The 143,119-nt window shown below is 44.9% G+C and overlaps 2 protein-coding genes and 2 long non-coding RNA genes across 6 annotated transcripts in view; 3 read left to right on the forward strand and 1 right to left on the reverse strand.

Annotated features, from left to right (window-relative positions):
- Positions 1–12,792: 12,792 nt before the first annotated feature.
- On the reverse strand, positions 12,793–13,753 carry LOC146204101 (uncharacterized). Its single transcript, XR_014702674.1, has 2 exons — positions 13,406–13,753; positions 12,793–12,917 (listed from the first exon to the last, which is right to left on the reverse strand). It is a non-coding gene; the product is annotated as an uncharacterized LOC146204101 (long non-coding RNA).
- Positions 13,754–21,521: 7,768 nt separating this feature from the next.
- Positions 21,522–25,741, forward strand: LOC146204102 (uncharacterized). Its single transcript, XR_014703951.1, has 3 exons — positions 21,522–21,608; positions 23,774–23,902; positions 24,009–25,741. It is a non-coding gene; the product is annotated as an uncharacterized LOC146204102 (long non-coding RNA).
- Positions 25,742–35,161: 9,420 nt separating this feature from the next.
- Positions 35,162–121,607, forward strand: LOC146204103 ((Lyso)-N-acylphosphatidylethanolamine lipase-like). Of its 3 annotated transcripts, none has more exons than XM_084589096.1 (8): positions 35,162–35,386; positions 52,875–53,023; positions 53,810–54,109; positions 58,616–58,873; positions 64,253–64,367; positions 72,797–72,913; positions 84,405–84,474; positions 87,991–92,672. In XM_084589096.1, exons 1-8 carry the CDS (start codon positions 35,346–35,348, stop codon positions 88,165–88,167), a joined length of 1,227 nt encoding a protein of 408 aa, XP_084445222.1. In that variant the 5' UTR covers positions 35,162–35,345; the 3' UTR covers positions 88,168–92,672. The 3 variants fall into 3 exon arrangements, with proteins under 3 accessions (XP_084445222.1, XP_084445223.1, XP_084445224.1); XM_084589097.1 differs by having other exon boundaries at positions 52,947–53,023; XM_084589098.1 differs by lacking the exons at positions 72,797–72,913; positions 84,405–84,474; positions 87,991–92,672 and adding exons at positions 99,232–99,316; positions 121,554–121,607.
- Positions 121,608–141,744: 20,137 nt separating this feature from the next.
- The window catches only part of LOC146204104 ((Lyso)-N-acylphosphatidylethanolamine lipase-like), a 73,808-nt gene continuing 72,433 nt past the window's right edge, over positions 141,745–143,119 (forward strand). Inside the window, exon 1 of the mRNA XM_084589099.1 lies at positions 141,745–141,989. The gene's annotated coding sequence lies outside the window, so the exon portion shown is untranslated. The remainder of the gene's footprint in view (positions 141,990–143,119) is intronic.

Genomic DNA, 143,119 nt, shown 5'->3' on the forward strand with positions numbered 1-143,119 from the left:
TTTTGAAGCAACTCAGCTGGAATACCATCAATTCCGCTAGCTTTGTTCTTAGCAAGGCTGGCTAAGGCCCATTCAACTTCACTCTTCAGGATGCCCGGCTCGAGATCAGTAATCACAACCGTCCGATGTTGGGTTTGCACATCTGGGTCCTTCTTGTACAGTTCTGTGTATTCCTGCCACCTCTTCTTTATCTCTGAGGCTTCAGTGAGGTCCTTGCCTCGTTTGTCCTTTATCACGCCCAGCTTAGCACAGAAGCTTCCTTTGATATCTTTGATTGTCTTATACAGAGCTCTTGTGTTCCTTAATTGGCTGTTGTCCTCAACTGCTTGACAGTGGACACTGTATGTTCAAGAAGGCATTCTGATCTCTCCTTGCTATTTTCTGAAAATCCGCATTGAGAACCTTGTATCTTTCTCTTTCCCCATACCTTTTGCCATCCTCCTTTCCTCAGCTATTTGCAAAGCCTCTTCAGATAACCAGTTTGCTTTTTTGCATTTATTTTGCTTTGGAACTACCTTAGTAGCAACTTCTTGTATTATATCACGAACATCAGTCCACATCTCTTCGGGCTCTTTGTCTTCTAGATCTAATTCTTGAAATCGATTCCTCACTTCCACAGCATATTCTAATGGAATCTAATCCAGATCATACCTGAAAGGCCTTCTAGTTTTCTGCGTTTTCCTCAATCGAAGCTTAATTTTGGCAACAAGAAGCTGATGTTCGGTGCCACAATCGGCCCCAGGCCTTGTTTTTACTGCTTGTATAGCGCTTCTCCATCTCTGCCGGCAAATAATATAATCGATCTGATTCCTGTACAGACCGTCCGGCGAAATCCATGTGTACAGGCGCCTCTTGTGCTGTTGAAAATGAGTATTCGCTATGGTCAGGTTGTTTTCTTGACAGAACTCTACTAGCCTCTGCCCAGCTTCATTTGGCTCACCAAGACCGAACTTGCCTGTAATTCCGGATATTTCTTCACTCCCGACCTTAGCATTCCAGTCTCCTATGAGGAAAACGACGTCTGATGATGGGGTGCGGTCTAAAAGGCATTGTAGGTCCGCATAAAATCTCTCAACGTCAGCTTCTTCAGCAGCAGTGGTCGGTGCATAGACTTGGATAACTGTTATGTTGAAAGGGTGACCTTGGATCCGAAGTGAAATCATTCGGTCGTTTTTGGGGTTGTACCCTAGCACTGCTTTGCCCATTCTTCTGTTTACTATGAGAGCGACCCCATTCCTTCTCTTGGATTCGTGCCCACAATAAAAGACATAATGGTCGCCGGAGTTAAATTCTCCCATTCCGGTCCACTTGAGCTCGCTGATACCCAAGATATCAATGTTCAATATGTCCATTTCTCGCTTGACGATATCCAGTCTACCTTGCGTCATAGATCTTACATTCCATGTTGCTATGTGATATATCTCCTTGCAACATCGGACTTTCCGGTCGCTTCCCGACACATCCACAACTGAGCGTCCTTTTGGCTTTAGCCCAGCCGCTTCATTCGTCCTGGAGCTACTAGGAATCGCCCTTTGTTCATCCCCAGTAACATGTGGGACGCCTTCCAACCTGGGGGGCTCATCTTCCGGCGCCATATCGATAATGGCATTGTGACTGGCCATAGGGTTTTCTTGGCAGGAAATACTGGAGTGGGTTGCCATTACCTTCTCCAGTGAATCACATTTTGTCAGAACTCTCTGCCGTGACCTGTCTATCTTGGGTGGCCCTACACAGCAGAGCTCACGACTTCATCGAGTTTCGCAAGCCCCTCCGCCACGACAAGGCAGTGATCCATGAAGGGGGTATAGTAATGAGTATTCTGTAATCATGAAGTCCGATAGTGTTTTAGAAGGGCGTTTTTGCGAACTATTCATGGCCTCATTCTTCTTTAGGGGTAAAACATGCTTTCGAATTGCGTAAAAATAAGTTTACAAACTAAATTTGGGGCCGAATTATATTTAAAAATTTAAATAAAATAGTAAAATATAAATAAAACAATAAAAAATAAAATCACACTTATATGAAAAATAATTAGGACCTGGCAAAATTTGACGCCACTCCCCCCCCCCCTCAAAAACTAGTTCCAGAGGCCCTGCATCAGGTAAATCGGCGTCTAACGCCTCCTTCATTCCCCCCAACAGCGCGATAGGAGGACGGTCTCTCCGCTTGTTGGCCTACATGCCTTCCAGGGCTGAAAGCACGACGTGTCGTACTTAACCAGTAGAAGAGTAGTGAGCGTCCTGGGTACGACTCCACGACTCCCTTGTGAGAAGGAAACCCACTAACCTCACTGCCAGCACCCGCGATACAGTAGAGATGCACGGCAGCAACGAATACCACTAACATTTTTGGCATTTGCGTAAGTGAATACATCTCTCGTTAACGTAAGGGGGGCTAACACCGACCTACCAGGTACCGCGTAGGACTGGTAAGGGCTTACCAGGTCCTCTAAGTAGGCCCGCAGCCTTCTAACGAGGAGAGTGGCAATCAGTTTATAATCAGTGTTCAGGAGGGTAAGTGGTCACCAAGACGCTGGGCTTGGTGATGTCAAGCCATCCTTTAGGAGCAAGACGATGCGCCCAGCGCTAAACGAGGGTGGTTTCGTGCCATTTGAAAGACAGCCGTTCACATGCTTAAGAAGTAAACCTCCGATGCCGGGTGGTGTAAAAACCTGCCACTATCACATCTGGACCAGGCGCAGTTGACTGATTCATGGCCCCTAAAGCTTCGCACACCTCCTCAATAGTAGCTGGAGATGCAAGTGCCACGCGTGCCTCTTCAGGAAGCTGAGGGAGGGTCCCGTAGAAGGAGCTGACAGCTTCTTCCTAGCCTTTGTGTTGGTCGACGCCATGGGAAGAGAACAGGGCAGCAAAATGGCCGCCAAAAGTTGCGCAGGATATCGGCTTCATCCGAAGAGGAAGTACCATTTTCCAAGATTACTTCATCCACTTGCGGTGGCCGAACTTTAGACTGACCTGGCGAGCGTGCGTAACCAATGTCAGCTGTGTCAACAAGGGGAATGCGTGAACCTGCTGCCATACGTGATGAACGGGAGCTGTTCTCAAGGCTGCGATGATGCCGAGTGCAGTGTGTCAAGATACTCTCTCATCGCGAAAGTTAACTCGCCGCCATCGCGTACAATCCGCACACATCTGAGGACGTCGTTAAGCGCCGTAGTAACACGGACGCGCTGCGCTTTCCCCGAGAGCATGAGAACGTCTCGCCATCGTGAATTCAGGGTATCCCAGCCCGTGGGAGTCAAGTCAGTCACATCCGCTAACAATGCACGCAGTTCCGCGCGAATCGTAGTAATGCACTCATCATCATGCAGTATAGATGCGTCCATTCGCCACATTAGAGGCCTGTTGAAGCTTCCGGGCGCCTCATGTAGAGTGACCATTACTGGGAGATGGTCGCTGATATTCCCGACCACAGCAGGAAAGGGCAGCACCTCACACTCAAGCAAACTGGCCGCCAGAGTACAGGGGACATAAACTCAGTCTAGCCGGCTAGTACTCAGACCCCTGGCGAGCGTTGCCACAAAATTGTCCCCGTGTAGTGCGACCCATGTGTTCTGAAGGAGCAGGGAGCGGACAAGCTTCCCCAGTTCTTTGGCATGACAATTTGAAGCGCCCTGTCCAGGCCCCCTGATGTGGCGCCATGAGTCCAACACACAGTTAAAGTCTCCAGCAGAACGTTCGCAACATCATCCAAAAAATGTGGTGCAATGGATTTGAAGAACTCGTTCGTCAAACTACGTGTGACCGGCGCGTAAACGTTGGCGAAACGAGTTCTTCGGCCGTCCAAAAAAAAAAAAAGCGTCCACCGCAATCAAGCGACCGTCGAGACCGAATGTGCAGGGAGCACTCTATCTGAATGCAGGGTTAAGAAAAACGACCCCCACGCCGCAAAACCAAGAGTCCATCAAATAAAAACGGCACCTACATTAAAATAAGACTGAAAGGAAATGACATCTGCAGGTGAACGGAAATTGCATTCCTGCAAAAACAAAGCATCAACTTGATACAAACGTGCAAGGTGTAGCACTTGCCGCTGCTTATCGGGATTACGGAACCCTTGCACGTTATAAGAAAGCGAAACCTAGCCATCATAACAAACAAGTAAATGAAACCAAAACAACAAAGAACAAACAGAGCAGAACAAACAAAATGGCGACGGACTCACGATATAGTTCTGCAAACAAAGTTTGCGAGTGCACCGTGCGTCGGCGCCATGGAATGGCATGGCGATGTCCCACAGGTCCCAGCTGAGGTTCGGGCTGTTGGCTCGACGGCGACGACACACGGACTATAGGCGGCGAAAACGTCCCGTCAGAGTGAGTGGCTGCGGAGGAAAGCACACATTCACACTCGAACCAACACACTGCACCGCACGCACCGTCCATCGTTCACCACCGGCGCCGGCGAAGCCGTAGCGCTGATAAGATAGCAGTGGCTGGTGTGGAGCGCCAAGGTAGCGACGCTTTGGCCACCGCAAAGCGGGGAAGGATGAGGTTGGCCGTCACGGCCTGTCACCTTGAAGAGAAGCGCCATAGCGCTAACGTCTCGGAAAGCGAGACATCCATCGGGGCGTCGTTCTCAGCGGTCTTCTGCTTCTTTTTTGGAGCCAAGGGTGTTGTCGCGCTTGCTCCACCATTAGATGCCTATTGCTGGCTCTGCTTCGACAGCACCATCCAGAAGCAACGTTTTCCACACACTTGTTCGTTGGTCTTGGGAGCACTTGCACCAAACACGCGCAACGACCCGGGCAGAAGACTAGGCGTTCTGAGAAGCTCGGATTCATGACTGTAGTCTTCGGACTGGGCATGCACGGTAGCTCCAGGTGAGGGGGAAGCTGCCTACTCCGAATAGGCCTCGGGCAGAGCGCGATCCTTCGTAGTGGGTGCGTTCAGAGCCGCACTCTCGTATGTCGGTGTGGCGGGAATGTGCGACGTGTCCGAGTCAGTCACTGACGAGAAAGACACACGCGACGACTCGTCGTCGGACGTAACTTCCGTGTCCGTGACGTCGGATTCCGGAGACAGTCGGCGGTGTACGCATTGCCAGGTTCGCCCTTAGAGTGATGTTTTACTGAAAACTACTGAGGGCTCATTGAGGACTGTCACGACGGCGTTTCCCCCTTGGTGCGACATGGTCCATTTGAAGTTTAAGACTATCGCTTAAGACGAGGACACAGAAAAAAAGGGAACACACAGTACGAGCGCTCGTCCTGTGTGTTCCCTTTTTTCTGTGTCCTTGTCTTAAGCGCCAGCCTTAAACTTCAAGTAGATTCCATCCAACTAGCCCAGATTTCTGCTTTGACTGCGACATGGTATCAGGCGTAGCAGCGGCCGCATACGAGCGCGGCATCACGCAGTCCTTGGTCACGTGGTTGCCGCCGCACCGTTTACACGCTGCTTGGCACGCTTTCGTCTCGTGACCGTACGTGGAGCATATATGCCACAATGTGCCGCTGTGCAGGAAGCACCAAAATGGCCCTTTGCGCCGCACTTGGAGCACACTCGCTTCATCCCGCGATACTCCAGCATCGCACTGTGCCCAGTGACAGTGATGAAGTTGGGTGGTGCCCGCAGCATGTTTAGATTACCAGCCTCACTCCGTTACGGGCATGACGCTTTCCCTTGCAAACAGGCTCGGTAACAGCGCGGACCTTGCCGTACGGACTTAGAGCAGCGGCGAGAGAGTTACCGCTCTCTTACGGGGTAGACGGAACACAGTCATGTAAACCATGCACTGGAGCAGCCATTTTCGCCAGTGGTACTTGCTTTCCAGCGACGAGGATTGTGCCCCCCGCTACCATCTTAGTTGCTTGAGCCATCGACGAGACGGCAGCTAGGAACTTAGTTCCGCCGAGGTGCTGCAGGTACTGTCGGCCCCCGACACCGACGACCGCCTCGAGTGCGTCAATTAGGTCGTCCGCCGGAGCAGGCTCTGGTAGGGTGAACTGAAAGCATTGCGCTTTCGTAGGTCGCTGGACTGGAGGCGGCAGATCCATGGCTGCCCTAGCCCCGGACACCACGGATGGAAGCGTGGTGCCTGGGCCCTGTAGCTGGCAGCGGGACCTCCGAGGACGAGTTGGATCCGGGGGCTGCCGGAGTAGGCGTCACAGCAGGTATAATTCGACGACGGCGATAGCAACAAACGCGCTCGTCGATCATCGAAATAAGAATGCCTGTCGCACACGTCAACGCTCAATTTAAAGGCGGCTCATAACCGTCTAGATAACGTCGCAAACTGTCATTAGCACAACGTGGAACATTGTAGAGACATACGCGACTGGCCGGAATCTTCGAGACAGATCTCGGCGTATCTTGCGCGACAAAGAAACCGATAAAGGTACGTCTCGCGACATCGAGCATTAACAAACAAAGAATACAGAATTGATATGAGTGCTAGAATCACAGTGATAAGGCCGCATGCCGGCTGCTGCTAAAAAACGACAAATACAGTTTCGATGGTTTGTGTGGTTTAGCGCCTCAAAGCAACTCAGGCTATGAGAAATGCCGTAGTGGAGGACTCCGGAAATTTCGGACCCCCTGGGGTTCTTTAACGTGCACTGACATCGCACAGAACACGGACGCCACTTCGTTTCGCCCCCATCGAAACGTAGCCGCCGAGGCCAGGATTCGATTCCGCTTCCTTGGGCACAGTGGCCGAGCGCCGTAACCACTGCGCCACCCCGGCGGGGTAAATACAGTTTTGAAGGTTTCGCGGCACTATCATCACCATCAACATTTATTAACAGTCAGTCCATGTGATATTTTGGGCTATTTGTAGAGATTGATGGCACCAAGTATTGAATAGCGATAATTCTCGGTGTGGTGCATGATATGCTGAATGTTATTCAAATAGTTTCGAAATGATAGGATAAGAAATGAACGAAATCCTTTATTGATGATTGGGTGCACCTCCAGTAAGTATAGCGGGCTGAAACAAAGAATCGCGCCTAAAAAACCGATATTGCTGTTTACTGGGATTTGGTAATCATCACGAAGGGAGAATGTCGACACAATTATTTCCACACTTTCGTTGAGGATAGGGCTTCTTTTCAACTTGAATTGAGTAGTCATGTACATGTAAAACACGCAGTATGCAAGTGACACGCTCAAACACGCCTAATGACCTGTTAATAGTATACTCCTGTAAGCATAGGCGCCGACCTCGGGGATCGAGGCTGGATAGCTCGAGGCCCCGCGCCCTCCTCCCGCCAAATATTTCACGCCCCTCACCCCTTATTTTGCTCATAGATAACATACTTTGAAGAAACATAAATGCATTACTGAATAACCATATTATATGTATTTTCATTGATACCTTTGAACGGTTGCACCAGCACACGATGCACGATCAGTGAGAATCGTGATGCAGCGGTCAACGTAAGGTGCCATGCTTTGCAAGATCTAGCTCTGAAGAAAGGTACGGCACGGCTCACTGAACGAGAGGGAGAGCCGGTTTTCCAAAGTTCAAAAGAACCACCACTTACTTTTAATAAACTACGGCTCACTCGTTCTTTAATAAGAGTGGTTGAAAATACAGCCAAAGGCGAGGAGGGTATAGTGCTCTAGCGAGAGTGGTTGCGATTCTTACGAGGAAGGGCGGGAGAGCAGTAGTTTTGTCGCACCGCTACGAGAAGCGCGGAAGTCGGCCACCCAGCTGCAACGGAACGGTTCGGGAGGTCGAACGAGCGCGATTCAGTAGACAGAGCCGGCTTTATCTCTAGCCCAATAAAACCACTGCTCGCTCCTGAGCGACTCAGATTTAAGTGAACCGTTGAGCCGTTCAAACGAGCCTGCTTACTTGAGTGAGTTGAGCCGTTCTGAGCAGCTCACTAAAGTGAGCCGCTTTGCCCATCTCTATTCATGTCCCCGTGTGCTTTTTATACTTTTCTGTCCGCCGCTTCTTTTATTTTTACACAATGGCCTTCTTTCCCATTTACAATGTGAAGTTGCGTCTACTCAAGTACCATGTGATATATAGTGGACAAATTTCAGTTATTAAGATGGCCACGTGAGCACCAGCATGTAATTGATGTTATATCACTGTTGCGCTTCGTAAAAGCAAAAAGAAGAATGACATGATCTACACGTGAAATCGCAGTCACCTCATGCCTGTTTATCATGAGAACTCAGTAAAACTTACTGACAGGGTTCAGTAAAAACGTGAGCAACAAATTAAAAAAGGATATGGTCACTCACAAACATCACTAAGCGCAAATTGCATCGTCACGAAAAATCAAAGCCAAGAAACGAGCAAATAAAAAACTTCGCAGTTGCGCTCTTCATAGCTTTTTTTCAGTAAACTGCCTCAACGATCGGACCGAAGCATTACCGCGCTCTTGCCATTAACCTGCCGCCATGCCCGGCATTTTAGTCAGTCCGCTATGTCGGGCTTCGCCGACTTAGCTGGCGGCTTACCCCGGACCGACCACTGACCGTGGTTCACTATCCGATGAAGTCGGCTGCCGGTCATTTTCCGAACGTCGGCCACACGTCGGTAGTCGGCCAAGGATGGATGGATGGATGGATGGATGGATGGATGGATGGATGGATGGATGGATGGATGGATGGATGGATGGATGGATGGATGGATGGATGGATGGATGGATGGATGGAGGGACGGACGGACGGACGGATGGATGGATGGATGGATGGATGGATGGATGGATGGATGGATGGATGGATGGATGGACGGACGGACGGACGGGCAGGTGGATGGATGGCTGGAAGTTAATGAGCGCATCGCCTTTGGAACAATTACAAGCTCTCCATCGAGACAGGCCGTGGCTCAACCTTTCCTCTTAGGCCTCTTAATTTAGACATCTCTTCAGGGTGACAGACTGACAGGTTTAAGGACTTTAATTTTAGACCCTATAAATTTTAAATCTCATTATTAAATCCTGCATTAGCACCCTTGCGTTCCCGCCCTGCAATAGCCATCAACCTTCAAAACGCCTCTTGCTAACCCTACCGTCGATGCATTCGCGTTTTATTCGTTGCCTCCGTGCTTACCTCAAACACCAAGGCCTTGACTAGAGTGACTATGCCCGCATCGACATCTGGATGAATATTACCAAACTCCAGTGTAAGATGTTCAATTGTTTCTGAGCATCTACGGCACATAGCGCAAGTTTCGACTTTTTGAATATTATTCCTTTGGTAGCTTCGTACTCTATGAGGTCCTGATCTAGCTTCAAAAAGAAGGCCGCTTCCTTTTGAGTTGCCATAGGACGTCTCCTTCTTAATCTGAGTTTTCTATTTTCTATACAGGTCTAGGGTCGGCCGCGGCTTCTTTTCCATTGAGGTATTCTAGTTTTTAGCACCTGTGTTATTTACTTATCGTTTAATGTTCTTTATTTTTTCGTCGTGTCTTCTTACATAAATACTGGTTAGTTTCCTGGTCTTTTTCCACCAGATCAACGCACTTTCAGTACAAGTATTTAGTTGCCCACCTATTGTCCATTTTCCTGAGGCGTTCTTCGTACAATATTGTTACGTGGAAGATTTACAGTCCCAAAGCTGTCCGCACAACTAACGTTGATGAGGGCACCGATTTCACAACACTCAGCGTAGTCGCCTTCTCCGAGTCTGTTGCACTTCTTCATCCTCTAAGTAACACTACCCCTCCGCGGGAAAAGCACAGTCCCGGTGCGGTCTATGTTAGCGAAATAGAACGTTGATGATAGGGCTTTAGACGGCATACATGCACTATTTCGGAGGTTGGAGCTGTGGACGGGGACTTCGAAACCACAGATTCAACTTCGTAGGTGACGTCGGTCACCGGGCGCAAAACATGGTAAGGGCCAGTGTAACGGGTGTTACGTTTCTCCACCGACAAGTGGGACAGCTGACGCGGCCACCGCATAGCAACAGGCAGAACCGCGAGCGGATCGGCCATTTCGTCACCGTTCATCGGCCGCGCAACGCTTCCTCCCGCGGGCAAGTCTCGGCGTGATCCTGCCACGCGCCAAATGTGTGTGCGTGCGTGTGTGTGCAAACGCCGGCCAAGACCGGAGCTCGGGGGAGAGTGCGCCGCCCTCGCCCGTCTGCAGGAGGAGGAGGAGATGCGCTCGGACCCCCTGCGATTGAGTCATCCCATCTTGCCCAGACTTGTTGGGCTCTCCATTTCCTGTGAGGGTTTTCCCTTTCCCTGTGAACTCGAAAACCTATAAAAAGCAGCGGCCAACTCCGCTGAGATAGAGACTACTTTGACGCGCCGTGGAGACGACGCTAGACACCAGCTGTGTGAACGAGTCTGTATTCTTCATGATGTTTTAGTAGAGGTTGTTTCGTTGGAAGACGCCTCGTCTTTGCTGGCACCGTTGATGCCGTCCGCCGTCCACGGAGCCGCCAGGCCAACGCTACCGAGGGGCCGCGCGCCGCATGTAACAACGGGCGTCAGCGGTGGGCTGAGCACGCGAGCCACGAACGTAATAACTGCTGGCAGCGGTACGATACGCAGGCGTACGCGACCCAAACCTAACACGGGGCAAAAGTTTTTCACACAAGCCCACTCGACGGCACGGGAACCACAGCAAAACGAGAGATCCAGAAGTGTAGTGGACATCACGGGGACGGCTGTCATACCGGATCTTTTGAGAGTCTTGGGATGCAGAGAGCCTGGCATGAGCTATCCGGCGGGCATCATGAGCGCGGGTGACGGCATCACTGGTGTAAGTACTGGTGGCGTCTGCCACGGGTAGAGAGGTGTCGAAGGGTAGTAACGGGTGTCGGCCAAATAATAAATAAAATGGGGAGTATCCAGCGGTAGAATGGACAGATGAATTGTTGGTGAATGTGACAAAGGGGAGATGAACGTCACAATCTCGATGGTCGTCAGACACATACATGGTCAGCATGTCTGTGAGGGTATGGTTTAGACGTTCCGTGAGGCCGTTGGTCTGGGGGTGATATGCGGTGGTGAATTTGTGGCAGACAAAGCACGAACGGAGAATTTCGTCAACCACTCGCGACAGGAAACAGCAGCCACGGTCAGTTAGTAGTTCGCGAGGAGCACCATGCTGAAGAATTACGTTTTCTAGAAGGAAGTCAGCGACGTCTGTGGCGCAGCTGGTCGGGATGGCTCGGGTAATAGCGTACCGAGTAGCGTAATCGGTGGCGACGGCGATCCATTTGTTCCCCGAGGTGGAAACTGGAAAGGGGCCAAGGAGATCAACGCCTACACGGGAAAACGGGTCAGTTGGTATGGGTATCGGCTGCATATGACCTGAAGGCGAAATTGTGGGCTTCTTCCGACGCTGACACAGTCCACATGCGGCAATGTACTGCTGGACAGAGCGGTAGAGCCCCGGCCAGTAGAAACGTCGGCGCAGGCTGTCGTATGTGCGGGAGACACCCAAGTGGCCAGCCGTGGGAGCATCATGGAACTGTTCAAGGATGGTGGAAAGCAGGTGTTGGGGAACGACGAGCAAAAGGTCTGTGCCATCTGGTCACATATTACGTCGGTATAGGGTGTTCTCGTGGAATACAAATAAGGCGAGAGGTGGGTCAGGGCGGTCGGAGGTAAGACGGAGGATAATGGAATGCAGAGAAGGATCTAAGTGCTGTTCCTTGGCAATGTTGGCAAAGGCGGAGACAGACAAGACATATGCATCATCGTCAGAGTCTGTAGGACTAGGGGAGTCGACGGGATGACGTGACAAACAGTCTGCATCTTGGTGAAGCCGGCCGGACTTGTAGACGACGGAAAAGGTGTATTCTTGTAATCGTATCGCCCAGCGCCCCAAACGGCCAGTAGGATCTTTGAGAGAGGAAAGCCAGCACAAGGCATGATGGTCTGTTATCACAGTAAAATGGCGGCCAAACAAATAAGGGCGGAATTTCGTAATAGCCCAGACAAGCGCCAGGCACTCTCGCTCTGTAATAGAATAATTTTGTTCGGGTGTTGAGAGGAGGCGGCTGGCATACGCAATCACCCTTGTACGGCCGTGTTGTCGCTGAGCGAGTATAACTCCTATTCCATGGCCACTTTCGTCGGTACGGAGTTCGGTACGGAGTCGGTACGGAAGATTTACAGTCCCAAAGCTGTCCGCCCTTACAAAAATGCATGTAGGGTTTCTATAGAAATTCGAAAGCGTTGTGTCAATACACGCTGTTGAAAGTCTGTTGATAATCGGCAACATCTTGGATGATGCAGTGTTGACCTCTTGTTGAGCGCTTATGAAATAGTGGCCCATGTGTTTCTTAAGAGCGCTTTTGGAATTCGCGCAACTGAAATTCTGTTGATTTCAGGCTCAAATGCTTCAGAAACTCTGCAAGTGACGCTTTTTGATTTTCTGCTACCTTTCCACTCCTGAACAACAGAAAATAGTACACGACCATCGGTTTGCCAGGAGCAGACACGGGGTGATTTTCATTAATGCAAAAGTAGTACAGTACATCTCCTAGCTGCGATAAGTCACCACATTCTATGTTCTGCCCGACCAATCAACAATCCTGTCTGATCAGTGCTGGTTAATGATAAGCATAGTGAGGCATAAAAGAACAAAACAGATCTTGATCTTTTAAGCCCCATTATACTTACTCACTCATTAACCTACACTAAACTGACTAAATTGTTGATTGATCGAGCAGAACACAGAATGTGTTGACTGACCGCAGCAAGGATATGTGCTGTTCTACTTTTGCATTAATGTAAACCACCTCGTGCCTGCTCCCGGCTAACCGTTGATCACGCAGCATTTTCTGTTAATCCGCAGCGGAAAGGGAACACAGAATAAAAAATGCGCGTTAATGAGAAAGAAAAAATATGCATCTTTGGTGAACCCATAACATGAGCTGGGCTGTTTATTTGCTTTATTTCAATTCATATGCAAGGTATGACGCCAGGCTATTCTTTGCGTAAAACGCTGATACGTCCGGGAACTCCTCGCATGTGATGCTGAAATAAACAATATAAATCATAATTAAGTTGCGGTATATACTAACTTAAAAATAGAGGAAAGGCATTTGTGCGCTGCTCCACGTCATAGCTCAAGAAATTTCTTGTCTAAAATGAGTTGTCACTGTCTTTCACTGCTTAGACGGCATCGACCGCCGCTTCCACAGCTCGGCAGCACTGCCACATCGTTCATTTCTCCCTGATAAACAATATATGCTGCCGTCAAAGATCCTATTGTGAATATAAATAGCAAAGTGCAAGTCACAAGCATTACTACCCAGAAAACTTGAAGCAGAATTACCAACTATAGGCACCAAAATGAGTGGAAACAAAAACAAACACTGCAAAAATGGTGGAGCTGCACAGATTCAATAATCCACAATGTGTGACAGAGGCATATTATGATCTCGATAATGTGTCCGTCTCAGCGCGAGTAGCGTATCGAAAGAGTACAGCACTGTGCCGAACAATCCGTCAAAAACGGTCACCTTGTAAAAGAAAGAAAATGTCGCCATCCCAACTGGCGTTCCATCGGCCCCAGCGTCCGCGTTAGAGACAAGCCTGGTTCTCTCTCTCTCCCTCCTTTTTTTCCGACGAGGCTGGCTTGCCTGCTAGAAATATTTACATGCTCGCTTCCCCTTGTAGCACACACTGTACAAGACTGGCACAAACACGAATAGGAAAAAGTAAAACTCTCACCAAAGTGCAGACGCTCCCTCCGCCCGTGCCGGCTTTTCGCCCAGAATCCAAAACGCCTGCGACTGTTGAACTTCTTAAACACGTCCTCCTTGCGCAGAAGCTGCCACCCAAGAGCGGATTCCTCCGAAGACTTAAATGCGTACGTTCGCGCTCAAATTTGAACAAAACGATCTTCGTGATAATCACCAGCGAAAAACCTACATACGGTGCTTCGCTCACAGTGCAAGATGCGACCACGGTGGCGGGAAAACGCCAACTGAACTGGCACATCGCCGCACTCAGCGTACCCGCGTCCGCGTGCAAAGAAAACAGGGCGCGGAAGAACAGCTTCGGTGAAAAGGGGGAGCCGCCGCCCCCGCTGCGCGAGCTATGCTGCAGCCAAGGTCATCTCCGTGAAGACAAACCACGGAGAAGGCAGAGAGCAGAGACCCAGAGGGAGCAACCCCTCCCCCCCTCCCCCTTTTTCCCCCCAGCCGACAGGAAGTAACTCTCGACCCTCCGGACATGCTGGCGCCGTTCGCGGCACGGGGGAAAGATGGGTGTGGACAGTAGCAAGGCAGTGGCCGAATGCTTCTTTGAAAAGACGAGTCGCGGATAGAAGACGCGTGCAATCCTGTTTTTTTTTTCTTTTTATTTCATACGCGAATGTTTTTGCTATGCGTGTTAACTCTATAGTATGCGTGGGATCAATCCGTCATTATTAGAACCCCTCAATGTTTAAAGTGACTTCATTTTAGCATGGTGTCCACTTTAAGAAAGGAAGGAAAAGAAAAAAATAACAGTAAAATTCTCCAAAGACATACAGGATTCCAATACAGACTGCACCTCATTTTGCGGCAAAAGCTACGGGCAAAAATACCTAGGCTTGGGCAGAATGTCAGACCCTGAAGCATATATATAGTGAACTTTGCAACTGGTTTAAAAAAGCTTTGTCCTGCCCTACATGGTAGGTTCAATCTAGGATCCTGTTTGTTAGTATGATGACTCACTGAACTTGTTTTATGATAAATATAAAATATGTCCTACCACTAAAGTTACCTTCTGCGACATACAGAAGCTGATTCATTACGGATTCTGACTGACATTCAACGATGTATTTGCATTATTAGTGGAGGCTTTGCCATCATGAAGTTTTTAGGGCATATTTTCACTGTGTTGCGAAGCTTGAGCTAAGTGTGCACCGTTAATATGTACTTTTATATAACATGAACGAGCACGCAACTGCATGCTGCTCTTATATTTCCCTTTGCAGAATGTGGCCAATAGTTGATTACAAGTGAGACCAAAAATTCATAACGAAATTGTCACATCATGTTCTTATCATTTGTGCCTAAAACTACTTAAAAACATGGGTCAGCTTGAACAGTACACGCTAATTGTTCGTGAACGTTGAAAACTGACAACAAAAAGCACATAGAAAAAATAGCACAAAAAGTCTATTGGGTAGAACACAATGAAAATTCTGTGGGCCCTGTAAAGATTGCACTCAGCTGGGGTTGAATGTCTATCGAAATTCAATAAATTCAAAAGGCGGTCAATAGTCCAACAATAGAGTTTCAAAACTCATTTTTGTAAGGGCGCACAACTAACGTTGATGAGGGCACCGATTTCACAACACTCAGCGTCGTCGTCTTCTCCGAGTCTGTTGCACTTCTTCATCCTCATCACGAACAGCGAATACAGCTAAGTAACAATATTTTGTTCTGAGCTTATCGTGCCTCGAAACAAGCTTAGCACATATCTCCCTGTATTGCTTCGTTTGTAGTTTTGCCGTGGGCTTCAAGTGGTAACCTTCCCACAAATCAGAATTATTTCTAACCCCGACTGGACCTCTGCTTTTAAAGGGCAACTCAGGCGATTTTTCGATGCTCACAAATATCAACGAAATTTGCACCAGACGTTCTTCTCAACGTCAAGATTACGTGTTCCAAAAAGCAGAGTTGACGACGATTTAGTTTTCCCGTAAAGTAATTTACAGCGCTCCGGGACATACGATAGCCACCCTACCCACGACTGCGCTGCCAGGCAGGAAAATTTTTGCGGCCAACACTGTGCTTGATGACGTCACAGTCATGCAAGGATGCCGAGAAGACGACATAGGCAATGCAGCGGCCCTACTACAGGCGCGGCTTGTACGGTGCGGCGTCGCATGTGCGATATCTTATCAGGTACTACTGGCACGGGTCTGGGCGACGGCGGCGCTATAGAAACAGCCTGGCACAACGCAAACACTGCCAAAAGCTTGCTTGCAAACAACATAGATCGTGGAATCACCGTCTTGTAGTTTCAGCTCATATACCTTTGCAGCGATGGACGGCAGCTAGTGTTGTGTTGTTGTCTGCACGAGTTATTCTACGAAAAACAACACCACCTTTTTCCCGGGGAAAAGAGCTTTCGCGACAAATTGAATCCTGTGATCCGGTGCCCCATCTCCATCTGACAACGCATGCTTGCTCGGAACATTTCCCGCGGGACTGCTACCAACACAGGATGGTTCTTATACAGGAGTTTTGCCTCATGAGTACTAGGCGATGGTTGAAATTGGATGCTGTGTCGACGATCTTTCCGCACACGACAAAAGCTGAACCGCCTGCCGCAGTTGCCGGTAGGGCTAATTGTTTGCGAGCCACCGTCATAAAAAGAAAGCGTGCTAAAATCTGCTGATCCCGTAATCAATACTCGATTAGGTGAATGAATGTTAAAAAAAAAAAAAAAAAAAAAAAACTCTTGCTAAGGACCGCTGATCTGAAATGAGATTTTGGGGATAACTGTGATAAGCAAATTTCTGCTGCAGCATTTCGTACTCTAGCTCCACTGCTAAGGCATCGCCGAAATTGCATCTTTCTTTTACTCTGAGACAGTTGAGTTGACAGTAAGGCTGTTCCACGAACAGACCGTTAACTATAGCGCTGGCCAATTTCGAAGCACCGTCCGCTGCTTCGGTAGCCAACGGCCAGAGCGTCGTTCTCGACCGCTCTTGTGGGCAACACCGCTGCGGTAAGGTCGTTGCATTTAGTGCGGCAAGCATTGCGAATTGGTCGTTTGCTTTCTTGACGCGCCTGAGGTTGGTCATTTTTCGACATACCGCTTAACGTATATTACGCCGAGCCAGGGCCGGATCATCCAGAGTTCAAAGGGTTCAAATATACCGGGCTCTCCATTTTCAGGGGCCCTTGAGAGCAGGAAATGAATGGCCAATTTTGAAGTTTGGTCCGAAAAATAGTCAAGACATCCTCTTCATGATATCCCGTGTTTAAAGTTACAGCTTATGGATTACGATGCCGAATGCTTCAAAAGCTGTTCGTCTCATCGTACGCTTAATCTCAGCAACTCATATTTCGCCAGTTAAAGTAAAAAAAAAAATCGTCTTTTAAATTGACCAACTGACTTCTGGCTTTACTGTTGTTGAGGGAAGTTGTGTGTTTGATTCATTTGAGCGTAAGCCCTGAAAGCTGTGAAAAAGCAATAAATTATTAGATATTATGACTGCTACAGTTGACATACGTATTAGCAATTTGCCGCTGCTGAGAGTGGAAATGCGATAATCTCAAGAGGGCTAATGTTGAAGATCTCATCACGAAACACTACCAGCAAAAGGCTCACAAACACTTATAGAAACTTCAAAACCTTCCTTCACTTGCTCAAGAGCGCAATGAAAAAAAAAAAAAAAAAAAAAAAAGCAGACATGTTATACGAATACACGCGCCATTTAAACGTTGAATTACTGTGAAATATTGAAACTTATAGGTGCTTGTTTTGTGCAGGCAGGTACTGCTTCTTCAAAAAAAAAAAAAATAATAAGAAGGCGCTTAAAGGGCCACTGTCCAGGGAAGGACCTTTTAAGTAAAGGAGCCCAGTGTTTCGATCAGGTACCGGTGATTGTCTTTGCAAAATGCTACAGCGATACGCGCGCCGCAAAGCAGCAAAAATACAAATCAAAGCTCTCTCATCTCGCACTCTCTACTACCACGCCCCACCTCCCGGCAAACGCGGAGGAGGAAGCGAAATTTGTCTTGCTGAGGCTAGACGACCAGGCAGGAGAGTGAAAAACCTATGCGAGGGAATGGGAGGAGAAACACGACTGAATCGGGTGACTGCGGTGGCTACGTAACAGCGTTGATAATTACTCTTTTCAAAAATATTTTACGGCCTTGCGTTCTGAGGGCGGAGTCTCACAGTCACCGGGAGAGAAAATATTTTCGACCGGAGGGTGGACAGTGGGCCTTTAAGCTTCGTCTTGCAGATGCGATAGCATGGCTTAAGTGGTCACCCTATTTTAAAGGAAAGTACATGCACACGAACGAGGAATCGCATGGGGAGTAGGCAGGAGCCATTAACGCTACCTGCAGCATAATACACTTAAAGTGGGGTTAAGCATCCATCTCATTTTTTCTGACCGCCGTTTACGGCGGCAGCGGCTTCTCGGTGGCACGAGCTACATACGTTACCTTGCAAAATTTAAATTTATTTTGTAAATTGAAAGCAGCAAAGGTGTGTGATACATGCAAAAGTTCTTCCTTCTGAAGGTGGAAGTTATGTGCATAAAGGAAATATACTGTCTTTGTAAATATGGACAATCTGCATAAATATAAAGATTTATATATTACTTATCATTTGAGCGTGTTAAAACTTTCATTTTGTGCCATTCAGTAACGATGGCATTTTCTAGAGGCGCTATCTTTTCGAAAAGATTTACCTTCAGGCATTATGACAGCTCTTGGAGTAATAAACATTTGCTCTATTTCGAGCGAGCATGTCAAACAATGTCGCAATTTTAATGCGAGAGCATTATTTCGCTATGTTCACAGATTTCTGTCCGCAAACCGTGTCCGCACAATCGTGTCCGCAGCAGTTGCGGGTAATTGAGAAGTGGTAGATGTTAGTGGTGTCAATCGATAGAGGGTGACGTAATGTTGTGTCCGAAAAATCGTTAGGCCTATAAGTTAATTAGGTAATTAATTAGAGGCAGAAAATGTAAAAGTAAAGGCGAAAATGGTCTCATTAGCCAACGGCTTGGCGCCACATTTGAATGTATCAAATACTAAAATAGTTAATTAAATCAGTCAATTAAGGTGACGCCAAGGATGTGACGTCACGCAACCTGAATTCGATCAAAAAAAAAAAAAGGGCATAGGAAAGGATTGGCACGCAATTTGAAAGTACCAAACGCTGAAGTAGTTAAGACAGTCAATTAGGGTGACGTCAAGGTTGCGACGTCACGCAAACGGAAGTAGAACCGAAAAAGGGCATAGGAAGTGATTTGCGCACAATTTGAAAGTACTGAAGACCAAAATGAGTAAACACAAAGTGAATAAATGTGACGTCAAGAATTTGACGTCACGAAACCGGAAGTAGAGCCGAAAAAGGGCATAGGAAGAGATTGACATGCAATTTGAAAGTACCAAAGACTAAAATTTGTAAAAATACAGTTTTAGGTGAGCGTCATTTGACTTGCTGGATGAATGGACACAACTACTAGATAGCTTTTAGCGTATTTATGGTAAGAATTTGCGAACAGCTTATGAACAAGACCCATCTCTATTTCCTTTGTGCTCACAGGTAGTCAGTTGTCCTGCGCTTTCGATTTAACCAAAAAAATAACCGCCGGAGACAGTTATTTTTCATGAATGCAGATTCTAATTTTGAGGGAGGATGTTGTGCATCCTGTCATCTGCTAGAACATCCCGTTCTGTATGCCAGTCTGTCCGTGCGCACTGGAGGAAAGTATATACTCAGGAGATGTTCATAAGCAGTCCGCAGATTCTTCGAGTAAATATGGTCTCTGTTCTCTGCAGAAAAACGCGTCAAGTCTCCAACATGACAACCGGGGGCAGGGTGGCGGGAGTGGAAAGGAGGGGGGTGGAGAGGAGTTATAGGGCCCTCTTAATTTTTTTTTTTTTTTTGAACCGTGCCCTCGTCAGTGCTAATCCGGCGCTGCGCCGAGCAAACGATCCTGCGACGACGGGCCGTCGGGCGCGTACTCTCGAAGGTTGTATCCTTTCGACGGCACACTAGGCAATGCGCCTATGACTTGTTGCTCTTGAAGCTTGCTTTTGTGTGCGAAGTGTTTTGCACCCGGGCTAGACCGGTGCGCCTTCTGTGACCCTTTTGCAAACAAAAGCCGACACCGCCGCTGAACTTTGTAATGGATATTCGTGATCAGCAAATGCTGGTGCCTTTCTTCATAAACTTTGTTTTATGGCAGCATAGATTAGCATTGTAATTTTTCTATTACCATTGGTGCTAGCGGAGCAGTCATGCAGTTTTTCGAGCCATGCGCAATTACTTGAAACTTGCGCCTGACATAAAATGCCATATATCGTTGGTGTTATTGCCTAACAAGTATCATGATCACTTGTTATGCTTAGTGGATGTCGGCCTTACAAGTAAATATGCTGAATATGCACGACACATGCCTAGGAACAGTTATCCCGCTAGCGAATAACAGCGCTCCCGCCCCGCGCCGACGTTCGTACTCGTGCGCCTCGACCCCTACGTCAGTGGCGCCCTCAGCGAGGGGAGCGCCAGCGCCGCGCAACTTTACTCGACGGCGCCGCTCCATTGTTCGCGCGGCGCGTTAACAGGCACAGAGTATAAATGAGGCTATGGCTGTGCACGTAAATATAGGGAAAAAGCAAGGAAACGAAACAATATTGTATTCACACTGCGTAGGCGTGAACTCTTCGTCGGCTGCCACTTGTCTCGTTTCATCTTTATAGCGCACAGGGCCTTCCCTTTGGATCTCTACGAAATGCGAACATCGTCCAGCAATTTCGGAAGTGATGCGTGCACGAGTGCACGCAGGCTTGCGAAACTCCGACATGTATCGACGGGAAACACGACGCCGCACGTAACTGACGCAGGCGAAACGCGGAGTGAGAGCTAGTGTTTCTGCATATCATGGAGGAAGGAAGGAAGCCCACTGAGCACAGAATATCTTGTAGCCGTCTTGATATGTCTATATTGGTCACATATATCTTGAGCTATCAAAGACATCTACAAGACGTCGCTTGGTGCTAGTCTAGAAGACATCATCGGCAAGATGTCTGGAATCTGTCTAGTGAAGAATTTTTATGTCTTCAGCTACGCAAGACAGTTATTAGCCGGCTTACGCCAGATGTCTTCTAGAGTTCTGCTTCAGAAGTCTACCATACTTCCTAACAAGACGTTTCAGGGTCACATATGCGCCTATAGTGCAATATGTACACAATTTAACTGGACGACACTGTTCTGCATACTCTAAGTATAAATTGTCGAAGGTTTGTTCTAGCAATTTTTCAGCTTGCAAAATACTGTATCCAAAGTGCCTGCGCTTTTGAATTAAGCATGCAATTTGGGCTGTTTCCAGCATGCAGGACCAATATGGCACCAAGAAATGCTGTTTAGGCGATGGGTATCTGAACATAATGTACTACAAAAGCCGCTGACACCTTCATTTCTGCAGCCGATAGCCACACGCGTACTGTGTTCGACCTCGCTGGGCGCAGTCCAGTCCGCCGGAAGACTCCAAACTCCGAGTGTTCACAACGACAAAGTAAGCTAGCGATGTATCCGTGTGTGATAAAAGCCAGTAGTTCGCACAGAGGAAAGATTTGCTGCGCCGATGTTAATACGGAACGCCAGCTATGCACGATCCGCCATTCCCAAACTTCGCGCGCCGTGGCCTTTTCGCACCCCTCCTCTTTACAGCGAGATAGAAAATAGTGCGCCAAAATAATTACGCAAGACGCAGGTTGTATTTACCGTTTTGAAACAAATACGTCATAAGCAACAGTTACATTTTACTTGTATATCTTGTTTTATGAAATATATTTCAGATTTCTATTGTTTTTAAAGTTATTGTATCAATGCGCTGCTCGGCGGCTGGCCATTTCAAATTTTCGTCATGTCTAGTCGTGTCTGCACGTTCGTTAGGCCGTTGGTGTGTGACTGCGTTGAAAATGTATCCCGCACAGCGGCTGCTACTTCTGGCTGCAAGGCAAGCTTCGCTGGGTGAGTAAGAAATTGTTTCTTCTTAATGAGTCACTTAATGGAGCAGTAAAGTGACTGAGTGCTTTCTTTTTCCGATAAAAATGCTGCAAGGACCGTTGTTTGCATCCGCCGGCGCAGGCTGTATGGGCGAGCAAGATAGCGCGCGCGGACCGTTTAGTCAGTACGAAAGGCGGTGTTTTATGGCGCATCTACAGTTTTGTGCATGCAGGAAGGCTTTTCGCTTGTAATTCCACTCGCCGCGTTTCGTGAACTGCCATTGGCGGCGGAACCTCGCGATGTAATTCTTCAAAATGAGCTTGGCGATCCGACGTCTTTCGTTGATTGCCGCTGGTTCTAACACTTTCCCAGGAAACACAACTGAGCACGAAAGTCTGCATGCTTAGTGTGGCCTTCACTCTGCAGCAAGATACAGAAAATACGCACCGTCGAGTGGAAGCCGTGCATTGTTTGTCAGCCTGCAGAGCTCTATACGCGCTAAGTTATGCCGCGGTTGCGAAAAAGAAAGAGAACGATCTCAGTAAGCCGCCTTAGAGGGGAGGGTAAGGTGCATTCTGGCCACAGCGACTCTCCCAACTGCTAGCAAAATACTCTCGGCCTGTTCACAGGCACAAGTTTAAACACATAGCGAGATAGGAACGGCGTACAAACATTCTGCAGTGATTTAATTTTAATAGTTCATAAAATGTTTACAGTCAGCCATTACATTGCCGTGATTAAGTGATTTTACATTTTCATATAGTCAGGAAGCACAATTTAGTTCTTTTTAAGTTCCTGAACTGCATGCTGTGTGATGTGCTGGTGCTCTATTTGCTTTGGTCCTCAGGTTTATTGTGTTTTTTTATTTTTATTGGCGGAAATGTTTTAAGAAATTAAGCTTCAGTTGAATTGGTACAGAAAGAAATCTAAAGCAAATCTTTCGGACGGACCTCATATAACGAAAAGCCTATTATAATACACAAAAACATATCAATTTCATTTGTTTTCTTGCTTCAGGGCCAATAGACTCTTCCTATCCAGAACTGGGAAAAGAAAAGAGAGTACTGAATCATAACTTACTTTTAAGGCGTATAGAATGTAGCCATGTTATAAATGGGTTCAGTGTATGCCTTCTGGCTGTCCTCAACAACAAAGCTGTGACTCCACGCAAACCTTTTGATAGCATATGGACTCCTCCCGAAGTGAAGGTGTTTGGCATCAAAGGTGAAATACCTTCATTTAATTTCAGTTCAGTTCAGTCATTCAGTCGTGTCTGACTCTTCGTGACCCTATGGACCATGTCACGCCATGCTTTCCGGTCTCTCACTATCTTCCTAACATCACATAACTTCCTCTGCAGTGCCTCGAGGATGCCATCTAACCATCGTGTTCGCTGCCTACCCCTTCTCCGGCGACCCTCAACCTTTTCCAGCATCAAATCTTTCTCCAGCGACTCCTCTCTTCTCATCAGATGACCAAAGTAGCTGAGCTTTAACTTTAGAATTAATTAACTTAGAATTAACTTTAGAATTTAGAATTTAATGCTCTTTTTCACATTGTGCTGTTGTGTCTGTGTTTGGTGCTCTTGTTATTTTGTGTCTGCGCGAATTTTCATGTAAACAAAACACTTGCCCAACAGCTCAAGCAAGTGAGCTATGCATTCTTTTTTTTTTTGCTCTGGGTGCATGCTCACTGTTTAAAATATTGCTTTCATTTAATTGTTCTAGGAAAAACTGGTGATGCATAGGTAATGCATCCATTCATAGATACATGATACATAGATTTATTTCTTCTCTACGTATGTCGAATGAAACACTTGGCAAACTAAGAGGCAGAAACCTTACCCAGCATAGAAAGTGACTCTCAATAAAAAGAAAGGAATGTATAAATCAGGAAAATGGCGGTTCTCTTCAGGTGTGTCTGTTGGTGAAGACAAGGAAGTGTTTTAGCCTTTCAGGTCATCAAGGAGTTATTAATATACATATATTATACTCAGCACTATTTTGTGCTGCTAGTGCGTGTCGCGGTTAAACATATTTCTATTGTGTACTCAGTACTCTCAACCTTATGTGACATATTTTGAGGTTACATTCTTATCCTATAGTGGAATTTGTGCCAGTGTTTTGTAGTCAGTGATTTGCTTTATTAAACTTCACAAGAAATCTTTAAAGCATTGGAACACCTTGCAGGTTGCCACCACCTCCACGGCTGCCTAGCAACTATCCTTTTCCTGTCTGTGCTGCAAACACAACTTAGCAATGAGGGCCACAGGATTGACATCTCACTGGGCAGTTGCGGGCTACTGACTGAATACACAGGTATGGTTTGACTGTGCCAAAAACTTAGGGTTGCCAACAGTGGGACTTTTTCCTTCTGTTTGGGAGCTCATATATCTAAATCGTGCTTTGATTTTAATCCTGGCAGGTGTGACATGGAAAGCCTTCAACACCAATGAAACTTAGCTTTGCCGACGTCACAAAAGAGTGGTTGGTGTTTGCCTTGTGACAAAGACCAAGTCCACATCTAAAGGCGCTGCACAGCCACCATGAACAGTGCCACAATAGCAAGCAGCTGGGATCAAGGCACCTTCTGTGCTCATTTACGACTCAAGTTTGAAGCTTTGTAATTTTGCAAAGGTAGGCCTCCAACAATTGACAGAGAGGAGCCTCCCAATCAATTGAGCCACAAAGGAATTCCCCCTTTCATGGCAGTAGGTGACAAAAAGAGGCAGTGCAGCTGGTGTTCAGTACCGATAAAGAAAAAGCTGCCCAGCCTAGTTAGCTGTGGACAAGGGCTGGAGTGGTACCAGTGTTGAGAACGATCTGATTGGCAGAAAAGCCTCCTTTGAGGGATATTCGCCCCTTCATTCTTAATTTGTAACTGACTGCAGTGGATCTGATAGCCCCGGAAGTTTTCTTTCTTTTTTTTTTTTTTTTTTTTTCAATTTTCTCTGCCCTCTAGGGTTGTACAGAATAACAGATGCACAACCCATGCCAGCTCCCTCACTTTACGATGCTTTCATGCCAGAATGTTGGCAGTGGTATTCAGACCTTGTTTTTTTTTCGATGCCTTTTCTCCATGCATAATAACAGGCTATTTAGCGTAACACAGTCGCACACAAGACAGAGGACACCATCAGCACTTACAACTGTTCAGCGGAAAGCAGCCGATATACATAGCCTACTCAGGTGATGCGCACGGGTACAAGGCAACATGGAAACAGCACCATTTTGTCAAACTATGCGTGAGAAATTTTTCTTCAGTCTCATAAGAAAAACCAATTTGCTGCTGACACAGCTGTAACCTGCTTTTTTATATGAAGGGCTTCTAGTGTTTCATGAGCCGTTACCCACAGTTTTCACAATTGGTGCAAACCCTACGGTGCAAGAGAAGTCGCTCACCTTCATTGTTAATGTCTTTTGCATGTTCCCTAAGTTGGCCATTGACGCAGAATCCTGCTTGTGCAAAATAAGATTTTTCTACATGACAGTAGAATTTTATAGACGGTGGTGCACTTTACGAAATGCTGGCCATGTCTCTTCTGACAGCCGACCTGTTTGCTTTCGTAGCTTATGTGATGGCTTAGCTGAGCAAGCTTTCAGGGAGCAGAGGATACCATCTATACATTAAACAGGTTTGAGCTGTGTCAGTGACACTCCAGCTTTTCTTTGAGGCTGAACAGATATTTCTCATACCTGCTTTGATAAGATTGGTGCTGTTTTCCTGTTGCCTTGTACATGTGCACGTCAGTAGTGAAAGCTATGCATCGACTGCTTTCCCCTAAATAAACAGTTGTAGTAAGTACACGTGGTGTCTTCTTTCTTGTGTGTGTCTGTGTTATGCTAAATACCTTTTTTATTTCTGAAAAACCAACTATCTCAGCAGTTAACTTCCTTCTTTTTATACCAGCAGAATGTGAAGAGCAGCACGGTGTGCAACACTGAATTTTATTCTCTCTTTTTTTTTTGCTGTGCCTTCTGTACTCCTCGCAAGCTGTTTGCTGCACTACAAAAGGTAAGGGCAGTTGGTGCCATCATGGCTGGTTCATGCTGCCCTTATCTTTTGTAGTGCTGCAAACAGCTTTTGATATGGAATATAGTGGCTGGTATGTACAATGACAGGGATGCAAACCTTTTGCTCCTTCCTTTTTTTTTTTTCCTTATGGTGCCTTCTAGTGTTTCTTGTAGAGTGATGTATGACCCTTACCTGCTACCTTTTCCTTAGTACTTTTTAGTTATGATAGTAGAATGTAACTATGACAGGCATGTAGCCATTGCATTTTTTTTCAGTGCATTCTAGTCATGCTAACAGGAACAGCAGCAGTGAAGCAGTCTTGGCTTCTTTTTTTGCAGTGTAGATTTTTTAATGGATTTGATGTCGTGCCTATTGCTCAAGTGTTTGTGCAGTTTCTACAAGATGTATGTATGACCAGCATTCAGTTGGTGACATGCATGCACATATAGTATGAAATGCAACACGTGATGATGGTCCTTTGTGAAAGCGCCTTTTTCTGTATACTGAAGCTTTTTCATTCGAATTTGTTGCTTTGTTTTATTTTGTACAAACATTATGCAGATAGTTCGTTCAACCACTCAACCAGTTTTGTACACTTTTGCATACCTATCCCTGTTTATTTCTAGTCATTTCCTGTTGTTTGGAGTATGGATGTCATTTTTTGTAAACAGATCATTTTAAGCTTGGAGAGAACTGCAATATTATTTTGTCATTTTCATACCACTTGTAGTGTCTAGTTTCTGTGCTTGTAACTTCGTAGTGCATTGTTGAAAAAAAATCAAATATATGATTTACACATTTTGTTTCCTAGCACCTTTTGTAGTTATTGCCGAATCTCCCAAAGAGCACCCAACCATGGCTGTCCACCGTACAGTGTGGCATGTTTTGTAACAAAGAATGTGTACAGTTCTCACTTACTGTTTGCAGTTTTAATGTCTGTGAGAATGAATGACAATGTGCATCATTCTTTACATGTCATGTGTTCATGAGTTGGCTCTTTCTGGTGTTTTCTTCCTTGGTACAATATTAGGCTTCAAAGAACCACATTTTTTCATTTGCATACTGTTGCTTGTGGCTTTCCTTGCTTTTAACATGCATGAGATTGTTTAAGTTGCCTATTTGCAATGTATAATGTTGAGGAAATTAAAGAGTTCTGTAGTTTACTCATCTCATTTTCTAGCATTGGGTGCAGTTACTACCAAACTTTCTAAAGAGCACCTGATGGCCATTAACAGTGAAATGTGGCACGCTTTGTAATAAAAACATACAGTTCTCATTACTAGACAACAGTTGTAGTGCATGAGAATTAATGATTTACAATTGTACATCAGTTTAGCTTGCATCATAACTGAATGTGTGAAAGAGCACTATGGGTGTGTTACGGCAATGCAGCTTTAGTTGTAGTAGCATCTGATGAGACTATATTTTTTGTCTGGCAGTGGTGTTGAAAACCTCTGCAAATACATAAGCATTTCAGACAGTTTTGCGAGAAATAGCAGGGAATAAATAATTTAGAGCATTGCAGGAGATTCTAGAGCTCATTTTAGACATTCAGAATCTATTTTAATGATCTCTAGATGCTGACTTGCAAGACGTCTTGCAGCTTAAAAAAGTGGGTGCATTAGCTGAGCTAGAAGGCAGCTACAAGAAGTACCAAGACATATAAAAACATCTTTCATATCTTGTCAAAGCATCTTTTAAATGTCTATCAGCTGTCTTGGGTGCCACTTCAGATGTCTATAAGGTGACTTGTTTATGTTGGGCAAGATGCCTTATAGCTATCTGCTAGACTGACTTACGTTTAGTAAGTTATTTGTCTTCCAGATTTCTAGGAGATATCTTGCAAGACGTCTTGTAGCCTAAAAAAGTGGGTGCATTAGCTGAGCTACAAGATCACTACAAGAAATATCAAGACATCTGGCAATGTCTTGCATATCTTGTCGAGACATATTATATACGTTTAGTAGCCATCTCAGAGGTCTACTGAGACATCTATCGGGCATCTTGCTTGTCTTGGCAAGACAGTTTATAGCCGTCTCATAGATGGGTTGGTGTTTACTGGGAAGGAACCCTTCCTCCATGCTGCATATGCTCCCTATATGCTCCCTAAGGAGCACTAGTGAGAGCTAGAGTTACTGTACAAGTGAGAGCAAACATAGCGCGCGCCCTTGCGGAGGCGGCACCGACTAAAAGACTCTTTAAAAGAATGTTCTCACTAGCTCTGACCTTGCACGAAGCGGCAGGTCAGAACTAGTGAGCTAGGCGGAACGGACGTACAAAGAATTTGCTTCCAGGATTAATGTACGCGGACGACATTGTTATATTAGCCGATAGCCAGGAAGATTCACAAGCATTGGTCAAAAGTTTTCAATAGGGAGTGATCGATACCAAGACTGGCGGAATGTAGATATCTTGGGGTATACGGGCAAACGAAGATGCATATATGAAAAAACATGAACAGAGGACTTTTGTGCTTAAAAGTCAACTCCGGCGATTTTTTTATCGTACTGAGTTAATGAATCAGTTATATTCCTGAAGGCTTGGTAGTACGCGATTACATTTTTTACAGTACCCAAGCAATAATTTTAAATCAGCAAAAACGACCTCACCGGAGTGGCGCAGTGGTTAGAGTGCTCGACTTCTGTGCCTAAGGATGCGGGATCGAATTCCGACCTCGGCGGCCGTTTTTGTTGGAAGCGAAAAGCAAGGCACCTATGTGCTCTGTGATGTCAGTGCGCGTTAAAGAAAAGCGGGAAGTTTTTATTTTTTTATTTATTGTGTGTGTCCTGCTGCTGCCAGAAAATAGGGTTGTGAACATGACTGATGAACTGAGATGCTTGTTATATACGACAGAACTGGACAAAGAAGATCCCTACTTGACATTCAGTGACTGCAATTATATATATCGCTTAGGGAAATGCTCTGGAGTCAACGAATCCCAGTTCAATTCCATGAGGGAAACGACGAGAAAGGCATGGCGCTGCCAGACATGCAGAGTAGGGCGAACACGAGGCGGACCAAAAAAAAAAAAAAAAAGAAACAGCGTTTCAGAGGCAGCTACGCTAGAGAAATCAGCAGATGAAGTCCCTCAGATTAGTCTCGTCCTTGCAGATATACACGAGAAACTTGGAGTGCTTCTGAGCCTGAAGGATACCGTTCTAAACATTGAGCAAGCTGTAGAGCTCATGTCTGACAAATACGACAAAATTCTTGCTGACACTGCACGTCATGACACAGAGATCAAGGAAATTAAAGCTAAGGTACAAAAGCTTGAACAGAATCACGCAGTAGAAGTGCAAACTCTGAGGGATCAATTAAATGATCTTGAATGGAGGAACCGTAAATACAATCTAGAGTTTCATGGAATCCCGCATACTGAAAACGAAAATCTGCTTGATGAGGTCAGTGCTCTCGCTGAAACGATGGATATTCCAGAGTTAACCAAACATGCCGTTGTCGCTATTCACCGCCTTCCGTCCAAGCCCGGCAGGATTCCTGGCATTATAATTCATTTTGCCAGGCAGGAGACACGAGAAGAATGGTTGGAAAAGAGGCAGGCTCATAAGTAATTATTCATCCCAAGAGTTCATTCAGGAGAATTTGACCAATCACTCACGAGAATTCCTTTTTGCAGCAAAGAAATGGGCCAAAGATCATGACTTTCAGTATGTCTGGCACAGGAATGCTAAGATTTTCCTTCGGCGAAGGAACGGCGAACGTGCATGGCGCATTCAAGCCTTAAATGAACTGGAAAATGTTGCAAGCAGCAACCCTCATTAGTTCTTTTTGATGTTCTTTCATATATTTTTCTTTCTCAAATCTTGTCATGGACACACAATATGTACCTTTAAATGATTTTGATAATTTTGTTGGCAGCGCCTTTCAGTCGTCATTTAAAGTATTTCACGCGAACATGCAAGCTGCTCGAAATAAAACCACTCTATTGGAAGTTCTGTTAAATCAAATCAAGACCCAGTTCAGTGTACTTATGTTGACCGAAACATGGTATCGTGACGATGGTGATGCAATCTTTTTTTCCGGAATACCAGAAATGCAATCTTAATCGTAGCTATGGCAGAGGAGGCGGCGTTGCCATGCTGATAAAGAAGGGTGTAAAATATGATATACTCCCACCTTAAATCAACAAGAGATTTTGAGTCATTATATTTGCGTAGCGGCAAGTTGGTTCTTGTTACGGTATACAGACCCCCCGAAGGGAATTTCACAGTTTTCTTTAATTTTCTTGAATCTCTTTCCTCGTACGTTAATGACTCTAATTTAAACCTTATTTGTGGCGGCGACTTCAACTTAAACATGCTTCAAACAATAACTAGTCGTGTCAAAGAATTTAAGCTGTTGCTTGAATCACAAAACATAGCTAACACCATATTCCTTCCAACTCGTATTACATCTTGTTCGTCAACAATTATTGACCTATTCTTAACCAATTTCGCAGATCATCAAGTCAAATCGGGTGTTCTTGCTTGTGATCTCAGTGACCACCTGCCTATTTTTTGTTTGTGTGAAACTTTTAGAAAAGGAGAAGAGAATAAATCGCAAAGTTACCTATCAGCAGATTTTACCATCGCAGTTAAACCGATTCCGTGATGAAATATCAAGAGTGGACTGGTCAAATGTTCAAGAATCAACAGATCCTAATGTCTCATACTGCTTATTCACTGAGAAGTTCGTCGAGCTTTACAGACATTTTCCTTTCCGCACCATCAGTGTGTCTACAAAAATAAGGAAACCTTGGATAAATGATTACCTAATGGCTAAAATTAGAGTTAAGAATGACATGTTCCATAGGTTCATTCAGTCCCGAGACATTACTCATTTGAAAGAATTTAAGAAGTATAGAAATAGCCTTAATAAGGAAATCAGAAAGGCTAAAAGTGATTACCTTGCAAATTCCTTTAGTTCAGTAAAGCATGATTCCAAGTCTACCTGGCGAAAGCTCAATCAGGTTCTTGGCCGTTCACAAGTTCCCTGTCCGATTAGTGAACTTAAGATCAATAACAAGTTGCTTTCTGGTCCTGCTTTGGCGGATGCGTTCAATGAGCACTTCGTAAACTTACCTCTACCTGTATTGCCTAATCATGTAGAACACCTCGTTAAGGAAAACTCCTGAAGTATATTCTTCTGTCCTGTGACGAACAATGAAGTGTATTTAATGTTCACACAACTAAAAGCTCAGCCAGCTGTGATGTCCACAATGGGCAAATTAAGCCTGTAAAATATGTTCTTGATATTATATCACCTGTCCTAACACACATATTTAACTTGTGTATAAGCTCTGGAGTATTTCCCAATGACATGCAAATAGCAAAGGTCAGGGCTATATATAAAAAAGGTGATCATAACATTCTTAATAATTACCGCCCAATTTCTATCCTTCCTGTATTTTCTAAAGGGTTAGAGAAAGTTGTGTTGATGCACCTTGAATCCGTTTTTGAAAAAACAAACAGCATAATTGATGCGCAGTATGGGTTTCGGAAATTTCGATCCACACAACTTGCGTTGCTAGATCAAAAAGAATACATTCTAACAAACATAGGCAACAAACAGTATGTACTAGGGATATACCTAGATTTCACCAAGGCATTTGACTATCTGATTCGCAACTTGCTTCTTGAAAAACTAAAGAAGTACGGTGTTCGTGGGTTACCGTTAGAGCTAATCAAATCATACCTTTCACATCGCGTGCAATATGTTGAGCTCGATGGCCATTCCTCAAGTCTACTTTCTATACAGTCGGGGGTCCCACAGGGAAGTATTTTAGGACCATTTCTATTTAATGTATACTTAAACGACATTGTCAGTGTGGAAGCGCAGGCTAAGTTCGTCATCTATGCTGACGACACTAGCATTTTTTGTGTCTCAGAAAACTGCACAGAACTGTTTAACATTGCAAACTCGGCGTTACTTAATGTAGGTGATTGGGCAAAACAGAACGGTTTAATAATCAACAACAATAAGACAAAAACAATCGTTTTCTGTGCGAAAACAAGACTGGTACCGTCGGAGTTAAAACTTGAGTTAAATAGCTCGGAAATAGAAATCGTGCGTGAATTTAGAACATTAGGAGTCATTTTTACAGATACTATGTCTTGGGACCGACACATAGATCACATATGTAATAGGCTTGCGTCAGTAATTGGTATTCTGTATAGAAACAAGTTTTTCTTACCTAAGAATGTTATGATGTTTTTATATAACTCTCTCTTTTTATCTTACATTAATTATTGCAATCTCGTGTGGGGTACTACTGCAGTGACTAATATGCAGAAGCTCAGTAGGCTTCAGAGAAAGGTAGCTAGAATCATTACACATTCTGTGTACGACGCTAATGTGCAACCATTGTTTCAAAAGCTGAGACTTTTGCAAGTGAAAGACATGTACAAATACAATCTATGTCTCGCATTAATCAAAGGAAGAAAGCAGAATAGTAATATCCTAACAAATTTAGGAAACTTAACTCCCAAAGTTTCGTCTGGACATTTTACGCGGAAACCCGAAATCTGGAAAGTTGATTTCAGTAGAACGAATTACGGTGCGCAAACACTAAAATATTGTATCCCATCGCTTTTAAATTCCTGTTTGTCTAATAATATCGACATTTTACAGCTGAATGTTAAGAAGCTTAAGAACATTTTCTTTCGGTATTTGTATTGTATAACTTTTGGAAATGATATGACTTTCTTGTGGTGTTATCTTGTGGTGATATCATTCCTGATGCATAAGTATACTCCTTTTTTTTTCTCTTTGTTTTGGAATGCTGTGTGTGCATGTGGCTAAACTGATTTCAAATACAAGAGAGTTGCATATATTATCTCCTTTTTCAAGGTTACCTAATTTTTCGATTTATTAGACTCCACTATGGGCCTAGAATTTTTGTTTGCCACTGCACATTGCTGTCGTCCTTGTCAGTGTCCACGCCAATATCTTTTGTGTAACCAGTATTTTCCATTGGTATTGTATGCCTTGCTGTCAAGTGCCACCTGTCGCTCTGTCGCTCTTATATGTAGGGGGGGGGGGGGGGGGGCGAGGACCAGTCAAGCTGCGGCCGCAGCTTTTAGCCTCGTCTCCCTCCATCTTTGATGGAAAATAAAGCTTATCGTATCGTATCGTAAGTTGGGCTAGTTGGTTGACATGCATACTGAAAAGTTTGCGCGTGGACACAAATACAAGAGAGGAAAAACAAAGACGAGCGCTAACTCACAACTGAAGTTCGACGTAAGCCCAAATAAATAGAAAGGAACAACAAAAACCAAACAATGCTGACAAGAAGAAAAAAATGCGTGTCATACAACATATCTTAGTGATTTAGCCAAGATATAACCAAGATCTGCATATCTTGTGTAACACGCATAATTTCACCTTGTAAAGCATTGTTTGGTTTTTGTTGTTCTTTCCTATTTATTTGGGCTTACGTCTTGAATAAACTTCAGTTGTGAGTTAGCGCTCGTCTTTGTTTTTCCTCTCTTGTCTTTGTGCCCACGCGCAAACTTTTCAGTATGCACGCTAAAGAACCTCAAGGGTCGAAAATTCCGGAGCCCTCCACAACGGCGTCTCTCGTAGCCTGAGTCGCTTTGAGACTTTAAGCCCCATAAGCCCAAACCAAATAAGCAAGAAAAATTCAGTTAAAATTGAAACTCCTGCGCGGGACCCGGAAAGCACTGCTTTGCGTGACGTCACATGACGACAACACAGGAATGCAACCGAGCCGCACGCACCCGCTGCCGTTCTTGGCGTTATAGTAGGTGTGCGAACGTGAATCGCTGTCGCGTATGGCACCTTGTGAAACATATTAGGGTCATTTTTTTAAAAACCTACACCAGCTACACCAGTTTAGCACATCTCCAATACCTCCAATGGTTTTTGCTGCACTAATGTAGATGGTGTAGGTTAAAAAAAAAATGGCCCTATGTGATGTCGGTGAGTCTTCTTTGATGTCATCAGTCAGTGACAGCTAGGAATCGCCATTCAAATGCAATTAAAGAAAAAAAAAACATAAGCAATATTTGGCATGCATGGCCAATGAGGGTGGAACGAGCAAGTGGCCGACATATATATTTACACATTTCACAACAGCAATTGTGCTACAATAGTACCATGTAGAAGTGGTGTGATGAATAGCTGCCACAAGTAGGGAAAAATGTTCACGGTGACTGTTGTCACTGATAGCACTTCAGAAGCCAGCTTTACAGATAACTGGAACAACTGCATCGCAGTATGCCATTGAGATCTGTAAGCAGAACAATTTTGGTATCAGCTGTTACTTTCAATGATTCAGTGCGTCGTACAAACGTATTTTTTTTTTTCAACTTAAAAAGCAAGGAAAGACAAATATACGCGTTGCATCTTTCTGTTTCGATCACTCCAAAATAATCGTCACAATAGGCAAAGCTTGTGTTTTTATTTTTTTCATAGAATTGCGCAGTTAGCGAAACAAAAAATACTGCGCTGGAGCACATGTAATATACCACACAGACGAGCTAACCAGGGAGGAAGTTAGCATCGCAGTCCAGAAAATACACGTGCACATTTAATATTATGATTACCTTACTGACGCGTAATAAACACACTTCTGGTGCTGTCATTATTTCTCACAGGCCTTAATGCGGTTGAGTGCGAGTTTTGCGGTTTCCGATGCTGGAAAGGGACAGACAAGGAAAACTAATATAGTCTTGCAAGATTTGGTTTAACTCACTTTAAAATAGTCATCTTCAAAATAGGTTAATCTTGTGTTTCTATTTTAACACAAAAATTCGCAATTAGCGTATATTTGAAAAAAAAAAAAAAAAAAAAAACTCGCAGGAGCACATCTTTAGTATTTAGTATTTTAGTTTTAGTATTTTCTGGCTGTGATGCCAGAAAACTTTTTTTCACAGGTTAAGAAAAGGCTGCTTAAAGCCGCCCCGCCGCGCGGTGACTATACTGAACCGATGTACCCGGATTTGAACCAAGCTGCGGTACGTGGCAACGTTTTCGAATATGAAATGCAGAATGCGTCTGTTTGCTGTGCGATGTCAGCGCACGTTAAAGATCCCCAGGTAGTCTAAATTATTCCAAAGCGCTTGACTTGAGCACTTCCCTTTTTCACTCCTCTCACGGCTCAGCTGAGGTGTTTTGCGCTTCCGCGCCCTTAATAACCACAGTTATTATATTTAGGACACCATAAAACGCCAATTTTACGTGAACAGACTTCTCAAAATGTGTGGTATAATACTGGATGTCGCAGATATATGCAAAAGTACCACACTAGCATTGCTTGGTCGTGTATTCCCGAAGAATAACTGCATAAAATAGGCACCCAAGATGGACTTCGAGTTTTTAAAAGTATGAGATTTTGTCGTTCTTTCTTACTGTTACCTAGAGTTGATACGTGGCACTCCATGAGCAATGAAGCTCACTTTCGAGGGAACGCGTTCAGTCCCTGTGCTCCATGGTCCCAAGTCCCAAATCCGTAGCAGACGACGCGAATGGTGGTTTCACCCTAGGAGAGGGCGCGCGCGTCGAGGGCGCGCGGCCGACTAGCCGACTACTAGGCTATCTACGCAGCCAGCCAACCAGTTCGTCAGATGGCTAGGTGCGGGCTGCGTAGAGCTCGGAAACTGGGGATCGGGCCCTAAGGAGAGTCTATTGCATGCGCCGCATCACGAGTCTTGTTTTCGCAGGCCTGCTTTAGCTTTATCTTTTCTTTTTTTTTAACATAGCATAGCAAAATTCCAGACAAACTTTATCATGGCTCTTGAAGATCAATCGTCGGCGGAGCTTTCCAAGGGGTAAGTTTCTACGCCCTTAGGAATGAATGGCAGTTATGTGCGCGGTTTGTCAGCGGCGAGGTGATTGAGCTCGTCTCCTTGCGCTGCCAGTTTATCTCATGACAGCCAAATGAGAAGTAGTGTTTTGTTTACTTGTCACCATTTTTAGTACGGAGACAAGGCGGTATTGGTCTTGCAAGTGGAAAGGCCCGAGTGATTGAGCTTTCAAGGCCGGTTTCGTAATCCCTTTGATAGACGGTTTTTCCGGTGCACAAAATGATGGCTCTCGAGTATATTGCTGCCTTCTCTGCTGTAGTTGAAGCGACTGCTGTCATGGTCAATCATATTGGCTTATATTCTCTTTGGATGTCCCTTCTATTAATATTCCATACCAAGTGGTGTGTGTGCGGTCCTTGTGCAATGGTTATCAATAGATATTTCACTTATTTCATTTGTGTTACGTGTTACCGTTTCCGGTGAATTGCGAGGTGCGGACAAAAACGTTTTATTTTCTGTAGTTGCTGTGGTATTGTTTGTCTTGGTTTTACCATCCCTTAGAATTTGACGCAATTTTTTTTTCTCGCTTCATTTTCATCAATATGCACGGCGTTTTGTCAATGACATGAATGATGTCAAGATCAGCTGAGCTCGACAACATGGATGAAGCAATAATTTGTTCACGTGTATGATGTCTTTACTGCGCTGTGAGTGGCACACCCTTAATATCCATGAAGCGTAATGTTTAGAAATGTACTTTGAACAAGCTGTTGCACTTTGATATGGCTCCCGTGCTTGTAATTATCCGGGCCGCTGTCTGCGCAATCGACAAAATGCTTACTAAACTGCGACCTGGTGTTACGTCATTGCGCAGTGCAATCTTTCACTTGGTTTAGTTTCTTATGTTAGACCAAATTTCAATATAAAGTAATGTCCCGAAACAAATATGATGTATTCTTGAATGCCTAATTTTAGTCTACGATAATTCCCAAGAATAAGTATGCTCTATTCGTTAAATAAAAAATTAGAGCACTGCAGTATCTGCATTGTAGTAATGCAAAAACACGGATGCACTGATGTTGATTGCTTCTAGTTGCTTAATTCACTTCTTGCTTACCCATGTTAGTCTTAGGTACTTTCATATTGCTTGCCAATCTCTTCCTATGCCCTTTTTTGGCTTGACTTCAGGTTTCGTGATGTCACATCCTTGACGTCACCTTAATTGAATGATTTAATTAACTGTTTAGCATTTGATACACCTTGACTTCACCCTAATTGACTGACTGAACTCTTTTAGTATTTGATACATTCAAATTTGGTGCCAAGCCATTGGGTATTGAGACCATTTTCGCCTTAACTTTTGCATTTTTACCTCTAATTAGTTACCTAATTAATTTATAAGCCTAATTATTTTTTCAGACAAAACATTGTGTCACCCTCTGTCGATGACGCTACTCATTAACCTCTACCACTCCTCAATTCCTCACAACTGCTGCGGACACAGTCTGCAAACAGAAATCTGTGAACATAGCGAAGTAATGCTTTCGCATTTATAATTTCCACTGCATTGAAGCCTCCTCTTGAGTGCAACAGATCAGCCTTTCATCCAAGCTGCAACGAGGTGGTTGCATGACGACATCTATAGTTGATTTTTCTCTGTTGGGTAAGGTATTGCTATCTTCAGTTAAGGGATGTTTCAGACAGTTCGTCTTTTGCATCAACCAGGACTCTGGAAGGGCATATTATGTATTGCCGACAGACCTTTTTACAGCTCTTGAGGCATGTGGCTTTTGGAATATGGGACACTGGGAAGGCATGTCACTTGTAGCCTATTTGAAGATGGTGCATTTAACCTAATTTATTGGCTCTTCGTACAAGAGAAACGTGGTTTGGCAAGTGAAAGAATGAAGACCTGGTACATGTAGCTCACCTCCGATCTCAAGGGATGAAATGGTGAGGTGAAAAGAGGGGTGAAGCACGATAAGGCAGACGGAGACTGATCGGAACAAAAACACAAATGTTTTTGAAATGGTACTGCTGAATACTTATTGCCGATTGACAGTGTGTGTTACTGGTGCAAGAGATTGGCAGGGTGTCAAATACACGAAAAATTTGTTTTATTTTGCCTCCTGTGCTAACAGCCTTCAGGATGGTCCACTTAGACGTACTATTGACGGCAAAAGATTATGGAACATAGATGCTTGAAAAAGAATTTATTCTAGCTTTGCCTAGTGACTGAATTGCATGTATTGTTACCAGCAGGTAGAGCATGTTTATCCTGTCTCACCTTGGCACATTTCAGGTGGCCGAATCATGCCCGCACACAAGCACGTATACACATTACAAAGTTTTGATGTCGATAGTACATGCTGGTTATGCTTTACACCCTTCACTTCCGGAATGCACGAATGCATGGGAGTGTGCATTTATTGCTGACCTGGCATCCCACTGAACTTTGAGGCTTTTGTTATATTTGGCATAGAATCGGTGAAAATGTTCCAGAACATGGCAAGTTTTGAAGTCATAAAAGCGAAAGTACATCTTAGCATATTCTTGTTGATAGGCAGTGTTGTTTCATTGTTACTCTTTTAACGCCGTGCTGGGCTGCACATCCTATGGAAAAAAGAACAAGGACTGGGGCTGTGATTGGCCTGATGCTGGCCGTTCACCATTATCTTCCATTGTCCACATTGCCCCCACTGATCATAAAGCCAGCTTCATCACAGTATGCACACATTTGCATGCATGCATGCACAAGCAGAGGTAGCACAAAACATTATAATAACATTATTTATTTGTTACGAATTTGAAATAACATTATTTGCTGTGTAATAATGTTAAATTTTGACATTGTTGTTTTTTTGTGTTTTAAAAATTTAGACAATGCTTCAGATGAAACTACATACTGACATCATCAATAAAACATGTGTATCATATCGTATAAAGGTACTAGAGATAATATTCTATAGAGAACTGGAAATTAGCTTTAGAAACAAGAACAGGTATAATGCAAATACGTTAGATGTAAAGCTTGTTGCGCCATTAACAATTTCTGCTCAATGTTAAGACAATGATGAGCTGAAGGTTGGGATAAAACTCTTCATTAACATCGCAAGTATGTGAAGTATCATGTGATCGCATTGTGCGCGATTGGTATGTAGTGTCACGTGATGCTGTGACGTGTGTGAATGGCAACGCCGAGAGGGGGAGCGGGGACTTGTTAAGAAGTCAGCGCGCAGATCGCTCGTGCGGGTCTCTTAATCTGTACGGCCCAGCATGCCGAATAAACATGTTGCTTAGTCGCTCTGCCTCTGCTTCGCTCGCCGCGGCTACAACATAATTGGCGACGAGGATGGGATCCCGCTGGACTACGTAAAACGCATCGCGGCGTTCGTGATCCCGCTGGACTACGTAAAACGCATCGCGGCGTTCGTGATCCTGCTGTACTGCGTGAAACTCATCGCGGCGTGCGTGTAAGCACCGGCGTTCGTGGAGAGCGTTTGGGCGAGGCACAGGGATGGCAACGCTTGGAAGTTTCGACCAGTTCGTCGAGGACGGAGGCGACGATTTTGGGTCCTACGTGGAAAGGTTCGAGCACTTCCTGAAGGCCTCCCAGGTGAGCGACGACGTTCGAGCACTTCCTGAAGGCCTCCCAGGTGAGCGACGACCTCAAGGTCTCGATGTTTATTACGGCAATAGGCAAGAGGGCTTACAAGACGCTGAAGACTTTGCTAGAGCCTAAAACGCCAGAGGACAAGACTTATGCGGAACTCGTAGAAGTGCTGGGAAGTCATTTCACCCCAAAGCCCATGGTCATCGCAGAACGATTCAAGTTTAATCGGCGGTACCAGCATCAGGGAGAGTCCATAGCAGCATATGCAGTGGAGTTGAGGCGTTTGGCAGCTTCATGCGAATTCGGGGAATTCCTCGATGAGGCTCTTCGAGACCGCTTTGTAGTGGGCCTCTGCGACAGCGCAACGCAAGCAGAGTTGCTGAAGAGAAGCAAGTTGACGTTTTCGGACGCCTGCGACGTTGCGAAAAGCATCGAGCTAGCGCGGAAGGAAAGTCGGGAATTTCAACCGACCGGGACGCAAGGTACAGTCGACGCCGTACGTCATAAGCCAGGCGGTGGGAAACGCCAGCAGCAGCGTTCGACCGGTACAGGACTAGCAAGGGACCGAGTGTCTGAATCGCTGGTCTGTTTTCGGTGTGGCTCAGCGCACGAAGCATCGAACTGCAAATTTCGCAAGTATCGTTGTCGTGCATGCAAGCGTTACGGACACTTGGCGAAAATGTGCAAGTTTAAGTCTAGAGACGCGGCTGATTCGGTAGCTGTGGAGGACGCGGATTGTGACCAAGTGTTGTTGTACAATGTCTATTCTTGTGCAGAACGCCCAGGGCATTATGAAATTTGTCTCAAGGTAGCCAAGAAGGATGTTAACATGCAAATAGACACGGGTGCGTCTGTTTCCATTGTGCCAGAAACGCTATACAGGAGGTTGTGGCCCAGTCTACCTAAAGAGCCTTGCCACATAAAGCTGAGGACATACGGTGGGTCGCCGCTAACAGTCACAGGGAAGTTGACGGTTCCAGTCGAACATAATGGTCAGTGCAAGCAACTTCCGCTCATTGTCGTTAAAACCGACAACAATAGCGACATTGCGTTGCTAGGGCGTGACTGGCTGGAGGCTCTTAAGCTAGACTGGTCAAGTGTGCATGGCGTGTGTTTGTTAGACAAAGTTGCGGCGCTACTTGAGAAGTACGCAAAGGTGTTCGAGCCCACTCTGGGGCTGATCAAAGGTAGTCCAGTCAGGCTGGTTTTGAAGGAGGGGAGCAACCCTGTATTTTGCAAAGCGCGACAGGTGCCATTTTCTTTGAGGGAAACCGTGTCACTTGAATTGCAGTCTCTTGTGAACAGGGGAGTGTTAGTCCCTGTACAGAAAAGCGACTGGGCAACGCCCCTAGTTGTTGTGGCTAAGGCGAACAACAAAGTCAGAGTGTGTGGGGACTTCAAGGTTACATTGAATCCGTGCCTGCGAACTGACCATTATCCACTTCCCGTGATGGAAGATTTGTTTGCAAAGTTGTCAGGATGCAAGTATTTCACAGTGCTTGATTTGTCGACAGCGTACCAACAGCTGGAACTGCATCCGGAGGCACAATCAATGGTGGTTGTCAATACACACCTGGGGCTTTTCAAGTACACGCGCTTGCCCTATGGCATCACAAGTGCACCTGCTATTTTCCAGTCTGTCATGGATGATGTGTTAAAAGGGCTTGAGCGAGTAAGCTGCTACTTGGATGATGTGCTTATCGCAGGTTCAACATTTGACGAATGTTTTCATCGAGTGGAAAGGGTGTTGGCACGTTTTCTAGAAAGAGGCATGCGATTGCAAAAGGAAAAGTGTAAATTCTTTCAGACATCTGTCTCTTACCTAGGCCACATTCTGGATGACAAGGGCGTTCGGCCATCAGATGAAAAGGTGAAAGCGATAAAAGAGGCACCGAGTCCAAAAGATGCGGCACAGTTGCGAGCTTACCTGGGCTTGATTAACTTCTACAGGAAGTTTGTACCGAACATGTCAGCTAAGCTTAAGCCTCTGTATAATGCTCTAAAAAAAGAAAAGGGATTTCAGTGGTCACAAGAGGCTGAGCAAGCGTTTCAAGAAAGTAAGAGCTGGTTGACACAAAGCAATGTGCTGACATACTACGACCAGAAAAAGCCGATAGGACTAGTGTGCGACGCTTCGTCTTACGGCGTAGGAGCCATTCTTTTTCATAAGATTGGAAGCGACGAAAGGCCAATTGCCTATGCTTCCAGAACGTTAAGTAAGGCAGAGCAGGGGTATGCTCATATCGAAAAAGAAGCCTTGGCTGTTGTTTTTGGGCTGAAAAAGTTCCACAAATATCTGTTCGGGCATCGCTTTGAGATTTACTCCGACCATCAGCCATTGGTAGGCTTGCTCGCTCATGGTAAGCCCGTACCAGTGATGACAGCAGCCCGCATGCGGCGCTGGGCTTTACTGCTTGCAGCGTACGATTATCGTTGGGTTTACCGCAAAGGTCGAGAGGTTGGAAATGCTGACGGTTTTTCAAGGTTACCACTTGCAAATCGCAATGATGTCTCGGATTATGCACATTTCTTTTCAGTTGTTGATGAAGTGCCATTGTCTGCTGTTGAAATTCAGAAGTGCAGTCGAACTGACAGAGTATTGTCGAAAGTGCTGTGTTATACTATGAGTGGTTGGCCGCCGCATGTTAAAGATGATGAGTTAATGCCTTATTTAATTCGTCGACATGAGCTATCTGTAGATCAGCAGTGTGTTACATGGGGAAATCGAGTGATTATACCTCGTGGGTTGCGCAAACGGGTGTTGCATCTTTTGCACGAAGGACACCCTGGGATGACGCGCATGAAAATGCTCGCCCGTAGCTTTGTGTGGTGGCCTCAGCTCACGGAGGACATTGAGCAGGTTGTGAAAAGCTGTGACACGTGTCAGTTAACACAAAATGCTCCGCCACGTATTCCACTGATAACTTGGGGTTGGCCAACTCGCAGATGGCAAAGAATCCATCTGGACTTTGCTTTTACCGATAACCAGTGGCTCCTAGTCCTAGTGGATGTGCATTCCAAGTGGACAGAAGTGTTCGTCATGCCATCCACCTCTACCGAGAAGACCATTGAAAAGCTGCGGAGTGTCTTTGCGTCCTACGGCCTGCCAGAAGAAGTAGTTACGGACAATGGTCCACAGTTCTGTGCCAAGAATTTCGCAGACTTTCTCCGCAGGAATGGGGTGCGGCATACCAGGACGCCACCGTACCATCCCGCATCAAATGGAAGCGCAGAGCGGTACGTACAGACCATTAAGCGGGACCTTTTGCGACAGGTTCTCGACGAGAGAAGAACAGGGATCAAGAAAACCTTGCAACATCGGGTTGACCAATTTCTGTTCACGTACCGAAACACACCAACCGCAACCACGGGGCTGACACCCGCGGAATTGTTTCTGTCATGGAAGCCGCGCACACGCCTGACCTTTCTCCAACCGAACTTGGAAAAACGTATGGACGACAGGTTCTACCAGACGAAAGAGAAGGCTAACGAGAGAGGGCGGTCATGGAGATCATTTGAGGAAGGCGACCATGTGCTCGTCCAAGGACTACGTCCTGGGGAATCGAAGTGGTTGCGAGGCGTTATAGAACAGCGGTGCAGTGCATCCACCTACAATGTTAGAATAGGGCAGGAACAGAGGTTTGTGCATGCTGACAACCTACGTCCGTGTTCGTTTCAAAGTGTGGAATCCGGGCCAACTGTGTATCCTTCTGTGCCTAGTTCAATGCCTGATTCTGTACCGGAAGAGTTGTCTACTAAGACCCCTTCCTTAGATACGTCTGAGCCACAGGATTCCTCAGCACCACAGCCTGCCCAAGCATCTACGTTGCGGGGACAGAACGCCAGTTCGCCTGCAAGGTCCACGCTGCCTGCACCACCGCTCCGGGAGCATGCGCCACCTCCGGACACGCCACCTCTTCGGCGCAGTGCTCGTTCTCGGAAGCCTCCTGATCGTTATACCCCATAGAGCTGGTGTAAAACAGTTCGGGGGAAAGGGAATGAAGTATCATGTGATCGCATTGTGCGCGATTGGTATGTAGTGTCACGTGATGCTGTGACGTGTGTGAATGGCAACGCCGAGAGGGGGAGCGGGGACTTGTTAAGAAGTCAGCGCGCAGATCGCTCGTGCGGGTCTCTTAATCTGTACGGCCAAGCATGCCGAATAAACATGTTGCTTAGTCGCTCTGCCTCTGCTTCGCTCGCCGCGGCTACAACAGTATGTTTCAGTAATGTTTATGGAGCGGGATTCCGTTCTCTCAACGGTATGGTCCTCTGAGCAGTGTCACCTGGCGACAGATAGCGGAAATATTGTAAAAATGAACAAGAGCGCATTTAAAGCACGCCCCACTCGTTGCTTCAGTGGCGCAATGAATTTACACTACTTACCTGCCCACTGAGCTAATAAAACATCGGTTTGAATCCTGTGAGTACAACTTTTTTTTTCCATTTTTTTTTAAATCGTGCAACTTTTTTTTCTCATTTCATTTTAAATCTCAAAGTTAAATTAAGCTACTAAGATCTCACCTGGGGTGTGTTCCCCTTTAGGTCGCATTATGTGATGTTTTTAAATCTTGATAGCCGCAAAACCAGCTGTGAACAGAGTAATGTAGTGACAGCATGACAACACTTACACTATTCAATTACCTTCACCGTAACCATTTCCTGCCTTCAATGCGTATATGTTACTTTTAGGTTGCGCTCACGCACATCTCTTGGTAACAATTGCCGTTTAACCCGCTGAGAGGCAACCAGTGAGGAGAAAGAAGTTGCGGGACCCTACCGTTGAGGAGGCGCAGCATTAACTTATACTATGGGGAAAATGTTACTGCAGCTTTAAAAGAATGTTCCAGGTTAACATATTCTTATTTCAGACACCCAACTAGCACTGTGTTCTAGAGCTTGTTTACTATTTTGGGCAGTACACTTCAACTTACAGAATTTAGCAACTGACCCTGTTTGCTCCATGCCAGCCACAGATAATACATGTACTTCAATAGTTATTCTGAAAACTATACTTAACAATTCACCACTTGCATTCTGAAGGGCACTACTGATGGGTAGCATATAAGCATGAACCAGAATCAAAAACATAAATATGGTGAGTGCTTGAGTGAGTCATGCCTTTTAGTTGTGCTACGTTCTACTGCGCTATTATTGCTGCTGTAGCATACTTTTCTTGCAGAGTTGATTGAAGCTGCTAGTGGGCACATACGCTTTACAACTGCTTGGCCTGGTCCTTCAATGTTGTTATTTTAACATAATTTTAAGGTTGAATTGTTGTGTAAAGGTCATAATAATGCTAGAATAATATAATAATGTCTTTGTAATATTTCAGCATTGTTAGAAAACATTACAATAAGAACATTGTGTGGGGTTTGACTGAAACAGTTGTTTAGGTCAGACTCCAACATGAATAGGGGTGATGTGCAGGTATCGTACAAAATGTTAACAATGATGTGAAGAACCTTTTTTTTTGCAGCCTTTTCAACTTTACTATGTTTGTGAATGTGGTTGCACCCATACTAGGTGGCAGCATGTTGCCCCGCCGGGGTGGCGCAGTGGTTACGGCGCTCGACTACTGTTCTCAAGGACATGGGATCGAATCCCGGCCTCGGAGGCCGCTTTTCTATGGAGGCTAAAAGCAAGGCACCCGTGTGCTGTGCGATGTCAGTGCTCATTCAAGATCCCCAGGTGGTCAAAATTTCCAGAGTCCTCCACTACGGCATCTCTCATAGCCTGAGTCGCTTTGGGACGTTAAACCCCACAAACCAAAACCAACCTAGGTGGCAGCATGTTAGGGTATAATAAATTAATGAATTTTATATTATTGCCTTAAGACTCTGGGACAAAAGAAAGGGCACCCTGGATATAATTCCTTCTAACCTTGAAAATTTTGTTATGAAGCTGTGGACATGATTGTCCCAGAGCATGTTCTCATGGAATATGACAAGACTTTTTTATTAAACTGCCTAATGTACTGAGTAGGACTAAAATGAAAGAAGTTTCCTTTTACGTGGAGCATAGTAGCCTTCAATTTTGAGGCACTGATTTTCAAAGGAGAAGTTCTGCTCCAAGTGAGTAGCAGTTTATCAAACATTTTGTTAGCCTTTTCTCAAGCTGTCATCTGCATAAATAATATATGCAGCATATGTGTAGCATATCATTGATGTGCAGTTTAAAGAGTAAGGGTCCTATACTCCCTTGTGAGATGCCTGCACAAAGGGACTTTATTTTAGATTTATGTCCATCCACAGCTACCTGTTGCTTGCGGTGCCCAGGATATAATTGAAGAAGTTCCAGGAAAAGGCCATAAAAGCAGGAAGGTTCCCTTGCTGAAGGCTATGGAATAATCAATGGGAACACCAAGAGTATATAACAGTTTTTCAATGGACATTATTTCTTTTAAGTCACAGGGCTGTTTCATGAAACCAAAATATAAAGCTGGCATGCTTATTAATGAAATTTGTCATCCTGTGGTGTATTAATTTTTCTATACATTCTGTACATCTGGGAAATGCTGAAAGAATAGATGTTGGTATGTAATTTCGTAAGTTGTTCTTGTCACTACCCCTGATTATTATAGTCAGTTTATGTTTTTGTTGCAACTCAGCCATGCAACTCGGGGCTATGAGAGACACCGTAGTGGAGGGCTCCATAAATTTCGACCACCTGAGGTTCTTAATGTGTGCTGGCATCACACAGCACACAGGCACCTTGCTTTTCGCCTTCATCAAAAAGTGTCCAGGCTTTGATCCAGCATTCTTGGGTGCAGCAGTCTAGTGCCCTAACCACTGCACCACCATGGTAGATTGATAGTCAGTTCAGTCCTCTGTAGCCGTTTTTAGAAAAAATGAAATTGCCCAAGAGAGAAAAAAATATATTTTAAATGTGGCACAATGATTTCCTATACATGCTTCATCAGCTGTACCGGAAGATCATCTACATCACAGTTATTACTATTTTGTAATTACTGCATAATGTTAATAACCTCTCCTTTTGTGGCAGGGTCTGGGAATGCGCTGTCACAAATCTTCGGCCTCATATATTCTAGACAGTCGTGAGAAGGAACTCATAAATTCGATAGATGTGAAAAGCCATTAAAGGTATTTGCCAACACAACTGCAGGCGACATTTGTCATCAGCAGTTATCTTTGTTAGTAGTTGACTTCTGGTTCATATTTAGTAAATTATTAAAATGTTTTCAAGCAGTGTCTGTATTTTTTATTATTTCGTGTTAAATAGGTTGTTTGTGTATTGTGTTCTAGCTTTTCGTATAATGCTGTTTACCTTATTTTGGTACACCTTAAACTTATTGAGGTCCTCTATAGCTTTGGATTCAACAAAATGTTGGTAGAGTTCATTTTACACATGAATTCCGATTAAGCATTCCTTTGTTAACCATGGCTCGTATATGGTTTCGGTGTTTGAGGTTTTGTTTTATAATAAATATGTTTTAAAGTTGCTAAGAAATGTGTTATGCTCTCTCGGGACCGGACGTAACTTAGGGGGCATCCCAGTTCGCTTGTGCTGGTGTGTCAAAAAAATGTTGTAAGGAGGTTATTTTTCGGTGATATACTAGAATCTCACTATATATATATATATATATATATATATATATATATATATATATATATATATATATATATATATATATATATATATATATATATATATATATAGTTGCAGTTTTTTATGCATGCGTCTATCAATTGCTCTCTAATACTTGTGCTGAGTACATTAAAGTGTGTAGGTTTCTCACTTAGAATATTTATGGTCATGTGAATGATGTTAGGGAACACATTAGATTTTAGCACCTCGTACAGTTAAGTTTCTACAGGAGAACTACGAAGCAAATTTGTATTTAAGTCTCCTCAAATACAAGAGTATTTTGTGTCATCAATCCGACTCAAGTGAGTTTCAAGAAAAGACAAAAAGAAGTGCTCCCATTGTGTGGTTGGCATACTGCAGAAAACAACAATTGTGTTGTACAGAAATCATTTCATGACCTTTAGTGATAGCACTGAAGTCTTCCAGGATTTCAAATTTCGGTTCCTTTATTGAGAGAATCAAAACACCACTGCCACTGTTTTCATGGTGATTCATAAAAAACGAGCTGAATTCATGCAGATTTATAACTTGATATTTTGTCTTGTAATACATTATCATTACAACATCCAAATGGAAATCAAAAGAAAGAAAAAATGTACAGAGGTCATCACCTGTGTTGCAAGCTGACTGTTAATTAAAACGAAGAAAATATGTTTGGTGGCCTTTGGCATATATGTAAAGAATTGTTCAGTTGCTCAAGTGTCAGAAACTGGTCCTTTAGCATAGGCTCTGGTCCCATGATGAGTAGGTGAGTACCTGCAGTGTAGGTGAAAGAAGCACTACAGATGTGTGTTGTCACAGCCAACACCACTGCTAAGTATTAATATGCCAGTATATGATTGTTCACTGTGACAAGGTCTACTTAGCAGGCTATCAAAAGAGTCTTTGTCAAGCAGTGTATTCTACCGTGTGGTCACATCTTGCTAAGATACAACATTGTGCTGTTGAGTGCATAGTCTTTCTTTCACAACTATTTGTTATATTTTATTATTGTTTACTCTATCTTCAATTTATACTTCGATGAAAAGTGTCGGCTCTCTTCGCATCCGTGATAAAGTGCTTTGAGGTAGCACAAGATGCGGCCGTAGTGTTTTGCTTTTCTGACTCGTATGTGACTGGCTTGTTTTGTGACCTGTCATATTTCTTCCTCTCATCACTCTGATGGCCGTGACAGTGCTGGTTTCTGCTTTTAGTCTAGTTACATTGAAATGTAACTAGACTAAAACTAGACTAGGTGCAGCGGTGACGTAGCGGAAGAACATCCGCCTCGCATGCAAGAGGACCGGGGTTCAAATCCCGGTGCCGCGCAATTCTCCACCGGATTAAAAAAAAAAAAAAAATCCGCTTGTCGATGGAATTGCATGAACAGGTTTGGGGTGCGACCTGATGCCGGTGAACACCTCCGGCAACGCACTCCCTCACCAGAACAGAAGTTGGCCACCCTGGTGCAGTAATTGGCCGCAACCTCTCATGATAAGCTCCACAAAACCCCGGCCCTCAGTCACCAGCGGCTGCGGAACAACTGACCACGGCGGCGGTCAGACCTGTGACGCAGCAGAGGGTGCTAAGAAAGCCTGGCTCCGCTGGACAGGCCGCCATTGGAAACTGACCCTGGCAACGTTTAATGCTAGAACCCTAGCTAGTGAAGCTAGTTTAGCAGTGCTCTTACAGGAACTAGAAGGTATGAAATGGGATGTAATAGGGCTTAGTGAGCCTAGGAGGCCGAATGAGGCATATACTGTACTGAAGGATGGGCATGTACTGTGTTATCGAGGTTTACCGGAGAGGCGAGAACTAGGAGTAGGTTTCCTTGTCAATAAGTATATAGCGGGTAATATAGATGAATTCTATAGTACCAACGAGAGGGTTGCAGGCATCGTAATTAGGCTTAATAAGCGGTATAAACTGAAGGTTGTACAGGCCTATGCACCTACATGTAGTTATGATGACCAGGCAGTTGAAAGCTTCTACGAAGATGTAGAATCGGCAATGCGAAAAGTAAAGACGCAGTATACTGTACTAATGGGTGACCTCAATGCCAAGGTAGGGAAAAAGCAGGCAGGAGACAAGGCAGTAGGTGACTATGGCATTGGTTCTAGGAATAGCAGGGGGGAGTTACTAGTTGAGTTTGCAGAGCGCAATAACTTACGAATCATGAATACCTTCTTCAGCAAACGGAAGAACCGGAAATGGACATGGAAAAGTCCGAACGGGGAGACTAAAAGTGAAATCGATTTCATAATGTGTTCAACCCCCGCCATTATGCAAGATGTAGAGGTAATCGGGAAAGTGCGATGCAGTGACCACAGGATGGTGAGGTCCCGAATTAGCCTAAATCTGAAGAAGGAACGCAACAGATTAGTAAGAAAGAAACCCATCAACGAATTAGCGGTGAGGGGGAGGGCAGAAGAGCTCAGGATCTCGCTACAGAATAGGTATTCAGCTCTAACCGAGGATGGCGACATTACCCTAGAAGCAAGGAACAATAATTTCAGAGATATCATTACTGAGTGCGCAGTAGAAGTAGGCGGTAGGACAGTTAGAGAGGATACCGGTAAGCTGTTTAAGGAGACGAAAGATTTGATTAAGGAACGCCAGAGAATGAAAGCTTCCAATCCAACAGACTGGATCGAATTGGCCGAGATATCAAAGCTAATCAATAAGCGCAAGGTGGCCGATATAAGGAAGTATAACATGGAAAAAATTGAGCATGCTGTAAAGAACGGGGGAAGCCTTAAAGCGGTAAAGAAGAAATTGGGCATAGGCAAAAACCAGATGTATGCGATAAGGGACAAGGCAGGCAATGTCATCACGAATATGGATAAGATAGTCAAAGTAGCCGAGGAGTTCCATACAAATCTCTACAGTAGCCAAAGTAGTCAGGACCGTAATGAGATTGGCGGTAGGGAAAAGCATTCAGACGTTCCACCAGTGACGAAGGACGAGGTCAAGAAAGCATTAGAAACTAGGAAAAGAGGGAAATCAGCTGGAGAGGATCAGATAACTACGGATAACTACGCAGTGCCTGGTGTCATCGACGGTACTGGAACCATGGAAGAATGCAAACATTATCCTCATTCTTAAGAAAGGGGACTCTAAGGACCTTAAAAATTACAGACCCATCAGCTTACTGTCTGTTACATATAAGGTATTTACTAAGGTAATCGCTAATAGAATCAGGACAACCTTAGACTTCAATCAAGCAAAGGATCAAGCAGAGTTTCGGAAACGGTACTCTACTATCGATCATATTCATACCATCAATCAGGTGATAGAAAAATGCTCGGAATATAACCAGCCCTTATACATAGCATTCATTGATTACGAAAAAGCATTTGACTCAGTTGAAACCTCGGCGGTGATGCAGGCATTGCGAAATCAGGGGGTAGACGAGCCATACGTGAAAGTGCTGGAAGATATATACAGTGGCTGCACAGCAACCATAGTTCTGCATAAAGAAAGTAACAAAATTCCCATAAAGAAAGGTGTTAGGCAAGGAGACACAATCTCCCCAGTACTATTCACAGCTTGCTTAGAGGAAGTATTCAGAGACTTGGAATGGGAGCAGTTAGGGATAAGGATAGATGGAGAATACCTCAGTAATGTGCGATTTGCTGATGACATTGCCTTGCTAAGCAACTCGGGAGATGAACTACAAATAATGATTGATGACCTAGACAGGAAAAGTAGAAAGGTAGGCTTGAAAATCAATATGCAGAAGACTAAGGTAATGTTCAACAGCCTCGGAAAGGAACAGCATTTTACATTAGGTAGCGAAGTACTGGAAGTAGTAGGCGAATATGTCTACTTAGGACAGGTAGTAACCGCAGATCCGAACCATGAAAAGGAAATAACAAGAAGAATAAGATTGGGATGGAGCGCATTTGGCAAACACTCGCAGATTATGTCTTGCAGCTTACCGGTATCGCTAAAGAGAAAAGTATATAACAGTTGCATCTTACCTGTACTCACCTATGGCGCTGAAACGTGGAGGCTAACCAAGAGAGTTCTACTTAAGTTGAGGACAACCCAGAGGGCTATGGAACGAAAAATGGTAGGGGTAACATTAAGAGATAGGAAGCGTGCAGAGTGGGTCAGAGAAATAACTCAAGTTACTGACATTCTAGTGGAAATTAAGAAGAAGAAATGGACATGGGCAGGACATGTAGTGCGAAGTGAGGATAACCGATGGTCGGTTAGGGTAACAAACTGGATTCCAAGGGAAGGAAAGCCTAGCAGAGGGCAGCAGAAAGTTAGGTGGGCGGATGAGATTAAGAAGTTCGCAGGGGTCAAGTGGATGCAGCTAGCACAGAACCGGGTTAAGTGGAGAAATATGGGAGAGGCCTTCGCCCTGCAGTGGGTATAGTCAGGCTGATGATGATGATGATGACATTGAAATGTGTAGAGTGTAACACTTATTGTAATCGGTACGTAGGTGCAAAGCATGACTAGGTCTGTTTCTGCATTGGTGGTGCTACTGTCAACTCTGATGTCTTGGATATTTTTTTTTTTGCTTGTTTTCTGTTACTGATTTATGGAAAATGTTTGTCAGTGTATTCTAAACAGCTAGGTCACTGCCTTATCAGTTTTTTGCTCTGTATTAAACACGTGCTTGGTTGGCCTTTTGCTTTCTGACCTCTGCCAGATCTTTCTCAGCCGGAGGTGTTGCTGTGAAGTCAGAAATTTTCCTGTCTTGAAGTTATAAATTGGCAACTACAAGTGCAATGGTTTAGTTTTAGCTATTCTCTGCACAGTAGAGGAATCAGATATTAGTTGATGAAATTGCTTTGTCGCTCTGTAGATATTTCAAAGGATATGTACAGGTTGTTAATAAGAACTTCTGAATTTGGAAATGTTATTTGAAGGATTTGAAAATGTTTGACATTTTTTTAATATTTCAGAGTCCTTAAAAAATTTTTCATGAAGGGAGGACATGATTTACAGCAAGAAAATTTTGTCAGTCCCTGCTGTGAATACGAGAAAGATTGTTTATTTTCTTGGTGGAAATATTTCGGCACATTGGTTAAAAAAAAAAAAAATCTTTTTTTCTATAGTTTCTCAGGTTTGGTGGATGGGTATTAGATGGCTGGCAGTGTTGAAGCCATTACTAGTTCTGACTGTTCTAGTTACAGCAACCTTGGTATCGGTCACTGCCTTGTGATGCTGTGCTACTCATGTATTGACGTTTGACACGGTATGGAAATTTCAGTTTGGTTAACATGTGCACAGCTTTTGTTCATGGATGCAGCTATGCTATAGTACATAACAGTGCCTGGAAAATAAATATTTACCTGCAAGGCTCAGTAACTGGAATGACAAGAATGGGGTGGTGCCAAATGCCACAAATCTGCATGGAGCGATATGCAAACCATGTTTAAAAGGTTTTGACCTTGCTGTGGTGGGTGAACCTGCTTTAAAAAATGGCATGAAAAGTTAACCTAAAGTACTAATGTACAGATCAGAGAGCGCCTAGCAGGCCTCAGGAAGGCGTTAAAAGGGCTCTTTGCTACTGGAAAATTGACTGATAATTAGTGAGACACTGTATTTGCTGAGAACATATCTTCCTCCTTTCAGTTCGTGTTATCCACTGTGCTATTGTTTACCATGAATCTATACCAACTTGCTCAACTTTGTGATCGGAGAACATGGCACTGTTGAAGGAATAGGAACATCAACTGCGGTGTTTTGAAAATGGTACCAAACTAGAAGCTTTTTTTTTTTTTTTTTTTTTTTTGTGAGCTTTAGCGGAGTTGTGGAAAACTGCAAAATTGTCGCTTCTGCTAAGCCATGGCCAGGCAACTGTTGATGGAGGGTTTAGCATAAAAGTGCAATTCAGAGTTCAATTTCTGCAGATTGACTGACTTTTTTCTCGAGTGAAATAAAGACAATGTTTACATTTTCATGCAGATGCCTGTGTGTTACGGAATTTTGAAATATAGCTCCGCAGTAGGCCCCTGGAAATAATCTATAGTGGCCTTGGTAGTCCTTAAATTTTTTTAATGGTACCTGTGCAAATCCCGCAGGCCTTCATCTATTTTGAGAACCTAGTCGTTTGTGTTGCAGCATTCCATTCTGCACTGACATGAGGAACCATACAAGGTCACAATAAACTCGTGGCTGCACGTGAGAGAATATGGGTCACTGACCCTTATTTGCATTAGAGGCCCACTTTTTCACATTATATACTTTTGCCACTTATACGTTTACCACATACAAGCTGAGAAACAGCATCCCTAGGTGCAGTATGTGATTCTCGTTTTGTGTGTCTGTCTGTGTGTGTGGGGTGCACAGGTTGCGCCTGCTGAAGCACACATGCCTGCTGGCGGATACCTTGTTGAGCAGCTTGATTGACCTTGTTCCCAGTTGGATCTCCAGCTACATCCGGTGGTGTCCCACTTCAGCGGAGCACCTTGAAGAGGCCGAGCGAAAGCTACTTTCGTGTGAGTTGCTGAGCTTGTGCTTAGCTTTCATAACCTGAGTGGAGCTGTCGTTTGTTTTCTTTTTCCAATGGCATTTTCAGTTATGTTGTGACATGGAGAAAACTTTCGATTGCATTTCAATATAGTTACTCTGTTCCCACTTACCTCCCAGAAGGGTTGCCATAATTATGGCTATTCACTTTTGAGGCATGAATGCGTCCTACCTAACCCATGGTGGAGGGTACGGATGCCAGCAAGTGCATAGAGTTTTCTTAGTGCTTGTACATGCTGCTTTTATTAAAGAGCCTGTAAGCAGGTGGAAGTAAGCTTATAGTCGTGCCAGTTAACTCAAATATTTGTTGGCGAAGGTTTCCAATTGTTACTTTACTATTGTGACTTTCAGTGGCATAATTGTTGTGCCTGTTGAAGCAATTTCACCTGTTAGAAATGTAACAAAATATATGCAAGTTTCATGCCATGCTTTGCTAGCTCAACCGCCACCGTGCTCCTGTTCATAGTCTCTAGTGCGTTGCCACCTGCTGAGGAAAAAGCAAACTAGGCCAAAATCGCAAGTAAAGATGCCAAACTATACTCCTAGGGGACGAGAGCTGTTCTAGTATACAGAAATTGGAGCTTGGCAGCGTGCACAAAATCATAATTCATTTTTGAACTCTGATCTATAAAGTGGTCCCGAAAGGTTTAAAGTTTTGGGTACACTGTGAAAAAAGCTCTGAGGGCATTGTTTGTTGTAAACACAGTACCGATCAGGTCTTGTGTTATAGTGGAGCCCCATTTATGATTATGCAGATATGAAACTGCCTGTCCGCTCCATGTTTGTGAGCGTTGACTCAATCCTGGGCTGCAAGGGCACTCACCAGATCCGCACTCTTCAGCTGGGTCCTGGCAGAAGTGCAGCTGCAGATGAGGAGCGGGTGCCGTTGGTGCTGGTGCATGGCTTTGCTTCAGGTGTGGCCCTCTGGCTGCTCAACTTGGACCAACTGGCACAGGACCGGACAACGTACTGTTTCGACCTATTGGGCTTTGGCCGTAGCTCACGACCACGTCTCTCCAGGGACCCCCTGGAGGCTGAATACCAGTTTGTGCAGAGTAAGCACAACTTTGACAACTTCACCTTGACTTGTGGTGTCATTTGAACTTGGTATAGAAATCCTCCCTCCATATTGACAGTTTGGTCTCTGCATTTTTACAAAGCCTGCAATTGTTCTTCTCGCTGCTGTGGCTCAGTGGTTAGGGTGTTTGACTACCGAGCTGGGTGAGCTGGATTTGATTCTGGCTGTAGCAGGTATGTTTTGATGGAGGCAGAACGCAGTGCACTTGTGTACTTTGATGCCACTGCACATTAAGGAATCCCAAGCGATTGAAATGATCTAGAGTCCTCCACTCTGAAGTCCCTCATAGCCTGAGTTTCTTTAGGGCAATAAATTCCATAAATCAACTAAACAACCAACCTAAGCTTGTTCTTGCTTATCAAAGGCTGTGCTCTCCCAAGAAAATTTCAGTGGTCATACTTGTACTGCCATCTATAGACCCACACCATGTTCACTACACTGGTGCTGGAGCTGGCTGAGGGTTGAATCCGGAGTTAAGGCCGTTAACAGCACATCTGAGCAAAAAAATTTTAATGCAGTTTTTTTATTTCACAGTGCACTTATGATAAAGCAGACTGCACTCTAGAGCTGAATGTGAAAGCGTGAAATGTCATTCATCAGCAATGTATTTTGAAGGCACCACAACATGTGCGTGTGGAGAAAGTATTGGCTGGGGTATGGGAAGGGTCCACAGCCCACAGAAATGCATGAAAACATGACTTTCAGGATAGTTTTCTGGTTTCACAGAGTACCCATAAAAGCAGTTGTTTAATTCATGGTTGAACTCTGCAGGACGTAGAGGTAATCGGGAAAGTGCGATGCAGTGACCACAGGATGGTGAGGTCCCGAATTAGCCTAAATCTGAAGAAGGAACGCAACAGATTAGTAAGAAAGAAACCCATCAACGAATTAGCGGTGAGGGGGAGGGCAGAAGAGTTCAGGATCTCGCTACAGAATAGGTATTCAGCTCTAACTGAGGATGGCGACATTACCCTAGAGGCAAGGAACAATAATTTCAGAGATATCATTACTGAGTGCGCGGTAGAAGTAGGCGGTAGGATAGTTAGAGAGGATACCGGTAAGCTGTCTAAGGAGACGAAAGATTTGATTAAGAAACGCCAGAGTATGAAAGCTTCCAATCCAACAGACCGGATCGAATTGGCCGAGATATCAAAGCTAATCAATAAGCGCAAGGTGGCCGATATAAGGAAGTATAACATGGAGAAAATTGAGCATGCTGTAAAGAACGGGGGAAGCCTTAAAGCGGTAAAGAAGAAATTGGGCATAGGCAAAAACCAGATGTATGCGCTAAGGGATAAGGCGGGCAACGTCATCACTAATATGGACAAGATAGTCAAAGTAGCCGAGGAGTTCTATACAGATCTCTACAGCAGCCAAAGTAGTCAGGACCGTAATGAGTTTGGCGGTAGGGAAAAACAGTCAGACGTTCCACCAGTGACGAAAGACGAGGTCAAGAAAGCATTAGAAACTATGAAAAGGGGGAAATCAGCTGGAGAGGATCAGATAACTACAGATTTGCTGAAGGACGGGGGGGATATCGTGCTAGAAAAACTGGCCACCCTGTATACGCAGTGCCTGTTGTCATCGACGGTACCGGAACCATGGAAGAATGCAAACATTATCCTCATTCACAAGAAAGGGGACTCTAAGGACCTTAAAAATTACAGACCAATCAGCTTACTGTCTGTTACGTATAAGGTATTTACTAAGGTAATCGCTAATAGAATCAGGACAACCTTAGACTGCAATCAATCAAAGGATCAAGCAGGGTTTCGGAAACGGTACTCTACTATCGATCATATCCATACCATCAACCAGGTGATAGAAAAATGCTCGGAATATAACCAGCCCTTATACATAGCATTCATTGATTACGAAAAAGCATTTGACTCAGTTGAAACCTCGGCGGTGATGCAGGCATTGCGAAATCAGGGGGTAGACGAGCCGTACGTGAAAGTGCTGGAAGATATATATAGTGGCTGCACAGCAACCATAGTTCTGCATAAAGAAAGTAACAAAATTCCCATAAAGAAAGGTGTTAGGCAAGGAGACACAATCTCCCCAGTACTATTCACAGCTTGTTTAGAGGAAGTATTCAGAGACTTGGAATGGGAGCAGTTAGGGATAAGGGTAGATGGAGAATACCTCAGTAATCTGCGATTTGCTGATGACATTGCCTTGCTAAGCAACTCGGGGGATGAACTGCAAATAATGATTGATGACCTAGACAGAAAAAGTAGAAAGGTAGGCTTGAAAATCAATATGCAGAAGACTAAGGTAATGTTCAACAGCCTCGGGAAGGAACAGCAGTTTACATTAGGTAGCGAAATACTGGAAGTAGTAGGCGAATATGTCTACTTAGGACAGGTAGTAACCGCAGATCCGGACCATGAAAAGGAAATAACAAGAAGAATAAGATTGGGATGGTGCGCATTTGGCAAGCACTCGCAGATTATGACTAGCAGCTTACCGGTATCGCTCAAGAGGAAAGTATACAACAGTTGCATCTTGCCTGTACTTACCTATGGGGCTGAAACGTGGAGGCTAACCAAGAGAGTTCTACTTAAGTTGAGGACAACCCAGAGGGCTATGGAACGAAAAATGGTAGGAGTAACATTAAGAGATAGAAAGCGTGCAGAGTGGGTCAAAGAAATAACTCAAGTTACCGACATTCTAGTGGAAATTAAGAAGAAGAAATGGACATGGGCAGGTCATGTAGGGCGAAGAGACGATAACCGATGGTCGCTGAGGGTAACAAACTGGATTCCAAGGGAAGGAAAGCGTAGCAGGGGGCGGCAGAAAGTTAGGTGGGCGGATGAGATTAAGAAGTTCGCAGGGGTCAAGTGGATGCAGCTAGCACAGAACCGGGTTAAGTGGAGAAATATGGGAGAGGCCTTCGCCCTGCAGTGGGTATAATCAGGCTGATGATGATGATGATGATGATGATGATGAACTCTGATACCCGCATCATGCTTTCTCAGACAGCCCGCATACAGGGCCGCTGCTGCCTATCTACCCTTCGAGGGCATTGAGAGCCATCCCTCTCTGCTCAAGAAGTTGCTAAAGTGTTCGCTCAAGGCCACAGTGTGTTCGTTCGGGCACTTATACTCAGGGACACCTTTTTCTGGCAATAGTGCAGAAGCAACGGGACTAACATGTCCTTTCTACATAAACAGCGAAAGATAGTCCCAGCTTGCATTTACTAGTTTGCTCTTCAAACATAGTTTACTGTTAATGTTCATTATTTGGAGGAAAATTTCTAACACAACTGCTTACTTTCAAGTTCGAAAGTCGAGCAGAAAAAATGTTTTTTGATTATAATGAATTTGATAGGCACGTCTAATTACAAGAAAGCTCCTTAAAAGGCGCCTGCTGCCCATTGCTGCAATGAATGTGCTGTGGAGAGAGTAACGGGCCAGACAGCTGGGTGAGCGACCTGGCTCTATGGTTATAGTTTGCTACCTGTACGTGACGCTTAATTATCGGTACCTCTCGCTGCCCACTGTTGCTGGTATTGTGTGTGTAATAGCTTCTTGTTTGGCTGCATCTTTCGTTTAAACAAAACTGAATTCTTCTCTCTGCCTTTCAATTTGCTAGCTTCCTAGAAGGAGCAGGCCTGTGTCTTCTAGGAGGAAACCTCATCGGACTTTTATCTAAGACCTGGGTCGCGAGCGTTTGGTTCTTTGCACTGGGTGCAAGATGGATCCCCCTTAGAAACAGTTGGCACCACATTGGAAACCAGCTTTTGGCTTTGTACTTGATGGGGCATTGCCCGAATTTCTCTGGAAGGTTTTTTTCACCATTTGGTGCATAGTTCGGGATCAACAGAAAAGTGATAAAACTACAAACAGAAAAACTTTCCGCGCATTAACTAAAAAAGGGACACACAGCTGCACCGACCTCTTTTTCTTTTCTTTTTTCTTTTTTTTTTGTGACAAAAATATTCTAGATGCATTGTGCACATAGTTGCCCGTAAAGCTGCCCCTGATTTTTAAGCTGTACGGAGGCATAGTTGTGCTGCGTGTGATGATCCTTCACGTATCTGCCCATTTGTTCAAAGTGTGCGCCAGTACAAGTCGTAGGAGTCTATTGCATTTCCTTTGTTGTTGTTTTAACTTACTATTGTCTGCTCATTAATTCAGTGCCTTTTGCAAACCATGAGTAGAAACATTTCATTTATTAAATAATTCGGCAGAGATACTTTAGGGCTTACTACTGATGTGTGAGAAAGTGAAAGCAGTGCAGTCTGCTGGTAATGTGTTTACGAGGGATGTTTCGACATGTATTAAAGTACTTTCTGCTGATACTGTATTGGGTGTTTATGTTTACAGGGCTTTCACCTGGAAATTCTCATGGGCAACTGGATATAACACTTGTTTTACTAGGGATATGATGATATCAAACATTAGTGACATTCTAGGTACTTGCAATCTATTCTTTGTTTACAGTGCAGTGTCGTGTTGACCTTGTTTCATGTTCCCAGGCATTGAAGAGTGGCGAGCTCAGGTGGGCCTTGACCGCTTTGTGCTGCTGGGACACAGCATGGGTGGCTTCCTAGCTGCCTCGTATGCATTGCGCTTCCCCGAGCGCGTCGCCCACCTTGTCCTCGCCGACCCGTGGGGCTTCCCCGAAAGAAATACTCCTCGGCCAGCACTGCAGCTGCCAAGTTGGGTCCGTGTGGTCTCCACCTTGCTCAGCCCCTTCAATCCTTTGGCAGCTGTACGGATGGCAGGGCCATGGGGTCAGTTTGCAGTTTTCCAGGTTCTCTCCTTTAGTAGGGCTGTGAAAATATTCAAAATTTTGACAGGCTTGTAAATACTACTTTGGTATTCAGTTCAATTCGATTTGCGCCACGTTTTTACTTCACAAAACATTCAGACCTCCATAGCGTTCTGAAATTATAAAATTTTCATGCATCTGAACTCTTGGCCAAATGTTCAGCCTATCCAGATGGCACTCACTTGTTAGAGTAACTTGCACTTGTTTTGTTTTGCATTTTTTGTAGAGAGGCATTCACACATATCTGTTTACGATTCAGGAGATTTAATCATGGCTGTGCGCCACTGCAAACTGCTGCCTGTGCATACAGCGCAACTATTGATCGCAGATTCAACAATGTGCAGTCTGTGCACCTCTGCAAACGGTTTAAGTAGTAGTGGAGCTCCTGTTTAAGTAGTGGCTGAAAGTGTTTTCACTTAAGTATATCTTTGGGCAAATTAGGGATAATGGTAAGGCCAGGGGCGCAAGTAAATATAAATTTAGAATTGTACGAATAGGAAAGCATTGAGTGTGAATAGAATGGTATTATTTAAATGCAGAAGCATTAATTACTACCAACAATCTTCGATTTCATCAGGATGGCCCTGAAGCCTCCTTCAAGCAGTCACTAAATAAAAAACTCGGCCAGTGGGTTTTTAATTTGAGTCAAGGGCTATGGAAAGAAAAAGGGTAGGGATAATGTTAAGAGATAGGAAACGAGCAGAGTGGGTCAGAAAAATAACTCAAGTCATTGACATTCTAACGGAAATCAAGAAGGAATGGGCATGGGCAGGACATGTAGCGCGAAGAAAGGATAACCGATGGTCGCTTAGAGCAATAATAATAATAATTGGTTCACAGGAAGGGAAAGGCGCAGTATCCGTCACACTTGTGTCTGTGGACACCTGAACCGCGCCGTAAGGGAAGAAAGGAAGGTGGGAGTGAAAGTGGAAAGAGAGAAAGAGGAGCTGTAGTGGAGGGCTACGGAGTAATTTCGACCACCTGGGGATCTTTAACGTGCGCTGACATCGCACAGCACACGGACGCCACTTTGTTTCTCGAAACGCAGCCGCCGAGGTCGGGTTCGAACCCGGGAATTCCGGACAGTAGTCAGGCGTCTTACCACTGTACCACCCCGGCGGGGTCGCTTAGAGCAACAAACTGGATTCCAAGGGAAGGAAAGCATAGCAGGGGGCGGCAGAAAATTAGGTGGGCGGATGGGGTTAAGAAGTTCGCAGGGGTCAAGTGGATGCATTTCGCATAGAACCGGGCCAATTGGAGGAATATGGAAGAGGCCTTCGCCTTGCAGTGGGTATAGTCAGGCTGAGGATGATGATGATGAAGGCAAAGAGATCAGCTTTGCTGGCCGCTGCGTTAGACCACTGTGCCATCTTGGTAGCCAGTTTCTTCACATGCTATGTTGCCAGTCTTTTCAGCTCCACTCTGAAAATTGTCGTTTTCATCTCCTCTGATAAAATTGCTCTAAAGATGTTAATTAGGCCTCCTTCATTCTAATAAAAGCATAAAGTACCCATTAAATACTTTGTTAACATAGCAAGATGTGGCAAGGGATAACTAAACGAAGCCAAAGGAAGTGAAACAGCTTTCTCTTGTATATTTTTGCTTAGCCAAGTTAGTCTGCCGCTTAATTTTTTTCAAATACTTTTTTTTAGTACTGCCAAAATTATGGATTATATACGTATCTGCGAATCATGACTAATGAAAGGCAAATTTATTTTTTGAATCTAAATGAACAACAAATCTTAAGGTGCAAAGCAAATACAAATGATGAAAGCTGTCTCAAATAATATATTTTCCAAATTAGTGCAGATAGTTGAAAATGAAAGATGTTTTTCCACAAAACGCAGCTTTGAGTAGAAACAGAGATATTGCAAAAAAAATTTTCTTGACTTATTATGAGTACAATGTGTTTTACGTGCAAGGTTTACTAGGCATTAATTAAGAAAACAGCAGTCGTGTACTAATACTTTGTTTACACTTGAACTCCATTCTTCAGTAATGCATCTTTTTCTTGTCTACTGTGCCCTAAGATATGTATTTTTTCGATTCTAACGAAAATTGAGGAAGATCAAAGTGGTCGCTACAAAACAACTGTGGCACTATACATGGGGTCCAGCTTCGCTCCCTTGTCCTCCACATGTCATTTCGCTTCCGTGCTCGTACCTATGGTTGCCTAAAGTGAAACGATCGTTGCCAAACATTCTCTCAGTCAGTTGTCAACTGCATTGTGGCGAGACACACTGACATTCTGCGTGGAGCTTCACTTCATTTGCGGACCCACAAATGTGCAGTGGTCGTGCGGTGGTGGCTCTTGATGGCCGTCACTGCTTTAACGCTCAAGCTTTTGCCGCATAGTGGCAGTTGTTTTTTTGAGAGAAGAGCAAGCACGATCGTACAACAATTTGCAGATGCTGCCGTTTGGAAATGTTGCAGTGTTTCATTGCTAATTTAGATGAAACTTGTATTTTCTGAACATTTAGGAGGTTTGCAAACCATGCTCTCAAGATTCAAACTGTTTGGGAATAATTTTAAAAGTTAGGGTGTGGTGTGAATTGAATAGAATAGAAAATACCATTCATAAACTATTTGAAATTTGAAATATTTGCTTGCTCTAATATAAGTATACATGGTATGGTCAGACAAGGTACTTGACACTGTATGCAAGATTGACTTATCATCAGCAAGCATATTGTTATGTGACTGCAAGCCAATGAAAACAGGAGAACAGAGGACAGAGAGCAGATGCTCGATGGTCGTGAGATGACGTCTAATGAATCTGTGTGCGGGCCTAGCGCGCGCGCTCCTGCCTGCACCACTGCCCTCTTCTTCCTCCTTCGTCCGTAGCATGACCCGGGGCCATAGAGCGATCGTCCCGATCGTAGACGAGGAAGTTTACCGATAATGATTCCATGGCATGATGATGGGCGTGTCTGGATGCTTGAAGAAGAGGAAGAAGTAAGAATAGAACGGCGTGCCGGTACGATGTCTGATGCGTGGGGGATCGGCCTCCCCTGGAGCTGTCAACCATCCGTCACCAGAGTCCATGGGACCGATGGCTCGAGGTCACGTCGGGCAGCTTGGGCGGGGGTTGCGTGTTCGTGTCCATCGGTTCCTTCGGGTCATTTGGGTCTTTCGGGTCGTTCGTCTGGGTTCTTATTGGTCTGTCTGTTCTCCTTGTCTTCAGGTCTGGGCTGGGGGCTGGGGGCTGGGTGGTGGTTGTTGGTGAGGTCTGGGCTTGAAGGGCTTGGGCGAAGCTGCTCGGCGATGTCCCTGGGCCCTCGGTCGATGGTCCCGGCTTACAGATGGTGTCGATGCTCCAAGGTGAGGATGGGGATGACGTACGCCGCACCTCCAATCAAATGTTACGTGACGGCAAGCCGATGAAAGCAGGAGAACAGAAGACAGAGAGAAGATGCTCGATGGTCGTGAGATGACGTCTAATGAATCTGTGTGCGGGCCTAGCGCGCGCGCTCCTGCCCGCGCCACTGCCCTCTTCTTCCTCCTTCATTTGTAACAATATTAAGAGCCCGTGAAAAGCTATTTACTGAAACGGGAAAAGCCGCACGAGCTTAAGTCATTACATCAGTCCTTTCGGCGATGCAAAAATTTTTCAGTTAGCTTCATTAGTACCAATTGTATAAGCTATGGGAAATGATGCTCCTCCTCTCCCCTCCGCAACTGAGCATACGCCGCCGCTCAAGAAAAAAGAAAAAGAACAAATCGCAACAGCGCTTCTTCACACCCTATCCCGCCAGCGTCGCTTGGGAGCATCTAGTGAACGGGTGCACCCAGCAAGCTCTGATTACATCATCGGGGAGATTGCATGGGGATGTGTCGCCCTAATTGGCTGTGAGCGGTTGCCAGGAGCACTTTTTAAAAATTGTCTGTAAATTGTAGGCTCCACTCAGAGATTTTAAATTTGTTTTGAGTACTCACAAAAACTACCCCTCTGGATTTTTTGCATTAGAATATTTCTACAAGTACTGTTTCAGGGGTTGTGGGAGAAAACAGCAAGGCTGTTGTGTTCTGCATCAGGAGAATTTTTTATTGATCTCTGTTATGCTGTGGCTGCATTTTGATGTATGTGAATGTTAGTATCCTAGTTGGTTAAAAATCATCCACTATTCTTACCTGTAGCTTGCTTTGTAGCTTTGGGATGTAAAAGATCCGACGACATCCATCCTCACGTACACATGCAGCAGTGTTAGAGTGTTGGCTAATTCATATTGTTACGGACGAGGAAGAAGAAGCGGGCAGTGGCATGGGCTGGAGCGCTTGCGCTAGGCCCGTCGACATTCATTAAAATTATCTCATTGTCATTGGTCATCTCTGTTCTCTGGCTTGCTGTCTTGTAACATTTTGGTGGAGGTGCGGGGTACATTGTTGAAGCTTCAGCACCCTGCATCTGCATAATCGACGGCAGCAGGCTCCTGGTACGTATCGCCCTGCTGTTCCTCAATCTTCCAGACTCGACTCGATCTCGCCAATTGCCCCACCCCGACCGCAAAACACAACGAAAGAGAGACTCAAGCAAAGGACTTCACTAGCCCGGGACACAACCCACATGACCACAAGGCGCAACAAAAGAGGGACCCTATCAGCTGACCCTACTGACCCAAGACCTATCAGACCAGAGGATCCCACGACCTGTGGCGCTGCCACACATGAGGACATCACCCCCGCCCATGCAATTCGATGCATGCCTGGTCCTCGGCCATTAAATCCTAGCGACCTGTAGCCCAAAAGCTTCCTGGGCCAAGCTTCATCCAGTCTTAATAGTGGCAGCAAGCCATTACCTTCATTCTCGTCTACTACTAATCCATCCAGTCATGCGCATTGTCATGTCATGCATCACTTCGACTTCATCTTTCTTGTCCAAGATTTGGACGATCTTTCGGTGGCCCAGGGTAGTGTTAAGGACAAGTGGGCAGTGGCATGGGTAGGAGCACTCATGCTAGGCCCATCGACATCCATTAAAATCATCTCATCATCATCAGTCATCTCCCTGTTCACTGGCTTGCCACCTCATGAAAATATATAGGCAGTGCATAGAGCACATTCTCACTGCTAAAGACTCTCAATAGCATGTGCTGTGACCTGTAATTTTTTTTAACTGTTCTTATGTAAAGCACTAGCTAGAAGAGTGCATCAAACTGCTGCATGTAGTGTGCAACAATGCTTCCTTTTTGATAGAAATAGGGATAAACAGAATGTCATGTCTTGGTTTCGAATAGGTCAAAAGATAGCTGCTTTCCTGCAAGGCTGAGAAAATGGATCGTGCATGTTACTTAACACAGTGCTGTGGTCTAACCTCTTTTTCCTTTCTCTTTTTGTCCACCAGGTCCACGGCTGGTAGAAAAAATTAGGCCAGACATTGGAAGGAAGTATGGACACATAGTGAATGATGATCAAGCAGTGCCACACTACATATACCACTGCAATGCTCAAACACCTAGGTGAGGTTCCTTATAATTGTATTGGTTGTTCTCATGTCTTCTACCTCTTTTTTTATTTTTTATTCTAATCGTGTTGCTGCATTGATAATGGGTGTTGTCTCAAAATTCCACTTCTCTGCAAATGACGTGTGGAGCTGCTTTATAATTCTTATGTCCGCTAACTTCAATTAGAGTTTTGGACATTAATTGTATCGTTTTTTTTATTCTAGAAATGTGATAAATAATTTAATATATATAGGTACAAAATTAATTAGTTATGCAGATTCAGGGGTTTGGTAATGTTCTTTTTTTTTTTTCTTGCATGAGTGCAAAAGGATCTTGTGCGATTTATGTCTATATCTAATTGATGTTGCTGCTGTGAACCTATGGGTTACGATTAGAACGCCCTTAGCATTATAGTTTATCGAGAATAGTCTTGCCATTTTATTAGTCAACAACCAAATTTTCGGACATGCCCAATATTCCGGATATCTTCGCGGCACTGCCACGAGCCCCATAGAATCAATGTATAAGGGCATCTGAAATTTTGGACGCTCGAACCCCCTGCCATCCAATTTTTCGGACTTTTTTGATGCGACGGAAGGTCTGAAACTGCAACTGCGTCATACAAAGCCGCCATTTTGGCTATCTCCCAGTCTGCGTACCATGTCACACCTTTAACAACTAGCCTTACCTAGCCGCCACACACCGATTTGGTCTGGCCACTGTGGCTATGTTCACCAGCACCTCTTCCGGAGTTTTTGGAAGCGCCGTCGACGCTGCGACCGTTTCGCCTTTTCGTTGCGCAGACTCGTCGCAGATCACATGGTGTTTCGCTAAGCTGGCGCATGGTTTTGCTACGTGCTATGTATTGTGTCAAGTGCGCTCTGCGACGCTGAACCTAGGTGCTTTGACACTTCGCGACAAGAGGATTTCGCTTGCCGACGATGGCCCCCACTCCATCCTCATCGTCCTCGTCATTCTCGTGATGGCATCGAAGCGCGGAAAACAGTACTGTCGGTTAACGATGGAGAAGAAAGCCGCCATTATTAAACAAGTAATGAGCAGACGATCACAGGCTGACGTGGGTTTCGCCATGCGGGCTTCGCACTCACCACAGAGGCAGCAGACTTGCCTGAATGTGACAACGTGATTGACATGTGCCCGTCCAAGGATGAAGCGATCAACGACCTCCGCTCTGCTGGGATTTTCATACCGACGGAAATAACTTTTGAACAGTTTGTCAACGCTGACAACGAGCTCAACTTCTGTGCAGAACTGACCGATGAGGAGCTAGTCCGTCAGGTTGTTGGAGGATTCGGAAGACTCTGATGTTGAGAATGAGAAGCCAACGTCTGCGCTGCCTACGAGCGCCGCGTTGACGCGAGCATTGCTCACGCTTTCATCGATGTAACAGTGCTGACATGACTCTTGCTCAGATCGAGGCCAATATGATCGCATGCAAGCGAAATGCCGTCCAAACAAGGATATTTAAGACACTGCAGCAATAATGCTGGCTGCTGTGACGACACATGCATAACAAACAGGCTGTTGGTTGCATAGAGTTTTTGAATGGCTCTTTTTCATGCTTTGGTGTTTCGGAAGCCTAATACCTCGTCCTTGACTGTTTTAATCCAAGAAATATTTGTAAAATAGTACGTCTTTTTTATGCATTCATTTTTTCGGACTGCCTGAATTTTCGGACGTTTTTGCATTCCCTAGAGGGTCCGAAAAATCGGTCGTTGACTGTACAGTAGACTCCCGTTAAGACGAACTCGCTTAAGATGAACCCTCGGTTAAGATGAATAGTGGAGGTCGTTTGTTTGGTTCCCCATAGAGTCAATGCAAAAAAATCCGCTTAAGATGAACACTTTGCAATCTCTAATCGGTTAAGATGAACTTTCACGGCCGGCCGCACCCCACCTGCGCAGCTCACTCGACCGTTCGAGCAGCGCTTCAGCAGAAAGAAGAAAAAAAAAAGCTTTCCAGTGCCACGACCATCCGTGCCGCTGACACATGCAGACCCAAGCACGTCGACGTCGGAAATGCGATTCTATGAAGGCGGAAGAGTGCCGCTGCTCGTCCTCTCCCACCGTTCCCCCGCTCACTCCTTTTGTCCCCGCAGTAGGAGTAGGTTCACGTTTCGCGTCGCGCCAGCTGTCTTGGTACGACCTCGGGCAAGGACGAAACAGAGCGTAGAGAGGAAGAGAGAGAGAAAAAAAAAAGCATGCGCGGCCCAGGCAGCAAAACTAGCAAAACGCGGGAAAAAAAACGGTGAGAAGAAAAAGCAGCCAATGACGTTTCCCAATGGTGATCACGTGATAGTGTCGTCATGCCAGTGCTACCGAGCTCCGCGCCTTTGCTGACCGCCAACAACGCCTACTACGCAGTGCACAGGTCCATTGTTCATGGCGGGTGTGCGCGTCGTGTCCTGCAATTTTCTACCAGGCTGTACGCTGTCACCTCGTGGTGTGCGCTGTTTGTTTTCGTGCGCGCAGTGTTCGCCGTGTTGCTACTATGGCTAGTCGGCCAACAACTCGAAAAAAGCCGCTTCAGCTTCGTGAGAAGGCCGAAGTTTTGACCGAAGTTCGCATCAACTGGTGCACGGGGCAGCATCAACTGGTGCACGCGACAAGCAATCGGCATCGTTGTGCTTACGGCCACACTTGTATACAGCCATAATGTCGTACTCTTGGAGACGAAGGCTCCACCTTGCAAGCCGTCCAGAGGGGTCTTTGAGGTTGGCTAGCCAGCATAACGAATGGCGGTCGCTCACAGCCCTAAAAGGGCGCCCGTAAAGATAGGGTCGGAACTTAGTTATCGCCCAAACTACCGCAAGACATTCCTTTTCCTTTTGAAAGAGAGCGACTGGCGTAAGCGATAACTTTCTCAGTGCCATTTTGCCACTGAATCAGAACGGCACCGAGTCCAAAATTACTGGCATCGATATGAATATCCGTAGCAGCGTTTTCATCAAAATGGGCAAGTATCGGGGCGGCCTGCAGTTGCTGGCGTAGCTCGTTGAAGGCATCCTCTTGATCTTCTTGCCACGTAAAAGGAACATTGTCTCGGGTAAGAAGCGTAAGAATCTTGGCAATCGCTGAAACGAAAAAAATTGCTGAAACGAAATGCCTGTAATAGGCACAAAGCCCCAAAAACCTGACTTTTTGTCGGTTGGGCGCGGGTAGTTTTCCACAGCAACAGTCTTGTCGGGATCTGGTTTCACGCCCTCAGCACTAATAACATGGCCAAGAAAGCGGAGCTCCTAGAATCCGAAATGGCATTTCTGCGGTTTTATCGTCGGCTGGGCTGAACGCAGCACCTGCAGTATCATTCGCAGTACCGGTCGAGGTGCTCCTAAAAACTAGCCACGAAAATGACGAAATCGTCAAGATACACTAGGCACGCTTGCCACTTCATTCCAGAGAGAACGGTGTCCATCATTCGTTGGAAGTTTGCTGGCGCAGAACAGAGACCGACAGGAAGCACTTTAAATTCATAAAGGCCGTCGGGGGTGACGAACGCTGTTTTCTCTCTGTCCCTTTCGTCCACTTCTATCTGTCAGTAGCCATTCTTGAGGTTAAGCGACGAGAAATATTTGGCATTGCGTAACCAGTCCAATGCGTCGTCGATACGCGGGAGCGGGTGTACGTCCCATTTCATTACCTGATTTAACTTACGATAATCGACGCAGAAACGCAAGGTATTGTCCTTTTTCTTCACCAACACTACAGGCGAAGCCCAGGGACTGGTAGACTGCTGCACCACGTCATTGGTGAGCATTTCTTGCACCTGGCTTCAAATAGCCTCACGTTCTGTTGACGACACGCGGTATGGGTGTTGGGAAATGGCTTGGTCTCCGCGTCAACCATAATGCGGTGTTTGGCTACTGGGGTGCGCCCAACTTTCGAAGACGTTGCAAAGCATCCAGCAAAATCCCGAAGGAGCTCTAGGAGTCGCCGCCGCTCACCTAATGACAGATTCGGATTAATGTCCACAGTCGATAGGATGTCGGGTGCATCGCATCCGGCTGGCGACGGCGGCGCCAGAGTACAGATGTTCGCTGGCTCATTAAAGTCGGCAACATACGCGATGGCCATTCCTTTAGCAATGTGCTGAAACTCAGTTCCGAAATTCATAATCCAGAGCTTCGCACAACCATCCCGTAAGCGAACAAGTCCTCTTGCAGCGCAGACCCCTTTCTCAAGAAGCAGGCCCACATTCCTCTCTGCCAGTACGTCGCGGTTGAATGGTGAGTCGCTTTCTACCATGACCATAATGCTGCACTTTGGCGGGACCGTAACGTCAGTAGCTGTAATACGTGAGGCGGTTGGTGAACTGTCGACGCTAGATCTCACAATGGCTTGGCTCGACGAAAACATCAGACGTGATTCTTGCAAATTAATTATCGCACCGTTAGCCTGTCAGAAGTCCAAGCCGAGTATGATGTCTCGCGAACAGTGGGTAAGAACAACAAAGTCGCCAACATAAACAAATCCGTCAATTGCAGCTCTCGCAACGCATCTTCCAGCTGGGGTGATAAGGTGTCCCCTTTCCGTGCGAATCTCAGGTCCAGTCCACTCGGTTAAAACTTTCTTCATTTCCTCACTAATCCACTGCTCATAACTGAATAGTCCGCCCCCGTAATGTCCGAAGCTGCGCACTCAGGTTCATCATTACATGACACCGTCTGATAGCTGTTATCTTGTAATAAACGCGATGGAGGATGTTCGGCAGTTCGCTCCTCAGCGGCCTCACCTCGGCAGTTCGCTATTCCTAGTTTTCCCGACGGCTCGGGGAGCGGGGGCTCAGAGAGCGGCCCGTGCGGTATGTAGAGGGTCGTGGACTTGAGGAACAATAACAAGAAGAGGTAATGACGCAGAACCCGTATTGTGGGACGTCTGGGGGATTCGTATAGCCGACAGGTACTCTTCGATTTCCGGTGGTCGTTCACCACTTCGAGGACATCGTGCACGCGGATGAAAGCCACGAAGTCCGGCGTGGTGGTATGGACAGAACCTCAACATGTGACCGGCCTCGCCGCAGTGGTAACAAAGGGGCTGCTGGTCAGGGGCACGCCAGACGTCAGTCTTTCGAAACCGTACCTCGGCTAGAAGAGGAGGACGACGCGGGCTTTGTTCAAGTGTAGGGGTGTTTACTCTGGCCCTAGGAGAGTCGTACCCACTATGGTGCTGGTTTGGATAAGGCACAGTGACGTTCGCTCATTGAGAATCGCACAGGGTATTCTGCTGAAGCATGGTTGCGTATGTAGGCACACTCGGTGGCAGTGGCTGCACGGCAGGCACAGACTGCTCCGGGACAACTTGCCTAACTTCCTCACGAATGACCTCCGCGAGTGACGGAAGCCTCGATGACGACGTTAGATCCTGTATCTGAATGCGTCTCAGCTCTTCTCTGACCACTGATCGAACAAGCTCCCTTAAGGCGTCACCGGAACCGTTGAAGCCGGAAGCATAGACGGCCGGTGATATGGCAGACACGTCACGGTTATAGTACTGTGCCCTGTGTTGAAGTGTTTGTTCCATTGTGGTGACCTCTGCTAGAAAATTTGATATCGTGCCAGGTAGATTGCGCACGAGGCCAGCAAATAATTCTTGTTTCACCCTACGCATTAGGTGGCGCACTTTCGTCTCTTCAGACATATTTGAATCAGCAGGCCTAAAAAGGCAGATCATGTCTTCGTAGTACATTCCAACTCTTTTGTTCGGGGCTTGGCAGCGAGATCGCAATGCCGACTCCGCACGCTCCCTTCGGTCTTTGGCGGTGTAGGTCGCCAACAGCTGGCGACCTCCAAACGACCGAAAGGAGTGTGCGGAGTCGGCACTGCGATCTTGCTGCCATGCCCCGAACAAAAGAGTTGGAAAGCTGGCGATGAAAGAGGACCCATGATAGTAGCGTCGTTTCGTGGTTGACGAACCACGTCCGCGCCGAGTCTTCGAGAGCAAAGTACACATTATGCAGCTTCCTTTGCTCATCCCAGCTGTTGTAGTTGGCGACCCGTTCGAATTGGTCTAGCCAGTCCTCAGCGCCCTCGTAAAGCTCACCATGGTAGGACGGTGGCATTCGAGACTGGAGGACGACGAAGTGATGTGAACTCTTTCTGTTAGCCGCAATGTTCGTGTTCGATCAATGCATGGTGGTCAGAGGCATCCAGTACAAAGGCCCGAACTCTGGCGACTGGCCTCGGAGGCGGCGGCTGGTACTGCGGTGGACCGGTGTTAAATCTATGGTGACTCTCGGTTGCCCTTGAGGGGTGGAACCCAGCAAAAGGGAATCGTACCCGGCTGCTCCTCCAGAAAATGTAACGAGTAGAAGGCGGCAACCCCTGAATGGATCAGTCTCACACACTCAGCTTCGTCCTCTTTTCTCCCGGTTTCGAGAGGCACGCGGCAATATATATGGCATGCCTCTGCACTGAAACAAACGTTGATAGATTCTAGCTTTGGTGAACATCTTCAAGATGTGGTTTACTTCTAAATAATACTGAACTTCTTTGGTGAAAAAAAAAAATTTTCGAAAATATTTCAAGAAGGTTTAAAAATAATTTGGTGTATGTTTAACTTTTTTTTCTTTTCCCTTCTTTAAGATGAAAACAGCAACTCCTAAAAATGGTGAAAAGTGTGGCTACAATATGTGACAGAATATGGTGAGGCAACCATAAAAGAGAGTAGAATAATAAGCCTCTGCCCGTGCCACTATGTATAACACTATGTATAACACTATGTCACTACAGTATGTGACATATATTATGGTGAGGCTACAAAAAAAAAATAAATAAAATAATAATAAGTAGAATAATATCTCACCGGGGTTGCGCAGTGGTTATGTCGCTCGACTACTGTTCCCAAGGATGCGGGATCAAATCCCGGCCTCAGCGGCTGCTTTTTGGTGCTGGCTAAAAGCAAGGCACCCGTGTGATGTCAGTGCACATTAAGAACCCCAGGTGGTCGAAATTTCCGGAGTACTTTACTACGGCGTCTCATAGGCTGAGTCGCTTTGGGACGTTAAGCCCCACAAACCAACCAGAAACCATTATTAATTCAGCCTTCAAGAGACCAGAAACATGTTGAATTATCCGAAGGATCCAATTACCAAATGTTCCTGAAAACTGCCCAAAACTGTTTGCAACACAGTAATTTTATCTAACGAACGACCAGTGTATGGATGTCTGCTCTTTGTGACGAAAACCAATTGACAATGTCGATATTTAGCGATTTTGCCAAGAGAAATACATGTGTAGGTGTTAGGACAGTGTGACACCATCCCAAAGTTAAACTAAAAGACCAGTGACGCGCTAAGCAGTGTCAGCACCGGCCCAACTGGCCAATGGCAGCAGCGGGATGGTGCGAATTTAAGAGGAGGGAAACTGAAACTGTGCTGCTGGGCTATATTTCGGCAAGGGCTGGGGTTGACTGTTATTGTGCCTACCATAGCGCACATGCCTGAAGTGCGTGGGCACTTTATGTCATTCAGGTTCGCGAAGGTTTACTTGGACAATTGCTAGCTTCACAGGTCATGCCTCGACATGAGCCCTCCCTCCTCTTGTCCTAATTAACTGGTGCTAGCCCACGTGTGTCAGAATTAACAAGCTTCTAATGCCTTAGGTTTGCATAGGCATCAGCCGTGACCATGCCTCTGGTCCGACTTATCCAAATTTCCCGAATAATGGGGGTAGAATTAAAGAGATTTTATTGTATTTTACTGTATGCTTGTAGCTATGTGAATATTTGCCTTATGCTGTATAAAAATGTGTTGTACTGTATCCCCGCAGCATTTTGAACATATTTGTCTTCTTCACTTGCAGCCATTTATATACTTGTATTTATTTCTCTTTATCATTGCTGTATATTTTGTGCTTTTGTGTGTCCCCACTCCCCTGTGTAATGCCCTTGGGCAACAAGGGTAAAAATAAATAAATTTACTTGGCTTTGTATAAAATCAGATATAGTGCAATGTAATTTATGCTGTTGAGCTTGCTTTTTGCTGGAACAAGCATTTTTCACTCTTCGAAAGTTTGTCTTGTCAAGAATTGTTGTAGTATGATAATTGGAGGAAATAGATCATTAGCTGAAAATGAGAGCTTGGTTATATCAGTTTATAGGAAGGGTAAGGGTGAAAAATGAAATTTCTTTTAAGAAATAATTGAACGTAGTGGTTTTGGAAGTACTTACTGGGAGATGGTAGTAGATTGTCAGTATACTATTGCTTTTTTAATTTTATACTGAAGTTTTTGACCTTAACATTGTTATCACACTGAGGGAAAAGCGAAGCAGCATGTTTTGACCCTGGAAGAACTTCATGAGCTAATGACTCTTATATAATCTGGTTTGCTTTTTTTCTTGTTCATATGACAGGTTATTGTTTCCTTAATTGCAGTGACCATCACAGTTTTATGCAGTGCTGTAGCAAATTTTTCATGTTACTTTCAGTGGAGAATCGGCGTTTAAGGCCATGATGACACAGTATGGCTGGGCTCGACATCCAATGGTTAGCCGTATTGGAGAACTGCATCAGGGTGTGCCCATGACATTCATCTATGGTTCAAGGTCAGTGAAAATCCTGATTATGGTGTCATCTTTGAATGTTAGCTGGTCTTCTGTTGTTTTTTTCTAGATGTAATCTGACTTCTGTGTGGCAAAGGGAATGCTGTAAGGCTGCCCCACGACAGGAGTTGAACGTAATCAGTACATGCACCTATTTGCATAGTAGGAAGGACATCTGCTTGGAGTGTACGAGATTTTACTAGTTTTAGTTTGAAAGTACAGTTTTTGTTTTGAATTCTCACTGCTATATAGGTTGAGGGTTTTCATACCCCAACAGCTATCAGTATGTGCCAAGAAACCCTCTCTTCCTGCACCACAGTCAATCCACACAAGTGTCACAATCGGGCATTGTTGCATGCGCTCTATGCTTATTATTGCCATTTAGTTCACTTTTGTAAGCATTCGTTTGTTTTCTAGATTTCGGCAGTTGATTTTTTTTTATATAACTCCAAGACAAGAAGTGAACTGCAGTCACAAAACCAATATTCTATCTCACTTGCAAGCTTGACCAATGCCACTTGGACTGGCTTTGGCTCAACTAGCTCTGGGCTGCACACAGAATCACTTGACATAACATAACTTGACCAGTGCAGTGCGGGGGGGGGACTCGCGGAACCCACAAAGCCAGCCTGCAAAACCCCCAGATTTCGCGGAACCTAATTTCAGAACACATGCTGCAAGTGAAGAATGTCCTCTTTAGGACGTTTTGTTCCTTGTGAACCTTACCTGCACTTTTCTTAGAGAGTGTAATGATGTACTTTTGCTTGCCATTTCTTTGTTTAATCTAGCCCACAAACACTACAAGCTTTCATTACAGTTTTTAGTTGTTTTTCTCACTGAGCGGCATAAATCATAAAAAAAAACTACTAAAAAACGGCATAGTGTTCACTGAAAGTGAGTTATAAATAAGGGCGAATTTTAAGAAATTGAGGATGGTTATGTCTAGATTTGGTTGTGTTTGTAAGCTATCAAGGTCACTTTAACCTGTTGACTTGGGTGGGATGCTTGTGATATCTTATGTAATGTTGTAATAGCCTAACATGATTATAATGAATTATAATTTAGAGTAAAATTGCATTATTTCTTTTAGTCATCCTAAAGTTAAGGGCGTAAACTCATGAAAGAAATCTGTGGCTGAGCCCACACAAAGGACTCTCGAATATTGCACAAAGTATTGAAAAGCGCTATTTCTGAATCTGCAGCTTTGTAAGCATATGAAACCTTACCTTCCAGTCTGTGATGGCAAAATGAAAACTAGTATGACTTATGTCACAAGGAACAATAGTGGCCAAAATTATTTGGTTGAGACCAATATATTTTTGTTGGAAAGGCTGCCAACTTATAGAAAGGTCAACTTTTGAACCGTTTGGTCAGTGTTAATGAAACTTGGAAAGTGCAGCTACAGTAAATTTCATTCAAATGAACTATGTTAAGGTGAATTCTTTGATAGTATGAACAGTGTGAGACAATTAGTTGGTTTTCCATAGGACTCAATATATGGAAAAAAAAAAAAAATGGCTTATGAAAAACAGTTTACGTGTGCTGTGGTTGAAACAAACTTGCTGTGGAGAAACAGTGTTTCAGGAGCATGCTTTTTTCAGGAGGTTTCTTGCTGGTGTGGAAATGACAGGCAGCTGCTTCAGGCTGTCAAAAGCATCCTCATGTTCTTTAGACTACTTACACACGCCATAACTCTGCAGGCATTGTGAGATCAGGGTGCAGGTGAGCCATATGTGAAAGTGCTGGAAGATATCTATAGTGGCTGCACAGCAACCATAGGTCTGTGTAAAGAAAGTGATAAAATTCCAATTAAGAAAGGTGTTAGGCAAGGAGACACGATCTCCCCAGTGCTATTTACAGCTTGCTTAGAGAGTGTATTCAAAGGCATGGAATGGGAGCAGTTAGGCATCACGGTTGATGAAGAATATCTCAGTAATCTGCAATTTGCTGATGACATTGCCTTGTTAAGTAACTCAGGGGACCATTTGCAACTAATGATAAATGATTTAGACAGGAGCAGCAGAAAGGTAGGCTGCAAGCTTAATATGCAGAAGACTAAGGAAATGTTCAACAGCTTGGGAAAGAAACATCAGTTTAAAATAGGTAGTGAAGCATTGGAAATGGTGAGCAAATGTCTACTTAGGACAGGTAGTGACTATAGATCTGGACCACGAAAGAGAAATAACAAGGAGAATAAGATTGGGATGGAACGCATTTGGAAGGTACTCAAACATTAACATTATGATTAGCAGCTTACCGGTATCACTCAAGAGGAAAGTATACAACAGTTGCATCCTATTGGTACTGACCTATGGGCTGAAACATGAAGGTTAACGAAAAGGGTTCTTCTTAAGTTGAGGACAACGCAGAGGGCCATGGAATAGAAAAAGGTAGCTGTAACGTTAAGAGGTAGGAAGCGTGCAGAGGAGGCCCAAGAAAAAGCTCAAGTTACTCACTTTCTAGTCGAAATTAAGAACGAGAAATGGGCATGGGCAGAACATGTAGCGCTAAGAGAGGACAATCAATGGGCTCCAAGAGTAACCAATTGGATTTCAAGGGAAGGTAAGCGTAGCAGGGGGTGGCTGAAAATTAGGTGGGTGGATGCGATTAAGAAATTCGCAGAGGTCAAGTGGATGCAGCTAGCACAGGACCGGGTTAATTGGAGGAAAATGGGAGAGGCCTTCGCCCTGCAGTGGGTATAGTCCGGCTGATGATGATGATGAGATGATACAGTCTTTCTATGTAGTGAGTGGCCTTGCAAGAAACAATTGTAAGCAATTCCCCTGTGATGTCATCAGCAAGCTGTTGGTATGATTGATTCATATCAAACTGAAATTAAAAACGTGACCTTTCTCCAACTTTATACTTTGTGGACAACTCTTGACGCATAGGCAAATGGTAGAAATTGCTCTTTAACATTTGGCTTGCTGTGCTTCAATAACCATTGCAGATCCTATGTGACATGTTCTTTTCCTGGAAAAAGACTATAAGTGTAGGTCCATTCTGAATACTGCACTGATTGCTGAATTCCTTGTCTTTCCAATCTGCCCAGCTCTGCTATGACGTTGTCCTTAAGCGCAAATATATTACCGCGATATTTGTGAAATCTTGGCTTAGCATCCCGATTGAGATCAGTGTGAATTGGCGGCAGTGTAGTGTGTGGATATGCCTGGCTCAAAATTTCTGGATAGCGTAAAACGATAGTTTCTTGCCAACTGATTACGGTGTGAGGACCTGTGAGCTCGATGTTTTTCCTTTCAAATTCATCTTAAAGGAAGTGTCTACTGTTTGTTCGGTCATAGCCACTCAGTAAAGCAGTCCTCGTGGTGGCATTCTTCATCACCTTGTTAGCTGCACAGCACAACATGCGCTCCACATATTCTTGCAATTAATTTTCATTCATGTTGAACTCACCGATGTGACTTCTACAAGCCATTCTGCCATCTTCCTCTCCCCAGCATGACTGGTATCAGTAAAGCAGAAGTCTGAGCCAAACTCTCCATTGAGCAAAGTGCACTGGAGCAGGGCACAAACAGTCATGCTGGGACAAGGTGCTGACCGAAACAAAATGCCAGACATCGGGCATTGCATGTGACGCTGAACATAGAGCGGTAGTGTTGTGATACACTACAATGATCATATCAGCATGTTATTATACATTTGGATGAGTAAACTTTAAATTATAGGGTTTTAACATCCTGAAGCACACATGGGCTATGAGAGATGTTGTTTTGGAGGGCTGTGAAACAATTTAAGACCACTTGAGGTATTTTAGTATATGCTGACATCATGTAGTACACAGGTGCCCTTTTGCCTCCATCAAAATGCATTGGCAAAACACAAAGGCTGCCTATGTGCTGTTCGATGTCAGTGCGTGCTTTGGGACCTCAAATAGCCTCAACTAATCTGAAGCTCTTCTCTACGATGTCTGTTATTCCATTTGCCACTTCAAGGTGTTAAAATGCACTTCTAGTAAGCAGTGCATTTTAAAACGACACAGTGCCAAATTTATTGACTATTTATTATTTATTTAATTTATTGACTCGGCGGCTAGTCCTTCGGTTAAACAAACACCATAAATGACAGTTATGCAAGTTTAACTTTTCATCTGCGTATAAAAAATGAAGTGCTTTGGAGGTTTTTGTTCTTATATAAGCTCAAACTGGAATTCAACATCAGCTATTATGCTTCATGAAGTGTGCTGGGGCCAAGCAGAAAAAGGCCCCACCATTTTCATGGTTTTTAGTTGTCGTCATCCAGACTGCCACATTCCCATGAAGTGTTTGATGGCGTGGTTTTGTGTCTATTTAGTGCCATTGCAAAACAGTCTGTATGTCCCGTACATTGTCTTCATGTCTTCATCTACAGTCGAACCCGGATATATCGAACTCGAAGGGGATCGCGAAATAGTTCGATATATCGATAATTCGATATACAAAAATCGGCTTGTGACGGCACTTACGATGCCAAAAAACGATACCGCATGTGTCGCGTAATCAATCCACTCGCATAATGAACCCACCCTCCACTTTTTCACCCAAGAATTTGAAAAAAAAAAAAAAAATGCTTTAAGACCAGCTCGCTCACATGCAAGCGATTGAGCAATCTCGGCGACGAGCGGCAGCGACAGAGCGAAAAATTTCCAACTTCTTGGAACTGCGTCCCTCTGCCACGGCAGCTCAAAACAAGGTTTTGTCGCCGCGGCAGAAATCGCCAGCGTTTTCGCTTGCATGTCGCACTCTGTTTCGGTCGTCTCCACAGCTCATTTCTTGGCATCGTGCCAAGATGCTGTGCAGCGATAACGTCAGGGCGTGTTTATGCGTTTATCTTTTTATACAGTACAACCTCGATAATTCGAACTCGGTTAATTCGAAATCCCGGATAATTCGAAGGTTTTCTGCGGTCCCGTATTTTCCAATGTAAATTTGGCCGGATAATTCGAACAGGCGGCCTGCGCCAGCCCGGTTAATTCGAAAATTTGGACTGCTATGCGGCAATGCCTGATCCATGTTTCGCCGCAAACCCGGCGAAACGACGGCCCTACGGAGCCGCGAGGCAAAGCCACATAGTAATGGTGATGATTTATAGGCGAAGCGCCCCAGCCGGAGCACTCTCTGCACAAAAATTGGTCCACAGTGCGCCTCGCGCACCGCCGAAACACGCGCCTGCAGAGGAGAAGATGTGCTTCACTGCAACACGGCGGGCATACCGGCTTTTTTCACGTGACCTCGCCCCCACTCCATCCCTTGGTGTGCTTCGCCCACTCTTCCCCCGTGCCTCCGACGCTGCAAGTACTCCACCACCACCGCCGCGCCTGTCTCGCCTGCGCCATTTCTTTGTCTTGTGCGCTTTGGTTAGGGGTCGGCTACTGTGCCGTTTTTTTGGGCGGGACTGTGCAGAAGTGCTAGCTTTGTGACCGTAGCAGTGCAGAAATGCCAAAGTACAAGACTTTAACGCTGCAGCAGAAGTTCTGCTTGATCCAGGAAGCAGGCAAGAGCGCTTGTTCGAAGACCGAGTTGGCCAAAAGGCATGGCGTGCCCCTCTCGACGTTGTCCACAATATTGAGCAACAAGTCAAAAATACTAGAGGCTTACGGCAAGACCTATTCTTCGAAGCAGTCACGAGTACGGGCTCCCACGTATCAAGATGTGGAAGCTACTCTGCTTCACTGGCTGTAGAAAGCAAACGCTGCCCACCTTCCCGTCAATGGAACACTACTGCGGGAGAAGGCCAACGACCCAGCTCTACAACTTGGGCACGAGGAATTTAAGTGCAGCAATGGATGGTTTTGTCGTTTTAAAGAACGCAATAATTTAACCTTTCTCACCGTCTGTGGTGAGAGCGGCAGCACTAACAAGACACCGACGAGCCTCCCCGAGCACCTGCTCTTGGTGAAGTTATTGGATCGCTGAACGTTATCCGCAGTTTTGTTGAGTGCCGCGGTGGAAGTTCAGATATGTTTCGTCTATTTGACCAACTCGAGAGCATGACCTTAGGAGCTGCAAACTACCGGACGCGGCAAACCAGCATCTCTGATTACTTTCAGTAGTAATTCAAAATATGCCGAATAAAGGTAACACGTTCCTGCAACGAATTTTTTTGCCTAAGTCTTATTTCTTGGTGTGTTCGGTTAATTTGAAAACCCGCTTAATTCGAAGATTTCTCGTGGTCCCGATGACTTCGAATTAACGAGGTTGTACTGTAGCTCCTCCGGTGGCCGGGAGCGAACTTGGCAGAGTGCCCGTGATGGCTTGATTGCACAAGCCTGGTTCCATTTATCACGCCGCGCTTGGGGCGGGCGTCATGATCGCAGCGGCAGACCGCGTGCTTCCGTTGATTCATACATGCAAAGATAAACGGCTCCCGCCAAAAAAAAAAAAAAGCCTGCCGCTTCTTAACGTCCGCAGCCGCCATATCTTACGCTACGTCACGCATACAGCACAATGATAAGAAAGGAAGACTCTCGCAAAAAAAGAAAGAAAAACAGAGAGAGAGCTGCCGCTTCTTAACGTCCGCAGGCGCCATAGCCATGTCAGCCGCCACGTGTAGAGGGTTCGCAACACACGCTGGAGAAAGCGTCCGACGTCTGTCTGAAAACGGGCTGAGCTGGCTTGGCACATGCGTAGCGCGTGCTGAAGGAGAGAGATAGCTCCGCAAAAGAATGGGCACACCCACGTACATGGCTTGCAAACGTCATGTGTTGGCGCGCGAAAAACAATAACTGCAGATGCGCGCACCTTTTGGGAATGGGCGCGGCACTGTCCATAACTGTCCCCTCTCATTCCATACGCGCGTGGCTTGAAAACGTCACGCGGCAAACGGCCAAGCGTGATGCGGTCGTCTTTGGGGAAGGCACACTTTCCAGTGCGTGGTGCGGAGTTCGATATATCGAACAACCGGTGAAATTGAGTTCGATATATGACGCGGCTTTCCTATACTTTTACATTGGATTTTCAAGGGGATATTCCGTGAGTTTGATATAACCAAAATTCGATATATCCGGGTTCGATATGACCGGGTTCGACTGTATTAGCCATGAAAACCGCCCTCTGTCATTTTATGTAGCATGAATATGTGCAGCCTTGTTCAAACTTCCCATGGTCGCACACAGGACCTTCTGGTAAGCCACGTAATGGAGCCCTTTCTGCACCATTAAAGCTCCAAAGCTCGTGAAGAGTGAGGATGGGTGTCCCCCATTTTCACGAGAGATTTGAACTTCAGGGGTGCCACACGTGCCCTCATTAATTGTATGGCTCGCTGGCTATAGGCATTTGAACAAAGCTGCACAACTAACCTACGTAGCTATATTATGTCAGAGCAATAACAAAGGCAACCAAACCACAGCTAGCTAGAGTACTGTATATGACATGGAGAAGTCGTGGGTTTGAATCTCATTGACACCATAGAGTTGTTTTTTTCTTCTGCTTTCTCTGAATTTCCTCCTGTATGAAACAATTGTTGTTGGTTTCCTTTTGTGATCATCAGTGCCTTTAAAAAAACAGAAAAGAGGGTAACATTCCCTTAGGCTTACTCTGGTTTCATTTATATTCTCAAGGTTATTAAGAGAAAATGAGCTAAATACATGGAAGCGAAAGTTTTCAATGCAGTTTTCTAATTTCACGGGGCACCTACAATGCCGCTTTTGGTACAGAGCAGCCATGAACATCCTAGAACAGATTGTGAAAGCCTGAAGTGCCATTTCAGAGCCACAGTATATTTTTAAAACACCACAAAATGTATGGGGGTGCGGGTTGGGAGGGCGACCCATAGAAACACGTACACGCAACTTACCGCAACATTTTTCTGATTTCGCAGAACACCAGAAGAGGTGACCAGTTGTTAAACGTTGCCGAGAGTTTTGAAGAAATTTCATTTCATTTATTGAAGCCTTAAAGGCCCGAGGGCATTACATAAGGCGGGGGCAATAACATTATATAACAGCATATGAACACCAGTTCAAGAAACAAAAACAAAGAAAGAAAACGAAACCAACAAACATTAACAAAATATACAAGAGCAGACTAGTGTGCATTGTCAAATAGAACACTGAAGGTGACTCGTTAGTTTTGCTCGGAAAATTTCACGATCTTTGCATGAAGCAATAACGTCCGGTAGAGCATTCCATTGGGCTATTGCATCTGGAAAAAAAGAGTTATTCATTGCTTCAGTGCGGCCAAAAATCAGTTTTAAAGGGTGATTGTGATTAAGTCGACGGGACATTCTTGAGGGAGGTTGCAGGAGAGGGTGCCGGTTGTGAGGATGGTAAAAAAAAGAATGAAGGAGGCAGAGACGTGATATAATGCGGCGTGATTGAAGGCTTGGGAGGGAAAGGGTTCGTTTTAGTGCTGTGATGCTGGTTTCACGTGAGTACTGTGACATGATAAATCGCGCGGCACGGTTTTGGATGGCCTCTAGATTATTAGCGAGATATGCTTGTGAAGGGTGCCAGATGGATGAAGCGTATTCTAGTTTTGGACGAACATAGGTCTGGAATGCGAGCTGTCGGATTTGGGGTGGTGCTGATTGTAAATTTCTCCGTAAGTAACCATAGATGTTTGACATAGTATGCTACATCATTCTGGTGGCAGTCTATACTTAAAACGCTGCTAAATATGTGTTGCGAAGCCGTACATACAGCTGACAGGCTCGTTATCCGCTGGCTGTTTCTCCACGTCCTGCAAGTTTCTCTTAGCCTTATATGCAGCCATATGCACTGAATTGGTTTATCATTAACGATCATTCATGGTGTGCAGCCTAGAAAAAACTACATTCGTAAAGCACTTCTCAAATGTCAAGACAAGGGAACGAACGAAAGAGGACAGCCCACTGTAACAGATGGTGGCACAGACGACGCTCTATTCAAGCCCTCTGCTGCTCAAGTCTGGCCATGACAAGACCTGTGTGAGCAGATGGAGTATTTTGGTTGCTTGCTGCTGTGCACAGTTCGTTGATCATGCTACATGTGGACTGCCTTCAATTTAAAATTTGTATCATTTGAGCGGCAGTATTTCACTCTGTCGTTACCAGGGGAAAAAATGGCTGTTTTTGATAGGTTCCTGACAAACTTTTTTTTATGCAAATCATACGGGAGAAAAAAATTAAGAAAAACGTATTCCATTGATGGCATTGGCAAAATATTTCTTTTAACCCTTTCGTTATTAGAGGAAAAAATGGCGTTTTTTTTTTTTTTTCATAAGTGTCTGACCAAGCTTTCTGCTGCAAATTATAAAATATATAAATACAGGTATAAAACGCACCAAGGTACATTCGAAAAACATTTCGTTTAACATAAATAGTCAGTGCGAATATTGAAAAAAAAAAACATGCAGGAAGCACAAAATTAATTGGAAGGGGTAAAAAAATTTGAATTTACGAGATAATAACTCTTGAAAAAAAAACAAATAAATTCTAGAATGTTTGTTAACACTTTCCAGCAAAATCTTAAATTATAATACAAATGCATTTTGAGGTACAAATTCTTTCCTCATACTACCTGAAACAGATTACTTTACTTTTAGCCTTCGGTTTGAAATAAATATTACTCACCAAAAAATTAAAAGCGCAGTTTTTTTTGCTTAAGTAAAGTTCGATGACAGTAATTTAAACCCTTCTCCATTTCAGCTAAAATCACTTTTAAGGACGCCGAAAAAAATTACACAGACAAAATGTACAGCTATCCTAACATTTGGGACGAACTCTTGATATGAAAATCAGGAACAAAACGCAATGAAATCGAATGAAATATGCAGACACTTTTGTTTATTAGAAGCCTATTCACAAAGCATTCAATGGCTTTACTACCGTCGACACGTCGCGGGTGAACGCTCGAGCTTAGACAATCTACAGACATGAAAGCGAACCTGCCACTGCGGATTCGTTGAACTGCGGCGTTTTGTGGATGCTTCACTGCATAATCTTCACATTCCCTCGGTGAAGCATCCTCAAATAGCGGCGGGAGGAATAAAGTCCTCAAGTTCGAGCAATAGTCACAGTTCATCCGAAATTTCAGGTGCTAATATACCTCATCTCTATGGAGCATGTCGTAGTGCCATGAAAAAGTCCGACTAATCAAGCATGTCCGAAAAATTAGTAATCGAAATTTTCGGCCTGTGACTAAATGCATACTTGTTGGTGTTCAGGCATATATGGCATTTAGACCTACCATAGTGACATCCAGTTTGAAGAAGTCCACAGCTTTGGGAAACCTTATACTAACGTGTCGTAGCAGCCAGAAGGCCTGCTACGGGGTGTCAATCTAAGGCCAACGTTATACTCCGCCAAAACAAAATCCTTCTTTGCGATGATTGAAGGACAACTCCCCATTTGTTGCAGAGGCACTAGAGATGAGAAAATTATCAAGCATGACATATTTCCATCGAGTGAAGGAGCTCCAAGGAAGAACAAACAAATGAGAGACAGAAATCGAAACGTGCACGCATGCAGTTGTCAACGTTCCGGGCTGTAGTTGCTGAGTTTCAATATTGAAATCAAAATCCAAGGATGCAACATCGTCTTTTGAGCCACTGCTGTTAATAACACCCAACAACTGTGCTTCAGTGGCAACAAATTGACCTGAAACAGTTCTTTTACAAGTGAGCGCTGTTCCCGTGGTTGATGCCTTGTTGGAAGCGTTCCAAGCCACAACCTGCACTTCAAAAGCATTTCAAAAATAGTCGCCATGTGGAAATAAATCGAAGCCACACTGAAAACAAAAATATAGTGTCTGAAGTAGAAACTAAATGGCGCAGCAAGTCTGTTGCAATGCCGATGGTGCAAAATTTCAACTGGTGATCAAATCACAGTGGCGTGGTAACGAAAGAGTTAAGAGGGAATGTAGTTCGAGCAGCAGCCTTTCGGACGTACAACCCATGAAGCTGTGGTGATTGCAAGAAGCACCCAGCAGTGAGCTTTTCAGGGGTATATCGGTCTTCACAATACACATTTCGGAGCATTTTGAAATCGATTCACTTGAAAATGACAGCATATTTTGGCACATTGTTCCTTCAAAACGCTCTCTAAACTTTAACAAATGGCTGCATTTATATCAGTGCTCTGTGAAACTGGAAAATTATTTTGGTAAGTTTTGATTGCATGTGTTTCTGTGGGTCGTGCTGCCGACTTGCATCCCCCTACATTTCGCACTGTTTTAAAAATACTCTGCCCCTGTACTGAGGTTTCATAGTTTCACAGTGTGTTCGACAATGTCCATAGTTACCCAGCACTGAATGACGACATCATAGGCTCACTGTGAGCCATGAAAACTGGTTTGAAATCTTTTGGTTCCATGTATTCCTATAGGTGCTAAGCCTTCTTTTCACATCCATTCGGCCCAGCCTGGCGACAGCAGCGGCACCACATCTTTCTTACATCACAGATCGGTGCTGGTCTATATAACCAATCCTATGCTTCTCCTGCCATTGTTGGCTCAATATCTTAACACTGTGTTATTTGAGGTTACTTTGTATGTGCTTACATTTTTTTTCTTTGCTTTTAGGTCTTGGGTTGACAAACAGCCTGGCATTCGTGTGCAGCGGCTTAGGCCAGACAGTGAAGTAGATGTTGAGGTGAGTTAATTATTGCCTTGTTATTTTTATTTTTATTTGCCTTGTGTAAGTGGCGAGTGCAGGTACCTGCATCTTGTGGCAGTGCTCAACATTGTACCTTTTTATTGTGGAGCGGAGGTATCGTACAGATATAAAGTGTGGTTGGCTTGTGTGGTTTAACGTCTCAAAGCAACTCAGGCTATGAGAGATGCCGAGATATAAAGTGTGTCCAACAAGTGCCGACATTCTATAGATCTCAAAACATTATTGGCCATTCTTTACAAAGTTTAAAGTTTTCATTGGTCCTTGTGATGGTATGCATGGTGCATGTGCTTCACTACTTGCTGCAGGAAAGAAAACCATCTCCCTTTCTTCTCAGTGCTTTCAACTAGTGGCGATTGCGGTCAAAGCTTCACTATACAGCTCGTCAGTTGCACCAGCCATCTTGTAGAACAAGGTTTCCCAAGCTTTTCGCTTCGCGGAACCCTAACAGTCTTAAGCATGTCCAAGGAGCACCACCATCTGAATTGGTTGTCACAGGTGCCAAATCATTCGGTGTTACTTATGAACAGACCCTTTGTGATATTTTGCTTTTCTTTTTTTTCTGTTTTTTTAAGCACTTGTTCCTTTGCTTCCTGTAGCCATTTTTTCATTTAAATGTTTGTCTCCGACTCACTCCTTATAATTTGTGCGTTTGACTTCCTGGGCTGTGCACAGAACCTTGTCGTGGCATGCCTGGATTTCATTGCATATCTGTCGCTCCTCGTTCTGGCAGCAGTGCAGTGTCGCACCCCCCCCCCCCCCCCTTTTTTTTTTTGCAACAAATGCTGGTTTCTGGCTGCAAAATTTCTCCCTGGCACTGCTAGTGGCACTGAGCTAGGCATGAAAACTCTCCTCGAGGTGGATGCATTTTCCTTTTATCGTGGCTCGGCTAGGTCAGCATTGTGGTCCACATCTGCAACCACTTCGCACTTATGTGCATATGTCATGCTGTCTGACAATGAAAGACAGAAGTACAAATGCAAGCTGATAAAAACACAGGTGGGCATGGTTGCCCAATGACATGAAGGCTAGTGCTCTCACTGCTTATAGACAATTGTCAGTCTATGACGTCGGGGAAATGCGGCGGTGCTGTCGACAGCAGTGACTTTCGTGGTGCAGGCGAGAGCCTGGGCCACCTGCATTGGATGTGCAGCTTTTGCTGTGTTTTGAAGCATAATTGTCAATATTCCAGCAAGCTTTGGTGCAGCTTGCTGCCACATGAAAGAAAACGGCACCTGTTTTCACACATTTCTTGCGGTCGGATAGAGATGAAAGTGGTGGGCAGTGCCTGTGGAGTGCGACAAGTAGACCCTTCAGTAGTGGATTTCTTTCTCAATTAGCGTGCGTTGCACTTCTGCTTTGAAACTTGTCAGTTTGCTTGCAGCACTTGATACTCGTGGTTGCTCTTCGGTTGTGCGATGCATAGTGCAAAAACAAACTCCTGCCGCTTGTGCAAGTTTTTTTTTTTGCTCTCAATACAAGTTTAGACACGATATTCCGTTCGCATGTGATCTAGCACGACTTAAATACAGGAGAGCCACTGTCAGACCCCATTGACTTGCACTACTGCCCGAGCATTTGTTCATACAGAAAAAGACACAAAAGCTGCTGTCATTCGTCTAGGGCAATCACAGTGAGCCACTAAACGAAATATTAATGCAGCAGCACTGGACTTGGGAAGTAGCTAGGGCACTTTTCTCTGTTTGCACTTTCGCTAGCTTCATTAGGTGCCAGTCACGCAATGTTATTTCCTAGATTGTTTGAGTTTGTTTATTGAAGCTTGTCGTTCATACTTTGACGAATACATAATATACCATACATTCTGATCAATCAGAATAAGTATAATATTTGCGCCACACAGAGTGTAAAGTCTCAAAGTGAAATGGGATGCAAAATAAGTTGAATAAGATGACGTGCACATGAATAAAAAGAAACTTTGAACTATGAATTGGTATAGCTCAACAGAATGAGCATTCACTAGAACCTCGTGGGAAACTTCCGCATTTACTTCTGTACCCCTTCTGTGAAGTGAAAGGAGAAAAATGGGTGTTCTTGCAGACCTTCATGTCTTGCAGTCATTCATTACCTATAAATGGCCTTGCCTTAAACGTTTGTTTTTCATTAATAAAACAATGTTAAGTTGGCAGGCTACTTGGCGAAATTACCAAAAAGAAAAGGTCGAGTTCTTCTTGTTCAGTGAGATTGTATGGATGAATTTCGCAGTACTTTTCTGCGTTCTTTGGAGTGAAGGTGCTTGTCGAAGCACGAATCCCCTCATAAGGTTCGTCATGTGAAAAATGTGCTTCCAGTCGTTCGTGCTGTAGTCCCCTTCGTTGCATCAATTGGCCTGAAAGTTGAAATGGGTAGACGATTAGTATTTTCAACATCATACACTTTCTCGTTTTCATTTATTTTAAAATTAGTATAATTGCAGCCATCTACCATGTTGGCACTGTTGCTGCCACGAAGTAAGCTGGTACAGCACTCCGCCTGGTAATTCCATCTGGGGAATAGGCTGAAAAAGGGCAGAACTACTCTCTAGGCATAAACAGAAACACCTCTTAGTACGAGGGGCGCACACATGCTTTGAAATATTGACACACGAGAGTTAGTTTCGAAGGCAGCGTCGCTTGGCACAATGCAAGCGTGCTGCGTTTTTGCCTACAACCCCACATCACTGTTGATCGCAGTGCCACCTTTGTTTAGAAGCATGACGCTTGTGTATACTTATCCCTACCCTGTTCATGCGACGTGTAAGATACTCTAATGCTTTGAAGGCGAGGAATAATAATAATAAAAAACCATTGCAAGTGTGGAACATGAATGTATGAGCAATACCTACAGGGAGCGATGCTCAAGTGCGTGAGCTACAACACGCGTCAGCTTGTGCATCATGTGACTTCGATACTGCGTCTCGTTGGCATGCTGCCAAGTTCACCATGCGAGCTACTGCTGCCAGTACTCCCATCAAAACAAACACTCCGCGCTGTTACTGGAGCACTGCCAAGGGCCAAGGACAGTGCCAGTTCGGAGAGCAGGAAACTGAGGAATGAGCTTTAGTGCTAACACCCTAAAAGGAGTTAGCTACCATTTCTTGTCCACATGCACACGTATGCCCCCAAAGGAGCAACAGGCCAGTGTCGGTGCTGCTTGCGAAAACCCTGCACCCAATTGTGGGACCGTTTGTGGAGGCTAATAACATGATTGTATGTGGCATTGATACTGGCTATTTTATTGAACGTTGAGCAGTTGAGGGCATGAAAGCTTCCTTGGACTGAAATTCTTGAATAGAGTGTGGACCACAATAGTTGGCTCTCCCAATATGTTATTTGAGCTCTGTGCATGTTCTCTAATTACCCGTAATTTCTTTGGGTCCCTGAAGTGATTATAGCTCTTGTTGTTTTAATGCATCTTTTTCCTATTTCTAGATAACTTTTTTTATTTGATTTTGACTAACTGTGGCTTTTTCTTTCTTTGCTATGCATTCACTTGCAGATTATTGATGGTGCAGGGCATCACATCTTTGCTGACAAACCTGACCAGTTTAATGAGATTGTTACGAAGATCTGCCGCGGTGCAGATGCAGCTGAGAAGACCATTCAATCTCTGGCTGAGGCAAAGGAACGAGAAGAGCGCGAGCAGAGAGAAATGTTGGCCCAGCTTGCTCACTGAGGTTGGGGCCGGCAGCAAAACAATTTCTTGTCTTGTTCTGACCACTCAGGAAAGGCGTCCACGTGAAGCTCTGCAGACAGCAGTATCCAATAATTTGAACTGTTTTGCCCCTTCCTAGCACTAACAAAACCCAGTGCTGCATCATCGCCTTGTTTTACATTTTTAGTTAAGTTTGTTCAAAAATTCTTTACAAGGTGAGAAAAGAGTGTGAAAATCATTGCCAGGACGACGTTTCTTCAAGTGTTGTCAAGGAAACTGGTACAAGAGGAAAGCATTTTGCATCCATACTGTGTAGTGTTGTGGAAGCACAAGTTTTTAGTGAGGATGGTTTCATACTAACGCTTTTTTGAAAGCCGCACCCTTTGGCCTGCTGTGGAACTTGAACCTTCCACCTCCAGACAAGGCATTAATACTGAGCAAAATACTTGTGCTTGACATTTGTCAAATATGCTGTGGGAGGGCCTACAAGATTGCATTTGATGTGTCTCGTATAACTCTTCAACCTTACTACCTTTGCCACATCAGTCTGCTTTTTCTCTTTCCTCTTGCTGAGGTGCACTTTCATATTCCTTCTCTTGAATGCAGAGTTGTGGCTGTAGCATGCTTTCAGTAGATTAAGTCATTCCTGTTTGCTGTGGTGAGGCATTTTTGGCTGAATCTCTGCTTCTGTGGGTGTCAAAATGTCCTGTCCTGAATCAAGGCTGGTTAGGTTGCGTCATCTTCCTAAATAGGGCCTTGCAAAGCATGAAGGTTGCCCTCGCATAGTTTGGTGTACCTGCAATACACTTGCGCTTTGAAGTGAAGGATCATCTTTGAAGTGTGTTACTTAATTTGTAGCAGATAAATTAAGCACATAGAGGAGGCAACTTATTTCTCTCTGCATGTAATAGTTCAGTGTCACAGTTCTTTTTATAACTTTTGCTCAATAATGAAAGGATGTTGAAGCTATAACTCCAGGAAAGTTACATGGTGAATGAGTTGCGCAGTCATTTTTAGGCATGTATTCTGTCTGTGTGCTTATGCTGTGTTTCCAGGGTAAGACTAGGTTTGTACCATTTACTGTTTAATGCAAGTTTTATTTGAGAAATAAGGAATGCCTTCCTTTTACAGTTCGATGTGAGAACACCTAGGTACCCGTGCAAAAAAGAAAAATATATAAAGGAATAAGGACTACTTTGAATCACAGAGTACAGAAAAAAATACAAGGGGAAGCTTTTAATCTGTTGAGCCCAAAATGCAAAACACAGTTTAATGTATAATATTATGTGTAGTATTAATGTAGGTGTAATATGTAAACACAAACATAGTGTAGTGCATTGAACAAAATATATATTTTATTTGTTATGAATCATTGTTTTATGCTTTTACCTTTGTTGCAAAAGTTTTCTTTTTCTATATATATATATATAGTGAGAGAGCTAATCTTTTGTTGTTGCAAGTTACTGAGAGGAGTGAGCGCACTACCATACGTTATATCTCTTTCAAAGAAATGGTCTGATACTGTCACGAGGTGTGTGCCTGCACCATGGCACCATGTTACGAGGCGTGCATCCTCAGCATGCACCATGCAATAACAAACCACACACCAAGCCACCCTGCAGTCAAATTACACCCCTGGGCTTTATTCGCACTGGCTTTTATATAGTGAGGGAAGCAGTGGTGCCACCTCATGACACCCACACACTCTACAGGTGCTAGTAACATCAGCAAAGTCTGTTTAATATTTAGTCTAAAATAAGCGGCAAATGCCTCTCAGAGCAGGTCCTCTAGCCAATGATGTCGACCACTTGTCATGACCTTGTGGTTAGTACCCTTGCACCTGTTAGCAGGACATCACATGAAGGCAGGTTGGTGCAGGGGGATCAGCAGCAATGGATTGGCTGGAGTAATTGTGATGTCATAGCAGTCAGTCAATGCCACTGGGTGGAAGGCCTCCTTTCAAGGATTTCCCTCTACGCACGCTTGTTTTTCTGAAGGCCATTTCTTTAATGCATGCTTTTTTTTTTTTGACACTGACGGTTTGACACAAATGGTTTTTGTTTGTGTGTCATATTTGTGTCATGCTGCATTGCTGGAACAATGCTAAAAAGTCAGGAGCAGCCTGGTGAGTATTGCACAACGTTCCCTGGATGTTTAAAATACAGAGCTCATTAGTGTGGTCGCTGAGAGTGAAATTTCTGGCAAGTGCAGACCTATACTGGGGTCTTCATAAACCTCTTTTGTCTGTTAAACAAAAAAGGACTTCTGTATGTTCCACAGGGTTAGAATGAGTAGTGGACAAACAGAACAGAAACTGAATTGCACTGTAAGAGAGGTGACATGGTCATCATTCTAGGTGGAGTCAATGTTGGTGGGTTTGACTAGTTGTACTATGGACACCATGCTACAGCAGTACTGGAATGCATTAGGCCTGTGAGCAAGTAAGACTACTATGTGCTATTTTCTCTGCTGTTGCCAGATTTAATATTTGAGTCCTTTCCGGTGTAGGCATCATGTGGAGGTATTGTGCAGGCAATATTGTTACGGGGGTAACAATGTTACCTTAGTACCGTATTATTATTAACATTATTACCCCCATAACAATATAGAGTATCAGAGCCACTATCAGTTTTGCTAGTGAATGCATTTGTGCCATCTTGTGGGCCAGCTCGTGTTTGGTGCTATCTGTCATGCCTTTGGAGTGCTTCACTGTTTGCATAGCTTCAAATAAGAAATTTCTTCTTTCTTGGATTTGTCCATGACTGCAGCAAAAAACAGAAGTCTCGGGCCTTTTGTTCTTTATTGTCTTGGTGGCAGTGTTATTGGGCCCAGGACATTATGCACTGAGAAGCTAGGTTTTTATGATCTACTATTGTCCCCTTCCTCTTGATGGTGCCCTTGCTCATCATATGTCACTGGCATATTATCTCATTACCAATAGTGCACTGATCTCAGTTATGGGTTGCATGCACACTGGATTCGGTCATTTTTGATGAAGGACAAATGGAAAGGAGAATAGTGAGACATAAAACAAAAGCAACTCCAGGTTACAAGGTTTGGGCATTACATAGTTGATTGCAGTCTTATTATAATGACGTGACCTACTTCAGTAGCTTGGCATTCTTTACATCCTGGTATAGTTTTCTCAGTGGTGCCCGGTGTGTTTCAGTGGTTTTTTGTGCTGTAATGTTTCATACTTTTTTGTATGTATGTAGCCTTATTGCTGTAATGTTGATCAGTGTGTAGAAACGCTGCTAAGGTTTGGTTTTATGATATTTTTATTTTCCTTTTTGCTTTATGGGTATTATGGTTAATGATACGTTTCATTTATGGAATTTCGCATCGAAAGTGAGACTTCATAATAGGATATGCATGAAATAAAACATCGTTGTTTTCACTGTTGCTCAGAAGCAACAGCTAAAATTTCTTTTTCTCGCATACTATTTCCTTTTTGCTCATTTTGTAAGAGAAGTTTCATTGAACTTCAGGACATAAAATCACAGCGGCTCTGACTTGTTTTTGTTAAAAAACACTGAGAGAATTTGGTTGACTAGCCGTCACACATTGACGCATAAGTGAGGGACGAATGATTGTTAACATGAAAGAAGACATTGTTCAGCTAGGTGTAGCATTTCAGTAGCTTCAAGAAAGCACGGGAGGTGACTGTTGCATCTACACAGCCTAGCAATGGCTCATTATAGCAAAGAGAAACTCCATGTGCACTTGCAACGAGCCTTTTTCTAACACCTTAATTATGTTCCCTTACACTCTGTAAATTATTCCAGAAGTTTTCAGCTTTTTCTTTTAGTCAGTTATTTAGCTAAGACCTGTTCCGGAATGAAGGTCACTTCACATTTTTGTGTTTATTTACAAAGCAAAACAGAAATGCTTAATGCTTCAAAATTTTGTCATTGTTATTTTCCTAGGACCAAAAATAATTCTGTAAAAAATCAGTGCAGTCCTGATGGACTGACGGTCCTCTGAAATATTTCTAGTAACTGCAACTGTGGGCATCTCATTCAGTCACATGGACTACTGACTGCATTGTGCAAGAGAACCTGAATTGGATTCTGGGATTTGACTTACAGCAATTCTCCTTGTGCACAAGGCCTGCAATTGTGCTAAACTGATTTTAAAAGAATGAAGTAGGAATGCATGCAGTCCTGTAGACCTGGGACCATGAAGTGTTTTGCCATTTTAAAACACTGGAGTTTACTACAATGAGGTTACTGCACATACTTTTGGCATTTGTTCTCCAGGGAGTGCAGTGAGTACTGTGTGTTTGTATTTATAAAGTGATGTATAGTTCTTTTATTGGTCTTCTGTTGTAAACGATATAACCTGGATCACAAATTACTGTGATGACTGCATGATTTTGAAGTATGCAGTGATTTTCTTGCTGATATACACTTGTCAATAACGCTGTGAAAAGTTTATGGGCATTATATTTTCAGGCAGCGTTGTTCCTACTGAAGTACAGTGCCTATCCTTGTTCTGTATTTTAATAAAAATGTTCAGGCCACTTGCTTCTGTTTCTTCTTAGAAGAGGGATTGAAAAGCCCCCCCCCTGAGAGAAAAAATAAAGATGGATAATTTGACTGGTTCCACGTTCTTGCTACAGGAGTCCATGTTTGGCTCAAGTAGACGTGCTTGCTGTGGCATTATGTCGTACAGAGAGACGGTGGGATCGCTGGAACAAGTAGTCCAGGGGCTGTGCTTTCAAACAATCGCTTTCGTTTGCATTCTATTTGATGCTCTCCACTGCTCGCTGCTCCCAGTGACATGCATAGGTCGCACTGTAGGACCGGCGCTGAGGCTGCGGGATGGCTGACCTCTACAGTGCATTTGACACACCCGATCAGCTTTACTGGTCTTGGCTAAGAAATCTGCCATCTGGTCTGCGGCGAATCACTACATGCTAGGTGTACATGCATGGTCAGGTGGTCCGTGAGACTTAGACGGGCTGCATGCAACAAATGTCGGGGCTAACGTGCCAGCAATTTCCAGAAATTGGTTTTTGAGTTAGAAGAATAACATTTTTGGCTCATACATACAGCGTTGTCAGTGGTGCAGTGCATCAGAGCTTAGGTCCTGATATTGAGCAAAGTTGAACTTTTAATAATGTTAGGCCTCGTATCTTGAGAGGCGCGTAGCCCGCTGTACGTAAAATTAACATGCCTATCATTTTATAGGTTTCCGACATGGTGCTAGCGCACAAGACACACACAGAACATAGGGGGTCAAGACACACACTAGCGTGTGTTCTCTCCTTCTACCTTCTATGTGTGTCTTTCTTGTGCGCTAGCGCAATGTCTGAATTCGCTCAAAAGCTAGCGCAATTAAGAGCATTGACATCATTTTATAAAACTTCAAAAATGCCTTCCTCGTTAACACTGTCGCGCAAATAATTTTAGGGCCACGCGCGGACTGAAGCGAAGCCGAGTGGCTAGAAGTGCGCATCTATAGTGAACTACAATACTGGTATTCTAGTTCACTAACGCGCATCACACGGTGCAGGTGACCTACATGTTGATGCGTGTGCTCTCGACGCGCACGCGGCAGAGGGAGGCTTGCGCATCGAGGCACATATATGTGTCACGGGACTGAATTTTTGCACTTAGGATGGGGAGAATCACGTGACAATATAAGTGAAACTACGTCACAGGACAAAATTACTTTTTAAAGGTAATTGAATTACATTACTAATTACTGCTCCCAAAAGTAATGAATTTACATTACAATTATACTGAGTAATTCAACTTTCTTGTTTCCATTCTTGCAAAAATTAGGCTAGTAAACAAAACTTGTTCTCCAGGCAGCACGCACATTCTTTCGTCTTCCTGCCAAATTCCGTCCCAGGGAGCTATTCCTTCCCTTTTTCCTACAGCACTTGCGATTAAAAGAAGAACAGCAAAAAAAAAAAAAAAAAAAAAAAAAGAAAGAAAAAAGCACAAGCATGGCCGAACGATCGTGAAATATGACCGGCGAGCCATGTTGATCCTCGGTACTGCGGAAGCAGTAAATAACCTATAGCTTCTTAGGGCCCTTAGCTGTCTCCGCTATTTGAAGGGCCCGAAGAAGCTACGTTATTTATTGCTTCCGCAGTTCCAAGAATCGACATTGGTACCTTGTGCTCACTGCTCAGTAATGCTCAAGCCATGGTGGCTCGCGCCATGGACCTTTCCGCCTACTTCTCCCAATCCCAATCCTCCCTCGCACCGTGGTGACGAGTGTAACCCTTCAGGCACCACTGTGCCACTGTGCCCTAGCCGGCGCAACAGTGAGTGCCACCGCGGCACGCTCCCAATTATAGTTTTCAACCAGTCTTTGCGCACCAGCTCTCCCTTCGGCATTCACTTGACGCCTGATATCCTGTTGCTTGGAGAATGGTTGCCATGGGATAATACCCATGTGGCGAGCTGGCACGAGTACCTTGCGGATCTTCGTTAATTTGCATTCATTCACATTGCTGCATGCTCACTTGTTCGGCAATTATTTATTGCCCGTTATTTTTTCACTTGCTCATTAATATACATCTTACCACATTACGTGAAAGGCCACCAGATTGATATAAATGCCCGCTTTAACCAAGTCATACAAACTTTCCAGCGTGGTATCGTTATGGTGGCGATCGCACCCTCCCATCCATCACAAGGCGAAGCCCGACTCGGAGCGCCTGCCAATTAACTCGGTCATGTTATGCAGTCTTATGACATCACGCGGCTCGGCGGCCATGTCACCTGCCAAAGACATATATATGCCCGTGATTTTTCGCTTTCAATGCCTCTGCCAGATATCTTTAGATAACGAGGCCCTACTTTTAAGGCTATTGCGTTCTAAAACTTGTGGCGACGGAACCCTTTCCAAACGTGTGTCAGCGGCGACGACAGCATACTGGGCTACGATGAAGTCGCCACTTGAAAGTAATGAGAGGCGCCGTTATCCACCATCCTACCTCAAACCCACTTTGTGGAGGCAGCACTGGAGTAAATCGTACGTATTGCTCACAGTAGCAAACCGCATCCACCATGCTGTCAGGCCCCAGCGGCCGCCTTCTGGCATTACGTCTGAGACCCCCCCCCGCAAATGAAGGCCGTCGACAGCATCCTCAAACCATCCCGCTCATCCTGGGAGGGCGCTCTGCTGGCCGCCGGTCTGATGGTGGTGGTGGTAGTGGTTTATTTTTTTTTTTAATCAAAAAGGAAGAAGAGAGTATTGCCGGCCGCGGCAACTGCTATCTAAAAAACTGAAGCACTTGAGCGGCGGCCGGCGGGAAAGAAAAGGGGATAGGGAGAGGTTAGCGAGGGGAAGTATAGAGGGGAGCGATAGGAAGAAAGGACAGGGGGAGCTTTGTACATTATTTACAAAGTATGAACGGTCAACGAGTTCGCGTCCACAAATGCCTGCGTGCGAGCGGCCACTGCAATTGTCGGTCTGATCAACGAATACATGGTCTCTCGGGCAAGGTGTGAAGCGGAGAACAGACAGCTCTAGAATTTGTTAGAAGCCCTCCCGGGAAGCGAGGAGTAATTAATTTTATAGCAGATAAAGTATTTCCTCCTCCTCGTACCCAGCGCTTCACACGTGTTGTGGTCTCGTCTCAGCACCGCTTCGTTTTGCCTTTTCTTATTCCCACCTCTCGCCCGCAGCCGGCACATTTTGCTAGTCTCTCGAAATATGTGACGACAGTTATTCGCCTGATAGCGCAGTTGCAAAAATCCCAAATGCATGAACAAGCGTTTTGTCGTACCAGTGGAGCATCCGGTTCAGCCGTTGCTAGTCAGTTTGTACCAATAAATATGAGAGATAATTCGTTCAAAATCCCGAGTCGACAAATCATATACCAGAAAGACTTTTTTTGTTGTTGTTGTTTGCAGTTCAGTTCCTGAGTGCTGCCAGTAGCTACCGTTATGCGTGCACTGAATTAGCGAAAAGACTATAGTAACTGCGACGATTAAACTGATTATCGAGGCATCTACCCAACGTATGGCAGTCAACTTGTTGCCAGTATCGGAAGGCTGTTTCAGGGCTGCCTCGTGGCGTGCCTCTAATTTATAACTTATTTTTACTGTGCCATGCAACCCAGCTAGTGTGATTAAACCGATCTTTCGTTAGTCGTGACTTAGCAGATTGTTTTTTTTTCCGCTGGCGTGCACATTTTTCATTGCCGAAATACAGCCGCAGACTGTGCTTTTCTTTTCACCCCATGCGCTGCTTATGTTGATGGGGACAGAGTTAAAGAAGACACGAACGGTTAAGCACAAAAACATTCGTGTTGTCATCGTTAACTCTGCCCTCGTCAACATAAACAGCGAACGTCTTGTTTAGAATTATGTTTCAACTAGCCAAGTTACAAGTGATTCTATGCTTTTCTGTTAAGAATTGCTGTTTTGCACTTGCCATAGCAAGTGGCGGCACTGAAAATAATCTCCTAGCTTTCAATTATGTAACAGTAACACCGTTCCCCCCACCTCGAGAGAGAGATAAACTTTTACTGAGAGCAGGTGTGAAATATTCGCCCCAGATTAGCAGCCTCCTTAGTCCAGGAATCCGTGGACCCAAACCATTTCCCGGTCGACGAGAGCACTCTGGTCATACCTGGGGCTTGACGGCTGGGTCTCCCATTGCTCTTCGGTTAGGTCTCCGGTGGTTATGATACCATGTTGTCCCTTGCATCTCCACATCATTTGTTGTAGGATGTTTGTCATGTTGTAAAATTTTAAATTCATATGCGTAGGTGGTGGGCGATACCCTGTGTTGTAAGGTGCCGTGGACGTGACTGTTGGTTTGTATTTTTCGGAGGATGACTACCACTTCTCTGATTAGTTTCGGGTGAGGTGGGGGATATTTTATTTTGTCAAGTCTGTAATGCAGGAGGATGTCAGTGTACTTTTTGGGTACATCTTTCATTCTCCGAAATCCCTCTGGGATCGAGTGGTGCCCGGTTAGCTTATCCTGAAAAGAAAAAAAAAAGGTAAATAAACGCGATGAGATTCGCTACATGAATGCGCGAACACGACACCTACATTCGAAAGTAATTGTGTTATATAACCCCGCAGTGTACCAGGATCAACCCGAATAATCTATTAATCGGGAAGAGTGCAAATTGCTTATGCAGCTTTTAGGGTCCACTTGAAAAGCAGAACACAGAACGGCTGGCGTATACCGCTTAGAGCGAGCCATTTAGTGTAGTGACATTACGGGACAAGAATCCCCGATGAATGTAGTTCAACTAAAATATTTCTTTTATCGCTTAAAATAAAAAATATGTTCTTTTAAAAGTCGTTGAGCGCAAAAAAAAAAAAAAAAAAAGCTGTGTGATGAGCCACCCACCATCTATCTGGACTATCTCAGCATGGAATTCAAAGCTGCATAGGAGGCAGATAGCTCTTTTTTCTTTTAATAACATACTGTACCATTAATATGTGCTGTTCGAATTCTGACATTTTAATCAAGTAACGCATGCTGCAGATAGCCAAAAAGCGTTTCGTACTCGTATTGCTCACAACTGTGCCGCGTACGCTCTGATAGAAATTGAGAATGGTCCTTTTAGGTCAGAATAAAGAACTCAAAATATATACGCTTCTTGCTAGTAGGTTATTCTTGGTTGATGATAAAGTATAAGGCTTGTACAACGTTCGGGAAAATTTTGAGTCTAGAAAAAAAGACTATCTAAATTAAAATATATGTATATATATATATATATATATATATATATATATATATATTAAGGGGAAATGAGGGTGCTTGTTATAATACATGAAGGAAAGAAACCAACAGTCGGCGAGGCCAAGGAAAGCGATGGTACTTTATGTTTTTTTTTTAATGTTTACTTGGATAATCACAGAGACTAGTAATGTAATCTGTTTAGGGGAAAGATAATTAAACACAAAGTAGAAGAAAAAACAACGTGCCGATGGTGGGAACCGAACCCACGACCTCCGAATAACGCGTCCGGTGCTCTTCCAAATGAGCTACATCGGCCGCTGTCCCCCCTGCTACTTTCTTGGGTATTTATGTTGCCTGTATACGAACCTTGAGAGTGTTCATCAGCGCCACCCTCAGCCATGGCGGCGGACGTGGAACGTCCTTTTGTTACCGCCAGCGTCACGTAGAACGTGATCAAGAGCGAGGGCGAAAGCTGTGCTAGAACCCTCTTACGCTACCTATGGCTTCAAGACTGTCAGAACCGAGACCCCTGTAAGCTACAAGCAGATCAATTAAGGGGAAATGAGGGTGCTCGTTATAATACATGAAGGAAAGAAATCAACAGTCGGTGAGGCCAAGGAAAGCGTTGGGGATGGTACTTTATGTTTTTTTTTTAATGTTTACTTGGATAATCACACACAAGTTAGAAGAAAAAACAACGTGCCGTTGGTGGGAACCGAACCCACGACCTCCGAATAAAACGTCCAGTGCTCTATTCGGGCGCGTTATTCGGAGGTCGTGGGTTCGGCATATATATATATATATATATATATATATATATATATATATATATATAGTCATCGCTACAAAACAAACAAAGCAATAAAGTTGACACGAGTTAGGATAGTTCTTAACAAATTCAACAAAAAAATGGAGGAGGGAGAAAATCTGGAAGGAGGGTGGGGTTTGAGGACTGGCGGGCGCTCGACACAAGAATAGACAAGAGAGAACGGAAAAACGCAATGCGGGATGGGTTCCCCGGTTATACTGACACCTTACACTGGTTACACCTTACACTGACCAGGGATTCTTGTCTCGAGCCTCCCCCAGTCCTCAACCCCACCCTCCTTCCAGATTTTCTCTCTCCCCTTTTTCTACTTTCAATTTGTTAAGAACTCTCCTTACTCGTGTCAACTTTATTGCTTTGTTTGTTTTGTAGCGGTGACTGTTTAAAAAGGCAGTCCCAAGCGATGTAACGTACAGTCTTGATAAAGGTCGGGCTCCGACCGAAACATCGACAACAAATAAATGTGTCTCTAAGAAGTGTCTACTCTCTTCAACTTTTTATTACGGAAGCCAACGGAAACTACTTCGAAATATATATATTCAAAGCAGTGCCACCTGAGCTGAAAAGTTTTTTTTTTTTTTTTTTTCCAGAAGCGTTGACACAGAACGGTATCTCCAAAAACGATCATCGCGTCCAGTACGCGGAATCCACCCTGCCCAGTTCCTTCCTCTACAGGTAAAGACGGATACGTTTTGAGTTCCCTCTCTTTTTTTTTTTTTTTTCAAAGAACAATTGAACACGAACTCCCTACCGCGCGACATAACAGGTGATAGTGCACTGGACCAGGTCGAACAGTCTACACTCTAATGGGGTGCTATTAAATAAATACATTTAAAACAGCAATCTGTGAGGTGTGTGTTTCTTCTTTTTTTTTTTGCTTTCTTTGTGAAGTACGTAATCTGATGTGGGGTATAATCGATAACACTGTGACTCCTTTTTCCAGTTCTTGTTTTAATCCTTCTGTTCTTAAGTTCTGAATTCTTGTGTATTGTTTTTTTTTTTAATCCATATATGAAAATGCATTGAAAAAAAAAAAAACTATTCGCGAAGATTGATTGATTAATTTATAGGAAGGGAAAAGGCGCGGTAACTGTCTCACTTGTTTTCTGTGGACACCTCAACCGCGCCGTAAGGGAAGGGAGGACGGTGGGAGTGAAAGTGGAAAGAGAGAAAGAGCTGGAGCCGTAGTGGAGGACTACGGAGTAATTTCGACCACCTGGGGATCTTTAACGTGCACGCTGACATCGCACAAGAAAATTTTGTTCATGTAAGTGTGGTATTAGCTTTGTGTGTGTACAGTGAAATAATGTTTTCCTTGATTTAATGTGTTCGTGCTGCTATTAAGGTTTAACCTCCATCCTATATCAGCCCAAAAAGGAATAACAGCACTAATAAATAAATAAATAAATAAATAAATAAATAAATAAATAAATAAATAAATAAATAAATAAATAAATAAATAAATGATTTTCATCAGTGCCACAAGAAGTTATAGGTTAGGTTAGGTTAGGTTAAGATTCCGTCCGAGTCCGTCATCTCAGCTTTCCAGCCAGTGGATAAGTTGAGGCATAGCTTCCTTTGTGGCTGAGGTATCGGTGGCGGGAGCGTTTGCACCATTTTCGGAGTTGCATGTTCCCCAAGTTGCTCAGCCTGAGAGACGCCGTAGGAGGGCGCCGGGTTTTGACCACCTGGCGTGTGTGACAGGTCAATAGAAAATGGGCTGGATCGAAGCAGTAGGCAGTCAGGATCTGGTGGGAGTAATGTGGAATAAATCTATGTCTGGTCGGAATAATTCGCGCGTCATCATCTTCATCATCATCATCATCATCATAATCATCATCGTCGTCCTCGTCGTCGTCATCATTCAATAATCATCATCAGCCTGATTATACCCACTGCAGGGCGAAGGCCTCTCCCATATTTCTCCACTTAACCCGGTTCTGTGCTAGCTGCATCCACTTGACCCCTGCGAACTTCTTAATCTCATCCGCCCACCTAACTTTCTGCCGCCCCCTGCTACGCTTTCCTTCCCTTGGAATCCAGTTTGTTACCCTCAGCGGCCATCGGTTATCCTCTCTTCGCACTACATGGCCTGCCCATGTCCATTTCTCCTTCTTAATTTCTACTAGAATGTCGGAAACTTGAGTTATTTCTCTGACCCACTCTGCACGCTTTATATCTCTTAATGTTACCCCTACCATGTTTTGTTCCATAGCCCTCTGGGTTGTCCTCAACTTAAATAGAACTCTCTTGGTTAGCCTCCACGTTTCAGCCCCATAGGTGAGTACAGGCAAGATTCAACTGTTGTATACTTTCCTCTTGAGCGATACCGGTAAGCTGCTAGTCATAATCTGCGAGTGCTTGCCAAATGCGCTCCATCCCAATCTTATTCTTCTTGTTATTTCCTTTTCATGGTCCGGATCTGCGGTTACTACCTGTCCTAAGTAGACATATTCGCCTACTACTTCCAGTATTTCGCTACCTAATGTAAACTGCTGTTCCCGAGGCTGTTGAACATTACCCTAGTATTCTGCATAGTGATTTTCAAGCCTACCTTTCTATTTTTCCTGTCTAGGTCATCAATCATTATTTGCAGTTCATCCCCCGAGTTGCTTAGCAAGGCAATGTCATCAGCAAATCGCAGATTACTGAGGTATTCTCCATCTACCCTTATCCCTAACTGCTCCCATTCCAAGCCTCTGAATACTTCCTCTAAACAAGCTGTGAATAGTACTGGGGAGATTGTGTCTCCTTGCCTAACACCTTTCTTTATGGGAATTTTGTTACTTTCTTTATGCAGAACTATGGTTGCTGTGCAGCCACTATATATATCTTCCAGCACTTTCACGTACGGCTCGTTTACCCCCTGATTTCGCAATGCCTGCATCACCGCCGAGGTTTCAACTGAGTCAAATGCTTTTTCGTAATCAATGAATGCTATGTATAAGGGCTGGTTATATTCCGAGCATTTTTCTATCACCTGATTGATGGTATGGATATGATCGACTGTAGAGTACCGTTTCCGAAACCCTGCTTGATCCTTTGCTTGATTCAAGTCTAAGGTTGTCCTGATTCTATTAGCGATTACCTTAGCATACCTTATACGTAACAGACAGTAAGCTGATTGGTCTGTAATTTTTAAGGTCCTTAGAGTCCCCTTTCTTGTGAATGAGGATAATGTTTGCATTCTTCCGTGGTTCCGGTACCGTCGATGACACCAGGCACTGCGTATACAGGGTGGCCAGTTTTTCTAGCACGATATATGTATACAGTATATGCCTCATTCGGCCTCCTAACCTCACTAATCCCTATGACATCCCATTTAATGCCCTCTAGTTCCTCTAACAGCACTGCTAAACTAGCTTCACTAGCTAGGGTTCTAGCATTAAACGTTGCCAGGGTCAGTTTCCAATGGCGGCCTGTCCAGCGGAGCCAGGCTTTCTTAGCACCCCCTGCTGCGTCACAACAGGTCTGACCGCCGCCGTGGTCAGTTGTTCCGCAGCCGCTGGTGACTGAGGGCCGGGGTTTTATGGAGCTTATCATAGGAGGTTGCGGCCAATTACTGCACCAGGGTGGCCAACTCCTGTTCTGGTGAGGGAGTGCGTTGCCGGAGGTGTTCACCGGCATCAGGTCGCACCCCAAACCTGTGTATGCAATTCCATCGACACGCGGATTATTTTTTGTTTCATCCGGTGGAGAATTGCGCGGCACCGGGATTTGAGCCCCGGTCCTCTTGCATACGAGGCGGATGTTCTACCGCTACGCCACCGATGCACCTATATATATATATATATATGAAGGAAAGAAGCCATATATATATATATATATATATATATATATATATATATATATATATATATATATATATATATATATATATATATATATATATATATATATATATATATATATATATATATATATATATATATATTGCCACCTAGCGTTGCCAGGTGACGCATGACTGAGTGAAGGACGACGAAGTGTCGCTTGCGGGTTTTGCGTCTGGGCTGCTCACCGCTGTAGTATCGGAGCTAACCCCCTGCTATTCTTGATATCCTCAATCACCTTGCACGTGACATTCTGGTGGAGGTGCTGGGTAAGATCACCTATGCAAGCGACCCCATCTGAAAGACGTCGCGCCAGCCCTGTGTCATTGGACACCCCCGTGCATCGTTCCAGTCGACGGCTCCAGGGACTGTCTCCGAGCCATCACCCGCCGCCATAACATCTAGTGCTTCTGCTCAGCAGGTAACGGGCGTCGCACCGGCCTGTAACTACACCTTGCAGGCCCCTCGGGTACCGAAGTCTTTCCATGGTGACCTCTTTGAGGATGTGGAGGACTGGTTCCTTCAGTTCGAACGTGTCGTTGCTTTTAACCAGTGGGACGATACTGCCAAACCAAGGAACGTCTAGTTCAGCCTTGAGGATGGCGCCCGGATCTGGTTCGAGAACCGAGAGCAAATGCTAACATCGTGGCGGGAATTCCGTCGTCAACTGCTCGAGACCTACACTAGCGCGGATCGTCGCGAACATGCAGAACGTGCCATTCACTCTCGCATCCAGATGCCGAATGAGAGTGTCCTAGCGTACGTCGAGAACATGACACGCCTCTTCAGGCGAGCCGATCCCGCCATGTCCGAGGACAAAAAGGTCAGGCACTTGATGTAGGGTTTGAAAGAGCAACTGTTCGCAGGCCTTGTGCGCAACCCACCGTCGACTGTAAACGGATTCCTTGCGGAGGCCGCCACAATGGAAAGGGTGCTACAACAACGTGCCGCGGCTTATAACCGACCTCTCCATACTGGCACAACTGCGGAGTCATTTGCATCTTCCGAGCGGCATCCTGATGCTTTGCGTGAACTAATTCGCAATGTCGTGCGCGAAGAACTGAGAAAGTTCTGGAACCCCCTGCAGCAATCGCCAGCTTCCGTTTCTGCTATAGTGCAGGAGGAGGTACGACAGGCGCTCAAGAGCCCTCTTTCGCCTATAGTTACGAGCCCGCCATTGCTGTCGGGGACCGAAAATCGTCCCTCATATGCGGAAGTTCTGCAGAGTCAGGCTCCCCCTTCACCGCCACCCATTCCCGCGCCGCCTACAGTTCCGCTGCCCTCGGTGGAACCAGTGCAGTACTTCGACGAACGTCCCCTGCCCCGACGCAAAGCCGACATTTGGCGCACGCCTGACCGCCGTTCACACTGAAAAACCAAAAGTTCTACGGAGCAATAACCTCATAAAATCTCATTTAATCGCATAGAGTCTCATACGGTGTACATCATTATCATAAAATATCGTACATAATTTGTGATAATGCACAAGAAACTATGAGAACTTATGCAATTATATGCGACTTGTACGTGATTTCTTATGTGAATTGACTGAGATTGTGTGAGAAAATGTGAGGTTATGGCCTCTTACAGGTTTTTCAGTAGTTCCACTGCGGTGAACCAGGCCATCTCTACCGGGATTGTCCTTATCGACGCCTCGGTCTTCACCGCTTCCGCATCGACTCGCCTCCTCCCCGGTTTGGTCAACGACCCCGAGTTATTGAAGAGTACCTGGCGGAACCGCGTTCATCTCGTTCGCAGCGTCATGCAGTCCCGCTCCCCTTCACCAAGGCGCTCATCGACGTCCACCCAAGGTTCCTCGCGAGAGGGGCAAGGCCGCTCGTCTAGCCCTGTTCGGGAAAACTGAAAACAGCGACCTTCGGGGGCGAGGCCGCTGGTAGTCGCTGCGTTGAAGACCTCCCGTCGTCGCCGCTTCGATCCGACCGCGAGCTGCTGGTACCGTCCCCTAGGGAAGCCAAAAGCATTTCTCTGGACATTCCTGTTATTTTAGACGGTCGTACTACAGTCAATGCATTAGTGGACACCGGTGCGGATTAATCGATTTTGAGTGGTCGCATGGCGACTGTTTTGAGGAAGGTGCTCACTGCTTGGCCAGGGGTGTACCTTCGAACCGCCGGCGGTCATATAGTTACCCCAAAGGGGATGTGCACGGCTCGTATTCAGATTAACAGATATGCGTTCGTCGTTAGTTGCGTCGTTTTGAGTGACTGTTCCCGTGACCTTATCCTCGGCATTGACTTTCTGCGAGAGTACGGAGCAGTTATCGACCTGCGAAATAGAAGAGTCACATCTTCGATGGGACAATCTGCCGAACGAGATAGTAGCAGTTCTTGCAATGCCGCACTTCGCGTTTCCGCCGAGAGCGTCTCGCTGCCGCCGCGAAGCAGTGTTCTTATGGAAGTTACCTGTGACGATTTCCGTGCCGGCGATGCTGTAGCGGAAGCGAACCATTCACTCCTGCTTGCTCAAGGCATCTGCGCTGCTCGAAGTTTATTCTCGCTTCACAATGGCCGGGCTGCACTCCTTGTCACAAATTTTTCTAATGAGCACCGGTACTTGTTTCCGGGAACTGCTATCGCTTTCGCTGACCCTGTTACGCACGATCCGGTCTGTTTTGCATCCACGGCAGTCGAAACTGATGAGCCCTCTCTTGACAACATCGACATTAACTGCCACTTGTCGAAGGAGAAACGGCGGGCCTTAGAGCTACTGTTGCTGGACTTCAAGCACTGTTTTGCTTCTTCCTCGAAGGTTCGTTAAACGCCCATCACACAACATCGCATCATTACTTATGAAGACGCTCACCCTATACGACAGCAGCCTTATCGTATGTCTGCCAAAGAACGAGAAGTGATCCAGACGCAGGTTCAGGAGATGCTGGATGATGGTGTTGTGCAGCCTTCACAAAGTCCGTGGTCTTCACCAGTAGTCCTGGTCAAGAAGAAAGACGGCACTCTTCGATTTTGCGTCGACTATAGGAAATTGAATAATGTGACAAAGAAAGATGTATACCCCTTGCCGCGCATCGATGACTCACTGGACAGATTGCGACGTGCGAAGTATTTTTCATCTATCGACTTGAAAAGCGGCTATTGGCAAATCGAAGTAGACGAAAGAGACCGAGAAAAAACCGCATTTGTCACTCCAGATGGCCTATATGAATTCAAAGTACTCCCATTTGGATTGTGCTCTGCTCCAGCTGCATTCCAAAGGATGATGGACACCGTCCTCACTGGCCTCAAGTGGCAGATCTGTCTTGTGTACTTGGACGACGTAGTTGTTTTTTCCGAAACATTTGACCAACACCTCGAACGCCTTCGAGCTGTACTGGAAGCGCTCCGTTCTGCTGATCTCACGCTGAAGCCCGAGAAATGCCACTTCGGGTATACAGAACTCAAGTTCCTTGGCCATGTTGTGAGCGTTGATGGGGTGCGCCCGGATCCCGATAAGACTGCTGCCGTCGCACGGTTTCCCGTTCCAGCTAACAAGAGTGCTGTTCAGCGCTTTCTCGGCCTGTGCGCATATTATCGGCGGTTCATTGCGGACTTATCTCAAATTGCGGAACCTCTGACGTGCCTCACAAGGAAGGACACCTCCTTTGTGTGGAACTCTGAGCAGCAGACGGCCTTCTCTTTGCTTCGCGAGCGCCTTCAAATATCCCCTGTTCTGGCGCACTTCGATGAAGCGGCTCACACAGAGGTGCACACTGACGCCAGTAGTATCGGTCTTGGCGCGGTCCTTGTTCAGCATCAAGACGGGATTGAGCGAGTAATAGCCTATGCTAGCCGCACACTCTCTCGCGCCGAAACGAACTACTCCACCTCGGAAAAGGAATGCCTGGCGGTCGTGTGGGCCGCTATGAAGTTTCGCCCCTATCTTTACGGCCGACCATTTAAAGTCGTCACGGACCATCATTGTTTGTGCTGGTTGGCAAATCTGCGAGACCCATCGGGACGACTTGCACGCTGGAGTTTACGGCTTCAGGAATTTGACATAACTATTGTTTATAAGTCAGGCCGCAAACAAGAAGACGCTGACGCGCTGTCACGAGCCCCCGTTGACACTGACGATGCTGCAGCCGATGGCGAAAACGGCTTTCTAGGAGTTCTCAGTGCATCTGAGCTCAGGGATCGACAAAGAGCTGATCCAGACATCCTTCCATTCATCGATTATCTGAAAGGGCGTGATACGACGCTCCCTCGACGCCTATCTCGGCACATTGGTTCATTCTGTATGCAGCAAGGCGTCTTGTATAAAAGAAACTCCCAAGGCCAAGAAAGAGCTTACCTTCTGGTAGTACCATGCGAGCTTCGTGTGGATATTCTACTTGCTTGCCACGACGAACCGACGTCTGGTCATTTGGGTTACTCACGGACGCTTGCTCGAGTCCGCAACATGTATTACTGGCCAGGACTCTCCGCAACTGTGAAACGCTATGTAAGAAGCTGTCGCGAATGCCAGCGCCGTAAAACACTGCCCCTGAAGCCTGCCGGATTTCTCAAGCCCGTTAGAGCACCACTTATTCCGTTCGACCAAATCGGCATGGATCTTCTTGGCCCTTTCCCTTTGTCGCAGGCGGGAAACAAATGGATAGTAGTCGCTACTGACTACCTGACCCGATACGCTGAGACAAAGGCAATCCCTCATGCCACAGCTTCCGAAGTAGCCGAGTTTTTCATGCATAACATAGTCTTGCGGCATGGCGCCCCTTCGTATGTCATTACCGACAGAGGGACAGCTTTCACTTCGCAGCTCATCGACCACATATTTGAGTCGAGTTACACGACCCATGGCAAGACCACAGCGTACCATCCGCAGAGCATTGGTCTTCCTGAAAGGTTAAATAAGACGATTACGGACATGTTGTCAATGTACGTCGATGTGCAGCACAAGACCTGGGACGAGGTGCTGCCGTACGTCACATTTGCGTATAATACTGCCCAACAAGAAACAACGCGCTTCACACCATTTCGACTTGTGTACGGGCGTGAAGTTCAGAGCATGCTCGATTCCATGCTCCCGTGCCCAGATGATGACCAGCTTCCCCCAGATGCCCAGCAGTATGCCATCCGCGCTGAGGAAGCCCGCCAGCTTGCCCGTGTGCACATCGGGCGGCAGCAGACCTCTGACGCGCACCGCTACAACCTCCGGCACCACCAGGTTCACTACAAACCTGGGGACCAAGTCTGGGTGTGGACACCAGTTCGCCGTCCAGGCTTGTCAGAGAAAATCCTTTCCCGCTACTTCGGGCCGTACAAAGTGTTGCGTCGTGTGAGTGACCTCAGTTATGAAGTTATTCCAGACGGCGCCGCACTTTCAAAACGTCGAAAGCCCAGCTCAGACATTGTGCACATTGTGCGGCTGAAGCCGTACTACCAACGATAACGCACGGTCACCTCCTGTGACCACTCTCTTACTTTGCACACCGTTCTCACCGGCCGTCTTCACTTTTTTTCCATTTTTTTTACGGAAGGGGGGGGGGGGGGGGTAATGCCACCTAGCGTTGCCAAGTGGCGCATGACTGAGTGAAGGACGACGAAGTGTCGCTTGCGGGTTTTGCGTCTGTGCTGCTCACCGCTGTTGTATCGGAGCTAACCCCCTGCTATTCTTGATATCCTCAATCACCTTGTACGTGACAATATATATATATATATATAGGAAAATTTCTAACCCATGTGTTGTTTCGCAGCGTGATATTAACAACATTTCTGTATGGTGTGAAACTTGACTAAATGCAACTTAACGTATCCAAATGTAAAGCAATAAAAGTAACACGACTTCCTAACAAGGCTAACCCATATTCGTACGTTCTGAATGGCTCTTTAGACTTTGTTTCAGTATATAAGTATCTTGGCGTACACATCAGCAGTGACCTCTCATGGAAAACGCATATCGAACATGTAAGTAACAACGCTAATCGCATGCTTGGCTTCCTTCGCCGTAACTTTTCACTTGCTCCGATTTTTTTAAAGCTACTTCGAAGTAGCTTCAAAGAAATCGGAGCAAGTGAAAAGAGAGTGTAGAGATCTCTACAAAACGGTCGTTCGTAGTAAGATAGAGTACGCGTCTTCTGTGTGGGATCCTAACATCAAGAATCTTATTAATATCTTAGAATCTGTCCAGAGTCGTTCAGCTCGTTTTATTTTGAATAACTACTCCCGTTCATCTAGTGTCACATTCATGACGAGATCTCTAGATCTCCCAGGTCTTTCAGTGCGGCGTCATTTTTCTCGACTTTCCACATTCCACAAAATATATTACAGAAATGCATCCTTGAAACAAAGTCTTTTCACTGCTCTGAGTTACATATTATCCCGCATTGACCATCGTTTTAAAGTTAATGTTCCAAACTGCATTACTAACCAGTATTTCTACTCTTTCCTCCCCAAGACCAGCTCAGACTGGAACCACCTGCCCGCCTGCATCGTCTCCATTTCCGAACCCGAAACGTTCAAATCTGCGCTTCTTCATCACCTATGTTAAAAAATTCTCCTTAGTTCTAATGTTTGTATAAATAGTTAAACCACTCCTATCTGTAACGCCTCAACGGCCCTGATAGTAACCACATAAATAAATAAATAAATAAATAAATATATATATATATATATATATATATATATATATATATATATATATATATATATATATATATATATATATATATATATATATATATATATATATATATATATATATATATATATATATATATATATATATATAAAGGCCTGCTTTATTCAAGCCGTATGAACGTGCCTGCGTAGCCTAGGGGCATGTGTGTCCAACTCGTGGTCCAAGGGTCCTGGAGGGCTGCATTCAGATCCCACCCTCCCATATCTCGACGGCGAAGCCCAAGTTAAGAAGCTTTTGTTATTGTCTGCTATTGCTTCTTGCGCTTCCTGTATGGGCCCATGTCAGCAGAGAAGGCTAAATGCCCAGGTGATTCACATGCATGTTTTTTACCGTTGTGGTGAGTAAATTGATTTGATTGGTTGACCCCCTAGTTAATGGTCCCTCTCTGCGGCTATCCTTGCGGATCCTCGTTCGCGTACGCACGCTTTGCGACTAAAGCAGTCACTACTAATTCCCTTAATTTATTCTTCTAGTATCTTGCACATGCTTATTAGCATACAGTCTTAAGCTTCCACATAACGACAGAGACTACCCGGTATACCAGGTGTTTCAGGGAAACCGGTCGCTAATTGTATTCTATGATCTTGGGGTACAAGGACGGTTTTGTAACACCACAATAGCAGTTTGGCGGACAACGAAAAAAAAAAAAAAAACCTTAACTGATGCTATACCTAGTCAGTTGGTTAACTAATTAGATATAATTAACTTTGAACTATTACAGTTAGACGAATTTCAATCAGACATTTATAACCAGCCGTTAGCAATACTCATTTTAGTACTTTAGTTTTTAGAATTCGAAGCCGCTATTTCTGTCGGCGCTGTAGCAGCGGTGTCTCAAAAGAATATGGCTATCTCGAGCAAAACGACGCGCGCTTTCGAAAGACCAATGACGCTAGCGCCCTAAAGCTATGACACCAATGCACGTGTCCGTCTCAGTCCGCTTGGGTTAGAATAAGTTGGAGCAGCGAGTAGCGGTTTGCATCGCAGCGCCGCTGGGGCAGGCGCCATTGACTGACGGTGCTGGTCGCGTTGCTTGGAGCGCAATCTTTAGAGCTTTACATTTCCGATCTTTATTTGCGAGTTTCATTCATTCATTCATAAATCTTTATTCATAAGGATGACCTGAGGCCTAGAGGGGTAGGGGGTGGGTTAGGTGAGGTTGAGGACGCCATATATGAAGTCTAGCAGGGCACTAAGCTTGCGCTTGGTGTCGTCATTGGGGGCTGCCCAGTCTTTGTATGTCTGAATGTGGTGAGCAGATGAGTAGCGGGCGCGGAGACGCGACGTGCCAGGATAGTCCAGATCAAGTGCTGCAGGTCAATGGAGTCAGCAGGGCAGTTGGGGCAGCCGATCCTGGTTCGGCGCCATCGACTCAGGATGTCCAGTGTGTACGCTGCTGCGGCTCGCGCCTTGTGAGTGAGAGCTTGATCAGGGCGAGAAAGGCCGGAAAGAATCGGATGAGTAATGTTGAGGACAAGGTCCCGCAACAAACTGCTCGGCTCAAGTTTAAGCCATGTGATGACAGAGTCCGCGTTATTCCTGCAGAATGGGTCTATTCGTTAATAATAATAAAAAAAAAGCCATCGATGGGGACCTTTTACTTGTCTGAAATTCCCCTGCCCTGGGCTTCATGCTGCTATGAGTTGAGGGCGGCTTTGACCTCCCCACATGTGGAGTAGAGTGGGAGGGCCAAGGTGGAGCTGTGGCGAAGAAGGAAGTATAGGCTGAGATGGAACAGTCTGTCGGCGTTTACCGCCGGACCGCACTGTATTTTGAATCTGGTGGCGGTGAAGTGGTGGACGGATGGGCGGCTGTAAATGTAATTGGTGGTTATTTGGTGGGGTGTGCGTAGAGGACACGAGCTTTCCTGCCTAGAGCTGGGTGTTTTACTTTCCTAAGCCACAGCCCCTTGAAGTGCACCAAAGCGATTCGCGACTCGCAAAAACGACTCTTTTGTATCGAAATAAAAAGGCCGCCTAATTGTCTCATCCGTCTGCTAATCTGTTTTACATGTATTTATGTTCTGCTGGAGGAAAATGAGGCACCAAAGTTTCGTGCTCACTGAGGCGATAAATTCCTCATTTATTTGTTTATATTATTTTACAGGTACTGCCAGCCTTGTTATCAGGCCATTGACAGTAGTGGGCAGTTCAGGTGAACAAAAACAAAAACAGCAAACAAGATACTAGACACTGAAGGATAAATCATAAAAAAAAAAACACAGGAGAATATATACATGATGAGGTCATTTGACGAGGAGAGGCACATGTAACTATGACTTGGGCGCAAGTGAGCAGAGGAATGAAGAAATAGTTAGGGAATCAACAGTTTCGGCAGGTAACGCATTCTATTTCCAAATAGTACGCACAACAAAAATTGCGCGGTGCTGTCGAGAATGGGCTAAATGATACGCGTTACCAATGCGACAGCCTTCGTTCGCCCTTGCGTTCGCTCACGGCACAACCACAGGTAGGGCAACAAACGAAAAGGTCGCGAAATGAGATCGCTAATGACAAGGATTGCCTCGCGATCAGATTATCTCACCGTGCGCCGACAAGGACTTCAACCGCGATGGAAAATACTGATCAACGAAAGACCTTATCCGGGGCCGCAGCAGGGGTATTCTCTTCGCACGTCCTTCCCCAGTCACTGTTGGCAAGGCAAACAAGTGTGACTGCGCACAGTCGTGATGATGAGGAGACAGCAAAGGCTGCAAATAACCAGGTCTCAGGACTACCGGAACTCCAGCGCCTGAACAGTGCGTTAAATTTTAAGCGCTCCCTTGCCGTTTACAGCGCAGCCGCGGAAGTAAGAAGCACTCTAACCAAGCTGCGAAATGCAGGAGAAAAGAACAAGGGAAGCTGCCTCCACTAGCGTCAGTAAAGCGCTCGTACGCCGTATTTCGGAGTGTCCTGGAGACGTTTGTCGTCGCTAATATAGATTTCTGATATGTTGGCTGCGGACTATGCGTTCGGTACGCCAGGAACGCTTTGTGAGAGGTTGTTTCGAGTTGACAGCTGCTCGTACGTCACGGCTTCACTCCGAAGCCTACACGATTCGTTCGCTCCATGTAAGTGGGCTTTACGCTGCATCATACGGAACCTTTGTAGATTCTTGATAACCAGGCTTAATAACCTCTGATTCTTGATAACCTCGTGTTGGGAGCGTGGCAAGAAACAATCGCCGGCCCTTAGCAAGGCGTAAAAATATCCACACGTGCTGCAAAACATATTGTCTCGTGTTCAGGATGCGAAGATGCCTACTGGTAAGGATAAATATGTACTGCTGCGCACGTCCAAAAAAAAAAAAAAAAAAAAAAAAAAGCTGCAGGGCTTTATTGTCAGCATGTAAAAAAAAAAAATAAAAGTGACAAGTACGTCATCTACAGACACATTTTATGAGCGGAGTGATATAGGTACCAATTTTTGCGTGTCATGTGCACAAACCGTACAGTGGTGTGCCGCCTTAGTTCCGACCGTTTAGGGAACTTCAACATGCCCTGATGCCTCAGCCCACGATAATTTTCACATTTCAACTCGGTGTAAATGCTGCTGCCGCTGCTGCGATTGCGTAATTCCGTCTCCTCAACGGTAGGGTCCCGTAACTTCTTCTTCCTCACTGGTTGCCTCTCAGCGGGTTAAACGGCGATTATTACTGAGAGGTGTCTCTGAACGCAACCTAAATGTACCATGCACTCACTGAAGGCCGAAAATGATTATGGTGAATGTAATTGAATAGTGTTACCGTTGTCATGTCGTCACTTTGGTTCACGGCTGGTTTTGCGGCTATTAAGAATTAAACACATCACATAATGCAACCTAAAATGTAACACATTCCAGGGGAGATATTAGTAGCTTAATTTAACGTTGCGATTAAAAAAAAAATCAGAAAAAAATTCACTTTTAGGATTCGAATACTTTTTATTCGCTCAGTGCTGGGGTAAGTGGTGTGTTTCCATTGCGCCATTGAAACAACGATTGCGGCAAGCTTTAAATGCGCTATTATTCATTTTTACGATGTTTCCGCTATCTGTCGCCGGGTGACGCTGCTCAGAGGACCCTACCGTTGCGAGAACGGAATCACGCGCTGCGATTTACCTCGCAACCCGCTGCGAGTTTCAAGCGCGGCCATCTTTCGCGGTTTGCAGATGACTGCTACAATACTCCATTTTATAACTCACCCGTGGAACCAATTACACAGGGATATAAGCGTCATAATCAGTCTAACTATACGACCACTGTGTGACAAACGTATCGGTCATGCCCTTTCAACTGACCTTGTTCCTGCGCCATCTGGGAGCACCCTATTCTCGAAAAATACCTATACTTCCATCCGCCCACCTGACTTTCTGCCACTCTCCACTGCGCTTGCCTTCCCTTGGAATCCATGCAGACACCGCAAGGGTGCATCGGTTACGTTGCATTCGCATTGCATGTCCTGCACAGGACTACTTCGTCTTCTCGATTTCAGCTAGGGCATTACCTCACGTTTTCCCCCCTCACCCATCTTGCCCTTTTCATACCTCTTACGTTACACCAATTCTGTTCATTTCCATGCCTTGCTGCGCTGTTCCAAATTTATTTTCAAGTCTGTTCATCAGTCTCAAAATTCCGCCGCATAAGCGAATACTGCAAAGTACAGCTCTTATTTTTTTTTCTTCATGAGGAGCACTGATAAACTGGTATTCATTACCTGATAGTGCCTTCCATATGCGCTTCACCCCTTTGTTATTTTTTCTATTGACTTATTTTTTTAATAATGTTCTTTATTGCCTCAATGCATAATTGAATATGTAAAAAAATTAAGGGGGGTATTAAATTAAAGAAAAAAGGTTGGCTGTTCTAATAAAGTTCAAGAGAGAGCGACGATAAGGCCCTTGCGTCCAAGCGATATACGAAGATGAGTTGTTCGGCGAAAGGCCCACTGCCGTCAGGTGCCGAATTCTCGTCGGCTTCAGTGCCGGGCAGACCCACAACAATTGGTGAATATCTGCCTCATGATCTTGAGACTTGCAGACAGGGCATCCTGGACGTTGATACAAATATCGGTATTGAGGCCATGTTCGTGTCACAGCAGGTGTGAGGGCGATCCCGACGCGGATCCTTCGTAGCGCAACCTCATCTGCGCGTGTAAGACCGCTGGGGAGGGTTACTGCACACGGTTCGGGACAAGAGCACTTGTGCGGCGCCGGAGGTGCTCATTTTTTTTTTCTATTTACTTAATTGCCGTGGTGCGGGTAAGCGGGTACTTTCCTGACAACTTCAAATGGTCCGCTTATAATTTTTAACTGTCGCGCCCTTTGCAGTCTCCAATGCGGCAATGCTCCCGTTATAAGTAGAGAACCTGTCATCGGCGTTGGAGAAGTTGACGTGACGTGACCGGGCGCAATCGACCCCGGTTATCTTTGGATCCTGAGTCAAGCATGCTACCCCTAAGGTCAGGCAAGCACGTTCGTACGGCTATTATTTAAAGCAGGCTTTTCGTCTACTATATGTCCGGTGGTATTGCACATAAGCGGTGCAGCGGTGGCGTAGCGGTAGAACAGCCGCCTCGCATGCAAGAGGACCGGGGTTCAAATCCCGGTGCCGCGCAATTCTCCACCGGATGACAAAAAAAAAAAAAAAAATCCGCGTGTCGTTGGAATTGCATATACAGGTTTGGGGTGCGACCTGATGCCGGTAAACACCTCCGGCAACGCACTCCCTCACCAGAACAGGAGTTGGCCACCCTGGTGCAGTAATTGGCCACAACCTCCTATGATAAGCTTCATAAAACCCCGGCCCTCAGTCACCAGCGGCTGCGGAACAACTGACCACGGCGGCGGTCAGACCTGTTGTGACGCAGCAGGGGGTGCTAAAAAAGCCTGGCTTCGCTGGACAGGCCGCCATTGGAAACTGACCCTGGCAACGTTTAATGCTAGAACCCTAGCGAAGCTAGTTTAGCAGTGCTGTTAGAGGAACTAGAGGGCATGAAATGGGATGTCATACGGCTTAGTGAGGTTAGGAGGCCGAATGAGGCATATACTGTACTGAAGGATGGGCATGTACTGTGTTATCGAGGTTTACCAGAGAGGCGACAACTAGGGGTAGGTTTCCTTGTCAATAAGTATATAGCGGGTAATATAGATGCATTCTATAGTATTAATGAGAGGGTTGCAGGCATCGTAATTAGGCTTAATAAGCGGTATAAACTGAAGGTTGTACAGGCCTATGCACCTACATGTAGTTATGATGACCAGGCAGCTGAAAGCTTCTATGAAGATGTAGAATCGGCAATGCGAAAAGCAAAGACGCAGTATACTGTACTAATGGGCGACTTCAATGCCAAGGTAGGGAAAAAACAGGCAGGAGACAAGGCAGTAGGTGACTATGGCATTGGTTCTAGGAATAGCAGGGGGGAGTTACTAGTTGAGTTTGCAGAACGCAATAACTTACGAATCATGAATACCTTCTTCAGCAAACGGAAGAACCGGAAATGGACATGGAAAAGTCCTAATGGAGAGACTAAAAATGAAATCGACTTCATAATGTGTTCAACCCCCGCCATTGTGCAGGATGTAGAGGTAATCGGGAAAGTTCGATGTAGTGACCACAGGATGGTGAGGTCCCGAATTAGCCTAAATCTGAAGAAGGAACGCAATAGATTAGTAAGAAAGAAACCCATCAACGAATTAGAGGTGAGGGGGAGGGCAGAAGAGTTCAGGATCTCGCTAAAGAATAGGTATTCAGCTATAACTGAGGATGGCGACATTACCCTAGAGGCAATGAACAATAATTTCAGAGATATCATTACTGAGTGCGCGGTAGAAGTAGGCGGTAGGATAGTTTGAGAGGATACCGGTAAGCTGTCTAAGGAGACGAAAGATTTGATTAAGAAACGGCAGAGTATGAAAGCTTCCAATCCAACAGACCAGATCGAATTGGCCGAGATATCAAAGCTAGGAAGTATAAGGAAGTATAACATGGAGAACATGGAGATAAGGAAGTATAACATGGAGAAAATTGCGCATGCTGTAAAGAACGGGGGAAGCCTTAAAGCGGTAAAGAAGAAATTTGGCATAGGCAAAAACCAGATGTATGCGATAAGGGACAAGGCGGGCAACGTCATCCCTAATATGGACAAGATAGTCAAAGTAGCCGAGGAGTTCTATACAGATCTCTACAGTAGCCAAAGTAGTCAGGACCGTAATGAGATTGGCGGTAGAGAAAAACAGTCAGACGTTCCACCAGTGACGAAGGACGAGGTCAAGAAAGCACTAGAAACTATGAAAAGGGGGAAATCAGCTGGAGAGGATCAGATAACTACAGATTTGCTGAAGGACGGGGGGGATATCGTGCTAGAAAAACTGGCCACCCTGTATACGCAGTGTCTGGTGTCATCGACGGTGCCGGAAGCATGGAAGAATGCAAACATTATCCTCATTCACAAGAAAGGGGACTCTAAGGACCTTAAAAATTACAGACCAATCAGCTTACTGTCTGTTACGTATAAGGTATTTACTAAGGTAATCGCTAATAGAATCAGGACAACCTTAGACTGCAATCAAACAAAGGATCAAGCAGGGTTTCGGAAACGGTACTCTACTATCGATCATATCCATACCATCAATCAGGTGATAGAAAAATGCTCGGAATATAACCAGCCCTTATACATAGCATTCATTGATTACGAAAAAGCATTTGACTCAGTTGAAACCTCGGCGGTGATGCAGGCATTGCGAAATCAGGGGGTAGACGAGCCGTACGTGAAAGTGCTGGAAGATATATATAGTGGCTGCACAGCAACCACAGTTCTATATAAAGAAAGCAACAAAATTCCCATAAAGAAAGGTGTTAGGCAAGGAGACACAATCTCCCCAGTACTATTCACAGCTTGTTTAGAGGAAGTATTCAGAGACTTGGAATGGGAGCAGTTAGGGATAAGGGTAGATGGAGAATACCTCAGTAATCTGCGATTTGCTGATGACATTGCCTTGCTAAGCAACTCGAGGGATGAACTGCAAATAATGATTGATGACCTAGACAGAAAAAGTAGAAAGGTAGGCTTGAAAATCAATATGCAGAAGACTAAGGTAATGTTCAACAGCCTCGGGAAGAAACAGCAGTTTACATTAGGTATCGAAATACTTGAAATAGTAGGCGAATATGGATACTTAGGACAGATAGTAACCGCAGATCCGGACCATGAAAAGGAAATATCAAGAAGAATAAGATTGGGAAGGAGCGCATTTGGCAAGCACTCGCAGATTATTACTAGCAGCTTACCGGTATCGCTCAAGAGGAGTATACAACAGTTGCATCTTGCCTGTACTCACCTATGGGGCTGAAACGTGGAGGCTAACCAAGAGAGTTCTACTTAAGTTGAGGACAACCCAGAGGGCTATGGAACGAAAAATGGTAGGGATAACATTAAGAGATAGAAAGCGTGCAGAGTGGGTCAGAGAAATAACTCAAGTTACCGACATTCTAGTGGAAATTAAGAAGAAGAAATGGACATGGGCTGGACATGTAGTGCGAAGAGAGGATAACCGATGGTCGCTGAGGGTAACAAACTGGATTCCAAGGGAAGGAAAGCGTAGCAGGGGGCGGCAGAAAGTTAGGTGGGCGGATGAGATTAAGAAGTTCGCAGGGGTCAAGTGGATGCAGCTAGCACAGAACCGGGTTAAGTGGAGAAATATGGGAGAGGCCTTCGCCCTGCAGTGGGTATAATCAGGCTGCTGCTGCTGCTGCTGCTGCTGCTGCTGCTGCTGCTGCTGCTGCTGCTGATGATGATGATGATGATGATGATGATGATGATGATTGCACATAACGTGGTAGCTTACGACTGCACGGTAATGAGTGTTGCACGAGATAATGGAAGCCCAAATTAAGGAGTTAGCGATTAAGCGACTAGTAAGGTGCACGTACGCAAACGAGGAACCTCTAGGGGAGATTAACGCTGCTAAGTGTCCTCCCATATTGAAAAAAAGAAAGAGATAAAAATTTCTTCATATTCGTATTTAGGCTCTCGGTTCTGATTTGCCTGGGATATCACAACGTTTTTACCCATCGATTTTTATACCCAACCATTCCCAATAGAGTTCTCTCAATATCTCCTGCTAAAAAATGATGAAATACTGAAAATAGCGTGTTTCCCTGCCTGGCACACTTACCGATTTTATCAATTGCCTTTTGGAGGGCTATGGGGGCCGTGCAGCCGTTTTAGGTGTATATCCTCCTGTACCTTTACATATGCCTCTTCTGTACAATGGTTTCACAGTGCCTGCATTACTTCTGTGGTTTCGACGGTCTGAAACGCGTTCTGTAATCTATGAAGGATATATGTATATAGGAGTTGACTTTATCCTGTGCATTTCTCCGTGACCTAAATAATGTCGTCAATTGTCAAGCAGCCTTTACGAAAGCCTACCTGATCCCTTCGTCGATTACCGTATAAGATTACTCTGGTTCGGTAAGCGATTACCTTAGTAAATAACATATGTAGGTGACAGACACTAAGCTGATCGAATTATGGTTTTTCGGGTACTTGATGTCTGTTAAGATAATGTAAGCTTCCTTCCTATACTCTGATGCTCCGGAGGACATGAGGCGTTACGTATGACTTTACAAGGTAAAACTTTTTTTTTTCTTTTTTTTTTTTCTTTTTTTTCTTTTTTTTTTTTTAGCACAGTCTCTCCACCGTCCTTCAGCAGACCTGCATTCGCCTTGTTCTTACCAATCACTTTCCCATTTAATGTTGCTTTTAACACTACTTCCTTTTATGTTACCGGCGGTATTTCTAGTTTATCTGTACATCTGCCTCCATTGTTAGCGTCCTAACCATTTCAGCTACTTTATGCATCAATGTAAAATTCCTCAGCTACTTTAACTATCGATCTTTACTTGTAATAAAATTGGTATCCTTGTACCTTGCTGCCTACATTTGAGTCTCGTCTATGTGTAAATTCTCTACCGCTTTTAGGCTACTTTCATTCTTTAAAGCTTCTTCAATGTTCTTCCCTTTATACTTCTTAATGTTGATTACCTCGCACTTGATAACTTTGACTGTTCTACCAGTGCTAGTATAAACATGCGTGTATATTCTTTCTTGCTTTGGTATTTATTGATCAGATATTTCGTCTTCTGATCTGAGAGAAGCTGCCACTTTTTTGTCCATGTATACGCTATATCCCCTACGTATACGCTATATCCCCTAAAAATATTATTGCGAATGCGCAATAATATTTTTAAGAATGGCACTCACGTCTTGAACACTGAGGTCTCGTCCTCGGTTAAAACTGAATGTGTTTTGCAGCATGATCCTGTATTCTTTTACTTTCTCCTCTTAACATTAACTCGCTGTTGCGTTTCCTCGTCACTAGTTTTCTCCGCTCCAGCTTCAAATCTAGGCTAATTTCACACCTCACTATACTATGGTCACAGCAGCTAAATTTATCGAGCACCTTCATAACCTGCACGCCATCAAGATACGAGCACAATATGGTGTCTATTTCATTTTTAATGTTGCCATTTTGGTTCTTTTAAGCTCGCTTCTGTTTCTACCGTTTGCGAAAGGAGATACAATTCATAAGCTGTTTCGTTCAGCAAACCCTACTAATGACTCTCACCCTGCTGTTTTTAGAGCCTATGCTATAAGCCCTCATGTGCGTGGTCTCCTGCCTGCTTGATCATTCCCTGGCATTGAAGTCAGCCATGAGTACGGTGCAGGACATTTTTACTATGGTTATTCGATATTCCACGCCTTCACAAAACATTTAGACTAGCTCGTCAACGTGATCGCATGTATACAAGCAATTGCGTTGTATACCAGCATGGTGCGTAGGCCTGTACAATCTTGAATTTCATATTCATATTGAACGTAATTACGGTAGCTGAACCGTCTTGTTAGTGCTGTACAACTCCTGTGTGTTGCCACCTCGATTTAGCCCCCAGTCAATCAGGAATCCAACACCTAGCTCTCGTTTTCCCTTTAAAATTCAAGATAGCCTAGAACGTGCCCTATGATATCTTATTTCATTATCACCATCAGCATGACTGCGCCAACGAGAGCAACGGCCTGTCCTTTACTTCTCCAAGTGGTTAACCCGATCCTGTACCACCGGCATTCACTTGATCCTTGCAAACTTCTGTAGTCTGATCCGCCCATCTAACTTCTGCCTGCCACCCCTACGGCTGCCTTTTCTTGGAATCCAGTTCGTTGCCCTTATCAACGATCAGTTATTTTGGCTTAGCATCACACGCTCAGTTCTTCTTCGTGACTCCGACTAGAATGTCAATAACTATAGCATTGGTTCCCTAACCCACTCGGCACTCTTCCTGCATTTTATGGTTACACCTACCGTTTACCATTCCGTAGCTCTCTGCGTTAGCCTCCACGCTTCTGTCCCATTGCTGAGTACCGGTAAGATACAGCTGTTATATACTCTCCTCTTTAGGAATTCTGGTAAGCCGCTCATGCTCTTACAGTTCTTGTCAAATACGCTACATCCCAATCTGGTTCTCCTACAGTTAGTGCGCGCTTCGCGGTCTGATTCTGAGGCCATTTATATATCCAGGGGTCCCAGCAGGATCGATACGTAGCTTGCCCTCCCATCTCAGAGAAGGTACTCGAGTTGAATGTCAATTTTCCTTCAAACATAAAAGTACATTTTCTAAATATAATTACCAAATTATCTTACGTCCATGCGCTTTACATCATCTTCTGGAGATTTATTTCAACATAAGATGGCTGCTCGAAAGAGGGAGAGCTTGTGTATATTTACAGGGTTGGCTGGCTCACGGACCGTTTAAGCTGCCACAATCAAGCACCCATTACAACAAGAATCTGAGCTTCTGAACTCCTGGACACCATTAAAAAAGTGTGGCTAGACGGCTCTGTACCATAGACCGGAAATCAGCCATTGTGATCCCAGCTCCAAAAAAAGGGAAGCCACCGACGGACCTCGGCAACTTCCGGCCTATTTCTCTAACGTTAACACAGTGCAAGCTGACAGAAAAAAAAAAAAAAATGTTAGCCACAGGACTGCTCTGGTGGCTGGAACACCACGGTTTCTACCACCCCGCACAAATCGGCTTCCCTTCATCCATAGGCACCGAAGATGGACTGGCACCAATGATGGGCTTTGTCGTTAACCTGCAGCCGCACTGTACGTACTTCTCGCGATGGATGTCGAAAAGGCGTATGATAACATGAACCATGCTGCCATTTTGAATTGTATTGAGACACTAAATTTCCCTTTTAGGGTGCACAGTTTCGCAAAATCCTTCCTTGAAAACAGAAGATTTGCAATACGGCTTAATGGCGATTCCATCGGACCATTTGTACCTGTTCGCGGTTTACCCCGGAGCTCGTTACTGTCGCCAACATTGCCTTCATTCCCTTTGCATGGCGCTTGCATAATGCCCCTAAAGTCAAATTTTTGCTCTTTGCAGATGACATCACGTTGTGGAGTACACACCATGACATGTTGACTCAAGCGGCGGCCTTACAGTCAGCCTTGGATATTACTGACAATTATGGTAAATCTGTCGGCCTAGAGCTTTCCACTAGCAAAATTATGTTCATGTCGGTCGCCAACCGCTAGGGTCAACTCGCTGCGACGCCGATCCGTCTCCAACTATCTGGAATTACCCTTCACGAAAGTCCGACGTTGAAAATTCTGGGATGGTCGATTCATCACTCGGGAACGGAGACCGCCTGGCTTCATCAGGTTAAAAAGCAGGTGATGCAGACCTTGGGCTTAATCAGACGTATTGCATGCTTCTAAATCCGGTGGCGCTCGCTCTCATGTCGCACGACAATTGGTGACAGCGGTTCTGCAGCCACGCCTATATATATATATATATATATATATATATATATATATAATTTTGCTAGTGGAAAGCTCTAGGCCGACAGATACCGGACGCGATATTCGGAGGTCGTGGTTTCGATTCCCACCATCGGCACGTTGTTTTTCTTCTACTTTGTGTTTAATTATCTTTCCCCTTAACAGAATACATTAATAATTTATGTGATTATCGAAGTAAAAATAAAAAAAAAACGACAGTACAATCCCCAATGCTTTCCTTGGCCTCGACGACTGTCCTTCCTTCATATATATATATATATATATATATATATATATATATATATATATATATATATATATATATATAAGCTCCACAAAACCCCGGCCCTCAGTCACCAGCGGCTGCGGAACAACTGACCACGGCGGCGGTCAGACCTGTGACGCAGCAGGGGGTGCTAAGAAAGCCTGGCTCCGCTGGACAGGCCGCCATTGGAAACTGACCCTGGCAACGTTTAATGCTAGAACCCTAGCTAGTGAAGCCAGTTTAGCAGTGCTCTTACAGGAACTAGAAGGTATGAAATGGGATGTCATAGGGCTTAGTGAGGTTAGGAGACCGAATGAGGCATATATACTGTACTGAAGGATGGGCATGTACTGTGTTACCGAGGTTTACCGGAGAGGCGAGAACTAGGAGTAGGTTCCCTTGTCAATAAGTATATAGCGGGTTATATCGATGAATTCTATAGTATTAATGAGAGGGTGGCAGGCATCGTAATTAGGCTTAATAAGCGGTATAAACTGAAGGTTGTACAGGCCTATGCACCTACATGTAGTTATGATGACCAGGCAGTTGAAAGCTTCTATGAAGATGTAGAATCGGCAATGCGAAAAGTAAAGACGCAGTATACTGTACTAATGGGCGACTTCAATGCCAAGGTAGGGAAAAAACAGGCAGGAGACAAGGCAGTAGGTGACTATGGCATGCATTGGTTCTAGGAATAGCAGGGGGGAGTTACTAGTTGAGTTTGCAGAGCGCAATAACTTACGAATCATGAATACCTCCTTCAGCAAACGGAAGAACCGGAAATGGACATGGAAAAGTCCAAACGGGGAGACTAAAAATGAAATCGACTTCATAATGTGTTCAACCCCCGCCATTATGCAAGATGTAGAGGTAATCGGGAAAGTGCGATGCAGTGACCATAGGATGGTGAGGTCCCGAATTAGCCTAAATCTGAAGAAGGAACGCAACAGATTAGTAAGAAAGAAACCCATCAACGAATTAGCGGTGAGGGGGAGGGCAGAAGAGTTCAGGATCTCGCTACAGAATAGGTATTCAGCTCTAACCGAGGATGGCGACATTACCCTAGAAGAAAGGAACAATAATTTCAGAGATATCATTACTGAGTGCGCGGTAGAAGTCGGCGGTAGGATAGTTAGAGATGATACCGGTAAGCTGTCCAAGGAGACGAAAGATTTGATTAGGAAACGCCAGAGTATGAAAGCTTCCAATCCAACAGACCGGATCGAATTGGCCGAGATATCAAAGCTAATCAATAAGCGCAAGGTGACCGATATAAGGAAGTATAACATAGAGAAAATTGAGCATGCTGTAAAGGACGGGGGAAGCCTTAAAGCGGTAAAGAAGAAATTGGGTATAGGCAAAAATCAGATGTATGCGATAAGGGACAAGGCGGGCAACGTCATCACGAATATGGATAAGATTGTCAAAGTAGCCGAGGAGTTCTATACAAATCTCTACAGTAGCCAAAGTAGTCAGGACCGTAATGGGATTGGCGGTAGGGAAAAACATTCAGACGTTCCCCCAGTGACGAAGGACAAGGTCAAGAAAGCATTAGAAACTATGAAAAGGGGGAAATCAGCTGGAGAGGATCAGATAACTACGAATTTGCTGAAGGACGGGGGGATATCGTGTTAGAAAAACTGGCCACCTTGTATACGCAGTGCCTGGTGTCATCGACGGTACCGGAACCATGGAGGAATGCAAACATTATCCTCATTCAAAGGAAAGGGGACTCTAAGGACTTTAAAAATTACAGACCAATCAGCTTACTGTCTGTTACGTATAAGATATTTACTAAGGTAATCGCTAATAGAATCAGGAGAACCTTAGACTTCAATCAAGCAAAGGATCAAGCAGGGTTTCGGAAACGGTACTCTACTATCGATCATATCCATACCATCAATCAGGTGATAGAAAAATGCTCGGAATATAACCAGTCCTTATACATAGCATTCATTGAATTCGAAAAAGCATTTGACTCAGTTGAAACCTCGGCGGTGATGCAGGCATTGCGAAATCAGGTGGTAGACGAGCCGTACGTGAAAGTGCTGGAAGATATATACAGTGGCTGCACAGCAACTATAGTTCTGCATAAAGAAAGTAACAAAATTCCCATAAAGAAAGGTGTTAGGCAAGGAGACCCAATCTCCCCTGTACTATTCACAGCAATTGCTTGGAGGAAGTATTCAGAGACTTGGAATGGGAGCAGTTAGGGATAAGAGTAGATGGAGAATACCTCAGTAATCTGCGATTTGCTGATGACATTGCCTTGCTAAGCAACTCGGGAGATGAACTACAAATAATGATTGATGACCTAGACAGGAAAAGTAGAAAGGTAGGCTTGAAAATCAATATGCAGAAGACTAAGGTAATGTTCAACAGCCTCGAGAAGGAACAGCAGTTTACATCAGGTAGCGAAGTACTGGAAGTAGTAGGCGAATATGTCTACTTAGGACAGGTAGTAACCGCAGATCCGGACCATGAAAAGGAAATAACAAGAAGAATAAGATTGGGATGGAGCGCATTTGGCAAGCACTCGCAGATTATGACTAGCAGCTTACCAGTATCGCTAAAGAGGAAAGTATATAACAGTTGCATCTTACCTGTACTCACCTATGGCGCTGAAACGTGGAGGCTAACCAAGAGAATTTTATTTAAGTTGATGACAACCGAGAGGGCTATGGAACGAAAAATGGTGGAGAGGGGGGGGGGTTAAGAGAGGAAGCGTGCAGAGCGGGTCAGAGAAACAACTCAAGTTACCGACATTCTAGTTTAAATTAAGAAGAAGAAATGGACATGGGCAGGACATGTAGTGCGAAGAGAGGATAACCGATGGTCGCTTAGGGTAACAAACTGGATTCCAAGGGAAGGAAAGCGTAGCAGGGGGCGGCAGAAAGTTAGGTGGGCGGATGAGATTAAGAAGTTCGCAGGGGTCAAGTGGATGCAGCTAGCACAGAACCGGGGTAAGTGGAGAAATATGGGAGAGGCCTTCGCCCTGCAGTGGGTATAGTGAGGCTGATGATATATATATATATATATACGTGTGTGTGTGTGTGTGTGTGTGTGTGTGTGTGTGTGTGTGTGTGTGTGTGTGTGTGTGTGTGTGTGTGTGTGTGTGTGTGTGTGTGTGTGTGTGTGTGTGTGTGTGTGTGTGTGTGTGTGTGTGTGTGTGTGTGTGTGTGTGTGTGTGTGTGTGTGTGTGTGTGTGTGTGTGTGTGTGTGTGTGTGTGTGTGTGTGTGTGTGTGTGTGTGTGTGTGTGTGTGTGTGTGTGTGTGTGTGTGTGTGTGTGTGTGTGTGTGTGTGTGTGTGTGTGTGTGTGTGTGTGTGTGTGTGTGTGTGTGTGTGTGTGTGTGTGTGTGTGTGTGTGTGTGTGTGTGTGTGTGTGTGTGTGTGTGTGTGTGTGTGTGTGTGTGTGTGTGTGTGTGTGTGTGTGTGTGTGTGTGTGTGTGTGTGTGTGTGTGTGTGTGTGTGTGTGTGTGTGTGTGTGTGTGTGTGTGTGTGTGTGTGTGTGTGTGTGTGTGTGTGTGTGTGTGTGTGTGTGTGTGTGTGTGTGTGTGTGTGTGTGTGTGTGTGTGTGTGTGTGTGTGTGTGTGTGTGTGTGTGTGTGTGTGTGTGTGTGTGTGTGTGTGTGTGTGTGTGTGTGTGTGTGTGTGTGTGTGTGTGTGTGTGTGTGTGTGTGTGTGTGTGTGTGTGTGTGTGTGTGTGTGTGTGTGTGTGTGTGTGTGTGTGTGTGTGTGTGTGTGTGTGTGTGTGTGTGTGTGTGTGTGTGTGTGTGTGTGTGTGTGTGTGTGTGTGTGTGTGTGTGTGTGTGTGTGTGTGTGTGTGTGTGTGTGTGTGTAAAGAATCTGAGCGCATGCACTGGAATTTATAAAAGTTATAAGAAGCGGACCGCGCGCGATTTTGTTTGCTGCAGCTAGTCTGTTCGCGGTGCGACCTCTGCGCTGTCACCGCCGCGTTTAGAGCGAGGTGTGGATACCAGAGCATTGCTGGTATCCACACGCCGATGGATGAAGAAATAGCTGTGACATAGCCTTCAGTATAGATGTGGCAATGATGACTGTAGCGTGCAGAGATGTGCTCAAGGGCGAAGTATTTTAATGCGGGTCCTGGAGTGTGGGCTTTTCTTTTGATGCCAGGTATAGTTGTCCAAATTTGCCATGAAGCAAACCTCCATGGTGGGAAAGATGACGGTACTGCGCGTTGATATTGCGCAGGCAGTAGATGGGAGAGTGATGTCATACTTTCTTCTGAAAACGGGTGGGTAGGTTCACGTGCAAAGCGCAGCTGGGCGCGAAGCAGCTCCTGCGGTATCAGCACGGTTGCAGATAGACGTCTGCTCTCCGCCAGAGTGCCCACTGTGGAAGTGTTCTTTGGAAGACCAAGGCACACTCTCAAAGCTTTGGCCTGCATGGCTTCAAGTAGTTTAATGCTTGACTGTGAGAGGCCTTGAAGAACAGGGAGGCTATAACGCAGGAGACCTTCACAAAGTGCTCCATAAAGCCGTAATAAGGAATCGGTAGAGCAGCCTCTTCTGGTCGTTGAGAGCATACGGAATATAGATACGTATGAGGAGAGTTTGGTCTTAAGTTGTTGAACGTGTGGTGACCATGAAAGAGACCTATCAAAGGTCACACCTAGAAATTTTTGATGGTTTACATACGGTATAGGAGTGCCAGCAACTTTTAGTACATAACGGGAGAGATCGTACGTCGTGAAAATGAAATTGCTGGGCACTTTTCTGGAGATATAACAAGACCTCGCTTGTTTAAGAATAATGCAATGCCAACTATTGCTTTTTGTAGCCGAGCGTGCACAATGCGCCTGTTTCTTCCGGAGCACCATATGCAGATGTCACCTGCGTAGAGGGAGATTTCAACAGTAGGTGGCAAGGACGTGTCCAAACCAAGAAGAGATATATTGAAGAGGGTTGGACTTAAAATCCCTCCCTGAGGAACGCCACGAGACACATGATGTAAGGACGTGTCACCTTGATCCGTTGACATGTAAATGGTCCTATCACGAAGATAATCAGAAAGCCAGTTATACATTCGTCCAGCAATGCCAATTGAACACAAGGCTGAATGAATCGCCTCGTGCGTGACATTATCAAATGCTCCTTTAACGTCAAGGAAAACGGCAATAATTAAAGACCGCTCAGCTTTGCTGCGCCTGACACAGTTGCCAAGAGCAATAACATTGTCAATACTGCTTCGGCCTTTTCGGAAGCCAGACATTGATGGAGGGTAAATTTCCCTATTCGTCAAGTCCCAGGTAAGGCGTGAATGAACCATTTTTTCCATCAATTTCCCAACACAGCTTAGCAGTGCAATAGGACGATAAGCGTTTAGATCAATTGATGGCTTACCAGGTTTAAGGACGGGTATTACGCGCGCAGTCTTCCAGCTCTCTACAAGGCTGTCAGCTATCCAAGAGTTGTTATAGATGGTAAGCAGCCGAGTTTTGGCTTTTCTTCCAAGACGCGACAGCGAGATGTAGCTAACACGGTCAGGCCCTGGGCAAGATCTTTTGTTGGTAACTGCTAGCGCAGCTTGAAGTTCTTCCATCGTGAACAATTCATCTAGGAAAGAAGTGTTGGGCGACGGGACAAAGGTGGGGAGCACATTTTGCAGTGAAGGAGCTGGTAATAGAGCAATCATCTTTGAACAGAAAGTCTCTGCTACATGAAGACGAGTAGTATTGGCATTTAGAGCCACGCACTCGAAAGGATGTAGTTGTGAAGGCTGACTTCTTAAGCTTCGTACAATACTCCATACTTTAGATAGTGGCTTTCTAGGATCTAATTTTGCACAAAAAGATGTCCATTTCCTTCTTTCTAGCTTGTCCAAATGGCGTTGAACGTGTTTTTGTGCTCGCCTAGAAGTCCGGATATCGTCTCTTGAAAGTGTCTTGCGCGCTCGTCTTTCTGCTCTGCGACGTATTGCTCGAAGTTTTTCATATTCGGCGTCAACAGCTTAGTACACCTTTGGCAGGTGGAGGACTCTCGTGTGCAATGTTTGAGCATGTGCTACTGCAGCAATGAAGGAGTCATAATTTAAGTTTGACAGATCCTGCTTTTCTGCGGCGTCAGAGAAAGCTTCCCAGTTCGTGTAGCGAACTTTATGCCGCTGAGAGGCGAGAGAAAAGCCACAAATTTCAATATATGTAGGTAGGTGATCGCTGCCATGAGTCTCGATGTCCACAGACCAGGTTGTTGAAGCTGACAGGTCAGCAGAGATCATGGAGATGTCAAGAGCACTGGACCGTGCTCCTTGATAGTAAGTTGCTTGGCCGTCGTTGAGAAATAATAAGTTGTTGGAAAGTGCGAAGTCGAATAGCTGCCGGCCTCTGGCTGTCGATCTGACGCCTCCCCAAGCAGGATGATGTGCGTTGAAATCTCCCGTTATAATGTGTGGCACAGGGGTACTTCGCATGATATCTTGTAGGCGTTCAATATTGAAATTAGCACGAGGTGGTATGTAGGCAGCAATTACTGTAAACTGCATGTTCATGCACATTAAAGTGGCTGCAACGTACTCATTATGTGGATCAGTTGGTATGGGATGCTGGATGAAGTTGACGTCTTTCCGGATAGCCAGAAGAACTTTACTGAGGTCTGTACCAGTTGTTGATTGCAGTACTGTGTAGCCTGAGAGACGGATTGTAGTATTAAGCCGAGATTCTGATATAGCAATTATAGGAAAACGATGCTTGAAGACGAAGTGTTGAAAGTCAGAGAGACGGGGGCGGAGGCTGCAGGCATTCCATTGAAAGATGGTAGCCTTATTTCGGATGGCTTGCACGCTGAGTGGAGCAGACGACTGATTGTCTGCTACCGCCATTGCGCGAGGAGAGGAGATATGAAATCAAGAATTGTAAGGATGGCTTTCGCCACCGGCGAGGAGAGTGGTATAAGAAAAGCACGAACAGCCTCAATAAGTGAGCACAGTTGGGAACTAGAAATGTCAGAGTTTCTGCGAATAGAGGTTTCGCATGAGCGGTTCCGGGATGCACACCTCGAATGAGGCTGCTGTGCAGTAATTTTTTGTGGACTTGGTACAGATGGTTGTTGAACCTCTGATTGTTGTGGGAGAGGAGGAAATTCAACCACGTCATCAATTCTTGGATGACCAGCAGCATCTTTCTGTGACTGTCCTTGTGATTTCTTTCCCATCAATGGTTTTTTTCTGTGATGACTACTCCTAATTTGATTTTGGTCAATTAAAGCAGCTTTTGCTGACTTGTAGTCGGTATTGTTGGATATCTTGTACTTATAGATTAGTTTCTCTTTTTGATAGGCAGTGCAGCTGGAAAACGTTGCCTCATGCTGCTTTCCGCAGTTGGGACAAATGGGGATGTCACTTGGGCACGTGGTGCGGTCATGATTTCCCCCACAGCGTGGGCAGCGCAAGGCTAGTCGGCAAGCAGTAGTCACATGGCCGAAGCGCTGACATCTACCACATTGTCGTGGTTTTTGGATGTATTCATGCACACGGTATCTTGTATATCCAAGAATAACGTATTCTGGCGCAGATTCTGTCACAAAAACAATGCGGATATTTTCGGAATTTCCCAGACGGCGCACTGATTTTATTGGAACTCTCTGCAGTAGTGCCGAGTAGATATCTTCTTGAGAAAGCACCAGGGGCACACCTTTGATTACTCCTACGCCACAGTTGTTTGGTCGGGGCTCGTATGCTTGCACTGCAATTCCTGCTATTGATCGTATTTGTAAAAGGCGTTCAGTAGCGATCGCGGTTCGGGTGTCAACTGCCAGAAGATTAAGCCGCTCGTTGGGGCGAACTTGAAGGACGGCATCTGGACCCAGAGATTCAAATGCTTGCCTCATTGCCAGTGGATTAAAGCGAGTAATACGGTATCCGGTATCTACTGGTTTTATGATTACTGTGAGGTTGCACTTGGGCGCTTTAGAAGCGTTAGTTGCGTCGACACTGAAATTCGACCGCCACGAGCTGCGGCGACGCTTCGATGGCACTTGAATAAATTTGTCTGGCTCTTGAGCAGACTTCGCCGCAGCATCTATACAGGTAATGGCAGACGAAGTATCTGAGCTATCAGGAAAATCATCCTGACCTGTAAGCATCAGCCGATCCCAGCTTGCGGTGGAAGGACCAGATGCGTGTTGTAGATGAGCATCAGAGGGTGAGAGTCCTGAAGTACATGGTGATGACAGGTGACCGCATGATACACAGGTTGGGATGACGGGTGATGATTGCAGAGCTGGCACAGTCTGCAGAGGTAGGCCTGACACGACGCCAGAAGAACACTCAGGTGATGATCCAGGGTGCGGCATCGGTGGAGCCGCACCCGCCGCTGATAACATGTCAGGATCTTGCAATATAGGCTATCTGGGACATATATATCGAGTATTAAATGGAAAATCAAAAAGATTTCGCAGAGACGAGCAGGCAGCTTGACAGCTCCCTGACTTCTTCCAGAGCCAGATGAATTTCCACAAAGCCTTTGCGAGGATGGCAATGTCTGCTTCGAAAGATCGATTTCACCAGGGCGTCTTCACCTTCGTCTCTGGCTCCAGCCTCACGAATTGGAGTGGGATCGAGGCAAAACAGAGGCAACGTTGGAAGTGATGAGGTGAAGGTGCGGGAGAGAAATGCGCTCCGGTAGATGCTGAAGGCGAGGAGGGAAGGGGGGGGGGGGTGAACAAACCCCCCGTGGTCTCTTAAATTGTGCAAGGGTGGAATATAGTCTCCCCTACACCATGTTTTCACCAGCGCAAATCTGCGATTTCGCGTTACGGACGTGAAGAAAGGGGATCACGTATTTATCCGATCTCAAACTCGTATAACAAGTACCAACCGCAGCCACAGAGCTTGTACCGCCAAACATATGTGCTACACAGAGCAAATCTTTGCCTGCCGGTTGTTTGGAACTTAATCCTTGACCCAAGCGAAACATACCTTTTTTTTTTTCTTTTTCAGGATATAAAGTTCTTCAAAGTGACTTTCAAGACATTGACTGTTTTACTTGACACAGCGTTATTATTTTCCCCGAGGATAAGTAAGCCCACTGGAAGCGCTTGCTATCAGCGAAGAGCTGCGCAAGTTCTCAAAATCATTTGTGGTAACGCACTGGGGTATGCAATGCTTCTGCATGGTACTGGCATGGAATGCAACATTACCAGCTGCTTGCAAAGTGCCCGCATTACTCAAGCCGATTCTCCAAAGTAATTGTGCCATGACACGTCCGCGGACATTTCAAGGAGAGTGCCAAATTGACTCGCTTTGTTATTATTTTTGTTGTTGTTTTTATTGTTCTTTCTCTCACCACGGAGAAGAAAAGGAAACTCCGGCGGCGGCAGCGTTCTCTTTTTCCTCGTACGCTCTGATGGCGGCAAAAGAGGGCCGATTTTCGCAGCAAGAACAACGAAAGTGGCACGCTGTTCAATTTGTATAATCTACATTTACCCTAATGCCCGTGCGTGCGGAAAGCCGCAGGAAGCAGTTCAAGGCCCGTATACGAACCGAACGGTATGGTCGGACTCGCTACTAACCTCTGTATGTTTAGGTTTTTATATGTTCATACAAGCCTGATACGGCTCTGATGCGGTGTCACAGTGGTTAGGGCTCTCTACTACTGAACCCAACTACGCGGGATTGAATCCCGGCCGCGGCGGACGCTTTTCGATGGAGGCGAAAAGAAAGGTGCCCGTGTGCTGTGCGATGTCAATGTAAGTCAAAACCCCAGATGATAGAAACTTCCGGAACCTTCCGCTGTGTCTTCTCCCATAGCCTGAGTTGATTTGGGACGAAAAACTCCATAATCGTGACTAGCAAGCTAGGTACGATAAGTTCAAAAATAGCTTGCCTGGATAGCATGCGATGAATTTCACTACACGTTTATTGCTTGGGGATGTCGGATTATGTCAACACAGAAAAGTGTCTGAGCCATTAAAACTGTTTGAAAGATGAGCGAACCTGAGGAAGTCTAGCTGTAAAATTTTACGAAACGGTTTTGAAAATGCGGGAGAGACAACGTTTTTAAATCATGAGAGATGCGAAAGTGAAAACACTTGCACTTTCCCCCCTTTAAGTAAACCCGACCGCCTTTGCCCTCCGATTGTGGCGGTTGCAACATACTAAGGATAACATTCCCACGAACCTCCACCCATATAGATTCAAGATTTTCAAGATTAAAGTTTATTTTCATTTCAAGAAGAAATGAGGGACCCGAGACAAAAAGTGAACGTTAATTCACTTGACGGCGCTCGGGCCCCAATACATGGCAACAGCGAGGGGTTAGTAATTACAATATCGGTGCATCCAAAATTCAGATTGTGGTTTCAAACAAGAGTTACATACATCTTCCTTTTCCACATAATTCAGTCTGCGGAAAAGTTTAATATAACTGCACAACATGAAATATCAACAGGACCAGTGAATACCATCAAAATGAATGCAGCATGAAATCCAGAAAATACAAAAGAATGAAAGAAAACAGCAAAACATATTTACATCTGTGACATAAAAAATAAATGTATTGTTCTCTTATTAACCTTTTCAATATCAACTTTATTTTGGAGAAGATAATTTAAGAGAGAGGGCAGAAGATATGCGAGCATTTGCTAGCCAAATGTTGTTCTCGCAAAAGGCACAATCCAAGTATCTGTAGAACGTGAAGGGTATGTTCGTGTAAGTGCTCTTAAATTGGCGATGGAAAGTACTGTAGATTCAGAGGTAGCAATGTGCTGTTTGTAGCGAACGGCTAAGTTGTATGAATAGAGATGGGCCACTGGCATTATTCTAAAATTCTTGAAAAGCGGCATGGTATGAGTGTAGTAGTCTGCTCCAGCTATATGGCGGACCGCCTTTTTCTGAAGTACATATAATCGATTTAAATTTGTTTGTGTAGTTTTACCCCATACAAGGAAACAGTAGTTTAGTGTAGACAAGAACAATGAATTGTATATATGAAGCTTAATTTTGGCCGGTAGAAAGAAATGAAATTTTGCTAATATACCCACTACTTTTGACAGGCGTGAAACTGTTTCATTTATGTGCCTATCCCAGGACATATTTTTGTGAAAATAAACACCGAGTGTTTTTACTTCATCAACGATTTCAATAGGAGCATGGCCAAAAATTATGCTATTATTAAGAGACATTATTGGCAACGATGACTGTCTTACGGAAAATAACATTGCTTCTGTTTTGGTTACATTTATTTCTAATGAATTAAGTTTGCTCCATGTGCTCAAATGATTCAACGATTCATTTATGTCGTTTACAAGCTCGTTGTAGTGATTGCTTCGAAATAAGAGTGTTGTGTCATCCGCATATATTATATACTCTGGCCTTGCACTAATGTTTACATCATTGACATAAAAATTAAATAAGAGGGGCCCCAGGATGCTCCCTTGAGGCACGCCCATAGTAACACGCGATATAATAATCTCAAGCTTGTCGCGTGGATGCGAGGTGCCCGGTAACCGAATCAAGTCCTAATTTCTCTCTTACATCTGACGTAAGAGCATGCCATCAGGCACGCAAACGACAGAAGGCGTGTCCAGCAAACGACACTGAATATCACAATTGCCTCTCAAATGAAACCACTCACAGACCATCTTCTCCGGTGCTGTCCATGCATTCAAGACCTGCCATCAAAAGGACAAAAGGAGAGTGCGTACCAGCGTTCAAAGAGGAAGTAACTTCGCAGAAGACGCTTGGAAACGTTCAACGACTCAGCAAATGAACCCCCCGAATGACAGGCTGCCGGCTTGCTAGGTATTCTTGTTCTTTTTTTATTCGCCCTAGTTTCACACCGGTCTACTGGTCGTATTTCTCGCAACAACATCATTTTGTACTCAGGTCAATTAACGATTCATTTCATGAATGCTTAACAAATAATTTTAATCAATAAATTGGCATGATTACAATTATTTATTTTATTAATTTTGCTATTGCGATTGTATGCCATTTCGTGCATCAAACGTTAACATTATCAATATTAATATTATTATTATTATTGCGTTAATGAATTCACATCTGGAAATAACTCTGGCAGGTACCTTCTAGCGAATAAATAACACGAAAACTTGTGAGTACATTTACTCGTTTATCTGAATTCGGCGTCTCTCATAGCCTGAGTCACTTTGGGACGCTTCGGGAGCAATCAACCTATTTGACTTCAAACGGCAGCGCTCTGGCAATGATATCAATAGCGATCAAAGTAATAACACAGTACACTTTGTAACCCCCGCATACAACACATATGGGAATACTTTCTCATAAGCCCGTCGTATGAGTATGCATTTGCGATATGTACAGCGGTTCGTGCCTTCTTCATGCGCCCATAAGGAACGCCTATGCTGCATAAGCTGTTCATACCTATGGTACGTTAAGAGCTTCGCAGCTGTCTTCGTGGCAACTGTTAGCCAGTCACCGCCAGTGTGTTCCTCTAGCAGAACGCGGAAACGCAAAATAGCAAAAAGGCCTAAATTTTCTTTCCCCGTAAAAGAGACAAGCCTCTTGTCTTACTCTGTAAGCGAAGTGCGTCATGAGCATCACTTCTTCAAAGACGCCGAGCAAGACGGTGAATGTCCTGCTTGCCAAGACTGCACCGCTGGCTTGCTGTGCAAGCAAGGAGCTATGCAGCGTCCCATTGAATTTCACTGAGAGCCACACTTCTTTGTAAGCCTGCAGGAATCCTATCAGCACTGCAGACATGTCGCAGTCCCTCTTACCATCGCGTTCCTGTATTAGGTGAGTGCAACAGACCGCCATCGTATCATTGCTTCAACGGCGTTGTGCAAACAAGCCCATCTTGTGTCAGGTTGGATTCCATATCGTGAAACGCATTCACAAAGTGTAGAAATAGACACTGTCGCTTATACACGTATAAAACATTAGAAGACCAGTTCGCCATTTATTGCGATGAAACGGGAAGCTTAGACATGGAATCAGTGTCGTGTACTGCAGTTGTTGCTTTATACTTGAACAAAGTTTGCACTCGTGTGCTCGCGGTGTAGCTACCTGTGCGAAAAGGGCTTTTTTTTTTTTTTCATGTTCGCTTTCATTCTGCCAAGACGAAAGAAGAGCGCCTGTGACATAGTGGTTAGCGAGTCCTAATTGCGATCAAACAGTTTCGACTTCGAACCCGGTCTTCCGTGTCGCTTTTTGTTTCCTGTGCAATGGTACACTGCGTTAAGTCGGAGTCATGCCACAAATCACGGAAAAGTGTCTCTCATGCGACTGCGAACTTCCTTCATCGGTGCTGCGAAAGCGATCGGTAAGAAGCGGTTCACAACGACAGTAAGTATAGGCCACGTGTGGCTGCTTCTCTTGAGGACCTGACATGCAGCACCGAGTGTTAGAGAAGATATGCTGCTGCAGAGAGAAGTTTGCGTGCACCGTGCCAGTGACGCGGAGCCCGTGGTAAGGACAATATATTAGACGAATACCCGTCACTCACTGTCGCAAATGACTTGGCGTTGCCGTGTAAACAATACAGCGCTGTTGCCTGCCTTGTGCCACGCTGCGCTGTTTGTCCGCCATGCAAAATAAACTTACCCAGCAGTTCTTAGAATACTATTTTAAGTTGTGGATATTAATGTGAAAAAAACTTATGTTTGATTCGCGCTCTTCAAAACAGAAATCGATACAGAGAGGAGAGAAACCAAGTTAACCAATAACGGGAATTGAAGCTGGAATTGATATTTTTTGTTTATGTATTTCGTAGCGGCTACTGTCGCACAAGTCTGCATCATTACAGTAGTACTCTGTACCAAAGGGCATATTTCAATTTAAATTTCAATTTATTTATTTCCCATGTATACACGGTGGGGTTCGAAGGAAAAAATCCAGAAATTGTGGCTTGACATGCCACTTGGCCCCTACATTGCAGGGCAGCGAGCAACATTCAAATTCCTTTGACAAGTAAATGCAAAGGTTGTCAAAAAAAAAAGAAAGAAAACAGCTGTTACAGAATTAAAGAGAGAGAATAAAAAGGCAAAGAAATGAAGCACACACAAAAATGATAACAAAAAGCAACAAAAATACAATTCATAGAAAAGCAGGTCTTTGATTACTCGAAACAGGTCAACACTAAATGGAACGAAAAAAATAAAGAAGCAAAGATGACATGGTGAAATCTAAAAAGCAGCAGATACACCCTGTATACCTTTGCAGCATGCTCGAGATATATCAACTTTTGCAGCATGAAACTTGTTCAAAAGACAGGGAAACGTGTTTGCTAAGTTATATGTGCCGTATATTGTGCGGCATATTGGAATATGCCACAGTTCGCCGTGTCTGCTAGGGTAAAATTGTACGTTTAGCGAAAGGTGTGCCGTGTCACGTAAGTAACTGACATTTTGTTTTATATCTTTCTTATATCTTTCACCCACTCTAACATAATACATTTCAGATACTTTTATGGTATTGAATTGGTGGAATAAATCGCATGCGTTGATATCAGAATCGGCGTTTAGTATTACACGCGAAGCTTTCTTTTGTAGAACGTGAATCTTATTTTTATTGGCGCCTGTAGTTGTTCCCCAAACTAAGTGCAAATTGTTTACTTGGGACATAAACAGTGAATTATGAAGGAGAAGTTTAACTTTACATGGAAGTAAGTGACAATGCCGGTTAATGATACCTGTGACACGAGAAAGCTTACTGATGACAGCTTTAACATGATTGTCCCAGCTTATAGCTGGCTGTTGAAATGCACCCCTAATATCTTAATATTGTCTACAACCTCTATTGTTTCGAAACCTAGCTTAAGATCGCATGGTATAATAACCTTTTTATTTTTTGGTTTAAAGAAAATAGACTTAGTTTTAGTTACATTAATTTTCAACTGATTATCAAGGGACCATTGATGGAGTGTATTTAGTGTCCTATTCACCTCGTTTATCACATCTTCACATGCGCTTGATGAGAAGAACAGACTTCGTCTGCATACATAACACACTTCACATGCGGGCATTGATTAACGATATCATTCATATATAAGTTAAATGGTAGGGGTCCAAGGATACTTCCCTGATGTACGCCAGAAGTTACTTTTTTTTTTTTTTTTACTGAGGATTGACAGCTATTAATGCTAACAAACTGAAAGCGGTGTTCAAGATATGACGAAATGAGCTCATGAACACGTCCCCTGAAGCCGTAGTCGAAAAATTTTGCCAAAAGTATATTATGACTAATGTAGTCGAAGGCCTGCGAAAAATCTATGAAAACACCAAGGGCAAGTTTCCTTTCTTCGAAACACTGTAAGACTCACTCTTTTGGACTTATCAATGCTGTCTCAGTAGATTTATGTTGGGTAAAACCAAACTGCGAATCTGTTATTATTTGGTGTGTGTCACAAAAGCAAGATATCGGGATGTGGATATTTTTTTTCCAGTCCTTTAAAAAAAAATTGGCAGCACAGAAACTGGCCTATAATTTGAAACATAAAGCTTATCACCTTTCTACAAAGCTGCCATTTTAGAAATTTGCATGCGACGTGGGAACACGGAGTGTTGGAACATAAATTTAATATATGTGCTAAAATTGGAGCTAGAATATCTAACACATACTTCACAGGCCGTATCTGCAAATCGTCTGCATCGTGGCATTTGGTGTTTTTCATGTTCATGAATGCAGTGAATACTTCAGAAAATGTAGTGCACGCTCACTTACGGTTTGGAATGAGAATGTCACGATTATACAAACATCCATTATTTTTATCTGAGGAGATATGCACTGCAAAAATGGCTTTCTCATAGGACAGTTGGAGCTTGACGAGTGCTTAGGCTCTTTCACTCGCGCTGCTCGTAGAGCGCGCAGATGATATGGGCGGAAACAAAAAAGGTATAAGCTGACGGCTGCTGGCGCTGCATAGTCTATCACATACACAAAGACGTCCACACTGGTGATAGGCGCGCTACCAGCTGGCGGTTTATTTCCGGTATGTAGAAAAAGAAGAAAACATTCCAATATTAAAAAAAAGAGGGAAAGAAGGAATTACAACTTTATTATGAAAGAAAGGGTAGGGGTTGGGCAGGTGGTCAGCACGTGCCTCCGAGACCATGAAGATCCCGGGTGACACAGGCCCATGCCACGGCTCGGAATTGAATGTCCAGGTCATCTCTGGCCGTTACTTTATCGTGCGTGTCAAGGGAGGGATCAGGCATGAGTTCCCTGGGAGGTAGGTGGGCCCAACAATCCGAAATTGTATGGTTTAATGATTGTTTTTCACCACAGAAGTGATAGGTAGGGTTAATTTCAGATTTAAAGAATTAGAAAAAAAAATGTATGCGTTAGAAAATGTATTATTTTGAAGTTTTCTTCACACCCCGTGTTGCTTTCTGGTGAGTGAGCTGTGTGGTGATGGGTATGTTCTTCTCCCGAGTCTGTAATGTGTGATATGAGGTGAGCGGCTCTCCGAAAGGCTCCAGGTCAAAGGCGACGTCCACAACTCGGCCGGCTTCTACTCGAGCGCATGTGTGGGCTGCCTCGTTGCCTTGGTTCCCCGCGTGCGCTGGAACTAAAATTAGGTCGATTTCTCTTAATTGTTCATTTAGGTTGAGGTTGAGAAGCGTGTCCCGAGCAATGCTTGAAATTCGTCCTTTGATATAGCTATATACCGAATGATTAGAGTCGCTCACAACGGTGGTGACTCTGGTGTAGGCTATAGCCGCTGCGATTACGGCTTCTTCCGCGGCAAGGGGGTTAGAGCTTGTAATGGTTTCCGACATCGTCAGTTTTGCCGGTCTTCCTGTCTTGGGTTGCGTAACTCCGCAAATGGTGAAACTATGCGGGCCATTTTGATTACAGGCAGCGTGTACATTTAAGACGCTTTAGAGTTTTTTTTTTCAAAACCTTGATGCTAGTTTCTCACTCTATCTTCACGCCGGCCTTGTACGTGTTTTTGGATTCATGTTTTTAGGTAGCGGCTTGATAATTACCTGTTTTCGTACGTTTGCTGGTACTGGTCCTGCGGAGTCCGTCATCGGTTCCCATTTGATGCCCAGTTTATCTAGGATGGCTCTTCCTGTGGGTGTAGTGCATAGCCTGTGACTTTTCCATTGTCCGTGGTGCTTTGTCCGTGGTGCTTTTTTTATTTCTTCAAAGCACGTGTAGTTTCTCGTTGACTGTCCCATGAGGGAGGCCTAAAGCTGTTTTGTAAGCCGACCTTGTCATAGCATCGACCTCTCCGACCTCGGTCTTGACTAGGTTTAGGTAGGGGAGTGCGTACGTTATTCTGTATGAACCCTTTAATGATTTGAAGAGATCATGCTCTTTCACTCCCCTCTTTCGATTAGCTATGCGCCTAATTATTCTTGTTGTCTTGTGGACAGATTCCTTGAGTGGGTAACGCAACCACTCTAAAAAGAGGGAAGAGTAAGAAATTCTTGGATTGATGAAAGAACAACACTGGCAAGAATAGCAAAAATTTCAGGGAAAAGAAAGAAGAATGCGGCAAAATAAAACGAAAGCCAAAAAATTCAACAATAGAAAAAATATGCTCTTACCTTTTTCTCCTACTGTCTTGAAGCAGCATCTGTATCTCCCTCTTGCTGAGCGCCATGGATGGCACACTCATGTATTTTCCCTCCTGACCCAAAGTAACCTTAAATATTTCGATAATATCTCTAGTCAAAGTGCCTTTGGATTTTGCCAGTGCAGTTGAGCCCGCGAATCTGGCCGCGCAAAGCTTCCCACTTGGATTTTTCTCCGTGCCACCTTTTCCACACCGGGAACAGAGTGTTGTCAGGTGTCTTGGCGCTAATAATGCAACATATGCCGTCAGCTGCTCCTTTAACCACTAATTTCTATGCAGCGACAGAAGTCCCCGGCGAGGTGTAACCAATTAGCCCGCACACAAGTTTTGTGGTTTGTGGTTTGTGGGGTTTAACGTCCCAAAGCGACTCAGACTATGAGAGACGCCGCACACAAGTTTTAGAGAAGCAATTCTGAAAAACACATGTGCCTTTTGAGTCTGGCAGTTGTAATTGGCGTTTGTAGAAAGGGAGTAATTATTCATTAGCATCCACTCACGCGCTACCATATGGCTACAGAGGGATGCTATGCAGCTTATAAACTTCACAGTTACAGAAAAACTCACCTTAGTCCGCTGTGCGAACCCGGGACCACCGCCTGAGGAAGTCGCTTTGACAGCTGAGTTAACCAAGACGGCCAACATATATCGGATGGTCGGGCGAGAGCGAATCGATCAACATCTCAAAGAGAGAATAGTGTTTTTCACAAATTCACTCCGCCACAAGGGACTCCCCTATACATTGCACCAGTACCATTTACCAGTTATGACGTGAATGAAGTTTCCTTGCTCTGCGGCTAAGCACCACTGTTAATGATGAAGTACTCAGATATAAGTTATGGGGACGAATAAATTAGGAAGACGCTCACGCACAAACATAGCGCTAAACAATCTGCTGTTGCGTGACAGCTGCTGGTCCGTGTTGTTTTTCACGTGGCTTGTGCCGCGTATACTTCTTAATTTGTACGCCTAATTCTAATCACACCTTGGCATGGCATCGTCGTGTATGGCGACTACATACAGAGCATGCTCTCTCAGTGGCTGCAGTGTTAATGGAGGTTGTTCACATTGCCAGAGCAGTTCTTGAACTTTTCTATAAAATCCCAGAAATGAGCGCACCGTTCACGTGACAAGCAGCTACGTAACGGTACTTGTTACCGCCTTCAGTATAAAAGCCCTAATCTGCTAAGCACCCTTGTACAAGTTGATGCAATTGTAACCGAAACACTTTCTATTGGGGCGTTTTATTTCAGTAAATGTCTTGTACTAGACCATGAGAAAGCGAAGAAATAGGCACGGAAACTTCGTTAAAGATGGAAACCGGTTTACAGTTAATCACTCGGCTGTCGACCCTGGTTTGCTGTTTGCGATGTCCCTGCTTGTCAGCAGTGTCCTGCAAACGCTGCCATCTCCTCGTCTGCATTGACGTCAGCGAGATAAAAGCGCTTGTTATTGTTGAATCGTAACAGTTTTTCGAGTTGTGTTATTTTCACTACATTACCAAGTCACATATACAGAGTTTTTGTTAGCGTCGAAACCTCTCCACCCGTTTCTCTTCTCTAGCTCTAGTTTCATGCGTGGAGCATAAACTTAATTACTTAAAGTCAAACGTTTAAGTATGTTTTCTTAGCGCTTGCGTCAATCATCGGGGACCCCTGGCTCACTGAAACCGACCAGCGTTCCCTTTGAGCTCGCAAACAAGCACCATGCTTTGCTCAAGGCGGAAACATCGAGCCCTACCGGAGGGCTGAAAGCTCCTTGGCTATAATACAATGATGAAAATGGCTTCCTGACAGCGCATCCGGCTTTCGCTGGAAAGTTCAACGGGGGCGTAGCATTCGCACCGGAGAATAAACGGAAGGAGGAAGAGGGAGAAAAGGGTGGCGGCGAAACACGGAGATGGAGGAGGACACCGATAGTAGAGACCCTGGCTTAAGCCGTCCTCATCGCTCGTAATCAGCCAGTGACGCAATGTGTTGTGCGCCGTTAACGCGGGGTCCGCAGCGTTGCTCGTTTATAGAACGAGGCAACCGAGAACGATAACACGTCGACCTTCGCGTCTCGCACGCCGCCGCTTATTTTCACTGCGCGCGCAAGTGCGCGAAGCCAGCGAGGCGGCGAACGAGGCGTCGCTGTCGTTTTATAGAGTCAGTCGGGAACCGTCGTCGTCTGCTTCAATCCTGAGCGCCTGCGTCGTCTGCGCCCAGAGCTCAGCAGCTGGCCGGACTGCACGGCACCTGTATCATACGGTGAGAGCAGCTCTCTTGTTCGATTGCTGTGTGGCCCGCGGCTTCGCGGCGTACTTTGTGCGCTTTGCCTTCGCTTGCACTGATATTTTTATTTGCGGCCTCTGCAAGAAACTTCAGGCTCTCAGCCTGAGCGTAGTCCGCTTTTAAAGGCACCGTTATTTCCCGAAGCGGCGCGACTTTTAAGGCGCAACTAGACCGCGGTTTGAGCGCTGGCCCAATTTGTCGCTAAACTTGCTGCTAACGTGGTAATGGTGTTGTGGCAAGTTGAGACCTGGAGCATGGTGCGTTAACGACGTGGACGAACGGATTGACGCGCCATGTTGAAAGTGTCTTGCTTGGAAACAAAATGTCGCGCCACTCCAATAATACCGCCGCCAAGACTGTGTCGCGTCATGTTCGGGGAGTTGCAAATACGCAGCCTGCAAATACCCGGGGTCGCGTTGGCCAACTTGCTCTTAGAAACTGAATCGCGCGCGTGTTGCAATTGCTTTTTTTTTTTATTTTTTGTAGGAGTACGCTTTACAAGCAACGTGGGGTGAGGGACGGGAAGTGGAGCTTATCAGAAAATGTCACTGCTGTATCTTTCTCGTTGCCATCCAGAGCAGACAGCACCTGTATTTTTATTACGTTCTTTCAATTCAATGAAATGCTTGGCTGCATTTAATTGAACTGACTCGCTTCTATGTACTGTATATCGTCTATTGCGTCGTGAAAATGTAGTCGTGGGACTACAGCCGCTCAGTCGCCAAACGTAAAATTACAAGAGAGAGAGAGAGAGAGAGAGAGAGAGGAAAGAGGAGTAGGACTAGACAAAACGTTGGGCGCTACAAGTGCTGCCAATGAATACGCAGGAATAATAAAACCAGCAACTAAAAGCGCGAGAATGAGAGAGAGAAAGGGAGACAGAGTACTCGGATTGTCGCGTTGTGGTATGCCGAGTTGGAGAAAAGTTTGAGCCAGTTGATTCGTAGTGGTGAAAAGCAGTGCAAGCAGGGCGATACAGAGCGTCTCATGGGGCCTTCTTTCTACTTTTTCGTCTCGTCCAGTTCGCTCTGTTCTTCACCATTATACTAGGATGGAGTAGCTTTATTATATTGAGCTGCGTTTGCACTATACACTATATGCGGTGG

The sequence above is a fragment of the Amblyomma maculatum genome, chromosome 1 (genome assembly GCF_055883805.1).
Source record: "Amblyomma maculatum isolate TAMU_Amacu chromosome 1, ASM5588380v1, whole genome shotgun sequence".
Lineage (NCBI taxonomy): Eukaryota > Metazoa > Arthropoda > Arachnida > Ixodida > Ixodidae > Amblyomma > Amblyomma maculatum.

Coding starts and splice junctions, on each gene's coding strand:
- LOC146204103 (XM_084589096.1), top strand. CDS start 35,346: ATGGCTCTTGAAGATCAATCGTCGGCGGAGCTTTCCAAGGG. Junction 53,024..53,809: donor CGAGCGAAAGCTACTTTCGT/GTGAGTTGCTGA, acceptor ATGATTATGCAG/ATATGAAACTGCCTGTCCGC. Junction 72,914..84,404: donor ACATTCATCTATGGTTCAAG/GTCAGTGAAAAT, acceptor CTTTGCTTTTAG/GTCTTGGGTTGACAAACAGC.